At 36.3% G+C, this 144,179-nt stretch overlaps 1 protein-coding gene, 2 long non-coding RNA genes and 1 other non-coding gene across 4 annotated transcripts; 2 read left to right on the forward strand and 2 right to left on the reverse strand.

Annotated features, from left to right (window-relative positions):
- Nucleotides 1-1,086: 1,086 nt before the first annotated feature.
- On the reverse strand, nucleotides 1,087-82,276 carry RTKN2 (rhotekin 2). The gene is made up of 12 exons (XM_012526758.3): nucleotides 82,031-82,276; nucleotides 75,464-75,660; nucleotides 62,517-62,575; nucleotides 56,686-56,739; nucleotides 54,025-54,142; nucleotides 51,337-51,534; nucleotides 41,368-41,462; nucleotides 29,171-29,277; nucleotides 28,161-28,292; nucleotides 16,512-16,677; nucleotides 7,397-7,504; nucleotides 1,087-6,187 (listed from the first exon to the last, which is right to left on the reverse strand). The coding sequence occupies exons 1-12, from the start codon at nucleotides 82,088-82,090 to the stop codon at nucleotides 5,664-5,666; spliced, it is 1,818 nt and encodes a 605-aa protein (XP_012382212.1). The 5' UTR covers nucleotides 82,091-82,276; the 3' UTR covers nucleotides 1,087-5,663.
- On the forward strand, nucleotides 67,908-68,013 carry LOC111765135 (U6 spliceosomal RNA). Its single transcript, XR_002797554.1, has one exon. It is a non-coding gene; the product is annotated as a U6 spliceosomal RNA (small nuclear RNA).
- A 26,889-nt stretch (nucleotides 82,277-109,165) lies between the features above and the next one.
- On the reverse strand, nucleotides 109,166-142,569 carry LOC105746506 (uncharacterized). Its single transcript, XR_001118849.2, has 3 exons — nucleotides 142,440-142,569; nucleotides 112,871-112,964; nucleotides 109,166-110,629 (listed from the first exon to the last, which is right to left on the reverse strand). It is a non-coding gene; the product is annotated as an uncharacterized lncRNA (long non-coding RNA).
- LOC105746505 (uncharacterized) lies at nucleotides 115,079-116,940 on the forward strand. Its single transcript, XR_009186157.2, has 3 exons — nucleotides 115,079-115,286; nucleotides 116,277-116,370; nucleotides 116,632-116,940. It is a non-coding gene; the product is annotated as an uncharacterized lncRNA (long non-coding RNA).
- Nucleotides 142,570-144,179: the final 1,610 nt, after the last annotated feature.

The following is a 144,179-nucleotide window of genomic DNA, read 5'->3' on the forward strand; positions in this document are numbered from 1 at the left end:
GCTAAGGATATAAATAGAAGTATATATAAAGCAAGAAGGAAGGAGTATATCTCTACCCGGGTGGAACTGTTGAGGAGGATATGGAGACTTGGTGAATTTAGAGGGACAACCATTTTGAAAAATGAGCAGTTTGCTGACTGTGGGTTAGGGGGAGGCTGAATGAAGAAGAGAGGGAGGAAAGGCATGCTAGGCATCAGCGTGAAGTATGAGAAAACGATGAGCAATCCGAAACTGGTAGATTGTTGAGGCAATGTCCCAAAGATCAGTGAGGCAAGAGTGTAAGGTGCCTAGTACAGTGGGCAGGTTGGAGCTGACTGAGTTTTTAAAAGCTGTGGAAAGAGATTTGGACTTTTACACTGATAGCATTAATAGCATATTTTATTTTATTTTATTTTTTAAAGATTTACTTATTTCTCTCCCCTTCCCCCCTGCCCTGGTTGTCTGTTCTCTGTGTCTATTTGCTGCGTGTTCTTCTTTGTCCACTTCTGTTGTTGTCAGCGGACCGGAATCCGTGTTTCTTCTTGCTGTGTCATCTTGTTGTGTCAGCTCTCCGTGTGTGCGCAGCACCATTCCTGGGCAGGCTGCACTTTCTTTCGCGCTGGGCGGCTCTCCTTATGGGGCGCACTCCTTGTGTGTGGGGCTCCCCTACGTGGGGATACCCCTGCGTGGCACGGCACTCCTTGCGCGCATCAGCACTGCGCATGGGCCAGCTCCACATGGGTCAAGGAGGCCTGGGGTTTGAACCACGGACCTCTCATGTGGTAGACAGATGCCCTAACCATTGGGCCAAGTTTGCTTCCCTAATAGCATATTTTAAAAGAATCTTTTAAAACTAAGGAAAATACCTAGATTGAGGTATTTTATATATATATATAAATTATTTGAGATATATGGATAATTCTCTTAGTATTTTTTCTCTCCCTTCCCTTTAATATAAAACTGCAAAACTGCCACAACTAAATTAAGTTAAAATATATATTTATTAAAACAGCTAAATTCAACAAAAATACGTCCATTCACTGGCTACTAATTTGTTTTCTTTTGAGTAGTAAACAAAAATATTTTGATATAAGACACAGAAAAGTATCCATTTGCAACAAAATTTATTTTGCTCTCTTGAAACATGCATATGACAGCATAATTACGTACATACAGGATTTTTTCTTCCTACCTCTCCTATAGTAGTTACATTAAAAGATTACCATATCCTTTAAAGCAAACTACTACAATGTAAAATACAATTTTCAGGAAAATTTGGAATGATCTTGCTTAGCTTTCTAATTATCGAACAGGCATATATGGGTATTTTTCCTATACTCAGAAAAAATGCTTGTTAATATATTTATGTAATAGTTTATTTTGCTGCTAATTGACCCTTAAGGTACTTTGCTTATATTACTACATTGATTGGTAGGTCTCTCTCCTTAGAGAAAATAAAGTTCTTTCCAAAAAGAGAAGTGAAATATTTCTGGTCACACTACCGATTTAGAAATTAAATGTTAAGATAATTGAACCAGCATTGCTCATTTCTCTCCCCCTCTCATGAGGTGCTCCAAGGGAATAAATTAAGTACTGGGGGAGGTGCATTAAAATAACGAGTCTTCTAGTGGCTACTGGTGACTGAATACTTTAGGTGCCTAATTTATTGTCAGAGTGGCTTAAACTCTGGGGAAATTCTAGATTAGTAAACTAAAAGTAAGTTCACAGCAATGGATTTTTAAGGGTATACTGTAAGAAGGGTTTTAGGCAAAGATTTTATAAATGCTAATTATACCAAAGGCTATCATGATATTAGTCTTATAATAATTAGCACTAGCTTTGGAGTATGTCTTTCTCTGATCACTTCTGTAGCACAGTTTACTTCTATCATTTTAGGCCAGAAGGGTACTGAAGGGAAAAAAAGCTAGGAGAGGTCCTCATGATTCAGTTCTAATGTATAACAGTTATAGTCACATGACTTAGCTTCTTTACCAAATACTTCTGGTCCTTTAAGCAAATATATGTCCAAGATATACTACTTTTTAATCTATTTGACCTATATTTAGTTAAGAAATAAGAATAACCAACAGTGCCAATTCCAATCATATAAGCTTGTCACAGAAAATAACGTACTCTAATACATTTTCAAATAATAGCTTGTCTTAAAAATTCAAAGGCAATATCCTTCTTAGGGCTAAGAATATACATGATTCAGAATAAACCATTTTCAAGGAATTATTGGCAATGAAGCATTTACATATACACATGGAAACATTAAAATAGCAATGCCTTTGACATTTAAGTATAAAAAGTCAACTATCTATATTATGGTTTAAGATTAATAAAACACTGAAAACAACTATTAGAATATAAATGGCCATCAGTTAAAGTTTAATTAACTGTTCAATAATTAATTCTTTAAAAAGACAATGAGACTTGATAAATTATGACCATAGGGCCAGATACTTCTCCTGCAAAGCACTTCTGATATCATGGTACAGCATTTTCTCTCTAGTAGCAGTCCTTATTCATGGTAACACAGGTGATTACATCCAAATGGTGTTTAGCATAAATTGCACCAAACTGCCCTATAATGTCATTCTGGTCTAAATTAATTAACTTCTCGGTAGGTGGCTGAGGTGCCAAACAGAAGCCTGAAGAAATACTTGACTGCTTAACCTACCTAATGTGAGTTGTCTTACCAAGCAAGACAGCTTCCATTTTAAATAAATAGTACTAGGTAAAATACATTTAGTAGGATCCATGGAATTTGTAACTAGTTTTAGTTTTCCAAAAATATTTTATTCATTTAAAAGAAGTCAGGGGGCACTACAGACAGTTAAGGAAGATTTAACGAAGCTCAGCAAATGATGCCAGGTATTTTTGAAAGATGTTTACCTTAAGAGGTATGCATGTATAATAACTAATATAATAACTTATTTGGTCCTTAGAGGATGTTTAAATAAAAAGCTTACCACGTTGTGGCAATAAAAAATAAGACTATCATAATGCAGCTGTGAGTAATTTATATATCCCAGTGTGAGAAATGTAAATATTGTCTAACACATTATCTTCAAATAGCCAGAATTGTCAGAGTTATCATGAAATAGCTATACTTTGTATTATGTTTCTCCAATTATAATATTATTATTAAGGTCTGACAGCTAACTCTTTGTTTCAAGTTTATAGTCTTCATAAATCAAGAAACAAATTAACAGGGCAAACAAAGAATGTGAAAAAACAGCTAAAAAAAAAAGCTGAAACATCTTTTATTACATGACGTATTTTTCTGTCATAAATTCCGATTTAGGAAATGAAAAAACAAAACAAATACTTATAACTCCTTGACAAAGTGTTTAACTCAATATTTTTAGATTTTTTTTTAATTAAGAGAAAAAGAAAAAAAGGAAAAAAAAGAAAAGGCCAACTTTGTATTATAAATACCTTTGCAGGGTGATGGGGAGAGAGTGAACTAGTATTTAATGAGCACTATGGTCAAAGGAAGTGCAGCTGAGGACTTCAGGATGATTTCAAAGGCTTTGAACACACAATGCAATGGGCCTTCTAGAAACAGCATGAATATGGGGTGGGGGGTAGGGAAGAAGTGGTGTTTGGTCAGGCTTTAGCTACATGGTTCTAGGAAGAAGGAAGGGCACAACTGCTAAGAAATTTCTCAATGAATAAATCTCTTTCCTGTAAAATTTAAATTCTTCTTGCTATTTATTTGCATAAAGAGAAATGACAAGAATATAGTTTGGAAGTTTTAATACTGATCTGTTTAATAAAAAAAGACACCAACTATGGGGAAAAAAAAAAGAATGCTTAGATGCCAGTTTCAGAAACAATTTTGCCTGCAGCATTTTCTAGCTCAATAATTTAATGGCAAGCACAGCACAGTCACAAATGCTGTCACAAACAGCAGTGAAGTTTAAAAAATAAAATAGTAAAATAATAATATCACTTAGATTTTTAATGTCATTTATTGAAATAATAAGCACAATAGTAATGTATGAGTCTCTGGTTAGAAAAAATAAATTAATCATACTTGTTTAAATTTTCATACATGTGATGGTCTCTAAATTATACCAGGCAAGCATATAGGGTTTCTTTCTCACCAAATACTGTGTCAATCCTGATGCTGCCAGTCACAAGAGACCTTTTGTGTCATTACTCCCTTGAGTCCTCATTCTTACTAAGAGTCTTGGGCAAACACAAAAGTAACCTAGCAGTTACATCACTCTATATAAATGAAAAATGACTGCTATCTAAAAATAATGAAAGGTTCCATTTAAATTAATAAATTATTTTTTTGTCAAGTGTTCATTTTACTTTGTAATAATGTAGTTCTGATCCAACTAGAGCTCTTTACTGGCTTTACAAAGATCTCTAGAGATTGTATGCAGGGCAGTAATTTAATTCTTATATTTTTATTTCTTGTAATGACAATGATTTGAGATTTTTAGGGTTGCTACTGATACCTTACAGAATCTGTTTTATTTGGAAATTCTGATTAAAATTTTTAAACCAATTAGCTCTTGTTTATAAGAAACATTATAAAAAATGGATTTTTTTTTGTTCCTTTAAGATATTTATCCTCTTGCCATTTATTCTTTGCTTGGTTTCATAATCCTGTTTGGGTCATTATGAATAGTTGCTATGGAAATTACCTCCTATGGAAATGACTCTGATGTCATTATTGTAAGAATGACCTTAAAGGAAAAATATTAATAGCAGACCTCAACTCTTACTTGAAAAAAGGAAATTTAATTCAAAAGAAAAGAAAGGATGAATCCTGAAAATGATATCCATGGCCAACTTTTCTGATATATATTTTTTAATCTGCCATCTGCTTTTTAAATGAGTATTAAATGAATTTTAAGGTGTTAATCAGCTACTCACTTCCCCAAATTCCAAAGTTACAATGGAAATTAGTAGCACACATAGAAAACCAGATATAAAAAAGTTCTCTTACCATTTCTTTAATTATTGCTGTGCTACACTTATGAGAGTTTAATGTCAACAGGACTTCAGAGTTTCATCAAGGAAACAACTTTGAATAGCATACTATAAACTTCCTTTAAAGATAAAGAATTTAATATTCCAAAATTTACCCCAGGAATTTAAAAGGTCAGACCTATAAAGCAGAGAGTTAAACAATAGATTAGAGCCAGTGAACGGCTAGATGAGAATTCCAGAATGCTAAGAAGAAAATTTTCTTGGATGGATTCTATAATTTGCGGTTTGAATAAAACTTTTGAAACATTCCATTACTATTAAAATTCTCACAATGAGAATATGGCTCAATTTAACACATTTTAAATTACAAGACGTCTCTCTCCAAAAGAAATTTTAATGCTTTATTCTGCCTAGTGCTTGTTCACTGCCTGGTACTAATTTAGGAATAAATTAACCCTTCTAACAATTAGCATATTGTCTAGAAACTGCCTCTTGCACTCTGCTGGGGAAATCACTTAGATTCTGAAAATCAGCAGTAAGTGAGAAATTCACTTCTTCGTTATAAAACAAAGTTTCTATAACTAATAGTTATTAATTATTGATATACGTCACTATTACATTTATCTACATAATTACATATTACTACATCTATACTGCCTCTGGATTAAGCCTCACAGGTTAGATTTTTTTGAATGCTGGTATACCTTAAGAGTTTTCCATACTTGTGCTTACATCCATGATCTAGGATCCAAAATGTCTTTGATGGATTTCTGCCTTGGAGCTGGCACTGGCTTGGCTTCAAAATTGGTTTTAGTGTCTGTGTGGTCACCATCACTTAAACTATTTTTCCTGGCAGGAAGAAGTGTTCGAGGAGCTGCCTTTGGTTTTGGTATGTGATTCATTAGGGTTGATAATCTTGTATCCATAGATGAGGTCCAAGATACACTCATTTTTGAGCAGTTGTCCTTAACCAATTGATCTGTGTTGGTCTGTGCTTTTAGACTGAATGGAGGCTTATCAGAAGGAGGAAGGGGAGCTCGTCTCTTTTTTCCTTTTTCATGATGCAACTGCTCACTTACAGAAGAGAATACTTTTTTCTGGATGACCATTTGATGGTTACCATGAAAGAGTGTGGCCCACGGAGGTGGGGAAGATTCTTCATGCTGACCGATAAGGAACTGTCCATTAGTCTCTTCAATTTTTTTTTGTATTATATCAGTTAAACTTTCAAGTTTCATAGGGGAATCAATACCTAATAATTTTAAGAAAAGATCATGGGAAATAATTCAAACAGTAGATGCTTCTTGACCTAAGTTATTTTCCAAACCAATAAGCTATCTATAATGATCATCAAAGACTTAGACTAGCACAAGTAGTGAAACATTTATTTTTAAAAATAACCATACCAATAGAACTAAAAAATAAGGCAAGATCCTGCACAGCACTACAAATACATACCATATATTCCTAAATATTAATGAGTACAACGCAGCTTGCAAAAGAGTTATATGAATATTATTTTTTCCAATTCTATAGATCAAGTACTCTATATGTAATTTTTCTTGGATTTAAAACCTATTCTGGAAAGAAAAAAAAAACTATTCAGACTTCTAGGTAGAAGTGGATTCCCTTTTTATAAAAGCCTGATATAAAAAATTGGGTTACTAAAACTGGATTAGTATTCTTTCCTATAAACTGGTAAAGTCTCTGTTAAGAGGCAAAACAAAACAAAACAAAACAACAAAAACCCCAGTGAAGGCTTTGAACCACTATGGTGATAAGGATGCTGTTTGAAATTTTCCTTGGGAAACATAAGCATAGGTAAAAGTCTTTATTAAACCAATTACTAGTATTTTCAAATGTGTAAATCCAAATCTATAGTTTTTAATCTAACATTTTAAAGTCTGAGTACAAGTACATTAGTGGCAAATTAGACTAGAATTTAGTAGCCACTTGTGCTTGTTCACTGAGGCAATCCTATGAAGCTAAATAAATACCCTCAAGGTATAGAAAAATGGAATATTAATCAATCTAGAAATTTTAAATTATCCCAAGTATTAAACTTAACCAATTTTTTGGCTTGATATGAAAGCTTTCATTCATTTATATATATTTACTAATGCTCCTTAAAAACACACTTAATTAAATACAGAAAAAAATCACTGAAAATGACTATATTTAGAATCTGTAGGCTTATATTTTCAGAATTTTTACCAGCTACTCAACTATTTATTTTCACTGTACTTTTACTCATTTTGCAACCTTAAATTTTTGTTTGATTTTCTGCATTCAAACTATGAAAAATGTATACTCATTAATTTTGTATTAATTCATCTATTAAACATGAATTCCTTAGTCTACAATCATAGCCTTTTTTTTCATTTTAATGTCAGAGGCTGCTTTGAATATGGACAATGTGTTTTTGTTACCCTGAAGCTTAGAAAAGACAAAGCCCACTTACTCATATCATGGTAGACTGAGGTTGCCTCTTTTGTCAAAAACAAAGGTGGTTTCCGTGGTGACATAATCTCAATTTTCATAAGTTCTTCACAACAATGCTTCCATTGGCCTAAGAAAGGAAAAGGCAGTCTAGTTTAAAATGTAAATGTGAATATTTCATTTTCAATAAATATCAACATATTTTTTGGTTTGAAAAATAACAGTGAATTTATAAGCACTGCTTTAATAAAAAATGCACAGAAACAGACAATCTATCATTTCAAAGTCCAATTCTAGGCATAAAGATAATATAAAAAAATAAACTTTTAAGTACAGATATTAAGCTAAGATCTCTAGGTTATTAAGTACTGTACTATTTCACTAATGTGTCCCTAATTACTTAAAAATTTCTACTTATGGCAAAAGTTTGTAAAGATTCTTTCCTTTTACATATAGAATAAATTTTATCCAGTGTTATTCAATGTTTAAGAGAGGTGAAAGGTAAAAATCAACTGAAATATGATTACCTAGAAAGGAATTAGGAAACACATAAAATGTGGTGGTTCTCAAAAATGGTTTTAACTTTGCAAATGTTCTTTTTTTTTTTAAAGAGGTACCGGGGATTTAACCTAGGATCTTGTACATGGGAAATAGGCGCTCAACCACTGAGCTATATCTGCTCCTCAATGAGAGTTGCTTTTTTCATTTATTTGTTTGTTTTGTTTTTAGGAGGTATTGGGGTTCAAACCTGGGATCTCATACTTGGGAAGCAGGTACTAAACCACTGAGCTCCATGGCTCTGCTAACTTTGAAATTTTTAATTAAGAAATAAGAATATTTAACAATCATTTAAAGGTGATTATCATGCTTTTCAAAATCATGGAACTCTAGAAAAAAATCTACATTTTCATATGTAAGTGGAACTTTAACACAAAAAAGACAAATCATTCAATGAAATTCTAACTGGTTCTAATTTATTTTAGAAAGGATGTTTTAAAGTCATGTGTTTGGAATAAGGAAAAATTACTCTTGAATAATTTGTTTCATCTATTAAAAGTTAAATTTTAAAAGTATGGAAAACATTAGTTTTAATTTTAATATAAAATCCTCAGATTTATTTCTCATGCGTGGGTATCAAAATTTAATCTTTCATATATTTATTATTCACCTGTATGCTGGATGCCAACGGTGTTAGATACTAAGTGTCTATATATCATATATTATAAAAGTAAGTTACCAAGATTCACCATTATCATATCTTACACCATCTATCCTATCTTACACCATCAGAAAAGTAAATATAATATAAATGTCTTTATAGACTGATTTATAATCTACATATCTCTGCCTTTTATTTTCTTCTTAATATCTATATTCACTCTTGAACATAACTAATTTACCATACCTTGAAAATGAGAGACACTTCACTTTTAGTCAAATAGTTATTTTTGTTGTTTTTAGTCTGGTATACTGTCATATTAATACAAGCATCAATTTTAAATCCATCACCTAGAAAACCTTTAGGTATGTTTTCTTACAATGCCACATATAGAATATGGTACAAATTTCAAAATAACCCACATAGCAACTCATAAAGGGAGTAAAATCTTGAGAATGTGAATGCAAAGATTGATTTCCAGATTTTAATTCTAGTAGGCTCTGAGATAAGATAACTTATTTCTCCCTTCTGCTTTTTTTTAAAGATAAATATACAGAAGTCAGCTTTAGCTTCTTGGGGGAAGAAAAAATAAAAATTTATGTAATGAAAAAATAAGGAAATATTTTAGACTAGCGAACATTTCTATGTCCTATTCTTAGACAAATTATAAAGTGCAATATTTTCTCTATATTGATAGGTAAAAACTTTTCATTATTAAACTGGGTACCAGAATACTGATCATGTTGAAAAGTACAAAATAATGCCATGTTATCCTCTGTGTTACTGAAGTCAGAGGTGCAAATGTGGTACATTCACTGGTCAAGACTTCATGACTGAAATATTTATTTTGCCAGTGAATAAATTAGTGTGTATAGTTACATGTAATAACCAGCAAGCTGACATACAAAGGCCCAATATGAAATATTAAATGGATGTTTTGCTCAAACAAGAGTCTATATATTGAAGATGTTTCCTAATATCATTTGTTGTTATAATGTTCCCAGTAAAAATGATCTATAATGCTAAGTTGCTATCTATAATGCTAAGCTATTAATGCAACTCAGTATTTATGATTAAATATTTGAAAAAATTTACTGTTCTAAATTTATTTTAACTTTCTACATATTTGATCTAACATCACTAGCTCCATGCCTTTTAATTATCCAAACAATTGTCAATCCACTTTTATTTGCTTCTCAAATATTAAAAAAAAAAGCTATCATATCCTTTGCCATACTGTTTCCCCAGCTGTTGTTCTCCATGAAAATTGCACCTAGTTCCATCAATGTTTCCTCATGATATCTGGTTATCCCACCTTCCTGGTTTTCTATTCTTATAGTAGGAGCTAAAGAAATGAACATTGCTCCTGATATTAAATAACTCTCACTTTATTCTGCCTTGGTTATCAATCCTCTCCTTTGTTCTACACATCATATTTCAACTTAGAACACAAGAAGATATCACTTGAAGGATAAACATTTTAAAATACAAATTAATTTTTGCTTCATAGCTGCAAACATGAATTCTAAAGTACATATACAATAGGTAAGGAACATATTAGATAGATTTTACTTTAAAAATTAGATAAATTGACAGATTTTATCTAAAAAGCTTTAAATACTAAAGAAATAGCCAGGCGTGAGAACTCAGTTGTCATCACTTATTATTTTGATGGTACAAAAAGTCATGTGATTCTTATCCCTCTAACTTCTCACTTTTGCATTATAAATTACTGCATAGGATCTGGAGAATGAAAACATGAAATCATCAAGTAGTAATTGATATTCAGATTAAATTACTCCATCATTTTTACCTTCATTTACCCCTTACTTCCTGTTTTTATGCACATAACATTATAAAATATGAGAATCATTTCTAAAAAGAATATACTCTTTTATAAAAGACACTGTAAATCAGAGCATTTAGGAAAGCAGTTACTATTATAGCTATGATCAGCAAAAAAAAGGAAGTTGTTGTCCTTTAAGTTTTACACCTAAAATGCGGATGTGCTGAAATTTTAAAATAAAGAAATGTAGTACTTGCTGACAAGCATGGAACAAATATTTAAATATTTATTGAGTGCTTAAATAAAGAACTTAAGGGGAAGAAGTCCTAAAGAATCCAAGGAGGTCACTGGAGTCTTCTGATTCCCAGCAGTGAACCAGGAACTTTCTTAGGCCTGAGTTTTCTAATCTATAGAGCAGAGGGAAAGAATTCCTACCTTGCAGAGGTTTAAAGAAAAACAAAAGAAAACATCTTGTATATGGGAGGCAAGCAATAAATATAATTCCCTTTCCTGCCCCTCTTCCAAACCACCAATAAAATACTTGACCAGAACGTGGATTGGAGCAGACTTAGAAAAACTTAACCTATTACAAATATGTGGAAATTAAACAACACACTCTTAAGCAATGTGAAAAAAGAAATCACAAGATAAATGAAAAAACACCATGAGATGAATGAAAATGAAACACAACATACCAAAACGTAGAAGCGAAGGCAGCGTTCAGGGGGAAATTTATAGCTATAAATGCTTATTTTATAAAAAGAAAGACCTCAATCAGTAACCTAACCTTCACACCAAGAAGAACTAAAAAAAGAACAGGAAACCAGACCCAAAATGAACAGAATGAAGAAAATAATAAAAAGTAGAGCAGGCGTAAATGAAATAGAGAACAAAAAAGCAAGAGAAAGAATGAAACCAAGCTGGTTTCTTTGAAAAGATCAACAAAATTGACAAACCTTCGGCTAGACTGACAAAGAAAAAAAGAGAGAGGAATGAAAGTGGGGCCATTTCCACAGACCCAAAAGAATAAAAAGGCTCATAAGAGGATACTATCAACAAATGAATGCCAGTAAATTAGACAATCTAGACAAATTACGAGAAAACACAAATTACCTAACTCAAGAAGAAAAAGAAAACCTCGACAGACCAATAACACATAAAGAGATACAATCAGTAATCAAAAACTTCTCAAAAAAGAAAAATTCAGAACTTGATGACTTCACTGATGAATTTCATGAAACATTTATTAAAGAGGACTTGGTGACATTCCTTCTTAAACTCTTCCAAAAAGTTTAAGAGGTGGGAACATTTCATAACTCATTCTATGAGACCAGCATTACCCTAATTCCAAAGCCTGATAAAGCTATTTCAAGAAAGAAAACTAAAAACATATCCCCAATGATCATAGATACAGAAATCCTCAACAAAAGTCTGGCAAACCATATCCAACAGGATGCTTTTAATGATTACATACTATAAACAACTGGGATTTACCCCAGGAATACAAGTGGTTCAACATACAAAAACCAATTAATATTGTACATTACATTAATAGAATGAAGGGGAAAAATACATTAACATCTTAACTCATGCAGAAAAAGAACTTAAAAAAAAAACCCTAGCATCCATTCTTAATAAAAACCATTCAGAAAAATAGGAAGGGAAGGTGTAGCAGCTTGATATTTTTTATGAATTCCAAAAAGAGGTAATGGATTATGGTTGTAAATTGGTCTATTCCTCTGGGAATGTATTAGACTGTGTTGGATTCAGAGTTTTCACTTTTGCTTGATTAAATTATGATTAGGGCTTTGATTAGGCCACTGAGGTCATGGCAGAGGAAAAAGTCAGAATTTTAATGCTGGAGCCCTGGGAAGTAAATACACAGAAAAGCATATATGTGAGGAAAGAGAAAAGGCTCCATTAGATGCGGCAGAGGCCCCAGGAAGAGAGACAGGCTGTTTGCTTGATAGTTTACAGCTGGCCTTGTGGAGAAAGCAGAGGAGCTGAGCTCAGAGACAAATGAGCCCTGGGGGAGAGACGAGACTTATCCCAGCCTACAGCTAATATTGGAAGAAGCTGGGACCATGGAGCCTTAAGAAGAAGAGGAATCCTGAACTCTTGCAGATGTCAGCAGCCACCTTGTTCTAAAACATGACAACAGACATTGGTGAGGGAAGTAACTTACGCTTTATGACCTGGTTACTGTAAGCTTCTACCCCAAATAAATATCCTTTATAAAGGCCAACAGATTTCTGGTATTTTGCAACAGCACCCCTTTGGCTGACTGATATAAAAGGGAACTTCCTCAACATGATGAATGGCATATATGAAAAAGTCACAGGTAACATCATGCTCAATGGCGAAAGACCGAAAGTTTTCCTTTAAGACATGGAACAAGACAAGGGTGTTCGCTTTTTCCATTGCTATTCAACAGTATTCTGGAGGTTCTAGCCAGAGAGACTAGCCATGAAAGAGGGAGAAAAGGCATCAAGTTGGAAAGGAAGAAGTAAAACCATCTCTATTCACAGATGGCATGAACCTATACATAGAAAATCCCAAAGAATTCACAATAAAGCTACTAGAGCTAATAAATTCAGTAAAGTTGCAGAGTACAAGATCAGCATTCCAAAATCAGTTTTGTTTCTATACACCAGCAATAAAACCAAAAAAGGAATGCAAAGAAAACAATTCCAGGGAAGCGGCTGTGGCTTAATCAGTTGGGCTTCTGTTTACCATATGGGAGGCCCTGGGTTCACGTCCTGGGGCCTCCTTCTGAAGGCAGGCTCACCCACATGCTGTGGAGAGCTGCTGGCCCGCAAGCACCGTGGAGAGCCCACTCAGCAAAGTGACGCAACAAAAAAGGGAGACAAGCAAAAAACTCACCAAAAACAAAACAAAAAACCGCATAAGAATGTGCAGTAAATGGACACAAAGAGCAGAGAGCAAGCAAGCCTCAAGGGGGAGAGGGGATAAATAAATAAAAACAAAATACAGACACAGAAGAACACAGTAAATGGACACAGAAAGCAGATAGCAAAAAAAAAAAAAAAAAAAAAAAAACTGCAAGGGGACGGGATAAAAAAAATAATTCCACTTACAATAGCATTTAGAATAATAATATATAGGTATAAATTTAACCAAGGGTGTAAAAACTTGTACACTGAAAAATTACAGAATATTGCTGAAAAAAGTGAAAAAAAAAAAAGGCAAGACATCCCATGTTCATGAAATTGGAAGACTTAATATTGTTAGGATATCAATAATACCCAAAGTGATTTATAGAGTCAATGCAATCCTGATCAAAATTTCAACAGCCTTTGTTGCATAAATGGAAAGCAGGTCCTCAAATTTATATGGAATTAAAAGGACTCTGAATAGCCAAAACAGTCATGAAAAAGAAATAGAAAGCTGGAGGACTCTCACTCTCTGATTTTAAAACCACCACAAGCTACAATAATCCAAACAGTCTGGTACTGGCATAACAGACATATAGACCAATGGAACATAATTGAAAAGTCTGGAAATAAAACTTACATATCGATGGCCAACTGATTTTCAAAAAAGGTGTCATGTTCATGCAATGGGGAAAGAACAGTCTTTCCAACAAATGGTGATGGGAAAACTGGATACACACATGTAAAAGAATGAAACTGGAACCCTACCTTATACTATATACAAACATGAACTCAAAATGGATCAATGACCTAAATTAAAGAACTAGAACCACAAAACTCTTAGAAGAAAACATGGAAAAATCTTCAGGATCTTGCATTAGGCAATGGATTCTTAGATATAACACTAAAATCATAAGTGCCTTAAGAAAAAACTGATATATTGGACTTCATTAAAATTAAAAACTTGAACATCAAAGGACATTATCAAGAAAGTGAAAAGATAATCTACAGAATGGGAGAAAATACCTGGAAATCATATGTTTGATAAGTGTTTTTAATACTCAAAAAATATAAAGAACTGCTACAACTCAATGTCAAAAAGAGACCAGTTAAAAAGTGGGCAAAGGGGAAATGGACTTTGGCCCAGTGGTTAGGGCGTCCGTCTACCATATGGGAGGTCCGCGGTTCAAACCCCGGGCCTCCTTGACCCGTGTGGAGCTGGCCATGCGTGGCACTGATGCGCGCGGGGAGTGCCGTGCCACGCAAGGGTGTCCCCCGCGTGGGGGAGCCCCACACGCAGGGAGTGCGCCCGTGAGGAAAGCCGCCCAATGTGAAAAGAGGGAGCAGCCTGCCCAGGAATGGCGTCGCCCACACTTCCCGTGCCGCTGGCGACAACAGAAGCGGACAAAGAAACAAGACACAGCAAATAGACACCAAGAACAGACAACCAGGGGAGGGGGGGAAATTAAATAAATAAATAAATCTTAAAAAAAAAAAAAAAAAGTGGGCAAAGGACTTGAACATTAACCAAAGAAAACGTACAAATGGTCAACAAGCGCATGAAACAATGCTCAATATCATTAGCCATTAGGAAAATGCAAATCAAAACCACAATGAGGTACTACTTCATACCCACTTGAATGGCTATTACGGGAGAAAAAAGAAGCAGAAAAAAAGGGGTGACAAAGATGTGAAAAAACTGGAACTCTGGTGCATGCTCTTGAGAATGTAAGTAAAATGGTATAGCGACTATGGAAAACAGTTTGGCAGTTTGGCAAAAATTTAAATATGGAATTATCATATGATCTGGCAATTTCACTCCTAGGTATATACCACTAAAAAAGTGAAACAAGGCCTCAAATAGATACTTGTACACCAATATTCATAGCAACATCATTCACAATAGCCAAAAACAACCCAAATGCCCATCAATAGAAGAATAGATAAACAAAATGTGGTCTATCCATACAATGAAATAGTACCAAGTCCTAAAGGAATGAAATTCTGAAGCATGCTACAACATAGATGAACCTTGAAAAATTATGCTAAGTGAAATAAGCCAGGCACAAAGGTAAGAACTGTGGAGACAGCAAATGGGGAGCTATTGCTTAATGTGTACAGAGTTTCTTGTTTTGGGTGATGAAAAGTTTAACTAATACAAAGTGGTGAGGGTAGCATAACACTGTAAAAGTAATTAATGCTACTGAGATGTATTCTTAAAAAATGCTTAAAATCGTAAATTTTATGTTATAAACATTTTCCACAATAAAAAAATAATTAACTTGAGGATTCTAGGGATAAGGATTAATTCATTTTATTGTTCTAGAAAACATCTCAAAACATCAATTGCTAAAATGTCTGTAGGATTATTTCTAGGAGTCAGAAAAATAAACTTCAGTTATTTGGAAATGGCAACACTGAAAAATCATCAAGAAGAGAGATTTGTCTACTTTGTGATTCTATAGAAAAGCATTTTAAAGATATAAAATATGGGTTGAATTGTCTTGCTTATAAATAACCATTATCAATATTTTATAGTTTCAATATAAAATTGTTATAAGTTCTTAGTTTACTGTCAATAAAGGAAGTACCACAATTTTAATATTTTATTTTAATAAATTTAATTTATCTTAAATTTTTACTTATATTAACAAATTGAATAGTTTTAGATTTTCCTATTGCTCAAATTCCTACTTAAATTGAGAACAGTATTAAAATCTCACATATTTTACAAATTAGAACCCTATTACACAACTATCACATTGTTTTTATAATCCATGACTTTGGATTGTATTGTTGAAACAGAAAAACTGTATGTGTGGTTTGAAAAAAAATCTCTTTGGATGATGTCCAAGAAGATACTATAATGAATCTGGAGTTCACAGAGGGTTACATAAAAATAATGCTCCTTCTAAACATTTCAACATTTTAGGATCATGACTATTCTGGAGAAGTTTTTTACTCCTCAAATGGCTTCTAATCCTTTGGCTAAATCTCAATGCCTTAAGCAGTTAAAACCTAATCTTTTGAGCAAATGTGGTCTGTTTATTTTAAGAACCAGAGGAACCTAAAAGTAAGAGGTAGTGAGCTAACAAAACACAAAGGTACACTTTACTATTCAAGTGCTGGAGAGAAACTGAGTGTACTGACAACATACTACCATTTTATGAAAGAGCATAAGAGAAAAAAATATTTATACAAACTGTAAGATTAAAATATAATTTTAACATTCATATTGCTGTGTGCATCCTTTCATCCTACATGAACATACTACTAGCAAATCCAAACATCTACTTACTAAGATCAAAGAAATGCTGCCAGAAGGCTTCCATCCACTTCTGAAGATCTTCGTTAGTGTCAGCTGCAAAAATCTGAGTTACAGCCTGGCCAGCAAAAGGGTTGATGATCGAGAAAGTATGGATTCTTTTCTTGGCATCTTTATCCACCGTCCGAATTCTGGTCTCCTAAAAATTAAGACAAAATTGGTGATTTATAATAGAATATTTCTGCAATGATCAAACAAATATTTCACTGCTTAGCTGCCACACTTACACCATGTAAATACAGTCTTACTGCCAATCATTTGAAACTTAAAATGCATTACTTCAGAGAATTTTTAATATTCAAACTCAAATCCATGTTTTCAAAAATGCTTTAAATTTAGAACACTGAACAATGTTTCAAAGTATGCTACAAGTATCATGTATGCTAAATTACATAAGATTAAAACATAACCTTTGTTCTGATCTCAGTTTTAAGTAGGAGTTTGCTGTCTTTTATGTACATCTTAAAATATGCAATAAAACAAGTATAGCATGTCATAACTGTAATGTAGATTATATGTTAACTACATTTCCTACAGTAACAGAATAGAAAACAATCAGTAAAGCCTATATCTTATTCTAATATTCGTACATAATATATGGTGTTATCAGTTAAAGTCATAAAACCATAACTTAGTGTTTACTGCAGCAAAACAGGTTTTCCTCATTAACATTTATTTTATATGTAACATTCATTTATGAAACTCAGACTGCTTTCTTTATAAAAATCTATGAAGTAATATATCCCTCATCATGTTAAAATTCTTTAATTTTTAGTGCTTAATACAATACTCTATAACAAAGGCAATGATTTCATTTATATTGATAGCCTAAACCTTTTTTCTTGAGTGGTACTATGTATGACATTGCATGACACTTCCGTGTCTACGTGTAGAGGAGGGAATTCTATTTTCAATTCAACTACTGCTACTGCCATGCCACATGGCAAGCTATCAACTACATGTAGTTTAGGCCAAGGAATCTTGGGGGAAAAGTCTGGAATAGAACTAGCTATTATGAAAAGATTGGAATTTGGCTGCCCTAAATGGCATCATTGGAGCCTGAGATGCATGTAATTAACCTATTTAAACATACAGCTTATTATTACTAGCACAGAATGACTTAGGCTCTAGTAAGAATCTTTGGTATGCTACTTTATCATACTAATTTAAAGCTGAATCATAGTGGAAAAAAACCTTTCATTGCTGTTAGTGTTAAAAAAATATACAGTCCTGTGTTTGTTTTTTTAAAATTTTGTTCTGGCAACATATATACCACCTAAAATCTCCTCTTTTAACTACATTCAGATATATAATTTACTGGTGTTAATCAGTCACAATATTGTGGTTCCATCACCAAAACTATTCCATCATCCCAAACAGAAACTGTGTATCCATTAAAAATTAACTTCCCATTCCCTACATACATCCAACCCTCGGTAACCTGTATTTTTGTTTCTGACTCTATGATTTTGCTTACTCCAATTATTTCATAGCTAGCGAGCTCACACGTTTGTGTTTTTTGGGTCTGATTTATTTCACTGCATATAACATTTCCAAGGTTCATATACATTGTAGCATGTTTTAGAAGTTCATCCCTTTTTATGGCTGAATAATATTCTACTATATGTATACACCATAGTTGTTCACCCATTCATCTGTTGATGGACATCTGCGTTGCTTCCATCTTTTGGCAACTATGAATAACGCTGCTGTAAACATCAGTGTGCACAGAGAATTTTAATGTAAACTATGAACTATAGTTAATAGTACAATTACAATAACAGTCTTTCTTCAATTCTAACATAGGACCACACTAATGCAAAATGTTAAAAAATGGATGTAGGTATAAAGGAACTCTGTATTTTCTGCATGATCTTTCTGTAAACCTACAAATTTCTTAATTTAAAAAAACAATAAAATATTCAATACTCTTTTTTTTCCCCTACTTTTTTTTTGTAGGAGGTACCAGAGATTGAACCCAGGACCTCATACACGGGAAGCAGGCACTCAACTACCTGAACTACATGCACTCCCCTAGATATTCTTGTAACTTAAATTGTTCTTCCCCCAACCCCAATCCATTTTAATACAAATTTCTGATTACTTTTTGTATGTAGCATTAAAGTGGATTCAATGTTTCAAAAAGAAAAATGTGATTTTTATAGATAAAAATGTAGACGTTTAATAATGATATCAAGGTATTATTTCAAATTAAAGCAGTTATGTAGAAAATCTGATGAACAGGATCATATAAATCCTTCTAAGAGAATATAAGGCAACAATATTTCTATAAATTCTATGTACTCCATTAACTCTGGTAACCATAAATAGCATTAAAATTTTAAAATGAGAGGTTTTTAAAAGGTACAGACATAATGTCGAACAGATCATTTAAATTAACGTCTATATTTTATCACCTCAAATAATTTAACTAATGGGAAGCTTTTTTTTTTAACTAAAAAAATGCACATTAAAGAAAAACTGATTAGGAAAAGTACAGTATCTCAAAATTTCAGAAAGTTCATGTGGACTGCCTTTCAGTATTGGCAAAGTATCAATGACAGCACTCAGGACTTCACTTCTCCAAGAAGGAATACCCTTCTAGCAGGGAATTTGGAGTTCCTTTTTCCACTATTTCTACCACCTAGCATGTGAACAGAATCCAATAAGTGATCAAAAAATAATCGATGGATAGAAAGACAAGATAGGAAAAATTAAATAATGATGTTTTACATTGATAGACTTAGTTCCTAGAGATCATTCCAATCCAACTCTTTAATTTAGAGATTAGGAAACATATGTCCTGAGAGAAGTATTTTACCCAAGATCAGTTTCCATTCTTGCTTTTGCTAATCCCAAATATTTTGGTTGATCTGGGAGGTTTTTTTAGTCAACTTTAATTAGTTTCTAGATGGATTTGTGATTATTCACTGCGAATTTTTCATCCCTAGTAATCAGCACATAACTGAACTGTAACTCCCACACCATGAGATGGCAGGTACCAGAGAATGCCAAGTAAAGGTGATGAAAGGATAATCTGAGGGAAGCAGACTTGGCCCAGTGGTCAGAGCGTCCGTCTACCACATGGGTGGTCTGCGGTTCAAACCCCGGGCCTCCTTGACCTGTGTGGAGCTGGCCCATGCGCAGTGCTGATGCGTGGAAGGAGTGCCCTGCCATGCAGGGGTGTCCCGGCATAGGGGAGCCCCATGTGCAAGGAGTGCACTCCATAAAGAGAGCTGCCCAGCACAAAAGAGAGTTCAGCCTGCCCAGGAATGGTGCTGCACACATGGAGAGCTGACACAGCAAGATGACGCAACAAAAAGAAACATAGATTCCTGTGCTGCTGACAAGAACAGAAGTGGACAAAGAAGAACACGCAGCAGATAGACACAGAGAACAGACAACTGGGGCGGGGAGGGGAAGGGGAGAGAAATAAATAAAATAAATCTTAAAAAAAAAAAAAGATAATCTGAGAAGTTAATTTTATAATAAGTCAAAAGAATGTTTAAGTTTTTCATTATTTTGAATTAAAACTATATATCACCTCTTCATTTCCATGGATAATGGAAATTTACTAGACCTGGAGTATTTTTATGAATTGCTTATTCTGCTTTTGATTATATGACCTTCAAAAAAAGTATACTACTATGATGAATACCCCTCCCACTAAGAGTATGGTCACTAGATACTCTTTCCTACTAAAAGGAATTAGACCTCCTTGGAGAAATGTCTACTTCTCAGCCTGGGTCAGGAAATGAGATGATCATGGAACATCTTACCCTACCAGAAACCAAAGTTATTAGGATTTTGTCCAAAGGACTCAAGAGCGAACTTGAAAATGCTTGCACTAGCCAATGATGGGACAATCTGAATATAGTAAGGATAACAATGGCAATGGGTTGACACATGAAATGACTTTAAACCTCTAAGGTGATAATAATATTTAAAAATAATAAGTTTTAAGTAACTGACTGATCACCTTTGAAGGATGCTAGGGAACCACCTCATTTTTAAATAACTGGTATATACACACAAATAATCAAGCACTGATTCTGTCTTTCCTACAAGATTTATACCATGGTTTTACCAAATAGCTTATAAGTCGAGGTATACCAGGTAATACATGAAGAAGGAATGTTAAAATAACACCAGTTTCAAATTTCTAGTGAAATAATGGATCCAAAGCAATGCACTTCAATGGATGTTAATATCAACAGAGGACCCAGGCATACATTATTTGTCCCCTGGTGATAGTATATAACAGTTCCTAAGAAATATTCTTACTAATCAACAGAACAACAATCTTGAATCTGATAACAAAACAAAACAAAACAAAAACAGAGGAAAAAGAGAACCCAAAGACACAATCAGCAAAATTAAAGACTCTAGAAAACACTGAAGGATAAATAACTCAATTTCCTGAACAAATAAATTGTGTGTGTGTGTGTGTGAGAGAGAGAGAGAAAGAGAGAAAACAGATTAAAATATTTAAGAGACCTAATCAATCAACTGCAATCTGCAATTCATAACTTATATTTGGATCTTGATTCAAAAAATGTGACTGGGAAATTTGAACACTATCTGGATTTTTGATATTAGGGCTACAAATTTTCTTATGTGTGAAAACTGAAATATGTACTAATAAAAAAAATATGGTCTCTGGGATATGCTTCAAAAAAACTCTAGTATGGAGGAAATGTGTGACTAGTATCATTTATACTATTTTCTTTATTATCTTGAGATTTTTCCATAAAATGATTAAAAGAAATAAAATGTAAGTACAAAAAAATGAAATCTACAAGTGCCTACTTTCTTATCTATAATGCTGTATTAGTCAGCTAAAGAGGTGTTGATGCAAAATACCAGAAATCAGTTGGTTTTTATATAGTGTATTTATTTGGGGTAGAAGCTTACAGTAAAAAAGGATATAAAGAGCAAATTACTTTCCTCACAAAAGTCTGTTGCCACATGTTGGAGCAAGATGGCTGCCAGTCTCTGCAAGCAGTTAAGCCTTCCTCTTCCTCCTAAGGCTCTGTGGTCCCAGCTCCTTCCTTTCTCAGCTGTAGGTTAGCATAAGGCTTGTCTTTCTCTTCAGGGCTTGGTACTCTCTGGTATCTGCTGTAAACTATCAGGTGAATAGCCTGTCTCTCTTCCCAGTGTCTGCCATGTCTAATGGAGCCTTCTCTCTTTCCTCACTTATCTGCTTTTCTGTGTATTTACTTCCCTGGGTTCCAATATCAAAAAACTCTCACCTCTGCCATGTCATTTTCTCTGTGAGTCCCTGCCCCCCAACTCAACGTCCTACCAATGTGGCCCAATGAAAGCCCTAATTGTAATTTAATCAAGTGAAAGTGAAATCTTTGAAGTTAATACAATCTAATATGCCCAGAGAAACAGACCAGCTTACAAACATAATCCAATATTTATTTTTGGAATTCATAAACAATATCAAACTGCTACAAATGCTGAGTTTTTTCAAAGGTTCTTGGTCTAAAGTTCTGTTAATCAGGGATGAAGACAAATAAAATGCTGTTGGACAGTGAACCCTAAGTTAAACCACAGACTACAGTTAAAAATTCAATAAAAATGTGCTTTCATCAATTGTAACAAATGTACCACACCAATGCAAGGTGTTAGTAATAGGGTGGTATATAGGAATCCTTTTATTCATATTTTATTCATGATTATTCTGTAAACCCACAACCACTCTAATAAAAAAAAGTAAAAAAAATGTTGGTTAAAGCAAGCTTTACACTTTACATATGCTAATGAAAAAGAAAGCACACTTTTGCAATATATGGCAAGGAATGTTTGACATATATAAATAAAATATAACCATAAATTAAACCAAACCTCGGGTATGATTAGTATCAGTTTGATATAATTACTTTCAATGTATGTCAATAAAATAAGATGTAAACTCTTAAGAGGAAAGACTATTTTAAAAAAGATTTTTTTTTGCTGTATTTCATAGAGGACAATCTGAATAGTTGATAGGAATCAGATATTAAGTCTAAAATAATCAAAAGAAAATCCTATATACTTCACAATAATTTTGTTTTCCAAGGTCCATGATAAATATAATAGCTAAAAGTAATTTTAAGGCAATTTAACACAGGTCTATCACACTGAGCAGTGTTATTGACTTGTTTAGCACAAATTTCATTATTAATTAAAATGAAGTGCGGTATAGTATTTAAATCAAGAAAAGACTATTGATCTCAAACACCAACATTTCTTTTCTATCCCACTCCCCACCCTCATTGGCAATGGATAAAGCATTGGCTATAAAATGCTTTCTGCAATGTATAGGAGATTCAGTGGCTCCAGTTAAGTACCCATTATTGAGAACGTCTTGCTCAATAACATTCATAGTGAAGTTTTTTGAAGTTGAAGCAATCACTTTGAAGTAAATCACCCTTTCATATTTGGATTAAAAAGAGGAGGGGAATAGCTTTTAGGCCTTTCTTCCCTGAATGTGACTATTTCCACAGATGGCTTCCTATGAAAACTAATGAACTGACTTAGCCTTACAGGAAATACCATTTAGAAGGACAAGAATTATAGTTAGAGAACAGATTCTATGATCAAAATAACAGAACTATTATTTATATACCTTAGCAACTACAAAATTTATGTCTTCACATATTAAGCAATATTATTTTCTAAGCCATGAGAGAAGACAGCAAAAAGAGGAAGAACTCTGATTTCTATTTCATGTTTAACATTTTTAAGCATAAAAAGATCTTAAGAGACCCAGCATCGGAAAAGTATTAAAAACTGAAACAAAATACTCTATTAAAAAGTTTTATTTGATGCTTATATAGCTCCACATATCAGAAAATACAATTTAGCATTTATCAAGGATCCCATTCTTATTTAAGAATACACTAATAGCATAAGATCTGTCCCTTAGAAACTTACAAAGTAAGCAAAACAATGAAAATATGTACCCTATTTTAAAAATCAAGTCATTTAGAACACTGACTAAAGAAGAATCTGTGAGTTTATAGTGCACGTTAGAGAAAGAAAGAGAGAATTCATTTGCTAACACTGAGGTGATTCTATAATACCAACTCCTTACTCTGACAATTAATAATTAAAGAATTAAACTATCCTGCTTTTTTCCAGGAGGGACTGTATTCAGCCCTAGTTGATTAGGAAAAGTGCTTCTCTACAAAAGAATGCCAGCTAATACGTATAGAAGGGAGGATAGTAAGAGACAATCATGTGCAATCTCCAGTGGAATAACAGATTCAGACAAGGACAATCAATGATTGCTAAAACTGTTAGAAGAAAGATTACACACAGTGTTAAAGTATCACCTTACCGATTATTGTAAAGGGGAAAACATACATTTACACTGGAAAGATCTAGTGGTCACAACCTTTACCAAGTCATTAAACTTAACACTGCCAGTGGTGAGACAACCTGACATTACATACTTTCTAAAGGGATGCTTTATAAAGTATTTGCTTCTCATCATCCATGAAATATTCTTGCCAAAAATATTGAAAATGAATCTAATTAAGTCTCTAGACCTAATTTACACTTTAGAAGATGCATAAACCTTGGATAGATCTAGACTGAAAACACAAGCCAAAAAGACATTTTGGGGACAATGGGGAAACTTGAATATGGACTGTATGTATTACATTGGGGAATTATTGTTAATATTCTTAAGAGTGATAATGATATTGCAATTATATAAAAGAAGGTGCTTATTTTTGATAGTTGCATGTTAACATACCTTTCAGGGATAAACTTTTATAATATTGGAGACTTATATTCAAAGGGATCAGCAAAAAATATAGATAAGTAATCAAATATTGCAAAATGTTAACAACTGTTGAGTCTAGGCAATGGGTATATGGGTGATCATTACAGTATTTTTTCAACTCTTCTGCACATTTGAATAATTTTATAAGTTGAGAAAAAAAGTAAAATTACATTGATATAAGAAATAATTGTGTAACTGTCATGCTTTAGGGTATAAAAGATTTTTTTTATTGGAATGGCATTTGACATATTTGAATAAGGAGACCAGATACATTTACAGTTAAAGTGGGAAGTTTCCAGGTGTATGGAGGGGGATTTCAAAGGAAAAGTAAGTCCAGAGAAGTAGAAACTGCAAAGAGAAGGGTTTCTATAAAAAAGAAACAGGAATCAATGCTGTAGAAAATTAAGATAGCAGTATCAGAAATTCAGTACTAATTAAGAATTTCTATTTGGAGTGATGGAAAAGTTTCAGTAATGGATGGAGGTAATCGTAGCACAATATTGTGACCGTAATGAACAGTACCAAATTATATATTTGAATGTAGTTAAAAAGCAAAATTTCCGGTTATATACATGTCAGGACAATAAAAATAAAAACAACATGAAACTGTATAACAAAAACAGTGAACCCTACTGTAAAACTATAGACAATAGTTAATGGTATGATTATAATAATATTCTTTCAGTTGTAACAAAGGTAACATACTAAAGCAAAGTGCAAATAATAGGGAAAACTGGGGTGGGGGGCATATGGGAATGCTGTATTTTCTGCATGATTTTGCTATAAACCTACTACTTTTCTAATATTAAAAAATATGGCAATAATACAAGGTTGGGGAATAGAAGGATTTTTCATCAGTTTCATCTTTGATATCTGCAATTAAATTATAGTGTTCTTCCCAATGTTAACTCTTACCTTGTGGTTTAATCTTAAAATTATTTTTTTGTACTTTAGGTAAAAAGCATGTACAATGGAAGAGCTATTTACGTCATCAATCCTCAGGGTCAAATATAGCCCACATTGTCACCAAGTCTAGGCTGAGTCTATATAAATTACTAAATTAATCATTTTCCTGTGAATTTGTAATGGTCAATTGTGGAACAACCACTGAAGATTTCTAAGTGTGCTGATTTCAGTCATCTTAATAATGGAATTGATTGACTAGAAAATCCCATCAATCGCCTGGCCAGCCTTTAAAATGCCAAGGAAAAATGAATCAATTGGAAAAAAGGTCAATTCAGTCAGATCAAGTAAACACGGTCGCCACTTTTCTGAAATTATATGCTTTGTCATCAGATAGAAAAATATACTTACACTGGTTACCATAATAGAGAAGTTTCATTATAACTGTCCTCTTAAATTTAAATGGTAAATTTTAACATATGCCTAGGCCATTACATGTAGGTCAATTGTGGCTTCAGGCTCAGAACCTCATTTCAGAGCTACTTTTTGGTTTCAAAACTGATTCAGCCTGGATATGGAGACAGGGGAAAAAATCTAATTTTGCCCTCCAAATCTAGTCTAGCATTATGTCCAAGAGGAAATGGGAAAACAGCCCATGACTTTTTATCTACTTTTTTCCCTACTCATTAAGAAAAGAGTGAGCCATATAATTTTTCTTACTAGTTTGGCAAGTTCTACCTGATCTATGAGTCTGTTTCTTTACATGTAAAACAGGAATAATATATCTGTAAAACAGGACTAACAAACCTATTCTGTTTACCTTAAGTGGCTGAGATAAGGTGAAATGAATACTTTGAGAACTGTCTTTAAATAATAAAACAAATGACTTAAAAACATCATTTGTTTAAAATACATTTTAATTTGTTTTGTGGCTATGCATATTCCATAGTACAACATGTAAGAGAAAAATTTAAATTTGTATGATTCTTTCTACCCAGTTATCTAGTGAAAAACAAGGTATACATAATCATCTATGTAGAATTCTTGCCAAACATATTTAATCTGAACGTAGTCAAATAATTAGTCAAATCCACATTTAGGGACGTTCTAGGGAGACTCTTGGCTTGCCTTTTCAAAAGTATCAAAAAATGTCAAAATGATGAACAACAAAAAAAATGCTGGGGGGGGGGTGAAGGGGACACAATTTGGATGAAAAATCAAAAGGAAATGGAAGATGTGGTGACCAGATACAACCTGTAATCCTTGATGGAGTCCTGGCTCAAACAATAAACAAAAATTAGAAAGAACATTTTGGGCACAATTGGGGAAAATTTGCTCTGATATTAGACGATATTAGAAATAAATTTCTTAGATGTGACAATAATATTATAAAGGATAATGCCCTTCTTTTTAGGAGAAACATACTGAAATATTCAGAGAAGAAAGGTTATGCTATTTTTAACTTTCTTCAAAGGTTCAGAAAATTATTTTTTTAAACTATCAAAAACGAAAGTAAATGTAGCAAAACATTAGCAACAGCTAAAGAATCTAGATGTACACAGGTGTTCATTATTATTTCAACTCTTTTGTATATTTGACATTTTTCAAAAAAAGACTACGGTGAGCAAAAAGTAAAGGAAAAAGAGACCACTGCATAAAAAATAAAAAGTTAGTCAAGTCATAAAAAATTATACATATACCTATCAGTAATCTAACTTTCTAAACCAAAGTTATAACATTGAAGTTATAATACTGAAGAGTATTATTTATGTTTTTTAATAACACCACAATCTTTCTAATAATAAAACAGATAAATTAGGTGGACTTAATTTTATCATTAAAGGTCTTACTGAATGAATTCCTTTAAGTAAAAAGCAGTGTAATTTCAGGATAAAAATGGACAAAAGGTTAACTGCTGGAAAAGACAGAAATGAACTCAATTCCTTATAGGTTAACAGGCTGATAAAATGTTTTCAGGAATACAACTATTATGTCAAAGGATATACAACTACATTTTTCTTTAAAAGAAAATTTCAGACAAGTAGAACATGTTCAGTTAACAGATGCAATGATTCATATTTTATCATTTTCTTCAAATCAATCACTCCAAAGGCAAGCAAATTGAAACAACTAGAAAGAATTAGGTGCAGTCCAAAGGCAGAAAACAGGGTATTCGTCTCTAGAAATGCCATTAAAATATTCTTGAATAGGAATGCTATAAAACGGGGAAAGAGAAGAATCCTTACTAGACTTAGATGACACACAAAGATTACATTTAAGATAATGGGTTAAAAGAAAATAAGTCTGCCTTATATCAACAAGTTTCCCTACAGAGTGTTAGAAGGAAAACCTTTCTAACTAAATTTTTGTAGTCTCTGCATCAAACCAGTATACATATACTCAATGGATTCTCCAGGCAGCGAAGTAGTACTTTTAAATGCAATGTAAGCACTCAGCTACTCAGTACAAACAGATGGTTAGGTTTTCCTGTCCTGACAGAAGGTTGGACAATTGTCCATCAATCCCACAAGAAATCAGAAAGTATAGTCAGGAATGTCTTTTTATAGGTTCATTTGAGTATTAATGAAAAAGAATATCACTATAATGCAAGGCAATACTTGGTTTATATAATCTCTAGGTTAAATAAATTCATGAAAAGTTTAAATATCTTGTTAATGCAGTTACATTCTCTGCTTTAAAATATATTTACTGATAAAATTTCCAATTACTATGTTTTCTTAGGAAATAAGCAGTATTTCCTTTAATGGATAAACTCAGTAACAGAAAACTAAGAACAGATTTAACTACCTTTATAAACTAACCTATTTTTAGCAGCCCTTCCCTTTTCTTTATAAGACGGCAATAATGTAACCTGCATAGAAAATGACAAACTTTATAACACGTTATATTTTTTATTTTCAAAACGTCATCTGATTTACCTTGTTAATGGGCACTACTAAAGTTGGTTCCACTTTAGCTTCAATTTCTTCTGGGATGTAAAAACAACAGAGTTTACCTCCTCTCAAAAGACAATACAACCTTCTCCAAGTAATCAGGCCTTCTACTATTTGCTGAAAAAGAAAAACTATCATTATTTAAATCATTATTTACCATTTTAACTCTAGATTACTACATAACATCTACACTTAAAAAAAAAGTCATAAATCAATGCAGTTTTAGAAAAGTTAGTTCTATTAAAAACTAGTGCTTAGAATTCTATGGCAATTCATCAAGTGACTCAGGAAAATTACAAAAATAACTTTCAATGTTCAAAATATAATTTTCTCTTACTGTTCTCAGAACACTAGAAAATGTTGCCTACCCTTAAGAATACACATTTTCTTTCCTCCTAATGGAATCTTTTAGAAAAAGCTATTGATTCATTGAAGCCCATAATTAATTATTTACTGGATATAAATAACTATGGCTATAAATAAATCAGTAGTAGGTGGCACAGAGTCAGCTTTGAAGGCCCAGAGGCCTAAACTTGCCAAAAGCTGTCTGCCAGAAAGGCCTTCATGTGGAAGGTGTTGAGCAGCCCCCACCGTTTCCACAAGGAGGCCTCTGTTGCTGCTGATTATCCTGCTACCACTAACCAAGCCAAGGAGCAAGGAGAGGCAGCCCCTTAGTCATCAACAAGGGCTTCTTAACCTTTTTTGTCCCACAGACCCCTTTTGCCAGTCAGGTAAAAACCAAAGACCCCTTACTAAGTCCACACGATACTGTATGTTATTTAATAAATATATCACACCTGCACCAACTCGTCCCCACAAGAATATTTTTTTGAATGTCAATTCAAGCTCATTGACCCTTTCCCTTCCATCCTTCTTTCCCCTCCACATCTCCCACAAATCCTATGTGTGGTTACATTTAGAAAACTGACAGTTAAAAAAATACATTTCAATATTAAAAAATAAATAACTGTTTAGGATATTTAAAATCCTCTAACCTGCTGATTAAGAAATCCTGCAAATGCATCCTCAGCCATGCACGCTGGCTGGGCAACTAATCGGCAGCACATGTTACCGTATAAGGGAAGCCAAAATGAAGACTCCTCTATTTAAAAAGAGAAAAAAAATCAAGTTACAAATATATGTTTATTTAAGGTCATAATACATTTTATTTTTTCTTTTTACAGTTTTTTTTTGCTTTATACGAAAACACATTTCAAAATTACTTTTACATAAAAGTTCATCCTACTCAAAAGAGCAGTACCATATTTAATGACAAAACCTAATATGAGAAAGGAGAAAGCACAGGATGAAATTAAGCTGATAGTTTATGGCATGCTATCACCTGGAAGAGTCATGGAGCTTTTGGATTCATGATGTCTTTTTTGATTGTAACAAACTAATTAATCAATTCAAGTTGTTCAGGGGATATAAGTAACCTTAACACATTCCAATAAAGTGATTTTTCTATGTATTTCTTTTCTGATTTTGATTATTATAATTAGAAGGTGGTCCTCTGAATAAAACACGATTTCAGAGTCCAACTTTAAAAATTGTTGACCCTTTCTCACCCCTTACAGAACAATTCAGTCCTACAGCATTAGGCAGAGGCATCTGTGCTAGGGGTTGGGGGAAGACTTGTGGTGCCAGAGCTGAGTGCTGGAGCTGTGCAGGATGAGTAGAGTGATTACGGGGTGTCAGAACCTGAATAGGTTGAGGAAGGCAGTCACAATGAGGGTATACCACTTAGAATGGGGGAATCTGTCCTGAGCAGGTAAGGACAGTGGCCCTGTGGAAGGACAGCCTGTGATAGGGCATCAGAGCCCAAGAGGGTATCTCTTCAGGTGGTGGTCTGTTATGGGAGTCAGAGCCCTAGCAAGGTAAGGAAGGTGTCTGTGTGAGTGGTTGACTGAAGTGAGGTGTGAGAACCCAAGGTGAGTAAGGAGAGTGTCCACATGTGGGGGCAGCTGACCTATGGGGTCAGAGCCTAAAAGCAGTGAGGAGGTCATCACACGTGAGGTGATCTAGCACAGTGTGTCAGAGCCCTGAGTAGGGTAAGGGCATCCAAGCAGAGGGAAAGCCTGGCGTGGGATGTCAGAGCTCAGGCAGTCTGAGGAGGGTGTCCACAGAGGTAAGGGTGAGAGCAACCAGGCATGGAGACTTAAAGCCTGAGGAGTGGCCACAGGGGGCAAGAGGTGGCCCGCAATTGGGAGCCAGAGCTCTAGCAGGAAAAGGAAATCACTCAAATGGGGGAGATAGGAGATTGGTTGCTTTCAAGGAGACTGGTCAAAGAATATGTGTTAAGGATAAAAGAAGGCAGGTCTGTCAGACAGGAGTTACAGATGATTATAATGAACTATGCAGCACTGGGAGTAAAACTGGATATACTAGTGTGAACTCAAATTTTCAACATATAGAATTAAATACATATGGAAATACATATGTATATAAGTATGCATGCAGCTCTGTCCACTGCAAAGACCTAGAAACAGTAACATCCTAACAGCAATGAATATACCTAGAGCCCAGTCCCGTCTTCTTTATACTATTCTCCACTAAAAAGAACCAGGGCTCTTTAAAAAAATGGCTGATTCCAGGACTGGGGCCTAGAATATCTTTATGCCATAAAGCAAGGAAGTGCTCAAACAGTAATACAAACATGTCAAAAAGACACAGAAGACATCCTGAATGAGTTTCCACTGGTCAAAGTGGGGACAATTTAAACCTTAAAATAAATAAGGATATTAACAGATAGTAATCTACTGACTAAAATAGGAAAACACAAGTCCATTCTGATATAAATAAATCAGTGAATAAATAAAAAGTCTAATGAGGAATTAGAAACATATAGTTTCAAAGTATCCTTCCACACATAAAATATATATATTACAAAACGGAAAAGAGTAACACAGTGGAGAAGCTTGGCAGACACCACCTTAGTCAAGTAACCAAAGTGAACATCATCAGAAATGGATCAAAATTATGTACTACCTGATAGGATGCAGTGAGAATACAGGATCACTTCTGTGATATTCCTGCCAAAGATAGGTATCCTGAATCTGAGAGAACATTACACAAACTCAAACTGAGGAACCTTCTACAAAATAACTGACCATAATATTTGAAAATGTCTAGGTCATGAAGTCTAGGAAGGATGGAGGACCTGTTGCAAACTGATGGAAACTAAAGAGGCAAGATAAGTAAATGCAACGCATGATTCTGCACAGAATCCTTTGGCCATGAAGGACATTATTAAGATAATGGGAGACTCTTGAACAGAGTCTGAGGACGAATGTTAGTAATGTTTCAATCTTCATTTCCTGACTTGGGTATTTGTATTGTGGTGATATAGCAGAATGTCCTGTTAGTAGGAAATACATATTAACATATTTGGGGGAAATGGAACACCTTGCAAGAACTTGCTTTTGAAAATTTTTTGGGAAAAAAGATCTTGGTATTTAACTTGCAACTTTTCTGTAATGTTGAAACTGTTTAGAAAAGTTCTTTCAAAAAATATTTCTTTCATTTAGTATTTGGGTAGGTCTATATGAAAGGAAAGCGTGGCATATAGTAATTTATTTTGTGCAACAGAGTTTTAGTAAAAACCTAATACATGTCTTTCAGTTCACACTGTACCAGACAAAAATGGCTTTTAAAGTTTTTCACTGTGCTCCTGATGATACTGCCCATAAAATGGCTAGCCATTCACTGTTACTATTATTTACCAAAAAGTCTCAGCAATAACTCTGTGGGGGAGAAAACCATTTGTGGTAAAAAAGACACAATTACATAATATATAGATGCATGGTAGCTAAAGTTTGGTATATCAGTTAAAGGAAAAAGAATAACAGTCTAAACGAAGAGGGCAAAGCAAAACAAAAAAGTAATCAACTTCCCTACCCAACATTTTACTGTAAACTAGCATACAAAAATTTTGCTTGCACTATTCAAATCATTTGCATTAATATTTTGTTAAAGCTGCTAACTTCTAGAAATGAAGGGTTTTAGTTGGGAGAAATAAATGCATAAACACAATACAGGCAATGACTCTAAAATGCACAGATAAATAAACAAATTGAGAATATTCTTTCCTATAATAGAATAGGCAGGAAATGAAAAATTCTATTAAGCATGACTCTGACTAATATATCTGCAATTGACTTTCTGATTTATGAATGAAAGTAAAGTTTGAAAGCAAATTTCTTTATATAGGCAATTCCAGATTTATGAATGGCATATGTTCTAAATATCTGTAAGCTAGTTATTTTTAAGTTAGAATGCACTTTCTGAAGAAATATAATAATAAATGATTAGGTTCTCAGACCAGCCCATAAAGTTTGTGCAATCAATAATGTATCTGGAACCTAAATAACATGTGCAACAATGTGTTTCTCTGGTAAGAATAAGTTCAAATTTCATGGCATGTCAAGAATAATTCCTTCCTGATTGCAGTCTCTGAAAAGGGATACTGGATTTTGTAATTCTTGCCACATAACCTGCATCACCTGATACTTTTAACCTAGGTTTCTTCATGCTTTGGACCAGCATGGATAAAATGTATAGTAGCAGCTTTTTCTCTATACTCCTGACAAGATACAGCACCGAGGCTAGTCACTTAACCTTTCTATCAATTTCTCATTTAAAAAAATACCACATATCTTAGATGAGAGAGGTTATTATGTTATTATGAAAATCAAATCAAATAATGTGTTTATGATATTTACCACTGTGTCTGGCACATAATACTTTGCATAATTTCAAATCCAAGGCAGCCTGACCCCCAAAACCATACCTTTTCAATTTTAATGTACCTCTCAGTCCTTGTGCAATACATTACTGAAAATACTTAAATTTTTTCCTAACCTGGGAATGTATTAGGGCAGGATGAAATGAAACAGAAAGAGAAAAAGCAGTTTGACTTTTAATTACTTAAAGACCTCATCTAATACATCTTTATTTTCAAATGGGGAACAAAAAAGTGTTTAAAAATGACAACAATAACAACAAACCAGGCAGGATAAAAAAGCAAGATAACATCTCAGTTCCGTGTAAATCAATTCTTCACAATGTGGTTTCATTATCTTATAAAATGCACAAAATTTCTTTGCACAAATATAAACCTTAAGATATCATTTTGGCTGGTTCTTTTCTTCCAATTAGCAAGAATAATAGAATCGAGTTACATAATTTTAAATCTTTCCTCTTGATTCTATATTATTTAGTGGACAGTGGCATAATTCTCCTTGTTAAAGCCCATTATATTAGCATATAGATCTGCACTAATGAATAAATTAGGGGGTGATTTTTTTAAATTATAGATTTTCTTTTAAATAGCAACTTTTCCGCAAAATATTGATATACAAGACTTCAATTTACACATACTTCCAGGAATGTACCTATTACATCAAAAGAATTAAGCATAAAGTTTGATGTTTCTTGAAATTTGTTCCATGGAATCTACGGGTTCCAATGTCAAAAAAGTTTGGATATCAGTTTTTGGGTTTTGTTGTTTTAAGCATTTTTCTCTTTTCATGGTCTTTAATGTGTTAGTATGTGTTGCGTTTATTCAAGAGGGAACTATCCCACCCAGTTTTCATGCTTATTTGCCCTTGAGTATACTGATGGAAGGAAAACCTAGTAACATCTTACAGAATATGGAAGGCAATTGAGGAATCACTGTTAAAATTGATGCTCCCTTTTTGAGTTTTATTCTACTACTTTTCAGATGATTTGGTGGAAAGAATGGTGTCTTTCATCATCATTTCCAGTATCCTCACACCTCAACAGTATTTAGTCTTTGGGTATTTTAATAGTAATCATGCCTGACAGCAAAGCATAGGAGAAAGAACACAGACTGTCCTGGTTTTGAAGTCTGAATCTACTACCTGCTAGCTACATGATCTAGCATGTTACCTTCACTAAGTTGTATTTTACTCCTTTGTAAAATGTAAATGACAATAAAATGAGGAACTTGAGAAGCTCACAGAACTAGTCAGTGGTATAACTAGAATATAAATGCAAGTCTGATGGCTCTACAGTCCCCACTATTAGCCACTTTATTATAATGTTCTTCATACCTATATCTCAAAGAGGGTAAAAGTAAAAACTGTTTTTAAAGTGTTTAGAGTAGTGACTGACAAATAATGGCCACCAAAATATGTTGGCTATATTAATAATAATTCTAGAGAGCTGGTGCAAAGAAGATAACAACAAACTTCATTTGCTAAATTTTCCAAATAATTGTTAATGCAATGAATACTGTTGGAGACTTTGGATTTTCAGTGATAGAAGGTTAGGTTATTCAGACCAATCCTCTATTGAAAACTATCAGAAATGCTGAATAAAATATATTTCTAAAAAACTTTCCAAAGCAACAAAGAAGAGTGGTAAGATTAAGAAATTATTTGACAAACTCAAAGGTAAATGACAATCCAGCAAGTTAAGTGAACACAGAAACTGTGTTTGCTATGAGAGCATTTATTAATTCCAGCAAATCTGCACTCACGATTTGATGGTACGGAAAGATGAGGGAAGCAGAACAGAAATAAAATCTCAGAACTTGCACAATGAGTAGTTTAGTAGAAGATTCTCTCATACTAAGCTTGAGATCCCAAAGGGATTACTATCAAGGTAGCAGTGAACCAGAAGCAAAACAACTCTGCTGTCCAGGTTCATTGCCTGCGGATGGCCAGAAAACTCAAGTATGTCCCTGGTTAACGTGGGTCTAGTACCCCCAGGTGCTGGACAGAAACAAAAATAAATACTAAGCATCAATTTATTACTGTATGTAGTATTTCATTTACAATGACAAGCACACAAAGATAACTACGCACACAAGAAAACAAGGTCTCATCAGTGAGAACAAGTAGAAATAAATAATAACAATAGACCAAGAAAGACTTTGGATATTTGAATGCTTAGACACAGACTATAAAATAACGATGCTTATATTTTTTTAAAAATAAAAGAGAATATTAGTAATGTATGCAGGAAATAGAAAGTGACATAGAGGATTTGATATAGTCAATAGTTGAAATCAAGAACTTGGTAGATGGATTTAATAGCACATTAGACAGAGCTGGAGAAAGAATGAGAGAAATGGAAGCTAGGTCAGAAAAATTAAGCAAAAAAGCAATATAGAAAGACAAAAAGATGAAAATTATATCATAAAGGGTAATAAACATGGTCAAAACTGTTAAGAAGACTAAGGTTTAATAGGATTTCTAGAAGTAGGAAAGCAAGAGAATGGAGCTCTGAAGAGATGAATGATATTTTGTTCAGAATTGATGAACGGCATCAATCGACATTTTTAAAGAGGCCCAAGGAGTCTCAAGCAACATAAAAAGAAATAAATTCTATACCTAGTTATATCACAGTGAAACCAAGGACAAAGGGGATGGGAAAGGGAAGAAAAAAAAGAAAAGAAAGATCAACATCACAGAAGTGACACACTGACAGATCATTTTCAACAGACAATAATACAAGTCAGAAGCTGGTGGAACTTACCAGTACAGAATACTAACAGAAATTCTAAGAACCATACTTAAAGCAGAAGGAAAATTATCTAAGATGCAAAATGTAAGATATAAGTAATTCATGGATACATGTAGGTAAGTCTAAGTGGTTATTAAATGTATGAAATAATTGCACCTTGTGAAATTTTAAAAATAAATATAATTATAATACTAACAACACTACATAGGTCAGGGAAATGGAGCTCATTGTTCTAATCTAAGTCCTTGCATTGTCTGGGGAAAAAAAGGGTAAAACTCATTTAACTTCAGACTTCAACAAATGTGATTAACAAAATTTCTAAATGATTAGAAAAAGAATGTGTAACTTCAATTAGAACAAGGAAAAACTGAAATGCAAAAAGTAATTAATTCCTACAAAGGCAAGAAAGAACAGAAAAAGAACCATGGAATAGATAGAGCAAATAGAAAGTACATACTATGATAGTAGAGTTAAACCCAAATATAGAACTATTTGACATTAAATGTTAAAGGGCTAATGTTTTTTTTTTTTCTTTGTCATGATCTATATTATGTACTGAAATATACTTTCTGAAAAGTAGATAATAGGCATTAGGAAAATGAAATAGTACATAAGATATCATAAATTAAAAAAACTCAAAAAGTGAGTGAGAAGAAATAAGAAAAATGGAAATACAGCTCAAAGTTGAAGTATAATCTCTAAGAAATAGGGTGACAAGATAATTCTTAAGTAGGAAGAAAAAGTGAAAAGCTGAAAGGGCTGAAAAATTAAATGGAGAATGTTAAAGATTAAAGAAAAACAGTCAAAAGTTGAGGAATGGTTCAGATGATCCACTAGCTGAACCCTGGGTGCCTGAAGCAGGAAGTGGGTGGGGCCATCCCCTGTCCGGAGGCCTGGGGTGGGCCCTGAGGTCTGGGTGGGGCCTGCACATGGGCAGTACTGGAAGCTGCCTCACCCCTCCCTCCCATGATGCTCAGCTCCAGGCTGCAGGCTTTGGCAGGTGGTGTCTAGGCTCCTTCAACCTGTCCTTTGGTGATGGCTGTGGCTCCTCAGATGCTGTGTTGCCTTGAGCTCTGTACCCTGGGGTGTTTGTGGGAGGTGTTACTCCTGTGCACTGGGGAGGGTGCAGACCTGTGCTGAGTCTCATCCTTTAATACTGGACCTCCCGCTGCTGGAACTGGAGGTGGTGCATTCGTCTGGGTGGACCTGGGGGCCTCCAGATCACTGATTTGCTAATTAAAGTAAGTCCATGACCTGGGTCTCCACAGAGCCATTAAACGGATGAGCTCCAGGATGATTGTGTGCTCTCCCTTGTTTAGGGCAGTCCTGGTTTATGTCCATTTTCCTGCCTTTTCTTTTCTTTTATCTTTTAATTTTTTAAAATTCATTTTGTAAAAATATTACATTCAAAAAATATGAGGTCCCATTCAACCCCACCACCCCCACCCCACCACTCCCCCTCTCCCCAGCAACACTCTCTCCTATCATTATGACATATCCATTGCATTTGGTAAGTATATCCCTGGGCATCGCTGCACCTCATGGTCAATGGTCACATCATAGCCCATCCTCTCCCATGTTCCATCCAGTGGGCCCTGGGAGGATCTACAATGTTTGGTAATTGTCCATTGTGTCCATTGCACATCTGTGTCAAGAGGAGGCTTAGATTCCACATGGATACTGGATGCAATCCTCCTGCTTTCAGTTGTAGGCACTCTAGGCTCCATGGTGTGGTGGTTGACATTCTTGAACTCCATGTTAGCTGAGTGGTGTAAGTCCAATAAATCAGTGTTTAGGAGTTGAAGTCTGTTGAGGCTCAGGGCCTGGCTATCATATTGTCAGTCCAGAGATTCAAATCCCCTAGATATATCTTAAACCCCAGCACCAACTACAATTCCAGTAAAGTAGCATGAAAGCCTTGTGAAAAGAAATCCCATCTGTGTCCAGCTCCATCACGCAGAAACACCAGCTCCAAAGAAGGGCCAACTGACATGGCAGTGAACCCCATCTGCCATGACCATAGAACCTGTGGGTCTCTTTAGCCCTCAAAAGAACCAATACCTGGGGTTGTATCTACTTTATCTGTCTCTGAGACTCTGCTCAGGTGTGCATAAGGGCAATCCTTCTGACATCCTCCAGACTCTTTTAGAGACTCATAGCCATATAAACTCATTTGTCTAAAGGGCTAATGTTAACGCAAAACAAAACAAAGTTTGTCAAACTGGATAAAGGTTAAAATCTTATATAGAAGTGGACTTAGTCCTGCAATTAGGGTGTGCATCTACCACATGGGAGGTCTGTGGTTCAAACCCCGGGCCTCCTTGACCCGTGTGGAGCTGGCCCATGCGCAGTGCTGATCCACGCAAGGAGTGCCATGCCACGCAGGGGTGTCCCCGCGTAGGAGAGCCCCATGCACAAGGAGTGCGCCCCGTAAGGAGAGCTGCCCAGTGCAAAAGAAAGTGCTGCCTGCCCAAGAATAGTGCCACACACACGGAGCGCTGACACAACAAGATGACGCAACAAAAAGAAACACAGATTCCTGTGCCGCTGACAACAACAGAAGCTGACAAAGAAGAACACGCAGCAGCAAATAGAAACAGAGAACAGACAACTGGGGTGAGGGGGGGGAAAGGGAGAGAAATAAATAAATAATAAATAAATCTTTAAAAAAAACATATATAATGCCGTTTAAAGAGGCACATTAACAACAGAAAGAAGTGAAAGTTGAGGTAAAAGAATGGGGAAAAAAGGATACTATTACAAATTTTTATGCATCAAATAGCAAAGGCATAAATTATATAAAGCAATATGGATAGAATAATGAGGAGAACTAGAAAAATCCATAATCATGGGAAGAGAATTTTTTAACATCTCTCTCAGTAATAGAGAATGTGTTAACTATAACTTTAAAGGTCATAGAAAAATCTGAATAAGCCTAACAAATAATTAGCACATATAGAACATGCTACTGAACTAACTTCAGAATTCTTTTTAAGTATAAATGGAATATTTATAAAAACTGATCATATACTGTGCTATAATACAAGTCTCCACAAATTTCAAAGGCCTGAAATAATAAAGTATGTTATCTGACAACAATGTAATTAAGTTAGAAAGACTAGATGATCTCACATTTTATAAATTAGGAATACATTAAAAAGTAACTCAAGACATAAAATTACTAGAAGAAAATGGAGGGAAATATCTTAAAGACCTTGTGGTAGGTGGTGGTTTCTCAGACCTTACATCCAAAGCATGTACAACAAAAGAAAAAAATAGATATATGGGACCTCCTCAAAATTAAACACTCTTGCACCTCACAGGACTTTGTCAAAAGGGTGAAAAGGCAGCTAACTCAATGGGAGAAAATATTTGGAAATCACATATCTGGTAAGGGTTTATTATCCATGATATATAGGGAAATGTTATAATTCTACAATAAAAAGTCAAACGACCCATTTAAAAAATGGGGAAAACACTTGCATAGACATTTTCCCAAAGAAGAAATAAAAAGAGCAAAAAATGTTCACTATCACTAATGATTTGGGGAATGAAAATCAAAACTACAATGAGATATCATTTCACATCTATAAGAATGATGACTATTAAAAAAACAGAACTACACATGTTTGAGAGGATGTGGAGAGATAGGAAAACTTATTCACTGTTGGCGGGAATGCAGAATGGTACAGCCACTGTGGAGGATTATTTGGCAGTTCCTAAAGAAGTTGAATATAGATTTGCCACATGACCATGTAATACCACTACTGGGTATCACTACCCAGAAAACTGAGAGCAGTGACACAAATTGATATCTGCACATCTGTGACCACAGCAGCAATATTCACGATTCCCAGAAGATGGAAACAATTGATGAATGAATAAACTGTGGTTTATTGACAAGATGGAATATCATGCAGTTGTAAGAAGAAATAAAGTAGTAGAGCATATGACAATATGGATGAACCTGGAGGACATTATGTTGAGTGAAGAAAGCCAGACACAAAAGGATACTGAATGGTTATGAACTAAATATATTGTGTAACATATTATATGATTCCATTTATTAAAAATGTAAATATAAATCAATTTATAAAGAGGAAATTTGATTAGTGGTTATGTAGGGCTAAGGAAGATAGGCTAAGGGGTATACAATTTTTCTTTTTGGAGTAATGAAATAATTCTAAAAATTTTTTTTGTGATGAATGCATAACATTGTGAGTATACTAAAAGTCAATGATTATGCATTTTAGATAGATCATATGGTATGTGAATATATCTCAACAAAACCGCTTAATAAATAAATAATTGTGCAAGAATAGCCAGAAATAGCAGCTATGTACAGCAGGGGAAACAGAGAGATTGGGAGGTAAAGAATTTTCTTGCTTGTTTGCTTTTTGTTTATTATTATTAAAATAATCAAAATGCTCTGATGTGACTGAAGTGATAAATGCACAACTATGTGATTATACCAAATGTCATTGATTGTACACTTGGATGAATTATATGGTTTATTATAGGTAACAATAAAATTGATTTGTTAAAAAATAACTCGAGTCAAATCACAATATAAATTAGGAAATAGTCTGAAGTGACAAGTACTATATAACACAAATTATGGGATACAACCACAGCAGTATTTACAGGAAAATTTATAGCTTTAAAAGCTATTAATTTGCCATATATTAATATTAGATACAAGCTGAAAATTAATGAGCTAAGCATACAAATATAAAAAGTTAGAAAAAGTACAGCAAAATAACCTCAAGAAAGTAAAAGGGAAAACATGAAAAATTTAAGATAAAAACAGAATAGTAAACACCATACAATAGAGATAAATAAAACCCAAAGTAGGTTCTTTGAACAGATTAATAAAATTGACAAACCTCTACAAGACTGATCAAGTAAAAAACAGAAGGTACAAAAAGCCAGTATCAAGGATGAATAGACACTGCTACAGATAATGCAGTAATTCAATCAATAGAAGGATATGACAAATTTAATGCTAATAAATTTAAAATTTTAGAGCAAATGGATAAGTATCTAGAAAAATATAACTTTCTGAAATAGATTCAAGAAGCAGCAGAAAACCGGAAAAGCCCTGAAACTATTTATAACTGTATCCGTATAAAATTTAAATAGTGGTATAATCATACAGTGAAAATATATACATGTAGAATAATGAACAGAAATAGCAAGTCACTAATAAGACATACAATGTGATTCCATCCACGTACAGTTCCAGTCAGGCAAACCTAAACTACATTATTTAAGGAAGGATAAATAGGTGGTAAAACCATAAAGGAAAGCAAGGAAACAAATTTCATAAAGTCGGTACTACTGAAGTGCTGGCTCCTCAATTTTGAATTTAAAAACAAAACAGTTCTTTGGTTGCCAGTTAGAACAGTGGTGAAGGAATCCACTTCAAGTCAAAGAAAAGGACCCAGAATACCCAAAACCTTTCTGTTCTAAGCTAGCCTCACAAACAAATCTCTGGCAAAAAAACACACAGAAAGGAAAATAAACTTTCCTCCTTTGGGAAAAGGAAATAGACATGTTTAAAAGAACCCACATAATCACTCATGCCTTCAATATTTAAGCCAATATCTGCTTCTTGGAAACATACTAAAATTAGAAAGTATTACTGACACCACATTATGTGTATGCATAATATATGTAATAAGTAAAAAAATATACTTACCATTTCCATTAATAGACAAATTATGGGTCTTGAAGTTATTCTCAGTACTTTCCAAGGTCAGAGTAGTATGAGCTAGCAAATTATACTTTGCACCACTAATAGTGAAAAACAAGACATGTTTTAAATACTTTACTATGTTTTCTATTATCTAAAATACTTGGATGTTAACAATGACAGATTTTAATCAACACATCTTATTAATCAGTTTAGCATGTTTATCTCTTTATGACGTTTTGTCTTAATAAAATGTGCAAAGTATTTAACCCACAGAAATGTTTCTCTGAAGGAGTTCCATACATTCATTCAATAAATATTTACTGAACACCTAATGTATGCCAGGTACTATGCTAGGTGATGGGCATTAAGTGGTGAACAAGACTCAGCATTATATTCTGGTACAGACGGGGGGAAAAAAGAGGAAGTAGAGATAAATTAAATGCTGGCATTTCCAAGTTGTAATGCAACAATTAAGGAAACAAAAAAACAGATAAGAAAACTTAGGACCTATGTTAGGTAGGGGAATCAGGAAAGGTCTCCCTGAGGAGGTAAAGAGTTACACACCCAGAAAAGGAGTTAACCAAGCAAAGAATGAAAGATAACTTTCCAAACAGCTGGACTAGCCTGTGTAAAAGGAGAGTGGACAGTTTGAAGTTTTGTGAATCCTAGAAAAGATCATGTTCTTTGAACTAAGCCATTCCTGTGGATGTGGGGTCTTTTGATTGCATTAGATTCAGTTAAGGGACCTTGATTAGATCAGCTTTGATTAGCTCACACTGAAGCCTTTGATTGGACTATGTCAGTGGGGCTTGACCCAGGTTAGGTCTCCACCCCCTTTCTGGGGTCTTATATAAACCGAGAATTGAAAGGAGACACACAGAGAAAGATAGCCTCCATTTTGACCCTGCCAAGTAAGAGAGGACTGCAGGAAGACAGAGAAACCCTGAGAGGCTGAGAGGCTGGAGGCTGGAATCAGTGGAACAGGACTGAAGTGAGGAGAAGCCACCTCTTTGGTTTGCCATGTGGCAGGAGGCCAGAATCCAACCAGCAGCTGACCTTTGATGAGAAAGCATCTCTGAAGATGCCTTGATTTAGACATTTTTCCAGTCTCAGAAATATAAGATTTTCCCCTAATAAAATTACCATTATCAATGCCAGCCCATTTCTGGTATATTGCATTCGCAGCCTTTGCAAACTAAAACAGAGGCTGAACGATAATTTAGCTGGAGCATAGTGAGAGTAAAGTACAGTACAAGACAAGGTTGGAAATATGGGCAGAGATTAGATCACGTAGAACCTTAAGAACATTGGAAGGAAAGTGGATTTCATTCTAAGTGTAATAGGAAGCCACTGAAGGTTGTTAGAAAGGAGAGAAATGGGACCTGACTCATATTTATTTCCCTGGGGTAAGACTGAATCTCCACTCTTGGGCTTACCTACTTCAAAGTCTTGATGTTTTTGTTTATAGTGTGAAAAAATGGAGGAATTCATTACAAATTCAATTTTTTTTTCTTTTCAGTATAGATCCCCTTTATGCTGTTTTTGCTAAAATAGCCTGTTTGCCTAACTACCTAGAAAGTATGGTGATACATTTCATTTCTTGACACTTTGTGGTAATAAAAAGTAAGTTTTTGTTCAATAATGCTTGCATTTTATGTACTAATAATTTTACTTTTTCCCCTGACTTTCTTGGTTTTAATATTTATTTTCCAAAATAGTAAAATCTCAAAATTCGAAATATCAGAGAAAGTGTGCTAAAAAAAAGAAAGAGGCAGCAGACTTGGCCCAGTGGTTAGGATGTCCGTCTACCACATGGGAGGTCCACGGCTCAAACCCTGCGCCTCCTTGACCCGTGTGCAGCTGGCCCATGTGCAGTGCTGATGTGCACAAGGAGTCCTGTGCCCCCACAGGGGTGTCCCCTGTGTAGGGGAGCCCCACGCACAAGGAGTGCGCCCCGTAAGGAGAGCCACCCAGCGCGAAAGAAAGTGCAGCCTGCCCAGGAATGGTGACGCACACACGGAGAGCAGACACAACAAGATGATGCAACAACAAAAAAAAGAAAAACAGATTCCCGTGCTGCTGACCACAACAGAAGCAAACAAAGAAGATGCAGCAAATAGACACAGAGAACAGACAACCGGGTTGGGGGGGGGGGGGAGGGGAGAGAAATCAATAAATAAATAAAAATCTAAAAAAAAAAAAGAAAGAAAGGCAGAAAGACAGACAAACTTGAGAGAAGAGATACCCGATGAGAATTTTCATTAATTGTGCCAGGTGATATGCTTTATAAACCTTCTTTTACTTCTTACCAAATCCTTAATAGCTATTACAAAATACATATAAATTTGGTAAGCATGCAATGTATGCATGCATTTATTTAATAAAAGCATAGCCTGCAGAATGTTATTCCATTGGTAATCGTCTCTTGGTTTTCAATACACAAATATCATAGACTATACATAGCCTCAATATCCAGTGTATTTTTTTTTTATCAATGTTTATACAGGAAAATTTATGCTTCAGTACCCAAAGCTCAATATAACATTTTAACTAACTGCATGAGTAAAATTTCAAGGTACATTCTGAATGTAATTGGTACAATGTCAGACTTTCATAGAGACTTTTGGAAAAGCTCACCAAGTATCAACAAATTGCCACTATTGCTAGAACTTAGAGAGGCACCACAGCTTCATAGTGTGCTCCATTCTCTGCTATTGTTTCTATAGTACCTTTCATAATTAGCTTACTTTTGCCTAGTGTTACACATTTAGTCCCCCAAAACTTAAAGAAGTATTAAAGAAAACCATGTAGAAAGAATGAAAGCAATTGAGAACAGCAATTACAATGGAAGGAAAAATATTACTATACACTATTGGTAGTTTGGTGATCAGGGCACAATGCATTAAACATTATCCCAATATGATACTCTGTCACTGATGTATAGGTTTTATGGAGCTACAGTTTAGAAAATTGGTTGGGATTTTTAAATTGATAAAGCATTACAATTATTGCCACTTAAAACAATGAGAAATAGGATCTCTGTTAGTGTTTTCATGTACAATGTGCTATTTTCAGGAACTGATAGTTGACAATAAGTTGGAGATGTCTGGATTTGCCAGGCACTGTTTTAGGAACTGGGGGGGGGGGGGGGGTGTGTGTGTGGATGTTGAGCCCCTCTTTCTCTGGAGGAAAGAAAATAAATATATAATTATATCATGTCATCACGTCTATGGGGTTAGTTATAAAGCAGGGTAAAGGGATTAAGGCGATGAGAGACTGTTATTTCAGATGGGCAAGGGAGAGGAAGTAACATTTAAGTAGCAACCCGAGTGACAGCACTGATAATTGCCACTGGAAGAGCAAAAAGGACAGGCATTTCAGACAGAGAAAGAAAATAAGTGCAAAGGATAAAGTGGGCACAGGCTAGGTGTATCTGACAATAAGAAGGCCACATGGCTGGACTATGGAAAGGGAGGAGGAGAACATGAGATGTCCAAAACACAAGTAGGGGACAGATAATGGACACTGTGTCATGCTTTACAGGAGATGATAAGGCACTGGATTTTATTCTAAGTTCGATGGGAAACAAATGAAGGTTTTGAGCAGAGGATTATATCATGACTTCACCTGTATTTTTAAATAATCCCTCTGGCTACTGACAAGGCAAGAGTTGATCCTGGCCTGGAATAGAGTGGGAGAGGTGGAAGTGATGAGAAGTGGTAAGATTCTGTATACGTTTTTCAAGTTGAACCAATGTGGACATGGGATATGAAAAAAAGGAATGAGTCAAGGACAAGTCCAAGGCTTTTGACGTGAGCAATTAGAAAAATGAAATTGTTATTAACTGAAATGAAGCAGACTTGGAGAGTGCTTTAAGAAGCAATTGTGTTAAATACTGAAGAGATCATTAGAGGAGTACTAATGATTGACACTGGGTTAGACAATATGTAGATCACTATTACCTTCACAAGAGCAGTTTCTATGGGCTGGGATGGAGGTGACATATTGAAAGCCAGATTGAAGTGTTTCAAGAAAGAATGGGAGGAAAAGAGACAGTATATATAAATAACTCTTTATAAAGGGTAGCGCTGAAATGTGGCAGCAGAAATGGGAGTGATTTTAGCATGTTTATGTTTGTGAGAACGATGCAAAAGAAAAATTGATGATGTAGGAGGGGGTGGGTAACAAGTGCTGGAGCTTACCCTTGAGTAGTTGAGAAGATGGCTATCTACTGCACGAGAGGATGGCCTTAGAGGTGGCAAACATAATTCACAAGGAAGAAAAGCAGCAAATATAGATATAGATGCAGGTAGGCAGGTAGATTTGGTAGATGGAGAAACTGCAAGTTCTCTTCTGATTGCTTCAATGATATATGAAGTTAAGTCATCTGTTAGAATGAGAAATGGAAAGAGAATGATGGAAGTGTGAGGAGAGAAGATTACATGTGAAATACCTTGAAAAGAGAGAAAATGGAAAGCTATAGAAACTTAGCAGGATTTTCAGTCATACTAAAACCACTTAAGATTAGTGATCATGTGACTAAAGTAAGGCCAGTCAGTATGACTGTGCTTTTCTCCAGCTTACTCATCTCCTTGAGTGTAGGTGTAGAGGAGCTAAAAGTAGGATTTAACAAGGGTTGGAAGTTTTCCAAGGTAAGTTTGACAAAGGAAGAGAGATACCAGGAAAGAATAAAATGAGAAATCATGTGGTCCAAGCTAAGTTGGAGCCAGAGTACTGAAGGGAGAAGGTGCAAATGTGGGAGGTGGTGGACTGAGTAGAATATCTGTAATAGAGATTTTAGAATTGTGCCATTATTAGTAATGACAAGATCTAGGGTATAACCATGGGGTGGATACCTGAAATGGACTAGAGGAAGACACTGGAAGCAAGGAGGTCATGAAACTGAGAGACCAAGGTATTAAATGAACAGTCTACAATGTATGTTAAATCCATCATGAATAATGTCTGAAATGATGGAAGGCAGGGAGAAAAGAAAGAAAAAGGAGAAATATTTTTGGTTTTATTTTTAGGACTGACACTGTAATTTATTCTCACTGACCATCAAAAATGTTTGAGTAGTCTTTGCTTATTAGTACGCACAGGAAACTATCATGTTATAGACTGTGCATATGCACTGAGTGCAATGAAGCGGTGGCAAGTTTAGAAAGCATGTATGTGGCAGAATAGGCTAAAATTAAATAAAGTAGATGTTTAAATTTTTTTTTTAGGCCTTAAAAAAAATGATTGTGACTAAGATATCTTTTCCTTAATTGCTTTACAGTAACTATATTAGACATTTACCTCTACTTTATTGAATGACACATCTAAAAATAACAATATGAAAGTTATTGATAATCTCTTCTAAGAAAGGTTAAAAAAAAAACCCTGACATTGTAGATCCCCCCAGGGCCCACTGTATGGAACGTGAGAGTCTGGGCTATGATGTGGACCATTGACTATGGGGTGCAGTGATGCTCAGAGATGAACTTACCAGGTGCAATGGATGTGTCATGATGATGGGAGAGAGTGTTGCTGTGGGGGGAGTGGGGGGCGGGGGCGGTGGGGTTGAATGGGACCTCATATTTTTTTTTAATTACATTAAAAAATAAATAAATAAATAAATAAAAGAATATTTGAAGAACAGGGAAAAAAACAAACAAAACAAAACAAAACAAAAACCCTGATATAGGTAATTGATAAAAAATGTGACCATTAAGTTGATTATGTGAATACTCTGTAATAATTTTAGATAAAAAGTTGAATGTACACTATTATGAGTTTCTAAATATCCCCCAAATCTAGGTATCAATATTTAAAAACCTGGAAGGAAAGTATAAGTTCAAAATGATAAAAAGTATCTGGGTTAAAGTGGTTGAACTCTAACTTTTTTCTCTCCCATGTTCATTTTTGTTAACTTTATATTACTTTTGTAATGAAATAATAAATATGGTGAAGTGGTAGTAGGATGAAACCCTCCCCTAAAAATCAGAGACATACAAAGCATTAAATACTGTATCTCTCTATATTCAGTTTAAGGCATTTTGATGAGCAGTATCTTTTTTTTAAGATTCATCACCTTATCACCTGATACGTACTTTAGGTACTTGAGGTATGGAGGGCAGATATTTTGGTCCACATTTTTAGATGAAGAAACTCAAGTTCAGAGAATGTAATTAACTTGCCAGAAGCTACAAGTGCACGTGGTATATTGCAAAAAGATGCCTATTATTTCATACTATCTGTATACCTCATTTAGAAATAGTTTAAAATTAAGGTACTTTTTCAGATTCATAGTAACCCATATTTTACTATACTACAAGAATCTTGAATCATTTTTGGATGATTAAATGAATAAATTAATACATTATACTTAGTAGCTGTTAATTCCTAGTTATGTTTGAAAGTGGCATAATCTTTCATATTGCAAAACTTTTAATACCATTGTTCCTTAAAACATAAAGAATCCACTTACTCTAGACAAGTGCTAGGACACTTGTTTGTAACTTTGATCTAAGTTAAAATATAGTACCGTGTCATTTTAAATTTAATAAATCTTTTGTCAAATGAGTACTCTCAATTTTTTAAGTCTTCATGAGATGATTGTTTAAAAATGATGCACATTATAGTTTGTAACAAATGCTTCACAAAAATGCAAAGAGTTAGTGGAGGGGTGATATATGAGACCCCCGTGTGATGTTATGTATGTTTATTTTGTCAGTTCACAATCTTTACTGTATACTTATTGTTTACACGTATTCATGTATGAATACTTCAATAAAAAATTTTAAAAATGATGCATATTTTTATGATGAAGGATAATGGACTAAATAGTTCTCAAGGGTTATAAAATAGTTTATTCAGCTACTAGAGACACTGGGAAAATCAGCTAAAGGAATTTCAGTAAACTAAATTACACAAATAAAAAGAACAAATGAATCACATCAGAGAGCATACTAAAAATTACCAAAAATGTTCACTGTCTTCTTTCAGATCAAATAATACTTTATGATGATATTTCAAGTTATTTCATTTTTAAACCATGACTAATTACAATGCTGATGCTTCCAAAACCAACAATGACCTCACTTTTAAAACATTCTTGTCAGGATAACATTTTCTTTCTAAAACATTACACACATTCCTTTTTGCCAATCCTAATATTGAGCTCCAAAAGTTTAATCAGCTACATTTTTTCTATCAAATAGACCAATTGTTATCACATTTGGGGTGTGGGTCCGAAAATGTTATGAAAAAATGACTTTAAATGGTAGTCATAAAGAAAATTATATTTGGATTCAGGAATAAACCAATGAGAATGACAAATCTGAAAAGGAGAATGAATACTTCAAAGCAAATATGCCAATCCCTCTTAAAAAGAACTTAATACTGTATATAAAAACAATAATGTTATTCTCAAAAATTCCTCTAGGTATAAAAGAAGAATACAGGTTAAATATAGGTTCTAACATCACTTAGATATTTTCATGTTCCCAATGAATTATAAACAATGGTCTTTAATGTTTAAAAACTAATCTACATTTTATAACCCTGTCAAGTTACTAAACTGCAATGCTTTGGCAAGAGTTTAAAAAAATGTTCAGAAAAAAGCACTGGTTTTAGAACAGTAAAGTAGTAATGACAATAATATGAGCAATATTTTTTAGTGCTTACTATATATGCCAGGTTCATAATTATCTTACTGATAAACAAAAACCCAGAGAATAATCTGCCACAGGTCACATAAATAATAGAAAACAGGGTCAGTAATGTCTCTTATCTAACTACATTATACCTTGGACAAGTTACATTATTCCTTGAGTCTCAATTTTCTCATATGAAAGGGAAGGTGCTTACACAAATCCACTTCTTTTTAGAAGGCTGCTCAGAGACATTTCTAGAGTTACATAAAAAAGTTAAATATTCATTGCCAAATAATTAAACCACTTGAGAAGTCCAATCATTGCTTATTTACTTGGCTTAAAGTTTTCTGAAAGACTTTCTTTTTCAAATAAGGAAAATGTTTCAAAACTATTAAGTGGATGAGCTATGTAGATTTAAGATCTCTTTCAGTTCTAAAATATATGTTTCAACCTAGAAATAAAATCAGCTATTATGGTTAAATTAAAGTAATTTCCAGCAAATCCTTATCATAATTTTAATCTAGAGAAGTTTTTAGGATGGTTCTAGTGCTAAAGTGAAAAAAACTAAAGGGTTTCTTTTTCCCCCTTTTTAATAATACTAATATTAGGAAAAATTTGCATCCTCCATGACCATTTTTCAGACTCTGGGTTGGAACCCATTAGCAGATCCTGGAATCAATTTAATGGATCATAAACAGCATTTTTTTAAAGTTGAAAGCAACTAGAATTTAAAGAAAAAAAAGTCTGATAACTATATTACAAATAATAAGGGTTATTATTTCAAGAAATCTATATGCTTCTGTACCTGTTCATTCAGTCATGATATAAAATGTATATCTTCACATGGGTCTTGTTCAAAATAGACTGAAAGCTACTGCTATAGTTTCAAGGCATATTTTACATCTACTATCTGACATTAAAAAGTTAATTATTTTTGATGATTGACATTTCCAGGATTTAAACCTAAAATATTTTTCATTTTGTAATTATAATAAAATTATTGACATGTTGAAGAGCTAACTCTAGTAGATATGCAAAGAAATTCTAGGAACATAGCCTGATCAACGGTTTTGCTAATTAACATGAACATAAAACTATCTGTTGGGCAACAAACAATGTTTGAAGAAGATATCCAAAAGAAACTGGGATTCCTTAAAGAAATGGTGATTCCAAGTAGGGAAGAAAGATACAAAATGAAGATGATCCCGGGACATATTGGTGTCTCAGAAAAAAAAAGAAGCTATCAAAATTAAGACGGTTAAAGGATACAAGAGCCACCTTGAAGGCTTCCCATTGATCAAAGACAGGACAATTTGGCTAGCAAAAAGAACAATATACAAACACATAGAATTCAAAAGTTCAAATAAAACACCTTATTCACCTTGATGACTGTAGAACATCAACTTATTATTCTAAAAATTGGTAAATAAAAGGAAAGAACCAAGTATTTTTTCCTTCCCTTTGCTCCACCAATTATGCTGCAGTTGTACACAAAGATTTCATGAGGAAAGCTGTTCTTTACAAGAAATCCAGGTTAAAAAAAATTGAGGCCAAATTTAGAAAATCACCAAATTATAATGAAATAAGGAATGATCATAGCAATACTTGGCAAAACATTAGATATAAGGTTGATAGGGAACTTTATAACGGATACACTATTTGATCAATTCAACATCACTAAAGTGAGACAAGACTTCTTAATGGAGTAATAGTAGTAAGTATAGTTAATTACATTAAGTATTATTGCCTTCAAATACAACCTCAATCTAATCAGTCCTCTAAACAATCAAGTTACAGGAAACACAGGGGGAAAAAAAAGATGTTTTAAAAATTACAAAAATGAAATCAAATTTAAAAATGGGAAATTCTACAAGACCTTTCTCTTTTTCCATATATAATGGCAAAAAAAAAAAATAGATGGGGAATCATTATAGATTAAAGAGAATTAAAAGATTCACTAAATGAAATATGAAGACCTTGGATCCTGATTTGAATAAACAAATTGCAAAAGGACATTTTTTAGAATTGAGGCAATTTTAATATAGACTGGATATTAGATGATATTAAGAACTTATTTTGTTAGGTGTGACAATGATAATGTGACTTTGTTAAAAAAAAAAAAGACTAAAAACAGGCTGTCACCCAACTTCCTATCTTCAAAGGAAGGTACTAAGGTTACCTCAGCTGGTAAATATATTAACAAGTTTTGTTTCTGCTTCGGGATGTTCTTTCCATTTAAAATGTAAATACATACTTCACATACAATACTTTGATATGTCACAAATATAAAATTATATTATGTCACCATAAATATTGTATTAAGAAAACTTACGAAATAGCTGAACTGAAGAACAAGCATGTTTCATGATCATCTTCTTGTAGCACTGAATTTATTTTCTTTCCTGTAGCTTTACTAATAGATGTCTTAAGTTTCTTAGCTAGCTTTTTCGGTGTGTTGGCTAACAAGGAGTCTTCCGTACAGCAACTATACACTTCAACCTTTATCTGAAAGTCTGGCCCTGCTTCATTACTAAAAACAAGGGCATTCAAATGTTAGAAATTTAACTCAGTAGAAAATAAATACAACTTCCTTGATGTTTTCATAACATTTAAAATAGGTTTATATTTATATATATAAACACAAACATAAATACATATATGTTAATGATACAGAATCTCTCTATTTAGTATCTAATTGGCCTGAGAAACTACAACTCCCAGAGCTAAATCAGCTTTTAAACTAAGACAGTCTTAAACTCAATTTAATCAATATCTACAGGCATATTACTTAAAGAAAAAGAATAAAATGGCCTAGTCATATTTCCCTTTGCCCTTCCTTTAATATAGCTGTTTTAATGGTATTTACATTGTATGTGATTTCCTGAAATGACTATTCCACCAAAACAAAATCTTCTGCTGAAACTTTTAATTTCTTCTTCATAAAAGATTTATTCATAGCTCACTCACTGTCACCCCTGCCCCTGTTTTGTACCTAGCCACTATAAATAACATTTCACTTATATAGAGTAAAAAAACAACAAAAATTGTATATATAAATTGATATACTTCAAGGCATGAACTCCTTGAAGGTGGGGGCTATTTTGATGATCTTTGTATTATTAATCTAGCATTGTCCTTAGAAGATAGAAGGTATTCAATAAATATTTATTAAATCAATATGCAGGGGAGCAGGTGTGTAGCTCAGTGGTTGAGTGCTTCCCATGCACAAGGACGGGTTCAATCCCCAGTACCTCCTTAAAAAAAAATCAATATGCAGAAATTCTGCAATTTTCTCAAAGGTTGATTGGCTTTGCCCTTTTCCAGACACAATAAACTACCTTTACCATAAAAGATTATAGTAGTATTATCAACAATAAAATATACTTAAGACTGCAAAAGAGTTCCATCAGCAACAGATGTTGCCTACAGACAGAATATCATCAGCCTCAGAGATTTTAAAAACATAGCATAGACTTTTTAAGATTTAAACAGCCGACCTATAGTTTGGATATATCCAAGGAATAACTTCTAGATATTTTTACAGTTTATTATTTGGCAACTTTTAAACAGAGTATTCCTGGTAATGACTAACAAATGTCAATATTTAGAGGAAAACCAGAGATTCATAAATATTGAATACTTATTAAAAGAAACAATCATCATAACAAAAAGCACATTTCAAACATTTAAAACATTTGTCAGCAGTTGTTTTTAAAACAACTTAAAAATATTTACAGAAATTTAAAAAAAAATTGAAGTCATGTGTTGTCTTCCCAAGTAACACGAATTGTTTTTTCCTCTGGAAAAAAACCTGATTTTTGCTTTTGTAGTAAAGACAAACAAGAGCAAAATAAAGTGAAGAAAAGAGCACATTAACAAGATGATTAAGACAGAAAAAGAATTCACAAGCAACAGCTGGTAATGGAAATAAATGTATTCAGATAACTAAGGAAAACTTTTTTGGTTTTTTTAGCCTCAATTATCTAAGCATTTGGGGATATTTTTTGGAGTCTAAACAAATTCCTTTGGTTCAGTACAGCTTGTGAGTAAGAAGGCCTGTGTTACTGCTAATAACCCAGAACAATGCATTTTATTTTTCCATGCTATACAATTACTAGGGGACACTGGACAGAAGCCACAAAACATGGTTTGCAACAGTTTTTTTTTTTTTCCAAATATTATTTGAGCGGCAAAACTAGTACTCTCAAATCTTCACCATAAAACTTCATAGCTTAAAATGACAAAAAAACTAAAATGTCCATTGATTTTAACTTAATAGTTCGATAACTACTAACATTTAGATATGAAGATAGTATCTTTGAAACACTAAAATATATACAAATCACAAACTGATCCAGGCCAGTAGACCCTTTGAAAGAAGCCAGGAAAAACGTATGTTAGTTAAAAAATGATTTCTATGGCTACCTGAGTTCTTTTTGGTTCTGTTATGACCACAATAAAATGAGCCTATAAAAAGCAGAGGCAATAAAACGAGCCCTGAGTATCACCCAATATTTTATTGTTTTGGAGTATAATAAAGAAGTGTACCATTAGAAAAAAGAACACAACAAAATTTCACTGAAATGCATTTCCTATGGTACATATTTTATAAATGTAGTTATACTATTTTAGTATTTCTTTAACTAAATGTCCTATGAGAGATGGAAGTACCTCTTCTATGGCCAAGTTCACTCTATATCAAATAATATTATGACGTTCCAGTCATTATAAGTATTCATAACTTAGTTAATGAAACTATAAAATAAGTCATATTTTATAATACCCAATGAGTCAAATATTTACTACTTATACTAATTACAAGATCTCCAATTTATTTTTTTGTGTGAAAATTTCAAAATTAGAAATGGGCTTCTTTTCAATAAAGTAATTTTCAAAATCACTTCAAACAGTTAAAGATTTCAATTGTTCCCCAAATAATTAAAAGAACCTGTAACTAGGCCTTTCTTTAAAAAAAAATGGAACTTTATTTTCATTCTTTGAAGATTAAAAAAATACTTACAATACAGTTACATTTTCAAAACATATATCTGTGATTGTTTTATCCACGATCACCATGTCAGTATCAAAAACTTCAGCTCCCATTTTGAATAAACAAAAAACAGCATAGCGCTGTGATCCTAGAAAAGAAAACAACACTTTCAGCAAATATACACATGATAAATCATACCTACATTATGTTAAAATCTACAACCTTAAATATTTGTTAATAGATTCTTGTTTATACACATTGTACATTGTATCCCTTAACTTTTTATAGTGACTATTCTGTCATTAGATAGTAATGCTTTATGTCCAACTAGACACAACAATTAAACCATGGAGTATCAAAAAATAAAGCTGGGAAGCAGATGTAGCTCAGTGGTTGAGCTCCTGGTTCCCACATACAAGGTTCTGGGTTCAATCTCTGGTGTCTCCTTAAAAATAAAAAAATAAAAAAAATAAAATAAAATGAAGTTAAATATATAGGCCTCCCAGCAGTCTAAAAAACAGCAAGGGAAGCGGATGTGGCTCAAGTGATAAGGCCTCTGCCTACCATATGAAAGGACCCGGGTTTGATCCCTGGGCCTCCTGGTGAAAAAGAAGAGAAAGCGTGCCTGTGCAGTGAGCCAGTGCCCACATGGTGAGCTGAGTGCCTACATGTTGAGCCAAGTGCCTATGTGGTGAGCCAAGTGCCTGTGTGGTAAGCCAAGTGCCCATGTGGGTGTCCGCGTGGTAAGCTGAGTGCCCACACAAGTGCCCACATGGCGAGCTGAGAGCCCACATGAATGTCCGTGTGGTGAGCCAGTACCTGCATGATGAGCTAGTGCCCATGTGGTGAGCCAAGCGCCCACATGGTGAGCCAAGTGCCCGCATGAGTGCCCACGTGATGAGCCAGTGCTCTTGTGGTAAGCCAGTGCCCATATGGTGAGCCAAGTGCCCGTGAAGCAAGCTGAGTGCCTATGCCCACTCAAGTGAGTCATGCAGCAAAATGATGACATAAGAAAAGAAAGACAAAGGGGAGAGTCAAGATGAAGCACAGCAGAGAACAGGAACTGAGGTGGTACAATTGACAGGGAACCTCTCTCCACATCAGAGGTCTCCAGGATTGAATCCTACAGGAGAAAGATGACAAGAGAAGACAAAAAGAGAAATAGATACAGAAGATCACACAGCGAATGGACACAGACAGCAAAAACAGCAGGGTAGGCAAGGGGGAGGGGAAGGAAAAAAAAAACAATAAAAAAAAAAAAACCCAAAAAACAAAAACCACCAAAATCATACACGTTGTTCCTATAAAACTCTGTAAACTTTAATAGCAAATTTATTATTACAGTTATTCTATTACCTTTATTATTTTGAATTCCAAGTTTACTTAATGAAAAGAAGTCTTCTAATAGAAGAGGTTAAGAGTAGGCATACCGACAGCAAAACAATTTCTGGGAAGCAGACTTGGCCCAGTGGTTAGGGTATCGGTCTACCACATGGGAGGTCCGGGGTTCAAACCCCGAGCCTCCTTGACTCGTGTGGAGCTGGCCCATGCGCAGTGCTGATGCGCTCAAGGAGTGCCCTGCCATGCACAGGTGTCCCCCACGTAGGGGAGCCCCACGCGCAAGGAGTGCACCCCCTAAGGAGAGCTGCCCAGCGCGAAGGAAAGTGCAGCCTGCCCAGGAATGGCGCTGCACACACGGAGAGCTGACGCAACAAGAAAACGCACCAAAAAGAAACAGATTCCTGGTGCCGCTGATAAGGATAGAAGTGGTCACAGAAGAACACACAGCGAATGGACATAGAGAGCAGACAACTGGGGGAAGAGAGGAGGGAGAAATAAATAAAAAAACAAAAACAAAAAACAATTTCCATCAAACTAACAGCAAAGGAGGGAACCACTAAAAAACACTAAGTGGACACGGAAACATAAAAAATATAGCTAGCTGCTGGGCCATTTAATATGGTGATGTTTAAAAAAAAGTATTAAGTGATTAAAGGGATATATCCTCAATACAGAGAAAATGCAGCTCTTCAGAAAAACTTATTCTCTCCAGTAATCAGAAAGATTTACTTAATTCCCGCATGTATTCCTTTTTAAAGTAAATAATATTTTTAATTGAATAACAAATATACTAACCTGCTTTTGAATTCTTTAAACAAAACTAATTATGCTCAATATGATTCAGTTTTAAAGCATGAGAAAGAAAGACATCACAATAGACAAGAAAGATAAAGGATTATCATATTTTTTCTGCTTATCTCTAATACCTAGAAATAATGTGAGATTAATTTCCATGACGTAAACAAAACATAGATTTGTGAAGACTGTATATAGCCATAAAATGCTTAAGGAAAAAAAATATCAAGCTAAAAATTTTTCCTTCATATCCTGTTAAATAATCTGAAGTAACAAAATAAGGCAGAAAAGATTTTCTAAATTCTAATCGAATAGAAAAATGTTGCCTTTACCTTTACTCCTTAAATATTTTCTTTGTTTTAAACCCCTCCCTTCCCCATTCTGTTACTTAACTGTCCTTTCACAAGTACCTATCAACTAAAAGTACACTCACATACATTATTTTAATTGGTATCAAGTGATTACAACATATTTATATCAAAAATCAGGAAAAAAAATTTAAGTGAGATTCTCACTATTAGAAACACATCAACTGCAAGTTAAAATCATACATACGTTCTTTATTGCTGAAATGATCACAGTCTTTCCACATAAGTGGTATTCGAATATCTATAAAGGAAAAAAGAAATGACCAGTAAAAATTTTCTTAAAGTTTTAGTTCATAAAGTAATATGAACCTCTGAATTCCATAATGTATTCTTTCTGACCATTAAAGAATAAATAAAATGTATTCTTAAAATAGTCTAACAGGTGATGCTTTCTCTTTAAAAATCTTACTCTAGGAATATAGGATCTCAGTGTACTTAGTAAAAATTACCTAAAAAATGATTAACTATTACTCAAGAAATTGATTTATTAAGATCTGTAATAAGCTTATACCACAGCATTTTCATTTTATGATCTACATTTTTAAAATAGGTGAATTATGGGGGGACCCAGTTTTTGGAATTTCTCTTTTGGGTAAACAGTAACAACAACTGGAGGTAAATACACTTTAAAGCTATAAAACAGTAGAGGAAGAAGGGACTTTGGAGCTTTCATACAATCCACAAGTTTTAAAGATGAAGAAAAAGTGACTTGTTTAAGATAAATGGTTTTCGGTAGAGGCCCAGCTCTTGACAAACAAGTTCTTTCCATTAAAAAGATTTAACTTGTCTGCAAAAGAATTTGAAAATCTTTGTTTATTTATGTTGTACACTGTGGTATTTTCTTTAAGAAACAAAACTACAAAGAGGGAGATACTACTTTTTCCAGGCCAAGAAAAGGCATATGCTCTAAAAATGAACTAAACATATTTTCTCTCATTCACACATTATTCAAACTCTAATGTAACTGCACTAATGGTTTGTATAACGGAAGTTAATGTAGAGCTTTGACATACTACAAAATTTCACTTCCTAAATTTAGTTTCATCCATTCTTCCCTTTATTTATAATAGTAGGTAAGAGCAGTAACAATTTTCCTCTGACATTCCTAAACTGTACATTTTCAAAATTAGAGGATTATGGTTCCACCAAATAAGATGATAGGCGAATTACAGTGTAACACATCACAGTAAAGCAGTCTCAATGGACAAGTGAATTTAGTTCTAATTATTGCAGAATACATAAACTATATAGATAAATAACTCGACCCTTCATTTTAATTTATTTGTGGAAAATTTCTCTGTTTAAGATACTTCCCTATTACCACTTAGGAAGTTTATAGGCAAAATTTTCAAACCCATTAGTTTGAATTAACTACTAAACTTTATGAATGAAAGCTGTCTACATTTATGATGTGCTCTCCCATGATACTCTTTACTTTTCTATTTCTTCAGAACTATCTTAAGGTTTTTAATGCCTATTTCTAGTTTTCTTTCTAGAAAAGCTTTAGATAATCTCCCCACTTCTCACACCCCTAGTGCGAATGTATGAGTGCCACTGCACCCTTAATAGTTTTGATAAAAATAATTACTTACTGTACTCTTTCCATGTGCCAAACTAATATACATTTCATTGAATAATAATTTTTTAAAAATATTTACCAATTTAATAGTTAAGTAACAGGATTTTAATTGTTTAGATTTGCATGTTCTTGATTAACAAGAAAAATGTTACTACATTTATTGGCCAGTTCAGTGATTCTGCCCCATCCAAGGACCATTTCTAGTGGGTAATTATTTTTTAACATATTGAGCTATAGGTGATCATTATTTAGAAAGCTATCCCTGTTTTGTCGTACTGCTTATAATCCCCGCTTATTGGTTCCTTTTGTCATTTAATAACATTTAGAAATAATTCAAAAATTTTAAATAATGAAATAAATCTATATTTTCCTTATTTTATATTTGAAAGCACTGTGGTAACATAAATAAATATGTACATTTTTCTAGATATTACTTATGTTTTGTCCTTTAAAACTTATTGTAGAAAACAATTTGGCAGTTCCTCAAAAAGCTAAACAGAATTATCATATGACCCAACAATTTCACTTCTAGATATGTACCCCCAAAATGGAAAACAGGGATTCAAACAAGCTCCTTCCATTAAAAAGATTTAACTTGTCTACAAATTTCTACACTGTTCACAGCAGATTTAATTACAATAGCCAAAGGTGGAAATAAGCCATGTGTTCATCAACAGAAGAATGGATACACAAAATGTTATATATATACACACAACATGGAATATTATCCAGCCAAAAAAAAGGAATGAAGCTTTGATTCATGTTATAACATGGATGAACCTTGAAAACATCATACTGAGTAAAATAAGCCAGACACTAAAGGACAAATAAAATGTATGATTCCACTTATGTGAAATATCTAGAATAAGCAAATTCATAGAGATGGAAAACAGATTAAAAGTTACCAGGGGATAGGGGAAGGGGAGAATGAAGAGTTATTCGTTAATGGGTACAGAATTTCTATTTGGGGTGATAAAAAAGTTGGAAATAGTGGTAATGGCTGTACAACATTATGAATGTAATTAATGCCACTGAATTTTATACTTAAAAATGGTTAATATAGTAAATTTTACCTTATATATAACCAAAATTAAAATTTTTAAGTTATTTAATCTGTGTGAAAATTTTAGTATGTGAGCTAAGGATATATACTTTTTATAAAAATAATCGTTCCAGCATCATTTACAAATCAAAAAGTTCTTCCTTACTGGTTTATGATGCCATTTTTTCATATATGACATTCTTAGTGAATGTCTATTTCTCAGTTATTTTATGGGTTCAAATAAATTATCAGTTTCTCTGTTCTAATACCAGCACCATTCTAATTATTGTACCTTTATAACATACTATGTTAGAAAGATCATTTCTTTTCAAAAACATCTTATTCCCACTCACTAGAATCTTTATATGAACATTAGAACTATTTTGTCAAAATCCTCCCTTCCCAAATGTTTCATTAGAATTCTAGTATATGAATTAATTTTGAAACTGATATCCTTGTAGTAGCATGGTACATTTACACTTACATTTTTGTTAAGGTTATTCTTGGGTATTTAATGTTTTGCTTTGTTTCTTGTTGTTATAAGGGGTATATTTTTTCCATTATATTTCTATCTAGTTATTGCTGGTTTTGAGAGAAGCAACTGTTTTTTGTATATTTACCTTAAATCCAGCCATTTATACTGAATTCTTTATTAATTCAAATAGTGTTTCAGTAATTTCCCTTTGATTATCTAGGTCTGCAATTTACTGAATAGTATTCGATTTGTCTATTCTCTTCCAGAGTTTCATTTTTTATTTTTACTATTTTAGCTAGAAATTCTAGTGTTAAAATATATTGATGATAACAGACAGTTACTTTGTTCTTTATTTTAATAGGAATGCCTTTGTTGTTTTATGACTTAGTTGATGTCTGTCAAATGACCCTGCATTGTCTTGCTTGACCACAGTTGCTGACTCATTTCACAACTGTTCTTCTTCACAGCTGTTCTTGCTGTTAGAGTGGAACTAAATGCTTACACTATCATGGAAGGAACATGGACTCTTAACTTCCTCTCCTGTACACTCATAGCTGTGGGTCAATCTTGCCCTCTTGCATGCCTAGCTGTATCACAGCCCCAAGAGGGGAAGGGGGGCATTTCTTATCTATTTCCCAAGTGTTCATGTACATTCAGACAGCAAAAGATGTGTAAACTGCCAACTGTGTTTCTCAATCTAGCTTCAAATGTTAGAAATTCTTTCCAGATTCTTTCAAATGGTTGATTGTTTTAGTTTACAGTACTCTTGCCTTTGTATTATTATTTTTTTCCTTCATTGACATCTTAATGGTAAACTGAGAGAGCCATAATAGGGCTAGCTTGATGCTATGAGTAACAAAAAGTCTGTCTATCATTTTCAAGAGTGAAAAGTGAGGCACTTGATATAATGATTTGGTTTTAGTCATAGAATCAGTAGTCAGTGAATACCCTGAGACAATTTATTGCAATGTCATTATTTGGTGTTCATTGGAAATAATCAGGATAAATGCTTCAATTATTTTTCTTACTTTTATAAAGATTTGGCCAAGGAATGATGAAGCTGAAAATAGAAAACCCAGGTATCTCTGGGTTCTTTATTTTCTTTGTTTTTGTATTTCACAAATACACAGACAAGACATAATTAAGTCTACACAAAGATGAAAAGAAATTACATATGTATCTCATTTTCTGAGACTTTTCAGTTCCTTAATTTAATTTGAAATCATCTTTTGAAAAGAAGGAACACATGTAGAAATACGTTCAATTTTACACTTGAGTATTTGTGGTCAGGAAAATAGTTTTTTTTCTTTTACTTTAAATGGGGGAAATGCAAAATTATACTTTAGAAGCTTTCATTTGAAGAACGTTTATAAATGTATAGTTAATTTCTATATCATGAATTGTAGCAGTCAGTAAACTATTATGAAATGACAATAGATGTTAACTCTATCATGTCATTTGAGTCTTCAATAGCAATTTAACATACCTCATTTGTATAATGAATGGTACCACACAAGAAATGTAGGATTATGTTTAAGTACTTTTAGAAAATTCTTTTTAAAAACCTATATTTTGTTTATTGATATTACAGTGTATTAATATAGTGAACACCTACTATGAAAAAGTATTTATGTTTGGCATCAAAAGAATATAAGAAAACATAAAGTATGTTTTAGTCCAGTCTTATACTTGGAAAGATGAATAAATAACTATAAAACAAGCAACAGATGTTTATAGCTTAGTTATTCTTCTGAATAACTCATCTATCTTTTCTGTATGAGAATTTTTTATATCCATAAAGACATTTCCAAAAACAGTTTTTTGGTGAGAGGGCCTGAAATGCAGAGGCAGGCTCCTTGGAACTAAGAGAACAAGGTGTTTGGCCAATGAAACAACTAGTTATTATTTAAGGACCCACAGAGTTAAATGCTGTTGTTTCCAAAACACTGATGAAATAACATTTGTAAAAGGCGAATTATCTAACTAGCATACATACAAGTAAGCCATGTGTTCCCTTCAATTTGTAACATCTCCAAGCCAATTTGTCTTTAGTTTCCTTAACACTTTGAAGGATCTGAGATTACACAGCATAACTGCCATCTAGTGGTAAAGGGTCTCCTAAATACATTAGGAATTGAGAGAAGGGAAACATTTCTAGCTGAAGGAAGGCTTTGTGGCTAAGCAAACAGATCTTGAAGAAAATATAGTTATTCAAGAGCTAACTGGATATCAGAAGCACAGGGTATGTTCACGGGACAAGAAGAGAAATGAATGGCTAAAGCAGAAAGCTTATATAGAGAAACAGTGGAAAACAAGGCTAGAAAAAAATTGGGTTAGAATGGAAAACACTGGGTTAAAAAGTATGAACTTTATCCTATAGGCAATGAAAAGCAGTCATCCATCCAATAAAAAGTCACTGAGCAATGACTATGTGTCAAACACTGTATTAGCTTCTGGATACACACTGGTGAACAAAACAAATATGGTTTCAATTTTCATGAATTATTAGGCTAGACAAACATTAAAACATTATTGAAGCTTCTGAACAGAAACGCAATGAAGAGTTAAAAGACTTGGGTTTGCAACCCAGCTTAGCCACTTACAGCAAGTCGCTTAGTCACTGAGTGTGTGAGAAACTGAGAACTGCCCTATCTATTTCACAAGACTGCACTGAAGATAAAACTGCATAATATATGTAAGGAATATAAAACAGTTTTCCCAAACATTTCTAAACAAATGTAGAGCATAATGATGAAAGCAGTGTTTTAGAACAAATATTCTGATAGAAGTATGCAAAGGAAAACTGAAGGGAGATAGTGGAAACAGAGAATTTTAAAAAAACAAACAACTAAACCCACCAATTCTGGGAAGTTACTTTATAGAATTTATTAAGCAATATAAAAATGATCCAATATAGCATACCTGAAATGGCAATCTTTCCTTTACATGCTACTTGTTCTTTGCTTTCAAAATTCACATTGCTGTCAAAAGAAAAAGGCTTATGAAAAAATGATCTTTTCCAATAAATGTTTTTAAAATCTTTCACAAATGTCTAAATTTGAAAAAATAAACACAGACCTATGACTATTAAGGACTTTCAGTTCATGTAAACTATTTGATTCAAACTTTAAATTGTTTAGTCAACAGCTTGTTGGCTTTAAGAAAAATATAGAGAGCCATTCTCTACTATTTTTCATAAAAGCTTTATATTCTCTGGTGATTGTATTCTGACTCTATAATAAAAGATCTTTTTCATCAGTGACATTTATAAACAAGATGTACATTATTTGTCCCATAAAGTAATACCTGAAATTCCTATTTCGTAAATTACTTTTCCAGCCTACCAGAAATAGAGGCTTGAAAAAGTTAATGAACTTCCCAATCATGCAACTTGCTGCCCAGGAGTACATTATCCTATAAAATCTGACAAATTACCCAGAAAATTCTTCTCTGCTATATATTTATATACAGCTAATACAATATTTCATTTCCCTGAAATTCCAAAAAACTAGGCATACACTAAAACCAACAATAAATTAACTAAGGTGGGAAAGGAAGGGAGTGGCTCTGTATAGAGAATAAAATTTGGAGAGGAAAATATAATCATGACAATAGAAAAAAATGTCAAAGGAAATTCGGGGGATACAAAACACTTCCAGATCTGATTTTAGAATATCCTATTACCATGAAAATACATATTTCAAAATCTCCTACTAGACTAGACAAACTCAATCCCATCCTTGAATATCTCCCCCTTCCTAGTAACTCTAATTCCTAATAATGCTCATTTATGGATTAGCATTCCATTCTAGAGCAATATTTCCCAGAGTATTCTTTTTTTGCACTTTATTGGGATTCTGTAATTTGGTTAGCTATGTAATTTAATAAGATACTTCAAATATGTGATAAGATGGAAATTTTTCATTGGAATACTGTTTGATTCTAAAGGGCTTTTGGAAAAAGATGATGTGGGAGTTAGAAGTGGAAAGTTATCTCAGTAATTTTCAGAAGAGAATGACACTATCTCATTGCTTTTCAGTAGGCTTGTTAAAAAAAATGTATATTCATTATCATGCTTCCACATCTGAAAACAAATGTATCATCCTACTTTTTTTCGTTTTAGCCCTTACTTAATTAGGACTCCAAATGAGCTAAAATAATTTATTGATGTACTGAGGCTGAAAGTTTATATGGGACTTTTATATTGCATTTATAGAACCATAAGCTAGATATGACTAAAGAAATGTTGTAGACTTAAAGCTATATATTCTCAGAATCCTATCTAATTACAGTCACATCTAGATTATAAATTAAAATAGGGAATTCACTAAATGAAATCTTGTATTAAAGTTTAGTATGTCCCTGTGGCCTGTGTGCCGTGGCCTGGCTATCTTGATGGCTCCTGGGCCGTTGTGTCGCGGGTGGAGGTGGCTGCAGAAACTGAGCCCGGTCCTAGGACCCTCGTCTGGCATCACGGCCCCTCCTCATCCCCACACCCCTCTCCCCCCAATAAAGACTGGCTCCATCCTCAAAAAAAAATGTTTAGTATTTTGGAAAGCACCATTTTATTTATTTAGTTAATCACAGAATGAAAAGCTCAATTGAATAGTCTATTATAAATTTTTGTAAAAATAATATACTGAAAAACTCTCTAGAAATTCAGACATAATCTCAGTTTCTTCAAATGGGAATAAGAAATACATTGGTAAATAATATTTTTTAAAACACCTTTTGTAGGCTATAAAGTCTTAAAATACTTATTTTAGTGAAAAAAGATAAGGAGGCCCTATTGTGAATAATTTGGGTGTTACGGAATAAGTCATTGATTATGCTAAAGTGAAAATCCTTTAGGTATTCAATTGAATTAAACTTGAAGCTTTGGCAAGCAAGTGAATTCTGAAATGCTAGAACCATCTAAAGCAAACTTGCTGAATATTTACCAAAAACAATTTTTTTCACTTCAGAACTATTCAACCACATGGCAGAATACAGTATTCTGCCCTACAATTATAAAGTATTTGTATAAGCATTTCCAGGACCAGTCAGCAATTTATTATACACAAGTATTATCAAGATACATAATCTTAAAGAATAATTAGGTATGTTTTAAATGAGAGGAGAACTGAAGTAATTCAGCCTCAATTGTCTGAAGCTTGAATTATTTTCAATTCAAATATCTCCCCAAACTGTTATTTAGGGTGCTAAAATGCGATGTGTTCTAATTAATCCAAATTGACAATAAAATTGTTAAACATTATCTGTACTACTGTAGCTAATAGTTTGCTACAGCTAAATAAATACTTGCTTGAAAACCTGCAATGTTAATGCCATTTCTGAGTGCTACAATTAGAAAGCCAGCTGAAGGAAAAAGCAAATAACCACAAAATTATCCAAACACAAAAGCACAACTAAATAACAGTATATCTTATTCAGTATACCCAATATAGAGCATTAGTTTGGTAAGAATTCTAAATGTTAAATTTAAAAGAGATAAACATATAAAAGACAAACTTAACTTTATTACTTAAAGAAGATATTTTCTTCCTGTAGGTAAATAAAATGACCAACAGAGGGTGCTAATCAGCCATTTTGTTACTCAAAAAACTATTAAAATTGAGTAAATATATATTATCCTGTTTTATATTGTTCTAAATGGAAATTTAAAATAACATTTCTTTGGCAAAATTAATAAGCTACGATGATAAATAGCATAATGATAGAAGTATTTTACATTTTCTTAATGAAGTACTAGAATTTTAAATGATATTCTATAATCTGAAAGGAGGTTATAAAAATCCTTCACTTACGCTAATAAATGAAAACCGAAACACTCAAAAATGCTTAACATGGAATTTAAATCATACTAAAACTATGTGTATAAAATTAATAGCTTCATAAAGATCCTAAATTGGGAAGATGAGTGTTCTACTTCAAACCTTGGTATAAACTCTTTTCAACAGACACCAAATCATATAAAGTTTAAAAAAATCCATAATGTCTAATTATTTCATGTTTTATTACAGAACTACCAGGAGTATACAATTTTCATCTCCAACCTATGCTTTTTTTTTTTTTTAAGTTATCAGCAATAACTTAATCAGCAAAAAACTAGAATCTGGAGTATAAGGAACTGTGTAGTACAGTAATCACAAAAAACTTGCAAAATTATTTGGCACTATTAAAATCAACATTATGTTGAATGATACACATAATTAAGTCCTATAAATGACTTTAATTAGTATTACTCTTTGAAAGCCAAATAAAGCATTTCAAAAGTTAAGAAAGAAATAGATGGAGGGGAAGTAGGCTATTATTGCTATAATATAAGCTCCATGAGCACAAGGATTTTGTCTATTTTGTTTGCTGCTTTATTACCCATGTCAAAACACAGCTCGGTACACTCTAAAGCACTCAATAAATGTTTAGTGAATGATGAATTAAGTGAAATAAGGATCTGGTTATATTGATAGAGAAGTCAGTAGATTTCGACTCTAAAGTCTAGAGTTTGGATCTTACCTATCAATAACTAATAATGTTTAGTTTCAGCATCCTTATCTTTAAAATGGAGAAAAATCTATCTATCTCACAGAGCTACTAAGTTAATTAATTTTAAATGTATTCTATACATCATTTTTTGAAATGTTACATGCTTACAAGGATTATTTTTGTGAGTATTCATATTTTTGGCACCAGGATTTAGCTTGGGGCTTATGTAGAAGAGGCACGAAAACATTTGTTAAAGGGATCAGAGTATGACTTCTCAGTTCCTGTAAGATAATGGTTACCATCTAAACTGGAATCTCTTCACACATCTTTAAAAAGCCTTCAGATCAACAAGGAAAGCAAATAAAACCACTTATCACCCACATCTAGCATAACTAGAAACCAGAGACTGCTACAAACTTCAATTTACACTTTAGTGGGGAAATTAATATCTGAAACCAATCAAAGCCAGCTCCTAGAGGTCCTACCCAAGTAAAGAGTCAGATGGGCATTGCAAAATACAAATAACACTTACTTGGGGGTCACCTCTAGAAGAAGAGAGAAAGGGAATAAAATCTGATGGATAGAATAACATTGGTAACTAGAGAGTTGAAAGGAAAAAGCTCCCAAAGCACTGTTGTTCAGTAATTCTTAGTCTTGTGGAGAAGAGGGAAATACAAAAGAAGAAGTATCCTTTGGAGACTTGGCCATGAAGAAAAGGAAGAAAGTTGAAGTTAAAAACCCCAAGAAAAAAATATGAAAGAAACTAGGAACCCAAAATCCAAAACCTCAGACTAGTAATGGACAAAAAATAGGCAGACATACAATAACAGGAAAGAATGAGAGGAAAGAACAAAGGGGTAAAAAAATCACTTTATAAATTAAGATTAAAATACAAGGCACTCAAGAAAAGAATACATAAAACTGGAAATACACTAAGGGACAGGCATAATACACAGGAATGAAAAGAACCAAAAGAAAAAAAAAATGAAAGAGTTCCAAAGGATCAGAGAGAAAAAATAGATATAGAAGACAGGCAAAGAAGATCCAACAAATGTATAATTGGAATTCCTAAATAAGAGAAAAACAAAATAGTGAGAAAGAATTAATATTTTATCTATAATCCAGAGAAACTTCCTGGAAATCAAAAACTGAATCTACATATTAAAAGGGCCCTAAATGAGTCAAAAATGGTCAACTTTATATATATCTCAGCAAAACCATCAGACTTTAAGATAAGGAAAACTACTATGGGCCTCCACACAAAAAGATCCAATTTCCAATTACAGCTAAAACAGGGACTATTTTGGATGAGGTTCAATGATACCATATGGAAACAACTAGGCAAATACAGAATGCAGGATATTTTTAAAAAGATATATATATATTTTTTAATGTTTCATTTTATGTATTTATTTCTCCCCTCCCCCCTTCATTGTTTGTCCTCGCTGTCTGCTCTCGGTTCAATTCTTTTTTATAAGGTACCAGGAACCAAACACAGAACTTCCCATGTGGGAGGGAAGCACCCAATCACTTGAGCCACCTTCACTCCCTGCTTGTGTCTCTCATACTCGTTGTCTTTATTGCATCATCTCGTCACATCAGCTCACCATGCCAGCCCATTGCATCAGCTCACTGTATTGCTCATTTTCTTTATGAGGCATTGGGAACCAAACCCAGGATCTCCAGTGTGGTAGGCAGGCACCCAAATGCTTGAGTTACATCTGCTTCCCTAAAGGATATTTTTTTAAGGTTTACACTTTAAAGTACTAATAGTAAAGAATTTCTGGAAAAAGGTAGCATGAACAAAGCAGAAGAAAGAGACAACCAGTGCTGCTTCAGCAGCACATATACTAAATTTGGAATAATAGAGAGAAAATTAGCATGGTCCCGGTACAAGGATGGCATGCAAATTTGTGAAGCATTCCATATTTTTAAAAAATTAACTCAAAATGGATCAAAGACTTAAGTATACAAAGCTAGTACCATAAAACTCCTAGAAGAAAACATAGGGAAACATCTTCAAGACCTGGTAGTAGGTAGTGGTTTCTTCAACCTTACACAGAAAGCATGAACAACAAAAAAAGAAAATGGACAAATGGAATCTCCTCAAACTTAGACACGTTTGTGCTTCAAAGGACTTTGTCAAGAAAGTCTAAAGGGAGCCCAATCAATGGGAGAAAATATTTGGAAACCACATATCCAATAAAGGTTTGATTTCCATGCTATATAAAGAGACCACACAACTCAACAACAAAAGAGCAAACAATCCAATTAAAAAATAGGTAAAAAACTTAAAAAAACATTTCTCCAAAGAGGAAATACAAATGGCAAAACAGCACATGAAAAAATGTTCAATATCATTAGCTAATAGGGAAATGCAAATCAAAACTATCACCTCACACCTCATAGAATGGCCATTATTTAAAAAAAAAAAAACACCAAAAGAAAAAACAAGTGTTGGAAAGGATATGGAGAAATAGGAACGCTCCAAGTGTCCATCAATCAATGAATGGATAAACAAAACGTGGTATATACATACAATGGAATACCATGCTGTTGAAAGAAGAAATGAAATTGGGGCACATGTGATAACATGGATGAACATGGAGAATATTATGCTGAGTGAGGTAAGCCAGACACAAAAGGACAAATATTGTATGGTCTCACTAACATGAATACTAAGAATAAACTTATAGAGTTAAAACATAGATACTCTAGGTTACTAGGAGATAGGGTAAGGACTGAGAAGGGGGCCTGATGCTTAATGTAAGTAAAAATTTTAATTAGCTTGACTGTAAAAAAATGGATAGAATTGATGGTAACACATTACAGTGACTATAGCATGGCTGGTTTATAAATGGGATTGTGGCTGAAAGGAGTGGTATGGAGTTATAAATGTGAATTGAAAAAAAAGCTAGAGAATAATCTAAGGACTGAATAACATAGGGAACCTGGGGTGGATGAGGATTGCAGTCAATAGCGCAAATACAAGAATGTTCTTCTAGAACAAATGTACAGCACTATTACAAGGTGGCAAGAATATGGTGATGCATGATAAAAATACAGTTAATGCAAAAATAAAAAAATAAAAATAAAAATGACAAAAACGGGGAGTCAGTGTAGCTCAGTGGTTGAGTGCTGGCTTTCTGCATATTAGGTCCTGGGTTTTATCCCTGGCTCTGGTACCACCAAAAATTTTTTTAAAAAGCAACAACAAACAATTAATCCAACTTATGAACTATAGTTAACAGCAATATTGTAATATTCTTGCATCAATGTCAAAGAAGGCACTTTATCAATAATATAGGGGACTATGGGATTTTCTCTTTTGGACTAAGGAAAATGTTCAAAAATTTACTGAGGTGATGACTGCACAACTCTGTGATGAAACTGAGAGCCACTGAGTGTATACTTATGGACAGATTGTACAAGGCATAGGACTGTATAACACAGTGAACCATATGGTAGAAGACAGACTGCAGTTAACAGTACAAATATGATCGTTCTCTCATGAACTATACAACAAAGACACAAGACGAAGTGTGGTAGTTTGAGATTATTTTATGAATCCCAAAAAGGAAAAATTATGTTTGTAAACTAATCTCTTCCTCTGGATGTGATACCCTTTGACTGTTTTAAATTCAGGTGAGGGGACTTTGATTAGATTACATGTTAAGACTGATTTAGGGCTTTTTTTTTTTTTTTTTATCCCACTACGTCAGTGGGCTTGACTCAGGTTGAGCCCCATTCCCGCTGGTTCTGATATAAATGGACACTCACTCAGACAGACACACTGGAAAAGAGAGTTCTGTCATTTTTTATCCTGCCTTGTGACAGAAAAGAGAAAGTTCAAACAGCTGAGGTGCAGAGGAGAGATGAGCCATTTATTTGACTGATGGCTTACAGCTGAGATTGGGAAGAGACCATACCAGCCAAGACTGATATAGAAAGCCTGGAAAAAAACAAGCCCTATACCAGGAGATAAAGAATTACAGAATCACTTAAGCATGAAGCTTCAAGAGGCAGAGTCCACAGAGCTCAAGAGGACGAGGAAGTCCGGAAGGGAAGGAGAGACCAGGCAGAGATTGCCACCATCTTGCTTCAAAACATGGCAGCTGACTTTGGCTGCCTCTTACGGCACCTTATTAAGTTGGACATTTTTACAGCCTTGGAATTGTATACTTTTACCCCAAATAAACTCCCTTTATAAAAGCCAACAGATTTCTGGTACTTTACACTGGCATCCCTTTGGCAGACTAATACACAATAAATGGTGTTAATAACGGGGGGTGTATGGAAAATATACACCAAATATAAGCTAGGGACCATAGTTAGTGGTAGTAGTCTGATGATGCTCTTTCATAATCTGTAGCAAATGTTCCACAACAGTGTAAGGTGTTGATGGAGGAATGATGTATAGGAATTCTGCATAATATGCATGATTGTTTTGTAAGCTCACATTTTCTCTAATAAAAAGATATATACTGAAAAGAACGAGAGACAACCAAATGTACTGTATGAATCTTGACTGAATCCTGGTTTTGGAAAAAGAATCTACCAAGGATTTTCTTTTGATAACTGAGAAAAGTAGAATATGGACTTAATAGTATATTATTTTTATGGCATTATTGTTAATATTTTTACATATTGTTATGGGTTGAATTGTGTCCCCACAATGATACGGTGAAGTCCTAACCTCCAATACTTCAGAATGTGACCTTATTTGGAAACAGTATTATTGCAGATGTAATTAGATAAGATGAGGTCACAAGAGAGTAGGGTAGGCCCTTAATTCAATATGACTGGTTTCCTTATATGAGGGGAAGAGACAGAGAGACAAGAAAAAAGGCCATGTAAAGACAGAGACAGACACTAGAGTTATGCAGCTATAAGTCATGTATACCAAGGATTGCTAGTCACCACCAGAAGCTAGGAAGAGGCAAGGAAGGATGCTTCCCTAGAGCCATTGAAGAGCATGGCCCTGCCGAATCCTTGATTTCAGACTTCTAGCATCCAGAACTGTGAGAGAATATATTTGTTGTTTTACGCCACACAGTTTGTGATAGTTTGTTAGAGCAGTCACAGGAAATGAAAACACATATGATAATCATATTTTGGTTATGTAGAAGAATACTCTTACTTTTAGAAGTGCCATTTCTGCAACTTACTTTGAAATAGTTTGACAACACTCAACCCATTTAACATTTAACCATTCAGAGAGGTGTGACCCAGTTTCGGATATATGGTTAAAGAAGAACTGATGTGACTAAATCACTGATTTCTCAATTCAGGCTCCTCATCTAAAACATATTTTCTCAATTCTCCGAAGGATGGTATAAAACTAGCATTTTTTCAGACATACAAAAGTAAGTCATCACATACAATTGATATTTTAGGACATTAAGGCTTAATTCTTTCTCAGAATCCCAGTTTAAGAAAGCTGTAAAATGAAGATTATTGTCTTACTTGAATAAATTTTCATCAGATTGAGAAATGACTGACAACTGTTTACAGAATGGTTGTTTCTGCATAGAGTATACATGAATGAAGACCTATTAGAAAAGTTCTTTAAAAAGACGACTTTGGCACTAGTTTTGGTTTCCTCATTCCTTTTAGAAAAATTTGATAATTATATTACTTCTGTGTCTGCCTATTCTTAAATATCTTCCCTAACATTGGTTATTTCAATTAATATTTTCTTATCAACCTTTAAATACTCCACTGCCAGGCAACCTTCTTAAAATACCCATTTTATCAAGCCTCTTCCTTACCTAAAATAATAAGTGATAAATAACTGATAAGTAGATAAGCAAACAGGCATAACAAATGACTGTAAAGCCCTGTAATAGCTCACCACTGCAGCTTGGGGTAGTAGAAAGCATACGGGCTTTTTTTCTTCACACAGTGGGGGTGGGCATGGGACAGACACACAGGATTTTAAGTCCTCTGTGTTCAAGTCCTAGCCTCTTAGTCATTGTGCCCTTGAAAAAGTTATCTAATGTTTATAGGTCCTAGTTACCTAAACTTATATTAGTAAGCCAAACGGGTGCTGATGCAAAATACCAGAAATCTGTTGGCTTTTATATATAGGGTATTTATTTGGGGTAGAAGCTTACACTCACAAGGTCATACAACCCTCACCAAGGCCTATTGCCACGTGTTTGAGCAAGATTGCTACCAGTCTCTGTAAGGGTTCAGTCTTCCTCTTCCTCCTAAGGCTCTGTGGTCCCAGATTCTTCCAATCTCAGCTGTAGGCTAGCATAAGACTCATCTCTCCCCCCAGGGCTCATTTCTTTCCAGGCTTTCTCAGTTTACAGCTGAAGAGACCAGAGCCCTGATCAGCTACCAGCAAATGCCTTGGCTCTCTGCCCAGCACTCCAGTGTCTAAAACTAAACTCTCTGTGTTCTCCTTCTCTATGTATTTACTTTCCTGTCTTTGAGCATCTGTTTATATAGCCCACAAAGGGGGCGCAGAAGGGACCCAAATTGAGTCATCCTAATGACACAGTTAAATAAAAGCCCTAATCTTGATTTAATATAGTAAACGTGAAACCTCTGAATCTAATACAATCTAATATGCCCAGAGGAACAAACCAGTTTACAAACACTATCCAATATCTATTTTTGGAATTCATAATACCAAACTGCCACAATACCTTTCTCGGTTTAACGAGGTATTGTAAATGCCTTAGCATCATAACTAGCACATAGAAGGCTCTCAGTGAATACCAAGCATTCTAAGCTTTATGGAATATGCTTCATCCTTCCTTTTCATCTTTGGCTTAAGCTTCAGCCCCAACCAGAGACATCTCTTCACTGTTCTTGAATAATTCATATTCATACTTCACCCTAAGCTTTTTTTGGAATTCTTTCTTGGAATTCTGCTTTCCTACTACTCACCTAACCAAATCCTATCCATCTTTCATGATCTACAAGATCCAGACCCAATTCTTCATTAGGTCTTCCTCAATTTCACCATTTCACAATGATTTAATTCTTTGAAAGTCTAGATTTATTATCTATATTAACTTTTTAACATTTTAATATAAAATGTTTGAGAATGTACACTGGTGTGCTATTTATTTAAATAATTCACTAAGAGATTTAGATAACTCTGGCCACAATGTAAAAATAGCCTTTTACACATTTCTACCTTAGAGACAATCAAAAAAAACAAGCTAAGGAACAGACTGCTGGGTCTCTAGAGACAAATATTAACTACTGAATATACATATATTCTCATATTTTGACAAATTCTTTGAATTTGGATGCCATGGCACAATACTTAATGTGTTCTGAAAGTAGTAAATATTCAATAAATACTTGATTGAATAATCAAATGGCATAATTTACAACTCTTCAAAAAACAGAAATACTTTCATTAATCTTCAGATTTTTCTGTAATAAGGCAAGTACTATAACTCTTCAGTTATATTTGATCAGTGATCTCATGTTGTATCTGCACATACAAAATGAAGTTGTAAAAAAAAGAAACAGAATATTCAAAATGAAACAAATTTACCAGTCATAAATTCAATAATAAGGCTATCATGTTTTTATAAGAATGATGAACTAAGTGTGTACATATGTGTGTGTATATAGAAACAAAATTATTTTCATCATTAAAGATATTCAGTAAAGAAACTGAAAATCACACATCTTTTCAGTTAGGAGTCATATGTATTTTCCCCCCATCTTTGCTAAATAAATCCAACAGGGAACAGTCTTATTTAACATTTTTATAAATCAGCAACTCAACAAAAGTCATACTGTAGAATCAAGGAAATGGCCAATTCACTATCCATTGTAAATATTTAAAGAACATTAAATGGGCAGATATGATTCCCAGAATAATATTCCAAATAACTTGTAAAGATGATATAACATTGGGTGTCTAGAGCCACCTGACTTAAACCAGTGCTTCTCAAACTTTTCCACAGAAACATTCCCCCTTGACAAAGCCTGAAGAGAAGGAACATATATCCCTAGGAGTAGGACAGTGTAACTCTAAACTATGCTACAATTCTGAATTTCTTGTGCTTTATCTTAAAAAATGCAATGCTCTAAGAAGACACACCCTATTTATCCCATGGCTTTGCATATCTTCTGACACATAATTATGTATTCCCCATGATACATGTGACCCAATTTGAGAAGCACTGATTTAAAACAATGTATTTATATCTGACAAATATTTTTCTAGATTATTCTAGATTAGATACAGGAATAATTTTATTTTATAAAGTCTAGGATACATAATAATGAAAATTATTTAACATAGGTTAAGTACTAAGTATGGAAGATACTGTATTAGGTCTATAAATATATCATCTCAATTTTCAAAATGTAAGTATTATCATACCTAGTGTACAGATGAAGGAGCTAAATTACATAGATTAAATAGCTATCCCAAAACAAAGAGCTAATATTTTACTACTTTGTACCCAGGTCTCTATTATATCCTGACTGCATCAATATTTTGTTTTTATAGAAATCCCTTCCTCTGACCTATGCTTTACTTTATTTTTCAAGAATTTAACAGAGATTCACTGTGACCAGTCCCAAAGCTACTCATATCTAAAGAAGATTTTCACTAGTGCCAGACCTTTAAGAATGATCAACATGGGTGATATAAGACCATTTATATTAGATTAAAAAGGAAACAAAATCTAGGCACTAAATTACACTGATTTGTAGTTCCAAGTAAGTCTTGGCACTGTGAACAGGATGAGAATTTTATACATAAAACCAAAACCTTATCTAAAAGGCTAGCATAGAGTGACAGAACACAGGACCAGAAGTTACTGAGCAAACCTTAACTCCATTTGCTTCTATCATTAACTAGTTACATGTCCTTGCATAAGTTACTTTGCCTCTCTGGGACTTATGCTCAAAATATGAAGGAGATATGCTAGCAGAATATTAAGTTACCTTCTATTTATAAGGTTTTATATATTTATAAATTTTGCTGCCCACTCATTTCCATTTCTAGACCTAAGTTTCCATTATGATGAGTTAGTATCTCATTACTAGCACATCTCTAAGCAATTAGTTGTTTTTTTTTTTATCTACTTTTCTATATATTCAATTATGTCTTGGACCTTTCTTCTTGAAATATTCCTTCAGTCCTTGCTTCTTTATCATTTTCATTTACAGTCTGGAAGTATTGAACATAATAAAACAGCTCAATGAAAAATGCTTCTTAATAGTAAGCTCACTCTGAACTCTACTCTCAAAATGTTTATGATCTCAGCTGTTACTTCAGTGTATTTATTTTTTAAAAGAGTTGGTGATTTAACATTTGCACTTAAGGTTAAATTTTATCATGTGTTTAATTCAAATATTTAAGTACATTAAAAGCACAGGTAAATTATGCTACTAACCATTTTCCAGTTTGATTTGCAATCTGCTCTTCTAATTTCTGTAGCTCTGAAGTGTAAGCCATTATACGAGCACTGCACACCATGAGATTCTTAACTGCACACAAAACCTGGTCTTTCTGAGTGCTCAGAGAAAGGAGTTTCCATATTCCTTCTCGCATTCGAATTTCTAACTCAATTTTTTCTTGAATGCTGTATTTCTAAACAAAAGAAAAAAAAAACCTATTTTAAAAAGATAGCAGAATCCAAAATTACAACATTTATTTCTTCCCCTAATAGATGGAAAATGTACTAGATATCATTAAAATCTTATAACACATTGGGAAATCTACAATTTTAATATATGGTAGTATTAAAAATAGCATTATTTTAAAAATCTCTTTACAAAATGTTTATTCCTTACTTCATTAGGAAATATTTACAGTCTATTGAATAAAGGAATAAAAGCAAAGGTAAGAAGCATTACATATTCCTAGCATAACTAATTTCAATAATGCGGCACACATAGACAGTCAACAAGAAATATTATGGGATGGAAAGATGTGGCTGGTGACACTGTTAGCCAAGGAAAAACTTTCTGATAGAGATGCTATATAAAGGGCAAAAAGGCTTAGCAGCAGGGAAAGACAGGCTATTTGTCATAGTAAGCAGTGTATATCTAATCTCCCAGAGTGAAAGCACTATGTTTAGAAAATGTCAAAAGCCTTGGGTTCTGAATATAGTTAATTTAGTTTTAAGAGTCACTGTGAAACTACTAAAACACCTTAGTTATGAAAATGTTTTATTCCATACAATGTTCCTTAATGGCCCTGATTCTATATATAAGGTTTTTTCTTGTTTCATTTTGTTTTTAGGAGGTACTGGGGGTTTGCACCCAGGACCTCATACATGGGAAGCAGGCACTCAATTTCTGAGCTACATCTGCTTTCCAATGAGAGTTAGTTTTTCCATTTGTTTGTTCTTAGGAGGTACCAGGGATCAAACCTGGGACCTTGTACATGGGAAGTAGGTGCTCAACCACTTGAGCTACATTTGTTCCCGTATATACACGTTTTATACGTAACATTAAAACTTTAAACATACTGTCCTGACTTAGTTCACATTTTTAAAAATTGTAAATCACTATACCTCAAACATGTAAAAATGCACCTAGTGCATCTATTTCTAAAAGTAAAGTGACCATCTTGGGCTTCTAGAGGAAAAAAATAAGTATTATAACTTACTTAACTGAATAAAAAAATAAATAAAAAAATGTGAATAGAAGCTAATAACAAGAGTTCCAGATATTAAAAGGGCAGTGTTTACAAAAGGAAAAGAAGTTTAAATTAGAAGAGGTAATACCCAATGAAGATTAACCAAAAAAGAGAGAAACTGCAGTAGAGGATTTAACTTGACAATCCAAATCAATCAATTGTACTTTTCACAAGCAAAAAACAGATTTGTTTAATTACTTTCTGTAATTATAACATGTAATTACCACATAAAAACCTTCTCATATTCTTGTAACTCAAAACTGGTGTACTACATAAGTGTAGTCATTTGCTGGTTTTCCTTTTTTACACATGATTAAATTCAACAACTCCATTTCATCTTTTTATGTTTTGTCAGCTCCCAAAGTAAATTCTCCTTTAATGTAATTAGCAATTAATTATAAGAATTATCTATGTGACCCATATGTCTAGAAATAAACTCTGGCTGACTGGTTAGCAATGAAGAGCATGTAAAGAGCAACTTGAAGCTTTACCCCACAACTCAAATATAAACAAATACCATCTGCTGCTACCAAATTTAATGTTGCTTTTTAAATGCTGCAGTGAAGCAGCTAGTTGAACCAGCACAGTGATTCTCAAAGCTGACTGCCTACCAGAACACCTTGTGGGGGAGAGAGGGAGAGAAAGGGAAAGAGAGGGAGAGAGAGATAGGTAGAGAGAGGGAGGGAGAGATAGGGAGGGAGAGAGAGTCTCATTAAGATATCAAGACCTGTGACCTTCCTCAAACCAATTAGGATCTCTGGGAGGTGCCTGGGTTTTTTATTTTTGTTTGTTTATTTTTAAGTTCCCATGGTGATTCAACTTGCAGCCAGAGTAAAAGACCACTGCTGAACTATTTGAAATACCACAGCAAACTTGAAAGATGCAACAACCCAAATGAACCAGCAGGTGGCTAAAGCTACGTCAAAGAATCATTTTTAGCTTTTAGGGTTTCTAATTCTATAAATGATGATTGTTGTCTTCTCCAACACTTATTTATGAGGACAGCATAAAATTATTTTTAATGGGAAATAATGGAGACAGCGAATGTAAAGTCAGGGTTTTAAAAAAATCTTATTTGTAATATAAATTAATATTAAGGAAGAGAAGTATATTTCGTAAATATTAGAATTCTACCCTGTAGAACAGGGGTCATACTATGGCTTGCCTGCTGCCTGTTTTTGTAAATGAAGTTGTACTGGAACAAAGTCTTGCCTGTTCATATTATCTATGGCTGCTTTCAGGATAGAATGGTAGAGGTAATCTCAGCAGAGACTGTTTGGCGTGCAAAGGTAAAAATAGTATCTGGCCCAGTCAAATTAACATCTCCCCTGAGGCGGGACTCAGGCTAATGTGAGTAAAATGGATTTGGGAGGACTGACACAGAAAAATTGGTAAGTGTATACACGGCTTTGTGTGTATTCAGAGTAAAAAATAAGGGGCTATTGGTTTCATGACTTTAAACTCTTGTTTTCTCTATGCAACTTCTTTCAGCACACATATCTACTTCACATGCAAAAAAAAAAAAACCTCACTGGTCAATCCATAACAGCTCTAGTCAAGAAAGGCTTTATGGAGGAAAAGGACTTGCCTTTAGTTAATAAGGGTACAAAATGGGGAAGCGGACTTGGCCCAGTGGTTAAGGCATCCATCTACCACATGGGAGGTCCGCAGTTCAAACCTCGGGCCTCCTTGACCGGTGTGGAGCTGGCCCATGCGCAGTGCTGATGCGCGCAAGGAGTGCCCTGCCATGCAGGGGTGTCCCCTGCGTAGGGGAGCCCCATGCCCAAGGAGTGTGGCCCGTAAGGAGAGCTGCCCAGCATGAAAGAAAGTGAAGCCTGGCCAGGAATGGCACCGCCCACACAGAGAGCTGACACAACAAGATGACGCAACAAAAAGAAACATAGATTGCTGTGCTGCTGAAAGAAGAGGACGCAGCAAATAGACGCAGAGAACAGACAACTGGGGCGGGAGGGGAAGGGGAGAGAAATAAATAAATCTTTGAAAAAAAAAAAGGGTACAAAATGTTTCTTAGGTGGGAGATGATGTCCAGTGCTATCCAGGGAACAATGATAATGTCATGATAGCACCCATGTTGCATTCAATGGTGATATTTACTGACTTTAAAGAGGAGTAGGGAGTCAAATCATCACTGTTGTTGCCTCAGCCATAATGGCCTGGCCAGGTAAAGTCAAGAATGATTAGGACCAATGAAAAAGCATGTTTCCTTGAATGTTCCTCATAGGAGTGTATGCACTCAAGTCTATAGGAAGAGCAGAGAATGAGGGAAGAGTCATTCTCTTACTATTTTTTCCTCTTCAATTTTCTGAAAAAGGGCTCACTGGCAATCAAGTCAAACAGAATCCTATGTCATTTCTCTGACCTGGTAAGTACTTAAAAATCAGGCTCATAAAAATAGGACAGGACAATGGAAAGAATGAAATAGGGAATCACCTTAAAAGTAAAAATCTAGAATATGTAGACAACAGTGTCACTAGTTTTAAGCTACAATGGCACAAAGAAAGTGCAAAGAAATTCGCCTTAGTGTTGGTATTAAGAACTGACTAGGGAAGCAGATGTGGCTCAAGTGATAGGGCTTCTGCCTACCATATGGGAGGATCTGGATTCGATCTCTGGGGCCTCCTGATGAAAAAGAAGAGAAAGCGTGCCTGCTGGGCGAGCCAGTGCCTGCATAGGGAGCCAGTGCCCGTATGCCAAGCCAGTGCCTGCATGGTGAAGTGAGTGCCCACACGGCCAGCTGAGTGCCCACATGGTGAGCCAGTGCCCGCGCAAGTGAGTCATGCAGCAAGATGATGGCACAACAAAAGAGAGACAAAGGAGAGTCAAGGTGAAGTGTAGCAGAAACCAGGAACTGAGGTGGCACAGCTAAACAGGGAACTTCTCTCCATATCAGAGGTCACCAGGATTGAATCCTGGTGAATCTTAGAGAAGCAAAAATAAGAGAAGACTGAAAGAGAAATAGATACAGAAGATCACACAGAGAATGGATACAGACAGCAAAAACAGCAGGGTGGAGGGAAGAGGAGGGAAAGGGGGGGAAATAAATAAATAAATAAATAATCTTTAAAAAAAGAAAGGACTGAAAGAAAATTGAAGCTGGGCTGTTGGTAAAACAATTGCAATAGTCCAGATAGAAATTATCACCCACCTAATGGAGGTTGATGTTGTTAAGCAGCATTAGCTGAGATACCAAAGTGAAGATGAAGAACAAAAAGACAATTGAAAGGATGATCAAATGTAACTTTATTTTTCTTAGAAAGAAAGAAAGAATACTGTGTATATTTTAAGAATTGTTTATGTTCCAAAAAGTCTTGAAATTGTTAGTGTTCATTCTGGGGAACGGAAATGGAGAAAGAATTCTTAAATCCATATGCTTCTGTTTATGTTGATTTTTTTTTGCAAAGAGATAATATTGCTTTTGGGATTTTATTTTTATTAATACTTCAAATGTATAAACAATTGTAAAAAAAGAAAAAGTGGGGGGGTGGGGTGGTGATGGTGAGGGTAGATGACTGACAACTGCTCAGGTGAATGGGACAGAAGATAAGAATAGTGACCTCTCAAGCATGTCCTGAATGCTAAGTGCTGCGCTTAGTGATTTATAAAGCTTCTTAAATCCCAACAATTTTCTGGAATAAGCATTATAGCCATTATACAGCTGAGGCAACTGAGGCTTAGAAAAGATTGGCAACATATTCAAGGTCACTCAACAAAAAGATTTGGATTTGACCTTAATCTGACTCCAAAACTACTCTTCTATGCTCCAAGGAATCACAGAGGACTCCAAGGTTTGAGTAGAGATGTTTGAAAGTGTGAGTATCTCAAAATCTTTGGTCTTATCCCAATTAGGTGTAGGCTTCATTACTAATGAGGGAAGTATACCAAATAAAAATTCTGTGTTGCCAATTATAAAATTTTCTTACTGACCCTCAAAATTCCTGTTAGGTTGAAACCTATTACTATTTTGCAATTCTCCAAGATGAAAACTAAAGAAGGAGTTCTATAACTTAATTATTTAGATTTTACACTTCTTACAAAATTAAGTATTGTACCTTTCCATATGTAAATAATCTAGCCCTTAGGAATATTTAATATTTAAAATGTTTTTGTTCCATATAATTAAACGTCCTTGAGGACCTTAAACTCCTGTCTCTTTTGTACTTTCCCTCGATATTCCTGCTGCACACAGTTCAATAAATACATCTTAAATGACTGTACTAACATCTATAGGATACATGCATGATCCTCAAAGGATGTTCAGTTCTCTAGAAATCAAGATTTTAACAAGTAGGATAGCCAAAGAACACAAAAGGATAAGATAGAAAAGAACTTTACATTAAAATCTTTAAAAGTTTTGAAAATGTTGGGAAGCATCCATTACTGTTAAAGTACTCAACTTTGTGCATACCGATTCTTAATGATTGTTTTGCTTTTATCCAACGTTATTATTGAAGACTTTATAACGATTTGTTACCTGCTGAGGAAATTCCTAATTTCTAAACTAAGATATTAGGTTGAATCATGTGAAATTGCTAAAATTCTACCCCTTTTGACCTACAAAGCCGGCAATTTCATACAATTTAACCTACTTCAGAAGGTTTTTTTTTTTTAAATATGGAAGTGATGATCCATCTTAAAGACATCACTGTTTTCTTTTAAAACCAAAATGTTATGGTTAAGAGCGGAAAGTACACTTAGCATAACATTTTAGTAAGTGATTTTGCCAATAATGTGGTCTACGTTAAACGCAACGTTTCTAACATACATTTTACATGGCTAAAAAGCAAACATCAGACTTCTAATTCAAAGTGTTCTCCCCCTTCCCTTCTAATTATGTGTAGGAGAGTCCACTACCAAACCTTCAACTACCTGCAGTTCCCCACCAGGTTAAGTTGCGTGTAGACATCGCTCCAACAGCTGAGCTTTCCGTTAAATCTGGGAATATACAAATTTTCCTCCACTGGCTGCTTGGAAATCCTGGGCCTCCCATTTCCCCAGCTTCAGCCACACTTGGAAAAAGATGAGCGTCCAGGCTATCGGGAGGGTGGCGGACAGGTGCGCCCTGAAACGCGCGGCGGGACTCCAGCCGTCGCGTCCCAGAGAAATCTGGAGGAGGGAGGGGATGCAGATTTCCAAGCTCCTTTAGAGCCGCAGGAGTGCGGTCTCCGAGTCCGTCGCTTTGTTTCTTACCACGGCGGAATACGAGACCCAGTGCCGGGTGAGAGGGGGCGGTAGCTTTCCCGACTAAGCCACAAAACGACTGCGTGAGGAGCTGAAGCGGGGACCCCTTCTCACTCACCTGCTGGGCGGGAAGCCCTGCCAGGCCGAGCTCGGGACCTCTCAGAGTCTGCTCTTCCATCTCCAGTGCAAACAGCCGGAGCCGCCGCCGCTCCTCCGAGAGGAAGATTTGAAAAGCCCGCCCCGGCTGGCGGCCGCGGAGGACAACAACGGCCCAGCCCAGCCCAGCCAGCCCCGCCGGAGGGGAGGGGCCCGGAGGCCGGGCCGAAGCGCGCACGCGCAGTGGGAGACCCCGCCGCGCCTGCCGCCGGAAGTTGGGGGAAGCTGGAGTTCCCTGGGCTGTCCGGCGGGGAAGCGAGGAGCGGCCGGCAGATTTAAGATACTGATTGGCTTGTGGGCGGATCTGGTACTGGAGTGGGCGACCCTGAGCGACCTCACCCAGCGCATTTAGACTGGCGGCGCCGTAACCTTTTTCCTGCGCCCCAGCATGCTCCGTCCAAAGCGCCCAGGGGCTGGCGCACACGCGGCTGCAGCCCCTGGACTCGGGGACAAGTGTCACTCGGAACCATTGGTCGCGCTCCCAGAGAACCAAGTGGCATCTCTCAAGCAGCCCAGCCTCGTCACCTACGGTCCCACAGAGGTGACAGCCTTATTAATCATGTTTATGAGACACTATTTAAGACATTTCACGGGATTTTTTTTGCCCCTCGTGTCTCTTTATGATCCCAGATGTTTCTACCCAAGTACTCTGTTCTTTCTTGCAAAAGTCTCCTTTCATTACCCACATACCCACCCTCTCCTTAGAGTTCTCCCAACAAAATCCAAAGTGACAGGAGAATGAGATGTATTTTCCCTAGAGCCCCATTTCTCATTGCTCCTAAAGACCAGCACAAAGACCCTTTTAATGAAAGGATTTTATTAATCCAATGGGGAAAGATGAACTTTTTAACAATGAAAAATAAAGTGGCAAAGATTTCAGGCCCTTTTAAGGTTTTTAAATTCAATTGTTCCTGTCCTATCCTGAATTCGCCCTGAAAAGGCAATAGGAAGCCTCTTTAGACTGCCACCTTTTTTTAACCCGGAAGGAAGAGTCTGCTGATTCGAACCTCTCATCCTCAACTCATAGAAAGTCTCGAGCACCTTTCCATAAATAGGGTGACCATATATATTGTCTGTGGTCCCAAAGTCCCACCCATTTTACATTTGTCCCTGACAATTTGGATTTTAAATTATAAGGTCACTTTATCCACAAGGCCTTTTTCTAAGCAGTATGGTTTGAGCATATGCTTCTGAAAATATAAAAGGTGCCTTTTGTCTCAAATGGGCATTTTACATCTTTGGTTTTTTTACTATTTTAATGGATTTTATTTTTTATTTTAATTTTTAATATACTTTTTTATTTTTATTTTTTAAGAGGAACTTAGAATACATAAATGTTACACAAAAAATACAGGGGATTCCCATATGCCCTGGCTCCTAGCCCTCCGGCATCAACAACATCCTTCATTAGTGTGGTACATTTGCCACAAATGATGAACACAACTTGGAGCATTGCCACTAAGTGATGATTATCATGTACATTGTGGTTTACACTCTCTCCTGCACATTTTTGCAAGTTATAATAAGATTTACAATTGCCTGTATCTGTCATTGCAATGTCATTCAGGATAATTCCCAAGTCCCAAAAATGCCCCCAAATTACACCTATTTTTCCCTCTCCCTCCTCTCAGAACCTCCAGTGACCACTGCCTTCATATCCATGATAAAAGTTCTTCCATTGCTAGGATCACAAGTCTATAGTTGAACAACCGTAAGTCTATTCTAGTCCATTATCCATTCCCCAATCCTGAGGATTCTGTGATAGTAATGCCCACTCCACCTCTAATTGAGAGATGGCTTAGATCCCATGGGGCAGATGGATGGGACTTTCTTGCAGTTGCAGATTCTCTCTGTTCCTTGAGCTGGTCGTTGTCAGTTACCATCTCCTTGTTAGTTGTCCTGGGGGAGTCCAGTGAACTGGAGAGTATGTGTTGCAAGTCTGTTGAGATTCAGGACCCAGCTAGCCCATGAACAATCCAAAGGTTTAAGTCTCTTGGACATACAACTATCACCTCTAGTACTAATTATAGGTTCAAATGGGTACTTTACATCTTTGAAGCCCTTAGACTAAGTGATACTAGAAGGAACCCAGCTAGGAATGACCACTTCCCTCATTTTGTCCTTACACACAACTATGAAATATACAGAGCTGAAAATCACAAACACAGAGTACAATTTCTTTCCTCCAAAAACAGATCTAAATTTTAGAGTCTTTAGGTGCCCCTCCCCAGTGCACACCTCTCCCCTTACGCTTACCACTTTATGATTTAATTATCCTCCACTCAGTGTAAGTAGCACAGCCCCATGTAGTACCTGAAATATAAAAGAAATACACATACAGCCCATCTATAGGCACATACTATTCATCATAAAACACACACAGCTCTCAGACTTAGATCAAAGCACATGGAGAAACCATCACTTGATGGAAACAGGGACAAGCCACCCAATTTTAAATTGGACACTGATATAGGACTACTTGATGAGCAAATACTAGGTATATATAACTGAAGATGCGTTTATTTGTAATACTCAGGAAAAAGGATTTAGGAAAGGTCATATTTAGTAACTATTACCTGCAGACTAGACAGTTGCTATTAAAGACCTTTCTCTTTGGAAAAGAAGTAAAGAAGTTATAGTGTGGTCCTGTCTCTTTATCATCTATTGAGGGGTATACCCAGAAAATGCTTAAGATATAATTCTTGTATGGTGATTAAAAATACCTAAGAGTTTCATCAGACATGATTTTCTCTGGTGTACGTAAAAATAAAATCATCCATGGAAACTAGCAATATGTTACAGACTTCACATGCAGTAGTTTGATTAGCTTGAGAAGATATTGATTTATTTATTATTTTTCACAATTCCCATAAAGTAGAAATTACTAGCTTTCACCATCTCAAATATTTGAGATAACCTGTAGGCATATCTTGACTCACTCTCCTTGCACTTCCACTGAAAGTAGATACCCATGCAAATGCCCAGGTATAGGAGCTTCAGGCAGGGGTTGGTGATGGAATTACTGCCCTAACAATATTACTTCCTATTATAAGTTCAATATCAAATGCTAATTATAATTCTTAGTTATATCTAATACCGTATAACCAATGAAATCTCTAATAATTAATAATAGAACAGGAAATCAGTATTTGACATAGAAGAGCAGCTAATTTAGAAACTAGTTCTAAATTTTAAAGTCTATCTTTCCTCTCTTTATTCCCAATATCCCTCATTTTAACTCTCTGAGAGGCAAAAAGAAAGGAAAATACTGAACTTAAAATCAGTTCTCCATTACATAACACATCCAAATTTTTTTTAAAATGTGGTTTTCCCCATAACAGATAACTGTTGTGATTACTAATATCCTTCTAGCCTCTGTCTTTAAGAACAAACAAACAGACAACCAGCAACCAGCGGCAGAGTAAGGCACATCTAGAGTCAACTCCTGCTGCAGGGCAGTTAGTAATCACCCATAGCTATCTAAAGCAAATGTTTGGGGGTCTCCAGGAGACCAAAAGAGCATCCTAGGACATTCTTGAAAGAATGAAAGGAGGAGACTGCCCAACTACAGAGCACTCCACACCCCAGTGCTCATCTCCCCCTGGTGCACAAACCACCTAGGGAACTATTCTGTGGCTGGAACTGAAAGTTCTACTTCCCAAAAACGGGGGAGGAAGAGAAGGTTGGGCACCAACTTCAGCTACTGATTAGTAAATTTGGTAGGCTAAAATATAATTCTAAGAAGAGCTAAAATTTGAACCTGTCCAAGTCAGAAAGCATCCAATAGCTGCCATTTTAACTCTGCCCCTGGCACTGGGAGAAGCTCCATTCCCACCCCAGGCAGGGGAGGAAGGGGTATGATTCTTCATGAGTCTCTCTGGGCAACTACAGTCTAGGCCTCTATGACTTGGATTATTACACACAGCTGTGGTTCTTTCCCAACCCCTGGCAAAGGAGAAAGTTGGGAGAAAAATCATTGGTCTATGGGGAAATGAGGGCAGCTTGAGTCCACAGCTTACAGCACCAACTACATCCTTGGTTCCTACTTGACAACCAGCAAGGGAGAAAGGGCAAGAAAGCCCTAAACTAAAGAGAGAAACATCATCCAGAATAAATATGCTAGTAAGCCAGATGCCAAGACACCAGCAAAAAATTCAGTCTATACCAAGAAGCAAGAAGATATGGCCCAGTTAAAGGAACAAGATAAGTCTCCAGATAACATAAAGGAGTTGAGACAACTAATCATAGATTTTCAAACAAATCTCCTTAATAAATTCAATGAGATGACTAAAGAAATTAAGAAGCACTTAATTGGATGAGCACTAAGAAGAATTTGAAAGCATACATAGAAAAATAGCAGATCTTAGGGACAAGAAAGGTGCAATAAATGAATTTAAAACTACACTGGAATCGTATAACAGCAGATTTGAGGAGGCAGAAGAAAGAATTGGTGAGCTTGAAGAAATGGCCTCTGGAAGCAAAAATACAAAAGAACAGATGAAGAAAAGAATGGAAAAATTGAACAAGGTCTCAGGGAATTAAACAACAATAGACGTGCAAACATAGGTGTCATGGGTGTCACAGGAGAAGAGAAAGGAAAAGAGGCAGAAGGAATATTTGAAGAAATAATGGTAGGAATTTTCCAACCCTATTGCTGGATAACAATGTCCAAGAAGCACAATGTACTCCCATCTGAATAAAGATGAATAGACCAACTCCAAGAAAATACTAATCAGAATGTCAAATTCCAAAGGCAAAGAGAGAATTCTGACAGCACCAAGAGAAAAGCAACGCATCACATATAACGGATACCCAATAAGATTAAGTGCTGATTTCTCATCAGAAACCATGGAAGCAAGAAGATAGTGGTATGATATATTTAAGATACGGCAAGAGAAAAACTTCCAGCCAAGAATTTCATATCCAGCAAGACTGTCTTTCAAAAAGGAGGGCAAGTTTAGAATATTCACAGATAAACAGAAACTGAAAGAGTTTGTAACAAAGAGACCAGCTTTGCAGGAAATATTAAAGGGGGTGTTACAAAATTATATCAATAAAAATAACTAAAAGTGTCAAAAGAGCGGTGAGAATAAAATATGACAGATAAAAACCCAAATATTCAGGTGATATAAAGCTAATGATATAAAGCACTTGTATTCAGAAAACTGCAACTCGTTGTTAAAAGAAATAAAAAAAGACCTAAAGAATTGGAAGAACATTCCATGCGCATTGAATGGAAGAATAAATATCATTAAGATGTCAATTCTACTCAAATTGATATGCAAATTCAATGCAATCCTGATAAAAATTCCACCAGCATTTTTTATATAAATGGAAAACATGATTATCAAATTTATTTGGAAGGGTAAGGGGTCCTGAGTAGCCAGAAATATCTTAAAAAGGAAAAGCAAAGTTGGAGGACTCTGACTTCCAGACTTTAAGTCATATAACCTAGCTACAGTGCGTAAAAACATCACAGTACTGCCATAAAGACAGACACATAGACCAATGGAACCATTGGATGGAATAGACCCTCAATCTATGGTCAAGTGATTTTTGACTAGCCTATCAAACCCACCCAGCTCAGACAAAACAGTCCATGCAACAAATGGTGCTGAGAGAACTGGATATCCATAGCCAAAAGAAGGAAAGAGGACCTCTATCTCATACCACATACAAAAATTAACTCAAAAACCTAAATATTAAAGCAAGAACTATAAAGCTTCTAGAAGAAAATGTAGGAAAATACCTTTAAGACCTGGTGGTAGGTGGTGGGTTCTTAAAGGATATAAGAGGAGGACTGAGATGGACAACTGATGTTTAATGTATGCAGAAGTTTTAATTAACTGCTGTAAAAGTGTGGAAATGTTCATGGTAACACATTATGGTGAGCAACAGCTGGTTTATAAATGAGAATGTGGCTGAAAATTACCCTTACATCTAGGGATGTAAATGCCAATTGACAGAAAGCCAGGGAATAATCTAGGGACTGAATAGCACCATAAACCGAGAGGTGGACAAGAATTGTGGTTGATGGTACAGATGCAAGACTATCCTTTGTGAGCTAAAGCAGATGTACATCACTATTGTGGAATGGTGGGAATATGGAGAAGCAAGGGAAAAATACAGCTGGAGTGACCTGTGGACGTGTGGTTAACAGTAGTAATGTAATATTCATGCATCTATGCCAAAGATGTATTGTGTTGATAATGAAGGGGTATGGAAAAAGTGTGCCAAATGTACACTTTGGACCTGGTAATAATCTGATGATATTATCTCATAATCTGTAACAAATGTTCCATTATGGTGTGGTATGTTGATAGGGGGCTGTTATATGGGAATTCTGCTCATGTGCCTGATTGTTTTGTAAGTTTACAACTTCTGTCATAAAAATATATTTTAAAAATAATAGGGTGGGTTGGGGGAAAAATACACCAAAGTACTAGAGTTAGTAAGATTTTTACAATATTCTTTCATAATTTGTCACAAATGTCTCGCAACAGTGCAAGATGGTGGGTTGATGTATGGGACCCTTGTATGATGTTATGCATGCTTTGTAAGTTAACAACTTTTACTATACCCTTATTGTTTATGTATGTTCATGTATAAATGATATAAAAAATAATAATAATAGGGTCTGTTGGGGGGAAATATTTTGGTTAGCAGTAGTATTTTGCAGATGCTCTTTAATCTTTAGTTAAAAATGTTTCACAAAAATGCAAGGTATTGGTGGTAGGGTGAGGTATGAGAGCCCTATATGATGTTATGTGTGTTTGTTTTGCAAGTTCACAACTCTTACTCTACACTTAGTGTTATGTATGTATTATGTATGACTGATATACTTCAATAAATTGAAACAGACAAACAAAAAACCTATTAGACATTCTCTTGGTGCTTCCCTTAACTCTTCTGTTGGTAGGGGATTAGAATAAATTCTATAGACTAGGGTTATATTTTGAATTATGTACTAATGAAGAAGTAAAGAATTGAGGTAAAGTTGCTAAGCAAAGGTGGAACATTTACTGAAATGAATGTCATCACCTGCAAACACCCAAAGCAGCATATCATCATAAGGAGAATATGGACTGTGGTGTCTGAGGATTTATTAGCCTTAGGACCTTGAGCAAGCCACTCAGTTTTCTTCTCTATAAAATGAGAATAATAATAATAATGTTTCTTTTTTAAAAGTTGAGAGACTTGAATGAGATAAGATTTATGAGAGTGTTTTGTAAACTGGTTACCCCACAAAAACATGAGGCATTACTATTGCTGGGGGGAAATGTCAGTACCGAAGGGCAACATTACAGGACTCACAGAACTCTGAGAACAGAATGAGAAAAACTTATATAAATATTGTTGGATATATTCAAGAACTATTACCTACCACTGACAGATAATATCTATCTATGTATCTATCTGTGTATCTATAAAGAAATCCTACAAATAAATAAGAATTTATTTACCTCAATCCAACTGGTAAATGGACAAAAGTTTTATTTGGTAAGCATTTTACAGAATATCAAATCCAAAGGCAAATAAAATGTGAAAGGTTGTTCAACATCTTGCAAGTGTTTATTTCAGAAGAATGGGTAAATAAATCATGGCGATTTACCCGATGGAACATTATATATTAGTGAAAATGAAGGAAACTTAGCTGTGTGTAACAACATGGAAGAATCTTAGAAATATTGAATGAAAGCAAGTTGCAGAACAGTACATAGAATATATAATTTTTATAAAGTTGAATAGCAAAGAGAATCTAAGCAATATATTGTTTAAGGATACATACATATAATAAAAGTTTATATGTTAAAAGGAAAAGGAATGCCAAAAACAAAATTAAGAATAGTGGCTATATGTGGGAGGAAAGCAGGGGCATGAGATGAAGATAAAACATGTAGATACGGACCTACTGGTGATATTTTATTTCCTATGTTGGGTGATGGGGTCACAGGTATTCATTTTAATGTTTACCTGGTTCTTACATATATGTTACATACTGTATTAGCCAGGGTTCTCCAGAGAAATAGAATGGACAGAATATACATTTATGTAAATATTAAGAACTTTATTACAGGAATTGGCTCAGGCAACTGTGGGGATTGTCGAATCCGAATTCTTACAGGGGCAGCTGTAAGTTGGGAACTCCAATGAACGTTTCAATGAATTCCCCAGGGGAAAGTGGCTACCTGAAGTAGAGACAGAAATTTTTTCTGACTGCTGAAATCATCAGTTCTCCCTTTAAGGCCTTCAGCTGACTGGATAAGACTTCTCTCATTGTTGAAGGCAGTCTCCTTTGTTGACTGTAGATGTAATCAACCATAGGTGCAATCAAGTGACTAATCATTTAAATTCATTAACTGCTTTCACAGTAACAATCAGGTCAATGCTTGCTTGACCAAACGACTGGACACAATAGCCTAGCCAATTTGACTCATGAATTAATCATCACACATACTGTATTTTCTTTTGTATGTATCAAATATTTCATAATAAGAAATACTTTAAAACGTTTAAGATATCCTTGTAAAAGTTATACAAAAATAGATAATGTTTGGTATTTTTAAAAATACTTCCTTGGCAAAATAATAATGGTTCACTTTTTGGCTTATAATATTTGACTCGATGTTTCATTAATATTTCCAGTACATTTTACTATAGGAATGGGTGGGGGTGGGGGGAGCACAGTTGTAATGCATTGGTGCCTATGCCTAGGAAGAGATGCTAGAGAATTGGCTATATGGATTTTTCTGTGAACACTTATGCCATCCTACTTGGGAGTTGGGATGGAAAGTGTTGTCAGCAGGTGAAGACAAAATTAAGTGCAATTTGAGTTATTACTATTAATATGACCTGCTTATTGCCTAAGGAAATTCAGGTTACATTATAATCAGAGGGCTCCTTACTGAGCAAGCAAATCAGCCAGAGAAATTAGCTGGATAACTTGATTCAATGGTCCTCAAACTGGGTCACAGAATTTACATAGGCCTGGGCAGTTTTAAGGAAGTCACTCACTTTCAAGATCCTCAGCTTCGTTATGTTACCTGTCCTAGAACTGACCTGCCAACAGCTTGCCTGCTGTCTATTCCTTGGTCCTCCTTTCCCACCTTCCTTTTCACCATCACCTTTTCCCATTTGACAAAATGACCTCAGGGTTTAAAAACCTCCCTAGGGCTGAAGGAATTACTGCTGTTGATCTTGCTATAAGCAATGATCCAAGGGCTCAGTTTTTAAATAAAAAAATGAAAAACAGGGAGTGGATATGGTTCAAGCAGCTGAGGTCCTGCCTCCCACATGGGAAGTCCCGGCTTCTGTTCCCAGTGCCTCTTAAAGAACATGAACAAGACAGCAAGCTGACGTGACAGGCTGGTGCAGTGAGCTGACTCAATGAGATGGCACAACAAGGAGATACAATGAGGAGACAGGAGAGACAGAACAAGCAGGGAGCGCATGTGGCTCAAATGATTGGGTACCTCCCTCCCAAGTGGGAGGTCCCAGGTTTGGTTCCTGGTACCACCTAAAAGGAGAAATAAATCTTAAAACAAGCAAACAAACAAAAAACAAAAGTGGAATTGATGTTGAGTCCCATCTCAATCTTGCATTAAACAATATTCTTTCATAGATACATAAGCTGACTGGGGGTGGAGGAGGGCCTCATCCATCTCATTATGCGATTCATTTCCAGTAAAATTTTAATTTTGTTGTTTAATATTGAGCCTTTGTAGTTTGTAATATATTTATTCCATTTTTATAACTCATAATATACATATTCTGTGTACTAAATCAGACCAATTAGCCCAGGTCCCTAAGCTTTATATAAGACTCTCAGGCATAAGTCCTTGTACTTGCCAGTGGCAGAGCAAAACCATTTATGTCTGTGTACATGTTTGTGTACTTATAGCTTACAGCTCTGGTTTTAACTCAAGGATTTTTGTTTGATGTTTTGTTATTGCATTTTCAAGTTTTATGGTTTTCTTCTTTCCTTGGATTCCAGCAATTCTATCAACGTAATATTTTATGCAAAATTTATATTTCATGCAAAATTATTCCACAGCAGGAGGGCTCCTTATTTACGAAGTCCACCATACCGTTGATATAGAAGTCATCAAGAAGGACATTTTAACACCAAAAATAGAGGAAGTACATAATTGCAGAATAAAAGAACAGTCTTTCAAATTGAACACGTTTGGTTTTAAGGGTAATTCAATATGTCATATTTATTTTTCTCCTTCTGCAATGCAACAACATAAAAAGCTGTTCAGTGTCCCAACAAGGGTCTATTCCTTGTTGTTCACTTTGAATGTGGCCAAGGAAGAAAATGGAAAAGGAAGAATTTTTCAGAGGGTAAAACAAAAATCTGTTAAGAACAATGGACCCATCTAGGATCTAATCAAGAAACATTTCTCATCCCCTAGGGTAGAGGATTCTTATCTCTGTCCACTGTGATTTCATACCTTCTATAGACCTGGAAATTGCTGCGCTCTGCCATTCTTCTCCTTTCTGTACAGGAATAGATATTGAGGTTATCCTGAACGTGTTTCACCAGCGTGTATTTGGTGTTTAAGATACAGATGACTTGCCTTTTTAGTTCACACGTTTTTGGTTCTAGAGGAGGCATATTCCGGCATGATACACATGTCTTCATTATGTAGGGGTTACTTTGTACCACCCAAAGTGTTGCTCTTTGAACTTGATGCCTCACTGACTAAGACATTAAGGTTTTCTCCTTCAGGGATGGGCGTAGGAAGGAGAGTAGACTGAATATTTAGTGACTATAAAGACTGGCTATCGTAATCAGTGGCATTTACAAAATATTTCTGGTTCTGTTCACTTCCTCATAGGTTGGCCTATCTAAAGTTAGCAATAACTATGTGACTTGCTTTGGCTGATCAGCCACAAGCAGACATGTCTGTGCAGGAGCTTCAAGAGCAAGAGTGTGATTTGCTATAATTATCTTTCCCTCTGTTCCAGTGACAGGCAACTTTCCAAATAGCAGATAATCCAATATTTTGGGTTTCAGAAGGAGAGAAATGAAAAGAGACCCTAGTCATCTTATGATGCACATGCCTTAAGAATGAGAAACTTCCCTCTGTTTTTTTGAGCCTCTGAGATATGGGTATGATTTATAGCTGCAGCATTACCTATTCTATCCTGACTGATACAAACTGGGTGATAGAGGACAGAGTATAATCTTAATAACCATATAGGAAATCACTGAAACTGAGCTTCTCTCTGAACCTGTGTTTCCTCATCTGTAATTTAGGACCAATAATCCTTCCCCTGCCTGCTTCACAGTCTTGTTTTGGTTATCATGTGCATGTGAAAGTGTTTGAAAAATGTAAAGCATGAACAAATATAAAAAAGCAGTATCATTAACAACCTTGAATTGGTTTATTCCCATTTATATAATGCCAGTCCCAAGAAAAATACATTAGAGAAAACAATGAAACCTCAAGATTTAAATCAGATAACAGTGGAATGAAAAGCTTCATAATTTCAGCATGAAGTCATGATATTTCCAGCGAAAATATCACAGTGATTATGCATACCTTCTCTCTAATGGCAAACTTCTTTTAAAAACTCTTTAATGCTTGGAATCCTAAGTATTGTGGCTAATAAAATTGTGACTAAACTTAGAAGAAAAAAAAGCTTATTTTGACCTTAGAAAATATTATTATATTTATGTGTTGTGTGATTTCAGAGTGAACAATGAGTTGGCTTACTCACTACAAGTTCTAGGGTAAATTTACTTAACTGCTTTGTTTTTAAATTCTATCTACCTCTCTCCCACCCCCAAATCTGACCCTCTGGGGATTTGGCTTCGTCTCCCATTGAGATCACCACATCAGAAAGAACAATCATAGTCTTGAAAAATGCCTTTCCTGTTATTTTCTGAAAATGTAAAGGCAGGTAAATATCCTGTGACCATTTCCCAGAGTTTGTGAGCCTGTTTAGCAGATTTGCATTGCCTAATGAAGAATATGAACTGACCACTAAAACCATCAGCGAGAAGGAGCTGTTGGGCCATATAGGTTTGTTGTTTTGGCTTGCCATTCGCTTGGTAAGATGGCCAGGCAAGTAGGGCAGGGCTCCGTGTTAATTTTGTAAAGTACCATGCTGACAGATGCTATCACATAATGATGATGATGTGTGATAAATAATTACACATGAAACTCTGACCAGAAGTATGACTGCGGAGAAGAGATCCTGATTACGGTGCTGTCAGCCATGACCAAGGAGGCAGCTGTTGCAGTCAAGGCCATGGCAAAGAACTGGCTCCCAGGGTGGCAATGGTGGCAACAGTGATCCTGGAACCCTCAGAGGCTTCCTCCCCGAGCCTGGCCCTGCTCTGGCCTGGCCCTTAGTGGATTCCTCCTACATAATTTATTTGACCTTTTATTTTGGTTTCTCCCTTCCACCCCCACAATCTGTCAGGGATGCCCTGCCTTCCACCCTTGGCCAGGAGTGAGCCGTGATAAAGTTGCCCTCTTTTCCTCCCCTCACGCTACAGCCCTGGTAGGGGAGGAGGGTTGCGTGCTGTTTGTTGTTTAGGTTTTTATCCCCGGTGTTGAGTGTGTGTGTGTATGTGTGTGTGTGTGTTAATCTGGAGTCAGAAAGTTATGGATTCTGGCAAATGGTCCTTGTGCCCTTACCCTCTTTATCTCCAGTCTGGTCCCCTGTCTCCATAGCCCTTTACCCCGAGCACCATCTCCACAGTCTGGGCACCAGTCCCTTCCCCTGCCTATATCTTTCCCCAAACTTCTTTAGATGGGGAGAAAAAAGGAGGGCATCCTTTCCTGTGGGCTTTCTCCCTGACCCATTTGTTAAAAATCAAACCTGAATAAAACTACAAGTTTAACAGTAAAAAATATATTTTTTTCTCCCTCTGAGTAGAGATCAATGGCATTTACTATAATCACAGAATTTTGAATTCAATCAATATTAAAGCTTTATCATTACTCCAAAAATATAAAACAAACAACAAACCACTATCACTCCCATATGTTAGTGCTACTAATTACAAATCCTATGATGTGCTTTTGCCATTTCTATTCATTTCAAAACATTTACAAACAATTTTTTTTAAACCAATTCTGCACAGATTAAACCTCAACTTTCCATTCCTAGCTATATTCTATTCTCTGATGACTATATTCTAGCTATAAACTCCATGATTTTGCTAATTGTATTTTGTTCATAATAGCAAAGTCATACAGTATTTTTTTTTTGTGCCTGGCTTGCTTCATTCAACATAATGTTCTCCCAGTTTCCTCCATGTTGTCGTATGCTCACTACGTCATTTCTTCTTACAGCTGAGTAGTATTCCATCATGTGTATATACTACAGTTTGTTTATCTATTTGTCAGTTGATGGACAACTGGGTTGTTCCCACTTTTTGGCAATTGTGAATAACATCACTATGAACATTAGTGTGCAATGTCTGTTCGTGTTCCTGCTCTCTGATCTTCTGGGTATATACCTAGTAGTGGTATTGTTGGGTCATATGGCAGATCTATACTGAACTTCATTAGGAACTGCCAAATAGACATCCACAGTGGCTGTAGCACTCTACATTCCCACCAACAGTGTGGGAACGTGTTCCTATCTCTGCACAACCTCTGGAACACATGCATAGAATACAGAGTTTTCCATTTTTTTCAATAGTGGTCATTCTAATAGGTGTGAAATGATATCTCATTGTAGCTATGATTTGCATTTCCCTAATAGCCAGTGATGTTGGACATTTTTTCATGTGTTTTTTTACCATTTGTATTTCTTTTTTAGAAAAATGTCTATTCAGGTCTTTTGCCCATTTTTTAATCATGTAGTTTGTCTTTTTATTGTTGAATTGTAGGATCTCTTTATACAGCATAGATATCTGGTCCTTGTTGGATATGTGATTTATAAATATTTTTTTCCATTGAGTAGGCTGCCGTTTTATACTCTTGGTAAAGTCCTTTGAGGTGCGGAAGTGTTGATTTTGAGAAGGTCCCATTTATCTATTTTTTTCTTTTGCTGCTTATGCTTTGGGTGTAAGGTTTTAAGAGACCTGCACCTACTACAAGGTCTTGTAGATGTTTTCCTGCAGGATCTTCTAAGAGTTTTAAGGTCCTGGCTTTCATGTTTAGGTCTTTGATCCATTTCAAGCTGATTCTTGTATAGGGAGTGAGATAGTGGTCCTCTTTTATTCTTTTGGTTATGGATATCCAGTTCTCCTAGCTCCATTTGTTGACGAGACTGTTCTGACCTGGAAGAGTGGCCTTGGAAGGCTTATCAAAAATTAGTTGACGGGAAGCAGATTTGGCCCAGTGGTTAGGGCGTCTGTCTACCACATGGGAGGTCCATGGTTCAAACCCAGGGCCTCCTTGAAAGTGTGGAGCTGGCCCACGTGCAGTGCTGATGCACACAAGGAGTACCAGTGCCACACTGGGATGTCCCCCATGTAGGGGAGCTCCCGGTGTAGGGGAGCCCCACGCGCAAGGAGTGCGCCCCGTAAGGAGAGCTGCCCAGCTCAAAAGAAAGTGCAGCCTGCCCAGGAATGGCGCCGCACACATGGAGAGCTGACACAGCAAGATGATGCAACAAAAACACAGATTCCCGTGCTGTTGACAACAACAGAAGCAGACAAAGAAGACTACGCAGCAAATAGACACAGAGAACAGACAACTGGGGTGGGGGTGGGGGAGAAGGGGAAATAAATAAATAAATAAATAAATAAATCTTTAAAAAAAAATCAGTTGACCATAGAGGTGTGGGTCTATTTCTAAACTTTCAGTGTGATTCCATTGATCAATGTGTCTATCTTTATACCAATCCTATACTGTTGTGATCACTGTAACTTTATAATACACTTCAAGTTCGGGAAGTGTAAGCTCTGACTTCACTCTTTTCTAAAAAGGATGTTTTTGGCCTTTTGAAACCCCTTTCCCTTCCAAATAAATTTGGTAATTGACTTTTTCTATTCTGTAAAATAGGCTGTTAGAATTTTGATTGGCATTGCATTAAATCTTATAAATCAGTTTTGGTAAAATTGATATCTTCACAACTTTTAGTCTTCTAATTCATGAATAGGGAATGTTTTTCTTCCATTTGTTCAAGTCTCCTTTGATATCTTTTAGCAGTGTTTTGTAGTTTTCTTAATATAGATCCTTTACTTTCCTGGTTAAATTAATTTCTAGATATTTGAGTATTTTTGTTGCTGTTGTAAATGGAAGTTTTTTCTTGATTTCCTCCCCAGCTCACTCATTATTAGTGCACAGAAACACTACTGATTTTTGCTTGATTTTGTATCATGCTACTTTGTTGGACTCATTTATTAGTTTTATCTTTGTTGTAGATAACAGTGATGACAGTGGACATCCTTATCTTGTTCCTGACATTAGAGGGAAAACTTTCAATCATTCCCCACTGAGTATGATATTGCTGAGGGGTTTTCACATATGCCCTTTATTATGTTGAGGAACTTTCCTTCTATACCTATCTCTCTAAAGGTTTTTTAATCAGGAAAGAAGGCTGGATTTCTCAAATGTCATTTTTGCATCAATCAAGATTATCATGTGATTTTTTTCCTTTGATGTGTTAACGTAGTATATTACATAAATTAATTTTCTTATGTAGAACCACCCTTGTACAACAGGAATAAAAACAACTTGATTGTAGTGTATAAAACTCTTTATATGCTGTTGGATTCAATTTGTTAGTGTTTTGTTGAGAATTTTTGCATCTATATTCAATAGAGAGATTGGTCTATAATTTTCTTTTCTTGTAGTATTTTTATCTGGCTTTGGTAGTAGGGTGATGTAGGCTTCATAAAAAAATGTGTTGGGTTATTTTCCCTCCCCTACAATTTTTTGGAAGAGTTTAAACAGGATTGATATTAATTCTCCTTGAAATATTTGACAGAATTCACTTGTGAAACTATCTGGTCCTGGACTTTACTTTATTGGAAGATTTTTTATGACATTCAGTCTCTTTACTTGTGATTGGTTTGTTGAGTTGCTAAGGAGTCAGTCATAATGTCGCTCCTTTCTTTCCTGATTTTATTTATTTGCATCTTCTCTATTTTTTTTCTTTAATAGTCTTGCTAAGTGTTAATTTTACTGATCTTCTCAAAGAACCAGCTTTTGGGTATGTTGATGTTCTCTATTGTATTTTTGTTCTCAATTTCATTAATTTTTCCTCTAATCTTCATTATTTCTTTCTTTATGTTTGCTTTGGATTGGATTGCTGTTCTTTTTCTAGTTTCTCCAGCTGTTCAGTTACATCTTTGATTTTAGCTCTTTCTTCTTTTTAAATATAGGCATTGAGAGCTATACATTTCCCTCTCAGCACTGCCTTCACTATATCCCTTAAGTTTAGGTAAGTTGTGTTCTTGTTGCCATACATCTCAAGATATCTACTAATTTCTCCTGCAGTTTCATCTTTGACCCACTGATTGTTTAGGAGTGTGTTGTTTAGCCTCCATATATTTGAGACTTTTCCCCTTTCCTATCTATTATTGATTTTCAGCTTCATTTGATTATGATCAGTGAAGGCACTTTGTATAATTTCAATCTTCTTGAATTTATTAAGATCTGTTTTGTGGCCCAGCATGTGGTCTATCCTGGAGAAAGATCCAAAAGCATTTGAGAAGAATGTATAACCTGATGATTTGGGGTGCAACATTCTGTATATGTCTGTCAGGTTCACCTCGTTTATGATACTGTTCAAGTTCTCTGTTTCCTTGTTGATTTTCTGTCCAGTTGTTCTATCTATTGATGTGAGATGGATGGTGAAGTGTCCAACTATTATTGTAGATACATCTATTTCACCTTTCAGTTTTTCCAGAATTTGCTTCATATATTTTGGGGCACTTTGTTGGGTGTATAGATATTTATCACTGTTAACTCCTTCCTGGTGGATTGTCCCTTTTGTCAATATATAATGGCCTTCTTATCACATTTTGCATTTAAAGTCTGTTTTCTCTGACACCAGTGTAACTACCCCTGCTCTCTTTTGGTTATTATTTGGGTGAAATATCTTTTTTCAACCTTTCACTTTCAGATTATTTGCATCCTTGGGTCTAAGGTGAATCTCCTGAAGACAGCATATGGATAGCTACATTTTTTTTTAATCCATTCTCTCTTTTGATTTGGGAATTTAATCCATTAACCTTCAATGTTATTACTGTAAGGGCAATACTTCAAGCATTTTATTCTTTGGCTTTCATATGTCATATCTTATTTTTGTCTACCTTTTTACCCTTTTGGTTACCCTACTGGTATAGTCTTCACTTCTGCACAGTCCTCCACACCTCTCTGTTTTGTTTATTCTTTTCTGGCTTCAGAACTCCCTTTAGTGTTTCCTGCAGAGCAGGATTTTTGTTTACAAGTTCTCTAAGTTTCTATTTTTCCATGAATATTTAAAACTCACTGTCATATTTAAAGGATAGTTTTGCCAGATATATAATTCTTGCCTGGCAATTATTCTCTTTCAGTACTTGTAGCAGTTTGATATTATTGATGAATTCCAAAAAGAAATATTGGATTATGTTTGTAAACTGGTCTTTTCCTCTGGGCATATTAGATTATATTGTGCCAGTAGGGTGATAAAAGACATGGCAAAGGACAGAGTTGAGGGTTCTTAATATTGGAGTTTTGATGTTGGAGTTTGAAGTTGAAGTCTTAAGCTGGAGCCCCGGGAAGTAAGCACACAGAGGAAACAGAAGCAAGCCCCAGGAAAAGAGGAACCTGAGCCCAGGAAGAAGCAAGTGCTGGGAAGAAAGGAACCCAGGAAGCCTGAACCCTGGCAGATGTCGGCAGTCATTTTGTTCCAACACATGGAAATAGACTTTGGTAAGGGAAGTAACTCATGCTTTATGACCTGGCATCTGCAAGCTCCTACCTCAAATAAATACCCTTTATAAAAGCCAACTTATTTCTGGTATTTTGCATCAGCACCCCTTTGGCTGACTAATACAGTACCTTAATTATATCATACCACTGCCTTCTTGCTTCCATGGTTATTGAAGGACATCCCTTGTATGTAATGTTTTGCTTCTTCCTTTCTACATTTAGAATTTTCTCTTAATATCTGACATTTGGCATTCTGAATAATATGTGTCTTGGAGTAGGTATGTTTGGATTTATTCTAATTGAAGTACACTGTTCTTCATGGACATGTATGTTCCATCTCTTTCATGATGGTTAGGAACTTTTCAGCCATTATTTCCTCAAATACTCTTTCTGCCCATTTTCCCTGCTTGTCTCCCATAACATGTATGCAGGTGTGCCTCATGCTATTATTCAATTTACTGAGCCCCTGCTCAATTTTTTTTCCATTCTTTTCTCTGTTCTCTCTTTTCAAAGTCAGTTGTTCTGTCCTCTATATCACTGATTCTTTCTTCCATGATTTCAAATCTGCTGTTGTATACCTATATTGTATTTTTAATCTCACTTATTGTGCCTTTCATTCTCATAAGCTCTATTATTTTTCTATACAATGTTCAAATTTTCCTTTGTATTCACCTAGTGTTTTTTTTCTTTCTTTTTTCTTTCTTTCTGTCATTCTCTTTCTTTTTTTCTCCCCTCCCCCTCAATGTTTTGCCCCTGCCACGTCTGTTCATCTTCCTTGGTTCTTTAGGAGGCACCAGGAACCAAATCCAGAACCTCTGTTGTGGGAGGGAGGTGCCTAATTACTTGAGTCACCTCCACTCCTTGCTTTGTTTTGTCTCTCATTATGGTTTTCCTCCCCACATCTCTTTTTGTGTCATCTTGTTGTATCATCTCGCAGTGCAGGCAGGAGTTCAATTGCTTGAGCCACATCCAATTCCCCAATATCTCTTTTTTTTAAAAGATTTGTTTTATTTATTTCTCCCCTCCCCCCCCACCCCATTATCTGCTCTCTGTGTCCATTCGCTGTGTGTTCTTCTGCATCATCAGGCAGTACTGGGAAACTGTGTCTCTTTTTTGTTGCATCATCTTGCTGCATCAGCAATCCATGTATGCAGTGCCACTCCTGGGCAGGCTGTGCTTTTTTCATGCAAGGCAGCTCTCCTTGTGAGGCACACACCTTGTGCGTGGGGCGCCCCTACATGCAGGCACCCCTGCATGACATGGCATTCCTTATGCATGGCAGTACTGTTCCTGGGCCAGCTTACCACATGGGTCAGGAGGCCCTGGGGATCGAACCCTGGACCCTCTATATGGTAGATGGATGCTCTATCGGTTGAGCCATGTCTGCTTCTCCCCCAGTGTCTTCTTAATGTCTTTTATTTCATTAGCTATGCTGCCCTTTAACTCCATGATTTGATTTAGGAGATTTGTTTGAACATCATTGATTACTTGTTTCAAGTCCTATGTCTTATCTGGAGCTTTGATTTGTTCCATGGCCTGAGTCATAACTTCCTTTTTCTTAGTATGGCTTGAAATTTTTTGCTGCTGTCTAGGCATCTTATTATGATCCTGAGTTTACTCTGATGTTCAGTTTCTGTTTCTTGTCTAGAGACTGAGTGTTAAGTAGCTGTGTGCTACACTGTTCTTTGGATCTTGGTTCGATTTGTTCTAAATAATTTAGGATTCCCCTGTTTAACTGCTCAAACCAGGGCTAAAGACCCAATAATGGGGTACAAGCCAGTTTCCAAGGGCCTTAAAGTGGGGGAGTAGTAAAGGTAACAGATTGTTTTTTTAATTTATTTCTTACTATTTTTCCTTTCTTTGCATGCACTTTCCTGGTCTGTCAGTATATGGCACTCTTCAGCAGACCTCTCAGCTCAGACCCCAGATGCTAGCGGGGAATGCATTCACAGTAACCCTGCCCAGATGGGAGGAACAGAAGCCAATGCCCTCAGGGTCGGCCAAGCCTCATAAACTTCCTCAGAAGATGGTGTCCTCTATTGGCCAGCCATACCCTTCCTCCCTCTGTGTCCTGAGCAACCAGCTCAAGGTAGGTGAGAGGGTATTAGAGAAGGCAAATTATCTTTAGTTCCCTGCCAGCTGTTTGAGAAAACAATGTTGTGGCCCCAACCAGCCTGGAAGTATGAGACCCGAACAATGCAGCAGACCAACTTCCCTGGCCAAAGTCAGTAGGCTTTATCCTACCCTCTCCCCTTTCTTGGGGAAGAAGGACACTGCAACCCTCTCAGCCCATAGTCCCCTGCCAGGGACAGGCAGACCCTTTGCTCCAAAGGTGGGGGGATGGGTACCAGCAGCTGCTGCTGCAGCTTTTCTCATGGGATTTTTCCAGCCAGCCAAGACTTCTTTCCTTAACCCCTCTCTCTTCTGGGTGGTGTCTAACCTTCCCCTGCTGCCTTTAGCCCTAGACAAGTTTTCGGACAGTTACCACCTGTCCTCCAGCTATTTTTTTTAGCAGAGAAGTGAGCCTTCTGCCTCTCTAATCCAATAACCTTTTTATATACAGTTTTTATTTAACTAGATACTAATTAGTACTTCTTTAACAGCTTCTTATGTTTGAGCTAATTGTAGAATTTACATTCAGAAGGATATGTATTTTATTATCTAAGGTAAAATAAGTTTTTTTCCCTTTTTGGATATTACTTAATTACTGAAACTAAATTTGCTTCTATTCATAAAATTAATAAAATAAGAAGAATGGTTAAAGAAATCAGTATTACCATAAAATTATTTTTAACATAATGCAAGTTTAACAAAAAAGAGTGTTAAAATTGAAAATGCCTCTGGAAATGAATCAAATAATTCTTCAAAACCCTTGGTGTATCTTATTGATTTTTTCCATTTCTTTTTTACTCTATTTCTTAATTCATTAAATATGGAGAACAAAGGAGAAAGAAAGCATGTTTATCATTTTATTATTCAACTAAAATATTACACCCTAAAAATATTGGGGGAAAATTGCAAGTTTACTTTGTCTTAGAAAATCATTTTAAAGTAATGACTGCTAGATTTTCCGAATATATACAGGATTTTATGACAGATACTTTAAATATGAGAATAACAATAATTATTATCAAATGTATAAAATGAATGCTGTGCTACGTTTTTCTAAGCTACAGAATAAAATTTATTGTGTAATAATGTTAGAAAAAAGATGTAGGTTGATATTAATTCTTTATAGCTTAATCAGTTCAGAGTTTTTGTGACTCTTGGCAAAAGGTGTTAGAGGGCTTTCTGAGCAAAGAAAATTTAATCAGGAATTTAGAAATTAGACCAGCCTTAGAGCAAATCTTTCTAGTTCTATTTCACAATTTTATAGAAGAGGGTAGGTCCAAGATAGTCATTATAAAATGCAATAAAAGTAACATGTTACTACTTATTAGAGACCTTCAATATGTTGCTGTGGCCTATTGGTAAACTCTCCTTTACTAATATGGTGCTTTGTTATCTTGTCCTTATTATTTATTTGGATAAACTTTGATCTGTATTATATGGCATCTCGAGGTACAACTTCTGCATCTGATAGAAGAAAATTTCACAAACTGATTTTCAGATACGGCCTTTTCAATGAGAATAGCTATTTAAAAGACCTGAAGTGGTCATTAATGATGGGCTACCACAAATATTTCCATCATTTAAAAATGGCTGCATACAGTGTTGGGAAAGGCGTCACCCAGGTAGCAATGCATGATTTTATCAATGGCCAGCTCATTTCATTACTCTCTCAGCTACAACACCAATATTTGAAAGGCTTGCTACTATTTGTCTTTTGAGCTGTGGCCTAAATTTTATAAGTGCAGGTGAAAGTGTAGATAGCTAAATGGGAAGTAAAGAAAGCCAGAAGAAAAAGATGCCCTCTGCTGAAAAACCTGCTGTGCACTTGTTTTTCTGTCCTCCATAAACTGTCCTGTCATAATTTAGATGAGATTCATTAATCAACCAGGAGCTCAGTGGTCATGATGGTTGGAATGGCTTTCAAATAAAATGCTTCCTTAATAAGGCCATTAGAGCATAGGGTACAGTTGTACCCGTAACAGAACAAGAATATTCATTCTTCTCCCGAGAAAGTCACTTTTTTCCATTCTTGCAGTAACAGCACTTTTTTCTCTTAAAAACAAACAAACCAAATCCAGCTTTTAAAATAGAGCTCTTGAGCAAAATAGTCAGATCTATTTCTCTAAAGCCAAGGGTCTGCCCAACATTGTTGAATTCATTTTCAGGTTTTACTAGAGAAAAGTACCAATAGAACAATAACTAAACTTAGGACTCTGCTAATGTTCGAGTGCTTAATTTTTCTGATGAAAAGTAACAATAGAAAGCCTTGCCACCCCTAGCCCCAGTCTCAATGCTCCCCTGTACTTTGTAAAATTCTATATATTGAATTAGATAACTTCTTGGGGTCACTTTTATTTTTTTCTGCAGCTGCATTTCAAACCTCAAATTAAGAAGATTAATATCAAAAGGTTATACAACACTAGATAAAATGTTAGTCTGATACCATAGCAATCAATTTTTAAAATGAGATGACAAATCTGAACTTAGTATGAACATCATATTTATGCTTATATAAATAAAGATATCCATTCCAGAATGTTAACAAGATATGTTTCATGTATCATTGAAATAACTTATGTCAAACACTTGGCTAAATTATTGAAGTACTTTCACTATTAATAATTTCATGCAAATGTCTAGCAAGAATAACCATTCAAAATTAATTAATAATCAATTACGATAGATGATTTCTCTTGGCTCTCATTTGCTTTCCTAATAATCAACTTGCCTTTTTTCTAAAATTGGTCAATAAAAATGAGTCCTAGTCATTTCACACTTCTATTTTTTAATAAACCAAAAGTGTTTAAATAAATGAGCTGTTCTCTTGTAAGTTATTAATTCTCATGAACATTATGTCATGTTTTTATTCCTTAAATTTGATATACCCATTTTCTCTTTAATTATTATAAATTAATATGACAATACCTGAATTACTTTATTAACTATTCTTACAATGCATTCTGTAAAAATGCATTTACTCAAAAATTAATCATATTTGACTTCATGATACAAACAGCCCTCCACATTATTACACTATTGATTAGGTAGAACTTATTTTCAAGATGTTTAGCTAAAAGTAGATAAAGGGACATTAATGTTTTAACTTTTTTATTTATTTTGGACCACGATTTGGATTTCTGTGACCCAAGGTTTGGTACATACATGCCCCATTAACTTAAGCTAGAATCCAAGAAATTAAGACTCAAGCTGGGAAGTGAATATGGCTAAAGTAGTTGGGCACCTGCCTACCAAATGGGAAGTGCTGGGTTCAGTTCCCAGTGTTTCCTAAAGAAGATGAGCAAGACAGCAAGCTGATGTGATGGGCTGGCATGTCAAGCTGACGCAACAAGATGATGCAATGGAGAAAGACAACAAGGAAACAAAATGGGAGACACAACAAGCAGGAAGCAGAGGTGACCCAAGTGTTTGGGTATCTCCTACCCACATGGAGGTCCCAAGCTCGGTTTCCCAGTGCCTCCTAAAAAGAATACGAGCATACAATGAAGAGACAGTGAGTGCAAACAAGAGGGGGTGGGGTGCGATGGGGGAACAGAAATAAACAAATAAAATAAATCTTTTAAAAAAATCTATCAAGCTCCTTGATTTTTACTTATCCATTTAGAGAGGATATAACATTAGAGTCATAATTATCTAGCAAGATATATTAAAGAATGCAGATTTGAAATATCAGATAATTAAACCTTGGAAATATTGGCATGTTGAAGAGGTGCTGGGTTCCTGGCAAAGGGTTAAGGTGCTTCCATGTTTACCATATCTGAAAAAGGCCATTCCCTTTATGTGTTCATAGAACTTATGACTTCTCTGCTAAGATGAATGTTAAAAAGGAGAAGAAATTGTGAAGATAACTGTAGAACAAAGAATCATTCTAAAGCACAATTCTTATTTGAAAATTTCACTCACTATTCTCAAATGTTAAGTTTATCATTTTTACTTAATTGGAGTGAGCTCCTTTTTAATTCACATTATGGAAGAGTAAAACATTTTTCCTAATGGTTTTGATTTCATAACTATGCAACTGCTCTTAAATTGTTTCTGTGGACTATACTAAAAATAAAAGCATCTTTTTCCCCCTGACTTTTCTACATCTTTTAAATATTCTTATTTAAAGTCCCTCTCACTCTGGCCCTTACAGGGTCCAGGTGCTTGTCATGTAATTAACCAGGGAACTCCTCATTTTCTTTTTCCTCTTTCCCAGTCCTTACAAGCTCCAGGGGGCCTAATCACAACAACAGAAACTATACCCAACCACATGGTTCTAGTTAAAAGCTCTATAAATCACTCATCCATCTCAGTGATCAACCTTCCTAGCCTCCTCCAGTGCCTGCCTGCTAGCCTACCCCAAGTCCTTAAAAACCCTGCCCTCCTTTGTTTCTATAGAGACAAGTTCAGGCTTGGTTTCTGGTCTCTCTCTCCTTCTGCAGTAGTCCTTGAATAAAATCAACTATGACTGTTTGAAGTTCTTTTATGAGTCCCCAAAAGAAAAAGATTATGCTCTTGAACTAATCTATTCCTGTGGGAGTGGGGCCCTTTGGATTGGACTACGTCAGTGAAGCATGACTCAGGTTGCATTTCTGCTTTCTTTCTGAGCTTTATATAAACAGAGACACACAAAGAGACACATAGAAAAAGGAACCTGCTGTTTGTTTCTGCCATATGAGAGAAAGGAGAAAGTAGAGAGGACTCTAGATTCACTCACTGCTGCAAAAGACAGAGAAGCCCTGAGAGGCTGAGAGAGGTCTGGGAGTCTGGAATCAGCAGAGCACAGAGGCGTGGAAAGAGACCTCTGAGGAGCCACTCAAGGCTGAGGAGACGAGCCCTGCCATATGCCTGATCACCACATGGCAGGAGGCCAAGATCACCAATAGCTGACTTTGACAAGGAAGTATCTTTGATGGTTCCTTGATTTGGACATTTCATGGCCTAGGAACTATAAGATTTTACTCCAAATAAAGTTTCCATTATCAAAGCCAACCCACTTCTAGTAGTTTGCCTGGGCAGTCCTTTGGCAAACTAAGAGAAATTGGTACCAGGACAGTGCAGTGCCACTGCTTGCCATTACCAAAAATGTTAGCATGGCTCTTTATAAATGGGTAAGCAAGCTTTTTTTGAGGAATTATGAGATGCATGATAGAAAACGTCTAGATTGCTTTGAAGAGACTGTTGGTAGGAATATGGACCCTAATGTTATTTCCTACGAAGCTTTAGAAGGAAATGATTGAATTATTATTGGAAATGAGGAAAGGTGCTCCTTGTTTTATTTTATTTTATTTTTAAAATTTTAAGTAGGTAATTGTCTTTTTTTTTTTTTTTTAAGATTTATTTTTCATTTATTTCTCTCCCCTATCCCCTTTCCCCCTGTTGTCTGCTCTCTGGGTCCATTCGCTGCATGTTCTTCTGTAACTGCTTCTATCCTTATCAGTGGCACTGGGAATCTGTGTTTCTTTTTGTTGCATCATCTTGTGTCAGCTCTCCGTGTGTGTGGTGCCATTCTTGGGCAGGCTACACTTTCTTTCGCTCTGGGTGGCTCTCTTTACAGGGTGCACTCCTTGCATGTGGGGCTCCCCTACGTGGGGGACACCCCTGCGTGGCAAGGCACTCCTTGTGCACATCAGCACTGTGCATGGGCCAGCTCCACACGGGTCAAGGAGGCCCGGGATTTGAACCGCAGACCTCCCATGTGGTAGGCGGACGCCCTCTCCATTGGGCCTAGTCTGCTTCTCCTTGTTTTAAAGTTGCAGAAAACTTGACAAAATTGACTCCTGATGTTGCGTGGAAGGAAGAATTTGAAAATGATGAGGTTGGACATTTAGCTCAGGAGATTTCCAAATTAACTGGAAATGCAGCCTGACTTCTCCTTTCAACTTATAGTGAAATGTGAGAGAAAAGAGATAAGCTGAGAACTGTACTCCTGGGCACGTAGAAACCAGAAATTGATGGTTTGGAAAATTTAGAGCCTCTGGAAAACAAGCCCCCAAAGGACAGTGCCCCATGTGAGCACTTAGCTAAACTTGGAAATAGGTAGCCATTTCCTTGCAAGTCAGGATTGGAACTGTAGTTCTTCAAGAAGGACTTGTGAAAAGTTTTACTGTCTGCCAGCTTGGACCCCCTATGAACTTCATGCAAAACCAATGAATGTTTTGAGAGATCTGTTTAACAAAAACCACTATCAGCCCAGACTGAAAGGTATAGAAAAGGGAGAAACTGGGGTCTGAACTTGGGACATCTTCTTGGGCCAGGAGGGGGACCCCCCCATGTGTGTGGAAAGGGTGTTCGCCTCAGCATTTGAAGAAGGTGGATTTTCCAGCCTGTTGTTTAGGGAGAGTTCAGCCACCCCAGGTTACAGAGAGGGTGGAGCACATTTCCCAGTGGATGGGGGGAGTTAGGTCACCTATGTTGAGTTTATGCCCCATAGATTAGGAAAAGTTAGGTTACCACCCCACTGTTTTGAGGAGGTTGTGCCTGTATCCCAGAAACCCTTGCGCCGTCGGGCTGGAGCACTAATGGCTTCCCCTGCTGCTGGTCCCTGGCTCTCAGCATGCCTGCTTGTTTCCTCTCACGCGGCCCACAATCCAGGAAGAGTCCCTTTGTTAGAGTCTCTCTAACTTACTGAGTTGGATTCTCTTTCCTGCAGGTACCTTGACTGATACAAACATGGTTCATTATTTTATTTTGTTTTATTTTGATCTAGGGTGTCTTGGCAGGAGCTAGTGGAGAGTTAGGTGTGAGCTGAAGCTCCCACCAGCCACTCCTTGGCTATGCTCTGGGCATAAGGTTGTGAATAAACCAGATGTGATTCCTGGCCTGATAGGGCTTCTAATTGGAATGGAATTTCATTTGGTTAAGGCCTTTTTTTCTCAAAATATGGCCCTGCCTCAGAACCACCTGATATGTTGGTTAAAAGCTGATACTTTGGCCTTACTAAATCTCCTAATTTTCTTTCACATGGGCATTGATAATCAAACTTCTTGCTGTAGTACAACTCATTTAAGATGTAAATAATGCAGCATTTGAGTAGCAAAAAATTATTTTAGTATAATTAAAAGCATTTCCATATTTCCATATTAAGTTGGTCAAAGACAACCATAAACAAAAAATTAATATTTTTATATTATGACCACAAGTTATAGTCATTCATAAAACACTTTATTTTATTTTACTTTTAAAGATTTATATTTTATTTATTTCTCCCCCCATTGTCTGCTCTCTGTGTCTTCTTTTGTGCCTGCTTGCATTTTTGTCAGGTGGCACAGGAATGTGTGTCTCTTGGTTGCGTCATCTTGCTGCGTCAGCTCTCTGTGTGTGCAGCACCATTCCTGCTCAGGCTGCGCTTTTTTCATGTGGGGCGGCTCTCCTTGCAGGGTGCATTCCTTGCACAAGGGGCTCCCCTACGAGGGGGACACCCCTGCGTGGCACAGCACTCCTTGCGCACATCAGCACTGCGCGTGGGCCGGCTTCACCAGGTCAGAAAGCCCTGGGTTTGAACCCTGGACTTCCTGTGTAGTAAGCAGATGCTCTATCAGTTGAGCCAAATCCACTTCCCTCATAAAGCACTTTAACTATTCATATATCTGAAGGTACAAAATATTGACAAAATTTGGATTCACACAAAGGAGTGACAGAAATGGTACTACTTTTCAACCGCTCACCTTAAAATCTCAGGACTGTCTTTATTTAATTCAACAGAGATGGCAGGAGTAACTCCATTTCTTGGTCTTAGGAAAGTCAAGTTAATCTACATACTTGGTAACAGGTAAGAAAATCCCCAAGTTGGATTTTTTTAAATGGTAGTTTAAAAAAATAACTGGAAAAATATTTAGAAAGTGAAATATCAATCAAATATCCATGGAAACCTGAAGAATTTCTATGGAATCCCAAGGTTGGTGGGGGGCATGACTTGAACACTGCTGAGCTGGATACCACACCAGATTTTGCTATGTTTCCTTAACATAATGTAGTGATTTAATAATATTTAGTTAAGTTAATCAATTTAGACCAAAGGAAATGCATTGTGTTTTTCTCTGGGCAATTAACTTAGTAATTAATAACAAATCACAGTTACTAAAAAAATTAAGCTGTTTCTAGAAGGATCATATATGAGGCTAAAATCTATTAGAAAAGACATGTTTTAAGTATTTGTAAATTCCTTATTGTAGAAAATACTAAACATAATCAAAAGTAAGGAGAATAGTTAAATCAGTTCCCAGACACCTATCATGTGGCTTCGGCAACTCATAGCCCATTCTGTTTACCTACAGTTGCCCTTCCTTTTCCCAGCCCCAATCCTGACTCGATTTGAAGCAAACCCCAAGCAGCATATCAGTTCATCTGAACGTGTTTCATTAGGCATATCTAAAAGAGAAAATATTTTTTAAAGAGCTTAACCATAATTCCTTTATTACACCTCCCCAAAGTAATGACAGTTCCTTACTACCATCAAATATCCAGTCAATATATTATCAGTGTGCAGACTTCATTCATTTTGTGTAATTTTTTTCTTGGTGTAGATCAGGGTCAGTATATGGTCCATGCATTGCAGTCAGCTGACAGGTCTCTTAAGTCTCATTGAAGTTCCTTTTTTCTTTCTTGAAATTCATCTGTAGAAGAAATCAGACACTTTGATCTGTAGAATTCCCCACGGTCTGGAATTTATTGCCCACCTCTCCTATACTTCTGTCCTCTGAATTTCTTATTAATTGGTAGTTGGATCAGTGGTGGTCACCAAGGGCTGATTTTGCCTGCCATGGGACATTTGGAAATGCCTAGAGACATTTTTGGTTTTCAGAACTCGGGGTAGCAGGAAGCGCTCCTGGTATATCTTGTGGAGAGAGTCCGGGGGTGCTGCTAAACACCCAACAATGCCCAGGACAGTACCCCACAGCAAAGACTGATTAGGCTCAAAGGGTCAGTAGTGCCAAGGCTGAGAAACCCTGATTTAAACGCTTGGTCAAATTCAGGTTTGATTTTTCTTTCCAACTAGTCAAGTTGTCTAAATATTGTGTTCATTTTCACATTTGAGATACTAATTACTTGAATTAAATCCATTTTTAATTATTTTAACATATTCAAAATATAGCATAAGTTTAAAAATATTTGAATGACTTATTTTTTTATTTTTATTTTAATAATAATAATTTAATTTTTGGTAAATATTTATACTTCATTGTACACTCAATATTGTACCGGACTCTCAAAAAGTTTATCTAGTTGGGAACTAAAAGAAACATACATAGTACAACAAAAGGTTCTAATGTGTTAAAACATCAGTAACCCATTCAAAGATTTCACAGCAAAAAAATTAAATAGCATATTCAAAACTCCACATTAACATTCACATTCATAATCTATATTCTCTCAATCCACAAACACTTTATGAGATAAGGCGTTTTTACCATATGCTTTAAAAAATTTTTTTTTCACGGAGGTACCAAGGATTGAACCCAGGACCTCATACATGGAAAGCAGGTGCTCAACCACTGAGCCGCATCTGCTCCTTCACCATATACCTTTTTTTTTTTAAGATTTATTTTTTATTTATTTCTCTCTCCTCCCCCACCCCCCCCCCACCTTGAATGAATTTTAGAGAGAGGTAAAACCTGCAATTTGGATTAGCATTCACCTTGGTTCCCTGATCAGGTTATATTTTAATTTCACTAAACAATAATTGTGATGTGGGTACAAGGCCAGTTTTTTCTTTTTCTTTTGGTACCAGGGCTGGGGATTGAACCCAGGACCTCATGGGTGGGAAGCTGGCGTTCAGTTACTGAGCCACATCGGTTCCCCTGCTTTGGTTTTCTCGTTTGTTTGCTTGTTGCTTTTTTTTTAGGAGGCACCAGGGACAGAGCGTGGGACTTCTCAGGGGGAAGCAGGCGCCCAGCTGCTTGAGCCACATCTGCTCCCAAGGTTTGTTTTTTATACCATTCATTCTAATTAGACCAACTGCCCTGTTGAGATCTACTTTCTGAGTCCATTGTGAAAGCTGAGAAAGTTTAGTATATAAAGAATGATCTGCAACATTTTGAGAAAATCATGCAAAAGGCAATAATAAGTTCACTTCTCATACATAGAGCTATAATTAAATTTGAAAATAAGAGAGCCATCTGTCCTGGCTTTTGAAAAAGTAAAGCAAATCATATGTAGAAAAAAAATGAAAAGAATATCTAATTTACAAATAGTTCCTGTCTTTAGTGGTTTGCTGAAAAATGCACTAAAGAAACATATATTTTTACTGCTAGTAACTTAGTTTGCATGTGAGTATGTGAAGAAAAAAAACTTCTGAGTCTCAACTCTAACAGTTAACTGAGTGCAATTTTTATTCCTTCATGCTCTATATTCTTCCTCTATAAATTATCTTTTTTTTTTTTAACAGCAAGCGATGAAATGACAATGTATTTGGAAAATGTGTTGGATAAAAAGCACATTAATCTTAAACTCTAAAAGTATTTTTATCTCAAATCTTGAAAAGAAGATAAAGAGGAAAAGCCCTGTAAAATATTAACTGACTGTATGTTGAAATTATACAAAGACCTGTTGGTGAGATGACAACTTAGTTTTCCTTTCAGTAAATGCATGAGTGTTCTCTTTAAAACACATGAATGTGTGGGTCAACATAAATGAAAACATGGAAAGCAAACCCACATTCTATAAACAAATAACCTTTCTAATTATTTATTCTTTGGTAATATACTAACACAAGAAATTTCACTTAAAATATTTTAAGATGTATAATAAAAAGATACATTTTAAAAACAAATATTTTACAATCCATTATTCGTTATAAGGGTCAGAAGCCTGACTCAAAATGACTTAAATAAGTGAGCTTTTTTTTCTTCACATACCTGAAAAGTTCATGGAAAATAATGTGGTAGACCCTGCTATTTGTCTATCTTCTCCCATCATCACTTCTTCCTTGCTGGAAGAATCTGCCTCTTACTGTGGAGGTAGAAAATGACAGGTAACACTTAACCCAGCTCCCTTGCAGCTAGAGTATGGGCATGGGCCAAAGAGATGTAAGATGTCAGCTTGGAACCCTTGGAAAAGGCTTTCCTTCCTGATAAAAAGAGAGAAAATTCGAGGAGAATCCATTTTTCTTTCCTGTTTTTGGACATGTTTGTGTGAAGATGTGATGCTGAAGTATTTGGGACAAAAGTTGTAGGCCAAGAGCCCTAACTGTTGGTGTACTGAATCAGGGCTATTAACAACTGACCTCCGGACTTTTTGTTACATGAAGAAAATAAATGCTCACTTTTAATGGGATGGTCTATTATTTGCAGCCAAAAGCAGTCTAACTGATACTGCTTATTTCAAGCATTGCTAGGTGCAGGAGCTAAAGCAATGTCATCAAATCTTTCTTTGTTTTTCTCTCAACTTTGTTTTGCTCATTATAAGGCTCCAGGTAGTGGTCCCAGGTGGATTCAAGCTAAACAGCTTTTTAAAATTATTATTAGATCCAGCCCAAAGAGAACCTCTTCTCCAAAAAAGTTCCTAGAATGGTCCTGAGATTTAGTCAGATTCATCTCTCTGGAGTTCTGTCTCTTTCCTAGAATAAGCCGTCTGGCCAGAGGCATGAAGCAGTGACTAGGTTTCCTGAGCACTCCTGGAGCCAGGCCTGGAGAGATTTCCCAATGTCGTTAACTGAAAAATAGATGTGGAGGCTGTATAGACAAAACACATGAACAAACAGAATACCCAGATGCATAGTGAAAAACAAAAATAAATAAATAAATAGTTTCCATTGCCCAAGTATAAGACTTGTAGTGGAAAAAGTACAGTCCTGGAAGTAAGGAGGCTTGGTTCTATCAATTAAGTTCTTTTAAAGACTTTGATCATTTATTAAGCTCCTAGATGCTGAGGATACAAAAATTAAGACACACGGTTTCTGCCATTGAGATCTCCAGTCTAATGAGGGAGATGGAGGGAAATCAATGATTTCAACATAGCAGATACCTGCCATGTCATCATTTTACAAAGAAAAGGGAATAGAGGGGCATGCATCTCAGTCTAGAGATGGGGGACAAGGTGAAGGTTTCCATAAAACTTTCCAAGAGCAGTTTAAAACTGAGTTTTAAAACATCATGAGTAATGTCAGAAAGGCAGTGAACTCTTGGTACATTTGGCAACTTCTAGGCTGAATCCAATTCTGCCACTGGCTTTGGACAAATTTTCGAGCCTCTCTGTTTCTCTTCAGTAAATAAACAGGCGGTAGAGTAGGAACTGGGGGCAGGTGAGCAAGTTTGGATTTTTAAATGCTTTCTAAGGTTCCTGACAGATTTAAAATGTGATTATTCTATTACAACTTTTTGGTACACACATCTCCATTTGATATGACACAGAGCTAAAAACAAAGAGTTTTTAATTGCGATCAATTATGAAATGAATCAACAACTGACCTAGGTTTCTAATTAGTTCCTGAAAAAAGAATTTAGTCTTACCACTGGATAAGGAGATCATTGAAGTCCCTCTATTAACTAATTTTTAACAACCCATTTTCTAGGGACATTTTGCTTTTTTTCTCTCTCCTTGGATTCACCAGGAAGCTATGTTGTTAAAGTTTAAAGTTCAATTGGGGGAAGCGGACTTGGCCCAGTGGTTAGGGCGTCCATCTACTACATGAGAGGTCTGCGGTTCGAACCCCGGGCCTCCTTGACCCATGTGGAGCTGGCCCACGTGCACTGCTGATGCACGCAAGGAGTGCCGTGCCACGTAGGGGTGTCCCCCACGTAGGGGAGCCCCACGCGCAAGGAGTGCGCCCCATAAGGAGAGCCGCCCAGCATGAGAGAAAGTGCAGCCTGCCCAGGAGTGGCGCCGCACACACGGAGAGCTGATGCAACAAAAAGAAACACAGATTCCCATGCCACTGACAACAACAGAAGTGGACAAAGAAGAAGATGCAGCAAATAGACACAGAGAACAGACAACCGGGGTGGGTGGGGAAGGGGAGAGAAATAAATAAATCTCTTAAAAAAAAAAAGTTAAATTGGTGCTTCTCTGAGTGTTTTGTTGTTTTGTTCGCTGAGATATACTTCGATGGCACTTAAATCTTTTTCAAACTTAAGTACTCTTGGTCTTTCTTTTAGACCTGGCCTTTGAGGCTTCCAAGACCCACTCACATCCATTTACACATATGTTGTAACATTTTTTACAATATTACAGCATTGTAAAATCTGAATTACTAAATGTCATTGCATCTCTCTGAAAGACACAATAAAACTTGAAAAGTGAAGAGGAGAAATTAAGAGTATAGAAATTACCCAGGTAGGTTAATGTTGATGAGAAAAAATTTCTCCTGGGGCAGATCCAAAGGTAAGAATTACAGAAATGATTATTTATTATGAACTTGGTACCTTTTGCTCTTTTTTAAAAAAATGATGCATGAAAGTAATTTTTTCTTAATAGATTTTGTTTAATATATACTGATTTTCATCATCTTGACTTTGACCATCTATCAAAGTACTTTTGCAAAATAACCTCCTTCCTTTTAAACTTATATTATTCTGAAGTTGTCCTAATGTTCATATTAGCTTGGAATAGACTTAGAATTTTATCTTAGAAAGTATCTCTCTAGAAATATGGAAGATTCTAATTGTTTTCCCTATTACTGTAAAACAATATCAATAGCCATAGACAAATCTAATGTCTATTACAGTCAACATTTGAGATGAGAGAGAAACTAATATTTGTTGCATATATATTGAATGATTTCAGGTTTGAGGCTCCGCATTTTTACTGTTTCGCGCTTCTCATTAGATTCCAGAAATTTACTCAAGATAGGAGGCATTTATTCTTCTTCTGTTACTCTTTCAGAAATTATATGGAAGGAATAGAAATAAGCTTTGAAAATATTTGAAGCCATATACATCTATTCTACTACTATGGGCCTGTTTATTTCAAACAGAATTTATAAGACAACAACAATGTCATACATATTAATTGTGTGATACATTAATTTGAAAGTATTCATTATGACAAGCAATGAGAGGAACAGAATGCTCTATTTGTTTACGTGTTCAGAAAACTCATTTAGAGGAATAATGGGCTTTCTCTGGAAATCTGACATAGAAAACTATGAGAAGGTACACGCAGTTTATTCAAAGTGAGTCTTTGTATTTGCTTTTATTGGAAAGCTACAACCTTTTGGGGATGAATCCAGGTAACTACTTTGAAAGGCAAAGTGTTCTTGGGTTGTACTGAGCTAACTGGATAGTCGACTTACTGCAGTCCCTGAAGCATAACATGTTCATCCAGGTCAGGAACACAACTTAATACATCCTGGAATTGAAGAACTCACCCTTACTCCTCTCAACAGAAGGGATCACACCTTCCTGCAAAGTCCACAACAGTAAGGGAAGTTCTGCTAAGATTTATCACCCCATAAACCCCCAATTGTGTTGCTCCAATGCCTTCCTTCACTCCGCATCTCACCCACTGCTCCTTGCTGTTCATGGATCCTGGCTGACTTTGAAGAGAAGTCATTTTAGGGTGGCCACTCAAGGTCATGCAGGCTCCCTTTGCTGACCCACTGCAGCTACTGCCACTAAAAGGTATCTTCCCATAATATTTGCCAACACTAACAACCATTGTACAACCATTGTTGTTGCAGTCATCCCTGCCAGTACTACTGGCATCAAGATTGTCTCTGAGCCGCCCAGTGCGAAAGAAAGTGCAGCCTGCCCAGGAATGGTGCCACACACACGGAGAGCTGATACAAGATGATGCAACAAAATGAAACACAGATTCCCCTGCCCCTGACAACAACAGAAGCGGACAAAGAAGACGCAGCAAATAGACACAGAGAACAGACAACAGACAACCAGGGAGGGAGGGGGAAGGGGAGAGAAATAAATGAATAAATAAATCTTTAAAAAGAAAAAACGTTGTCTCTGGAGTTGACTGAAACCTCCACCCTGCTTTTCTGCTTCTGTTAAAAAGGCAAAAATCAAAACAAGCGTGCATCACCTGTCCATAGGACTCAAGCCATTGTCTTGTTACAAGAATCAAAAAGCAAAATATCAAAGGTGTAAAAACAGTGAACTGGCTTCAGTAGCCTGTGATTATAAAAGAAAAGCCACTTTAATATTTTAAAATTGTTACTTCACTTTTTCAAATAGTACATGCAGATGATTCAAAATTCAAAAGGCACCAAGAGTTATACAGTAAAAATCTCCCTCCTACAGCATTCTGTAGGTAGCCAGTTCCCATCCCCAAAGACAAATGATTTGTTCTTTCACAGATATATTTTATAAAATATTTATTTATTTTACTTCATTTATCAAATTCGGGGCTTCCCATATTGCATATAGGAGCCCAATCACATCACTTGAACCACATCTGCTTCCTACTTTCACAGATATTTCATGTGTGAATAAGTTTCTATGTTTATTTATCTAATAGTCTCCTATTTATGAGTATTTAGGTAGATAAAAATTTGCTATTATAAACCATCCTTCAAGGAGTAACCATGATATAGAACATTTTGAAAATGACTAACTTATATGATAAATTCCTAAAAGAAGAATTTGTTGGTCTAGAAAATAAACAGAGAGACATATCATGTTTATGGATTAGAAAACTAAACAGAGTAAAGGTATCAATTTCCCTCAAATTAATGTATAGTTTTAATCATTTCCAATAAAAACCTCAGAAATTTTTATTTTTATAAATAGAGACAAGCTGATTCCAATTTGGCAGTTTCTTATAAAGGTAAACATCCATTTACCTTATTATCCAGCAATCCTACTCCTAGGTATCTCCAAGTGAGTGAAAACCTGTGTTCATGCAAAAGCCAGTACATAAACGTTTATAGACGTTCTATCCATAATTGCTAGTAACTAGAAACAACCCAAATGTCCTAAAGTGAGTGAATGCATAACAGGGAATACTATTCAGAAATAAAAAGAAGCAATCTAACAATGCACACAACTTGGCTCAATATCACAGACATTATGCTGAGTGAAAGAATCTAGTTTCCAAAGGTTATATATGTCACACCAATTGTAGTTTTCCCATGTTTCTCCACTTTCCCACTACCCTGCAATAGTGATCTACATCTGCTCTAGCTCACAGAAGGACTCTCTTGCATTTGTACCCTTAACCACAATTCTCAACTGCCTCTGGGGTCACTGTGTTATTCATTCCCTTGATTATTCTTTAGCTTTCTTTCTATTGATATTTACTTCCCCAGACTACCTTTTTCAATCACAATCCCATTTATAAACCAGTTGTTACTCACTATAATGTGTTACTATCAACTCCATCCATCTCCACACTTTTATAGTCAAATTCATTAAAACTTCTACATACATTAAGCATCCATAGTTCTTCTCAACCCTCCTCTTATCTCATTATAACCTATACTCTAGGTTCTAATTTCATGTGTTTATTATTTGTATTTAGTTCATATTAATGAGACCATGCAATATTTGTCCTTTTGTGTCTGGCTTACTTTGCTTAGTATAATGTCTTCAAGACTCATCCATGTTATTGGGGGGAAAATACACCAAATGTAAGATAAGGAATATAGTTGGTAGTAATATTTTGATGATGCTCTTGCATAGTTTGTAACAAATGTTTCATACCAATGCAAAGAGTTGGTGAAGGGGTGATGTATGAGACAGTGTGATGTTATGTATGTTTATTTTGTAAGTTCGCAGTCTTTACTATACACTTATTGTTCATGTGTGTTCATGTATGAATGATAATCTTCAATAAAAAAACCTTAAAAAAAAAGGTTATGTATGCTATGATTCCATTTATATAACCTTCTCATAAGCAAACAAAACAAAACAAAAAACCCCAAACCCAAACAAACAAAAAACAAAAAACTATAGCAATGGAGAACATATCAGTGATTTCCAGGGTTTTGGGTAAGGGAGAATGTTACTGCAAAGTGATGGCACAAGAGTGTTTTAAGGGCACTGGAACTATCTATATTCTGATGGTGGTGGTGGTTACATGAATCCATATTTGTGTTGGAATTCATAGAAGTGTACTACTCCAAAAAAAAAAAAAAGTAAACATTACTGTATGGTAATTTTAAAATAAAATTTAAAACTAAACTAACAGGCAGAAGAACCCTCCCAGAATCCTTCTCCTCCTTAAAAAAATAATTAAAAGACAATTTTGAAAAATGAGAACCAACTGGAAGAATTTACTGTATATCTAGGCTTATTATTATAAAATTACATTCATTAGCACAATGTGGCATCATAATAAAGGTAGACAAATAGACCAATGGAACAGACTAAAGCCCAGAAAGAGATCTACAAATATGTGGATATTTAATTAATGAAAAATGTATCATTGCAGAACAGTGGGAAAAGGATGATTATATCAATAAATGGTGCTGGGACGGTATCCCATGGGAGGTCCATATAGAAGAAAAATCAGCCTCAGACACATTGTAGATCTAAATATGAAAGACAAAATAAAAAGCTTTTAGAATAGAAGGTAAAGAGAAGAAAATATAGAAATAAAGAACAGAGAAAATAGAGAATATTTTCATAAACCAGAATAGGGAAAAATATGTTTAAATAGAATAATTAGGAGTATAGATAATGATGTTCATCATAGTTATTAATAATGGCAAAAAACTGGAAGCAGTCTGAGTGTTCAATAATCAGGTAATATTTAAATTGTGAATGGAATATAATATTACCATGCAAATAATATTTTCAAATAATTTTTAATAATGTGGGGATCATGCCTTTGCATGATCCACACTATAAGTAGTAGCTACTGGATTATATTGAAATAAATATACAAAATATTATTTTTAGTCTGTCAAGTTCATAGCAGAGTATGCTTGGCACAATCAGACTGGATACTTTGAGAAAGATTTAGTAAAGGGAGTATTTATAAAGGTGTGGGCAGGATTTAAAGAGAGCAATTGCCAGAACCCAGAGAGGAGGGACTATGGAGAGGGCTGTCTGACAAAAGCTGGTATTTTACAGAGACATGAGGTCAACCCATGGATACCCAGCAGGGAACAAAGTAGGAGGATAAATACCCCTATCTCTCTTTCTTTCACCTTTCCAAGCTCCTGCTCATTCCTCTCATTAGCCAAACCCTTCAGGAAGCCAGAAGACAAGGGAGCTGGTTAAAGCAGCCTATACAGATCAGGCTCCTAAGGCACAGAGCAAGGCAGACAAGGGGAAAAGTGGATTTGTAGGGGCAAATGGAAGATATTTAGTATGTCCGAATAAGAGGATTACTGGTGACAATGATTCTCTTCTTTTCTTCTCTACGGGCTTTTTTTTTTTTCTTTCAAGTTTCAGGAAAGAACTTTTTTTTTTTAAAGAGAAGTTGGTCTACCAAAACAATCATGCATAAAATAAAGTGTTCCATATACTATCCTATTATTAAGACTTTGTGTGAACGTTTGAAGCTGTGCGTACCCTAGAAAAACCTTCCTGTGGGTGTAAATCCTATGTAAGTAGGATCTTTTGATGAGGTTACTTCAGTTAAAGTGTGGTCCACCTCGGTCAGAATGGGTCTTAATCCTGTTATTGGAGTCCTTTATAAGAGAAGTGAAATTCAGACTGGCAGAAAGAAAGCCACAGAGGAAGCAGCCAGAAGCTGAAATCAACAGAACCCAGAAGAGATGGGAGAAACCAGGAGATGCCACCATGTGACAAGCTAAGGATCAAGAATCGCAGGCAGAACACCACAGTCTTTGGGAAGACAGCATCACCTTGATGATGCCTTGATTTGGACTTTCTCTTAGCTTTAAAACCATACTCAAATAAATTTCCATTGTTTAAGTCGAATCAGTCCATGATATTTGCTTGAGCAGCCTAGGAAACTAAAATGCCTTGCATTAGCATGGTATATTTGTTATAATCCTTGAAAGAACATTTTTATTATTGTACTATTAACTATAGTCCATTGTTTACAAGGGGTTTCACTGTTTTTTACATCCTATGTTTGTTTCTTTTAAATTTTTTATTCTAGTATCATGTATACAACCTGAAATTTCCCCTTTTAACCACATTCAAATATATATTCAATATTGTTAATTATGTTCACAATGTTGTACTACTATCACCACCAACCATTACCCAAACTTTACAGTCAGCTCCAATAGAAACTGTGCAATTTAAACATTAACTCCCCACTCCCAATATCCAACCCAGCCCCTGGTCACCTATATTCTAGTTTCTGACTTTTTAAATTTGCTTATTCTAGTTATCTCATGTCAGTGAGCTCATATAATATCTGTCCTTTGGCGTCTGGCTCATTTCACTCAACATGAGTCTTCAAGGTTCATCCACGTCTTATATATCAGATTTTCTTCTTTATAGTTTTCTTTTTAAAAAATTTTTAATATAATTTTTATTGTGATAATGTATACACAACCTGATATGCCCCATTTTCACTGCTTTCAAGTTAAACTATCAAATTGCAAACATTTCACAACCTTAACAAAGGCCCCTGATCTTATGTTAATTAATGTTAATTAATGATTATTCCAAAGAGTGGTGGGAAAGGGGAAGGATTCAGATTTCAGAGACATGCTCCCTAGTGACTATCCCAGGTAGTGACGTCCTGAATTTGTTTATATTAGAGGTGAAAGCCCATTGCCTTATATTTATTTCCTTATGTTTTCTTTTCCATCACTAGACTGTAAACTCTAGACTACAGGAAAATTATTTTATTGGTCACTGACTCTAGGGAGAAAAGGGTAAGGAAATAGCACTGGACACAGTATACACTAAAATATCAATATAAAAGTTTCTATTGTGGGAAGCAGACTTGGCCCGTGGATAGGGTATCCATCTACCACATGGGAGGTCCGTGGTTCAAACCCCGGGCCTCCTAGACCTGTGTGCAGCTGGCCCACATGCAGTGCTGATGCGCACAAGGAGTGCCGTGCCACGCAGGGGTGTCCCCGCTTAGGGGAGCCCCACGTGCAAGGAGTGCGCCCCGTAAGGAGAGCTGCCCAGTGCAAAAGAAAGTTCAGTCTGCTCAGGAATGGCACCGCACACACGGAGAGCGGACACAGCAAGGTGATGCAACAAAAAGAAACACAGATTCCCTTGCTGCTGACAACAACAGAAGTGAACAAAGAAGAAAACGCAGCTAATGGACACAGAGAGCAGACAACGGGAGGGTTGGAGAGGGAAGGGGAAAGAAATTTTTTAAAAAATCTTAAAAAAAAAAAAAGGTTTCTATTGTATTTAATGAAAGTAGAAACCAAGGCACACAGCCTTATATGATGATAAAGAACTTACACAATAAAAATTTCAAGTTTATATTTTGGGTTTGGAAGGATTATATTAGTGCTAGGAAAATTTAGACTTCAATATAGAGAATTCATTCTCCCATACATTTTTTTTTTTAATTATTTATTTCCCCTCTCCTGCCTCATTTTTTTAATGCTCACTGTCTGCTTTCTGCATCCATTCACTGTGTGTTCTTCTGTGTCTGCTTGTCTTCTCTTTAGGCGGCACTGGGAACCAATCCTGGGACCATCTGGAGTGGGAGTGATGCACTCAATCTCTTGTCTGCACCTCAGCTCCCTGGTCTGCTGTGTCTCTTGATGTCTCTCCTCTGTGTCTCTTTTTGTTGCATCATCTTGCTGTGTCAGCTTTCTGTGCAGGCCAGCAATCCTATGCAGGCCAGCACACCTTGTGGGCCAGCACTCCATGTGGGCTAGCTATCTGCTCAGGCCACCTTGCCTTCACCAGGAGGTCCCAGGAATTGAACCCTGGATTCTCATATGGTAGGTGGGAGGCCAATTGCTTGAGCCATATCCTCTTCCCTCCAATACATTTTGCAAAAAGTAAATAGAAATAATGGTAAATGTGGGGTGAAGATAATGAGATAACCTAAACCAAATGCTTCTCATCTATATCTCCAACAAAAATCCACTGGCTAGACTCCAAACTGGTATTTCCAAATGCCTGTGGAAGAAACCCAACTAGATATTGTATCCATAGATACCTCAATCTTCATCCATTTAATATGGCCCTCATTATCTTCACTCCACTTTTACCATCATTTCTATATTCTTTTTGTAAAATATAGTCTTCCTTTTTACTTTCAAATTTTAAGAAAGAACATGTACTACTTTTAAAATGTACCAAAAAAAAAAAAAAAAAAAAGGTATTAACAAGTTCTAGCTATGTTTTCTTAATATCTAAATAGTGTGTGTTAGGGATTGGGCTGTTATGCATATACAAGGGAACTAGGGGGTACCTACAACCCTCTTCATTATAAAATATAATGGAAAAAGTCTCATCAACAATAAAATGGTTATGTAAAATGAAGGTATTTTCTTATATGGATCCTATGTAGCAATGAATAGAATAAAATCCAAACTCCTTACCTCAGCTTACAAAGCCTCATGTGAACTGGCCTTGCCAACATGTTCTCCTTCTTCCATTCTGCTCTAACCAGTTGACTTTCCCCTTCCTCAAACATGTCACTTATTCCATCTTAGGGCTTCTGACCTAGTTGTTCCTTCTGCCTGGGAGGGAGTCCCCCTGACCTGTCTGTGGTGGGCTCCATGTTGTTTAGATTTTATCTTAGAGGACACCTCTTTCAAGATGGCTTCCTTGACACTGCTCTAAAGTAGCTCCCACATCAACCTGTTTTAATTCTTTGTTATAGTACGTGGTGTTCATTTTTACCTGGTATTTTTCTACCTATTCATTTATTTGTTTGAAGGTCATTTACTGCCTGTCCCTTCCCACCTGCAGAGACCTTGCTGGTCTTGAAAAGTATTGTCTTCCCTTACACAGCCTGGCTCATCATATGCGTTCATCTCCTACTGGTTTAATGTGTGTCCGTGAGTGTCTGCACCCAGGGGCCTGGTCAGGAGTGGAGAGGAGAGGATCATTCCTTATTTATTGTCTTACATCTAAATGAGTACAAAACACCTTTGGATCTCTGTTGAAATCCAATGTTGGAATGATGATAAGAGGCTATTTAATCTTATATAAGATTTCAAAACTAAAGCCCCACTTGCCAAGTTAAAATTATTTTTACAGAGCATACTATTTCTTTTTAATACAGCTACACAGTTATTACTCAGAAATTGGTTGTCATGCTGTGGAAAGTCTGATTTACCATTGACTAGAAAGGAACAGATGTTCCATCCACACCAGGGACAGGGGAGTCTGTCCTCCTTTCTCTTGTTTCCCACCCACGGCCCTATAGACTGATCTCCACAATGTGGGTACATCCACTCTCCTAACTGTGCAACACAGAACCAGGCATAATGCTGCCAATTACCTGACATTCGACCATCATTTCATTAAAGCACAATGTTAGAATAATGATAGAGGTAGACCACTCAGACAAGTTTAAAATCCAGGGAGGAAGAATGGAGGCTGAGAAGGAACATTTTAGAGGCAGAAAACAATTTGTGAGATTTAAAAGACAAATTTAGAACATGCTATTTTGAATCTAATTTTATTTCCAATGGTGATTGCTGACCAATGACTAAAAATCTTGATTTTAATCAGTAGGAAATAGCGTGAGAATTTGTCCTTTTGAAATTCTTCTTAAACAGTTTTGAAATTATTTCACTACTACATGCTTTCTTGCATGTGCCTTTTAATACATTTTGTTTCAAGGGTCTGAGCTAGTCATTAAGATTTATTAATGGCTTACCTCTTAGGAATTTACATTTAAGAAACATAGAGTTGTTGTATTGCTTGGGGTCCCATTTTCCCAGGATAGATTGGGGTATGGAGAAGCAGCTGCCCACAGAAACATCTGCGAGAAGTGGGAGCTCTCACTGAGTCAACCCAGAGTAGGGCACAAGCCAAGGACAAACCTTGAAAGGGTCATCCAAGTCAGAAGGAGTGAGGGGCAAGACCACTAGTCTTATTGAGGGGTCAGGGCAAAAACAAAAAAGCAGGGAAGCTATAATGTTGGTGGCCAAGTAAGTCTCTAGATTTCAGAATTTTATTTATTTTATTTTATTTTATTTATTTTATACAAGGGATTGAACCTGGGACCTTGGACATACAAAGCAGGTGCTCAACCACTGAGCTATAACTGCTCCACTTAAAGTCATTTTTTAAAAAATTAATTTATTGAAGTATGTCACTGATACATAAACAATAAGTGTATAATAATAGTCATGAACTTACAAAACAAACAAATATAACATCGTACAGGACTCTCATAACTCACCCTACCACCAATAACTTGCATGTGGTTAAACCTTTTTAATGAATGATTAAAAAGCACTGTCAAAATATTACTATTAACCAAAGTACTTTCCCCCCAACCAACCTTATTATTGTCATCTTTATGTCACTTATACATGAACATACATATACAATTAAGTGTACAGTAAAAGTTGTGAACTTAGAAAGTAAACATGCATGACATCATACAGGGGTCCCATATATCAACCCACCACCAACACCTTGCATTGTTGTGAGAAGTTTGTTACAAATTATGAAAGACTATTGTCAAAATCTTACTTCTAATCATAGTCCTTATCTTATATTTGGTGTGTTTTTTCCCCAACCCATCCTATTATTATTTTTTAAATATATTTTTTCATGACCGAAGTTGTAAACTTATAAAACAATCATGCACATATGCAGAATTCCCAAACAACAACCCTTCCATCAACACACCACACTGTGGCAGAACATTTACTACAGATAAGATAATATCTGAATGTTACCATGTCCACTGTGTACATTTGGCTCACATTTTCCATACTGCCTCATTATTAACACAGTACGTCTTTGGCATAGATGCAAGAATATTATATTATTACTGCTAACCACAGTCCATGGTTCACTCCAGCTGTATTTTTCCCATGCTTCTCCACATTCCTAACACCCTGCAGTAGTAATGTACATTTGCTCTAGCTCACAAAGAATAGTCTTGCATCTGTACCATCAACCACAATTCTCATCCACCTCTTGGTTTATTATGCTATTCAGTTACTAGACTATTCTCTAGCATGCTGTCAATTGGCATTTACATATCTAGACTACCATTTTCAGTCACATCTCCATTTATAAACTAGCTGTTATTCACTATGTGTTACCATCCACTCTATGCATTTCCACACTTTTACAGTAAAGGTAATTAAAACTTCTACATACTTTAAATATCAGTAGTCCATCTCAGTCCTCCTCTCATCTCTTTTACGAATCCACAGACTATCACCAGGTCTTGAAAATATTTTCCTACAATTTCTTCTAGAAGTTTTATGGTTCTTGCTTTTAATTTTAGGTTTTGATCCATTTTGAGTTAATTTTTGGATAAGATGTGAAATAGGGGTCCTCTTTACTTCTTTTGGCTATGGATATCCAATTCCAGCACCATTTGTTGAATGGACTGTTCCGCCTGAGCTGTGTGGGTTTGACAGGCTCAAAAATCTGTTTCTGAACCATAAATTTGGTTCCATTGGTCTATGTGTCTGTCTTTATGCCAGTATCATGTTGTTTTTACCACTATAGCTAGGTAATATGATTTAAAGTCTGGAGATGAGGGTTTGCTTTTCCTTTTTATGGTATTTCTGGCTATTCAGGACCCCTTACCCTTCCAAATAAATTTGTGATCCTGTGTTCAAGTTTTCCTCAATGTTGGTGGAATTTTTATCAGGATTGCATTGAATCTGTATATCAATTTGAGTAGAATTGACATCTTCATGATATTTAGTCTTCCAATCCATAAGCATAGAATGTTCTTCCAGTTATTTAGGCCTCTTTTGATTTCTTTTAACATTGATCTGTAGTTCTCTGAATACAAGTGCTTAACATCGTTGGTTAAGTTTATTCCTGACTATTTGAGTTTCATCTGTCATATTTTATTTTCATCACATCTTTGATACTTTTAGTTTATTTTATTGATATAATCTTTTCCAGGCCTCTCTCTCCTGTCTTTTCTTTTCAGGCTTTAGCACACCCTTTAGTATTTCCTGAAAATCTGATCTCTCGCTTAGAAATTCTCTCAGTTTCTGTTTATCTGTGAATATTCTAATCTTACCCTCATTTTTGAAAGACAGTCTTGCTGGATATAATATTCTTGGCTGAAAGTTTTTCCCTTGTAGTATCTTAAATATATCAGGCCACTGTCTTCTTGCCTCCATGGTTTCTGGTGAGAAATCAGCACTTAATCTTGTTGTGTATCCCTTATATGTTATGCATTGCTTTTCTCTTGCTGTTCTCAGAATTCTCTCTTTGTCTTTGGCATTTGACATTCTGATGAGTATGTGTCTCAGATATGTGGTCTCTTTGGATTTTTTCAAATGGGAGTACATTGTGCTTCTTGGACATTGATATTTGAGTCCTTCAATAGGGTTGGGAAATTTTCTACCATTATTTCTTCAAATATTCCCTCTGCCCCTTTTCCCTTTTCTTCTCCTTCTGTGACACTCATGACATGTATGTTTGCATGCTTTATGCTGTCATTTAGTTCCCTGAGAACTTGTTCAATTTTTTCCATTATTTTCTTCATCAGTTCTTTTGTATGTTCACTTTCAGAGGCTGTTTCTTCAAGCTCACCAATCCTTTCTTCTACCTCCTCAAATCTGCTATTATGTGATTCCAATGTTTTTTAAATTTCATTTATTGTACCTTTCATTCCCATAAGATCTGCTGTTTTTCTATGTATGCTTTCAAATTCTTCTTTGTGCTCATCCAGGGTCTTCTTAATATCCTTCTTTTCTTTAGCCATCTCGAATTTATCAAGGATGTTTGTTTGAACCTCTATGATTAGTTGTGTCACCTCCTTTATATCATCTGGAGGCTTATCTTGTTCCTTTAACTGGGCCATAGCTTCCTGTTTCTTGGTGTGGATTGTAATTTTTTGTTGGTTTCTTGGCATCTGGATTACTAGAGGATTTATTCTGGGTGCAGTTTTTTCTTTAGTTTAGGGTTTCCTGCCCTTTCTCCCTTGCTGATTGTGTAGTACAAGCCAAGGATGTAGTTGGTGTTATAAGGTGTGGAGGCTCAAGCTGCCCTCATTGTGCCAGGGACCAATGAAGCTTCTCCCAACTTTCTCCTTTGCTAGGGGTAGGGACAGAGTCACAGCTGTGTGGAATAATCCAAGTTGTGCAGGCCTAGACTGTAGTTGCCCAGAGAGCCTGATGAAGCTTCATGCCCCTTTCTTCTCTGCCTGGGGCAGGGGGTGGAGTTGCAGGTGTGGGCAGCAATCTATGCAGTGCAGGTCCAAGATGACTGCAGTTGCCCCAGTAGACTCCTGATTTTCAATCTGTGCCAGCCAAAGGTAGGCAGTTACCTGGATAGGCTGGTGCAGGGCTTGCCAGCCTCTTCTCTTACCAGAGGTGAGGCAGAAGCCTAGTCTAAGACTGCAGGCTGATCTGGGTAAAAGAAACTGGTTCCTACCATCACTATGATTTTCAGTCCTGCTTCCCCTCAGGCTAGGGGCAGAGTCAAAATGGCTGCCACTGGCCTTTTCCAACTTGGGCAGATTCACACCCCTGCTGTTCCCAGGGTTATATCTTAGCCAGCTGAGTCTACCAATCAGTAGGCGAAATCAGCTGCCAACCGTCTTCTCCCCTGTTTTTGGGAAATGGAGCTTCCAATTCTGGCCACAGAACAGCTCCTGGGGTGGCTCCTGCAGCCAGAGTAGGATAATTACTGGCCTCCGCAGCTTGACCAATAATTTCCCAGAGAGGCTGGCACAGGTCTGCGCAGCTTCCTCCCTACTGGAGGTGATACTGGGGCCTAGGCTAGAGCTACAATCTGACCTGGATGGAAAGAAGCTGGTCTCCACCAGCACTGGATTTTCAGTCCACCCCACTTCCCTTCATGCCAGGTGTGGAGTTAACATGGTGGCTCCTGGCCTCTTTCTGACTTGGACAGGCTCAAACTTCAGCTATTCTTAGGATTATACTTTAGCTAGCCAAATTTACTCATCAGCAGCTGAAGCTGGTGCCCAACCGTCTCTTCCTTCCCCATTTTTGGGAAGTAGACTTCTATTCCAGCCACAGAACAGCTCCCGAGGTGGCTTGTGCCTCCAGTGGAGGATGGGCACCGGCCTCCAGGGCGTGGAGCACTCTACTTACGAGTCTTCCCTTTAGATGGACAGTCTCCTCCATTCATTCCTTCAAGGATGTTGCAGGATGCTCTTCTGGCCTTGTGAAGCCTCCAAACAGGTGCTTCAGCTAGCTCAAGATAGCGCTGATTTTGCTAACTGCCCTGTAGCAGGAGCTGACTCTAGGAGCTCCTTTCCCCACCACCATCTTTGCTGGTTCTCCTAAAATCATTTGTATTTACTGTGTTTTTAAAATTGGTGGAACCAAAAGAAGGCTTCCAATTTTTCAATTTCCCCAGTATCATGAAAGAGTGGGAAGGACATAATCTTAGAATAAAATGCAAAGCTTTAAATCAATTCAGCTTTTTAAAACCACACAATTGAGTCTTAATGCTTCCATTTCCCTGGGGACTAGAAAAAACTTCGTCACAGACTAAAGCTCTAAAGAACAGAGGATGAAGCAGTCAGACATTTTATCAAACCATGTCCTTAAGCAGTGGTCATGATACTGATGCACCCTACTAAGTTCAGACTAACCCTCAAGGTCAGTTGATGAAAAGTCCTGGTTTGCTCAGAACAGTCCTAGTTTATGCCTGTTGTCCTGCATAATTTTTTAAATTTATTTTTAATTTAATTTAATTTTTGCTTCTGAATAATTATTAACAGTACCTTCTTTCATCTTCCAATGTGTCTTGGTTTGGAGGATAAATTATGACATTACCCTTCTTAAAGACATCACTGCACAGTTTTATGTTTTTCTTCATTCAATGATTGGTTGGGATAAATTCATTTCTCAAACTCTGGGAGGAGCTGTGCCGCAAGATTGGCAGGTTGCTCTGCTTTGAATGCTTAAGGGAAACACATTTTACCAAAGAAAGTTTCCGAATACTAAGATCCTTTGCATGCAACCCTTCCAAATGCCATATCATGACCATGACATGAATGCTAAAACCAAAGTTCATAAACTAGTTTTGAAAAATTATTGACTACATACTATCTATTCCAAGTACAAATACTGAACTGTCTGCTTTGAATCCCACACTATCTCATGAAGTATGCAGAGCAGAAATTTCTATCCCCATTTTATAGGCAAGAAATTGAAAAGAGGAGAGCAGTTTGATGACTTGCCCAAAAGAAACAAACTGGCATCCACTCTTTGGGTTTTGCCTTCACTCTTCTCTTTTTTTAAAAAAGATGTATTTATTTCTCCCCCTCTCCTCGTCTGCTCTCTGTGTCCATTCGCTGTGCGTTCTTTCTCTGTCTGCTTGTCTTCTCTTTAGGTGGCACCAGGAACCGATCCTGGCCATCTTCTAGAGTGGGAGAGAGACATCCAATCTCTTGGGCCATCTCAGGCCCCTGGTCTGCTGTGTCTCTTATTGTCTCTCCTCTGTCTCTTTTTGTTGTGTCATCTTGCTGCATCAGCTCTACACCAGACCAGCTTGCCATGCGGGCCAGCACTCCTGCACAGACCAGCGCTCCACTTGGACCAGTTTGCCACATTGGCCAGCTTGCCACATTGGCCATCTTGCCTTTACCAGGAGGCCCTGGGAATCAAATCCTAGACCACCCATATGGTAGGCAGGAGCCCAATCTCTTGAACAACATCCGTTTCCCTTCACTCTTCTTTTTCCATGACATTGTATAGGTTTTACACTTGTAGGCATTTTGGAAAATGTTTTATTCAGGTGAGTGGAATGAACTGAAGTGGAAGGAAGTTAATTACAAGGTAGGTCAAAACAAAATTTTTAAAGTAATGCTTCAGGGATTTTAGCCTAATAAATATAAGACAATAGCAGTTTAAGTTTTGTTTGTGAGGGTTCTTTTACTGAAGTACTACAGGCAAAAGCTTGGAGGTGGTATCCAATAATAACTGCATAGATATTTGTCATGCCTTGTAGCTTTATTCTAAAAATTGACCTTTAAAAGATTCATAGTTATATTATACTTTAAAAGAACTTACTGAAACACCCACATCCACGTGCAAATGAACAAAGATTTTCTGAAAGGATTTACAAGGAAATGAAAAAGGTATTTGTTTGAAATGGGACAAGGTGAGTTATTTAACATATTACTTGTTTGAATTTTGTATCAAGTGTATGTTTTACTTTTATAATAAAAAATAAGTATAAAACATTCAAAGGAAGCATTTACCAAGTAATAAGAAGGATTCTAAACTTTATTTTTCCTATGTAGGAAGTCATTCATGGAAGAAATTGTCAGAGTCTTTTGGAAACAACATCTGAATGAAACGAAAAGCTAACATATGATAATAAATGTCAGTTATTTGGTTCAGAGAGTGTGGTCAGCAGCCGAGCGCAGGAATCCCTGGTGCTTAGTTCTAGTACTAGTACTTACTCAGTGCTATCTCCCCACCTGAGGGTAAACTTTTCCATATGCTTTTCATATATATCTACTTATCTCTATATATCTAAGGTGTTTTATTTTTTATCTTTTTAAAAAAATTTTATTCCCCCCCCCTTGAGCCTTGCTTGTTGTCGTCGTTGTTGTTTTTTCTCTGTGTGTCCATTCACTGCATGCTCTTTTGTGTTTTTTACTTGTCTCCCTTTCTGCTGCATCACCTTGCTGAGTTGGCTCTCCACGGCACAGGCGGGCTGGCAGCTCTGCACAGTGTGCAGGCAAGCCTGCCTTCACAAGGAGGCCCCAGGATGCGATCCCAGGGCCTCCTATGTGGTAGACGGGAAGCCTGCTTCCTCAGTATGCTTTTTAGTAGTGTTTTTTTCCTAATGCTTAGGGATTAAAAATAGAAGGGAGACAATTTCTGTTCAACATAGGTCCAGCAAATGTTTATTGAGTGCTAGAGAATAAATAAATAATATACATTTCCTTTGCTAAAATAACAGAAATACCTTAAGCTTTTCTCTTCTTCTTCTCTGCAGAGAAGTAGAGACCCAGAGTGGAAAGGAGACGGGATATGGTCAGAAGAGTCAAGTTCTGGTTCCAACACAAACTAGTATTATGACTGTAAAAAACAAATACTTCAAGTCTCAATTTTTTTGAGTCTATTTTTCTCAGTTATAACATTCTGAAAAATAAAACTAAATAATGCAAATAAAATGTTATAAAGTACTATGATTTATTCTCTCCATGAACATTTAATAGTACTGACTTTGGGTTGGGCTACTGTGCTAGGCAAGATTCAAGCTGTACTTATAAAGAGTTCATCTCTGATTTGGGGAGATAGACAAGTATATGTAACTATGCACCTGTGTGTGTGCGTGTGTGTGTGTGTTTTAAGATTTATTTATTTATTTATTTATTTCTCTCCCCTTCCCCCCCCCCCAGTTGTCTGTTCTCTGTGTCTATTTGCTGTGTCTTCTTTGTCCACTTCTGTTGTTGTCAGAGGCATGGGAATCTGTGTTTCTTTTTGTTGCGTCATCTTGTTGCATCAGCTCTCTGTGTGTGCGGCGTCATTCTTGGACAGGCTGAACTTTCTTTTGCGCTGGGTGGCTCTCCTTATGGGGTGCACTCCTTGTGCGTGGGGCTCCCCTATGTAGAGGACACCCCTGTGTGGCACAGCACTCCTTGCGTGCATCAGCACTGTGCATGGGCCAGCTCTACATGGGTCAAGGAGGCCTGGGGTTTGAACCGCAGACCACCCTTGTGGTAGATGGATGCCCTAACCACTGGGCCAAGTCCGCTTCCCTGTGTGTGTGTTAGGGTTTGCTTTGTATTTTTTTTAAGCTGCTTTTTATACAAATGGCAAGTAAAAAATTCACAGAATTCATTTTTAAAGCATTTGTCCATGAGTTTTGTCCATGAGTCAGTAAAAACTAACCCAATCTTTTCATCATTTCTATTACCTTGAGATTAAATGTTTACAGTGATGATGCTGAAGTCCAACCTTGGTAATGCCATTTGAATCACAAAAAATTAAATAATCATTAGTATAAATCTATATGAAAGATTTTTGTTTGCCTTTTTAAAAAAAGATTTATTTATTTATTTTTCTCCCCTTCCCTCCCCCACCCCGGTTGTCTGTTCTCTGTATCTATTTGCTTTGTCTTCTTTGTCTGCTTCTGCTGTTGTCAGCGGCATGGTAATCTGTGTTTCTTTTTGTTGCGTCATCTTGTTGTGTCAGCTCTCCGTGTGTGCGGCGCCATTCCTGGGCAGGCTGCGCTTTCTTTCCTGCTGGGTGGCTCTCCTGATGGGGCGCCCCTATGTGGGGGACACCCCTGCGTGGCACGGCACTCCTTGCGCGCATCAGCACTGCGCATGGGCCAGCTGCACACGGGTCAAGGAGGCCCGGGGTTTGAACCGAGGACCTCCCATGTAGTAGATGGACAACCTAACCACTGGGCCAAGTCCGCCGCCTTTTGTTTGCATTTTAAAGCCAAATAATTCATATATAATAAAAATGATTTCTCTCTAGAATTTGTATGCTATTACGCACTATTCCATGATGGCAATGCCACATAAATGAGCTTTCTCTATTAAAAAAGAAAAACACTTTCTGGCTTAAATTTTGGATCATGAAAGTAAAGGGTTTGGGGATTAATAGAAACATGATTTTGAGAAAACTTTTAAAGGAAAGAACGAATTGGAAAGACTGTACCCACAGTCAAAATTTCTCAGAAATTGAAGCAGAACATTTATCTACTTAAATTAAAATGAAAATAGAAACTTTAAAATAGTCCTTTTGCACCTTTTAGAATAGACTTCACTGTGTTAACTCAGTCATTAGCAGTTATTTGGTTCACAAGTTCTACATTTGGTTTGCCTGAAGGAATTGAATTTTTATGCCAGAATTGATGAGATATTTTGATTTGTTGTCTGTATAGCCCTAGATGCTCAGAAATCACCCCTCAAATGGTCTATTTCTTTTTCAAAGTCTGTCTCAAATCTTATTTGTGTTTAGTTTGATCTTTATAAGGCATGTTATGAAAATGCTACTTGCAAAGTGTGGTACCCAAAAAAATTCTTGGGAAAATTAAGGGGATATTCTCAAGCAAACTGAATAAACAACACAAAGAAATGAATAAAACTTCTCAAAAATTTACAATGGCAAGTTTATAGCAATTTTTAAAATCTCTATTATCTTATGCTCTTCCATGCATGCCATACTCTGTTTACTTGGGACCTAATTATTCCTGTTTCTGGATTATTATAGTTCACTGCTTCCTTTTTCTCTGTTGCAACTTGGTTTTTGTTCTCAGCAACTTGGTTTTTGTTCTCAGCATGAGACTATATGATATGACTTTTAAACATTATCTCTATTGACAGTTCTTGTTATGAATAAGGGAGGTTCAGCAGCTGAAGCTATTGATAGAAAGCTCGTGGGTTATTAACTGATACTTATTTCCTGCCTGACTAGTAAAATCCCATGAGAGCGATGGACATGCTCATTGTGTTCAATGCCGCATCCCCAGGGGCCTGCTATGGACAGACAAGTGTCAGATAAATAATGACTGATATATTAACTCTCCCCTTTATGGGCTCTTGCTCATATGCGTGATACAGCCTAATTATATAAACATGATAACATCACTGGACTAGGAATCAGGGAACCTGATAGAGGGCCCAGCTCCATCAATAACTAAGCATAGCACTTAGAAGAGTGCTTTGTGTTTCAGAACGTAGTTTTTAAATTTTAAAATGACAGCCTTGAACTAGATCACTACTTTGAAAACATTCTTGTTTCTTAGTTTTTGTTTTAGTAATGGAACATTCTTGGCAAACAATATCTTAAGTGGAATGCCAGCGCTCTTTATACAACTAGTAAAAGCAGAAGAAATTTGGTTTGAAAATGGGCCAGAACCCCTCCTCTCCTTGGTTACACTTCCCTCCCCCTGTTGCCCCGCTGCTTCTCCCAGAACAACCCTAAGACTCCAGAGAATACAATTTTATATCAGGATTAAATGTACCATGCCAAACCAAATGAGTCTGTACAGTTCTACGCTTCAGACAAACCTTACACTTGTGCTACAGAATGTTTTTGGCAGAATGCTTTGCCATCGGTATCATTCGATATAAACAAGTCTTCTCTAGTGAAGATGTGCTAAATCAGTCAAGCATTGCTTGGCTAATGGAAAGAGAATGTGCACATTTGTGGGCTGCTTTTGAAATGTGACTGGAAAAGTTTCTTGCATGAAGGATTCATCATGCCCCTAAAACCAGCTGGATATTTTTTTCCTGCCTCCCAGTAATACTAAAAACAAATAAATTAAAACTTTAGAATGTATTTGTCTGGGGAAATATTGAATGCACTTCTAGGCATAGCTGACTCTTTTCAAAAATGTATTATTGTGTAGAAAAAGAATGTGAAAGTGTTTAGGAGCCTAAATTACATATTGTCAGTTGATAATGATAAATAGATTTGTCTGGGCTTTTTCTACACAAATGGAAGGTAATAGGGAGGCTTGTTCCACTACCAAAAATGATTATTTTTACCTCTGTTAATTCCACATGTTGCCAAGAGAATTCCTCTCCTAGTGTGGAATATATAACTCAGAATTTTAAAAGTCACATCAGGCAAAACAATGACAGGAATCAGATTACTTTGGTGGAGAGTTGCCGTAGAATTTTTTTCACAAAACTAAATATGGTAGATGTTTCTTGCACAAGACCATCTTCTACTAAGCAGGTCAGCAGTCAGAGAGGACATAGCCACCAAAATGTCTCTGCCATTACTGAAGAGAAGGGCGGCAGTGTTCTGCTACTTGGGGCACAGGGGAGGTGACTGGCTAGAGGGCAGCCCAGAGTAGGGCACCCCAGCAGGAGCCTTAGATCCCAAGAGGCAGCACCAAGATACGGGGGGCAAGAGACTCAAGAAGGAAAGTTTGGGCGGGGGGAGGAGGTTGAGGGAGTAGTGCATGATAAAATGCTGACTGTACTGTTGTATACAGGCACGAGCTTATCTTTGTAAGTTTCCTGGTTAGGAAAATTAAATAACTTGGTTCACAGCTTGATTATAGTTAACTTAACCTCTGTCTTCTTCACCCTTACTTTGTAAACTGTGGGCAATATTGTGAAGCTTTAAGGAAATGGTCTACCCAGCAGTGCCTGGCACAAAAGAAGTTCTTGATGAATGATCTCTGTGTCAGTAGAGTCTCAGAGAGAAACAGATGGCACATTCCAATTGACAAATTTGAAAAGGGACTCTGTAAAGGCATAGGAAGTGTGTGGCAAAATCCCAGCATAGTACCGCTGGGCACTAGGACGTGCTTGAGTCCTGAAGGGGCAAGCAGAGAGGGCAGTTACCAGAACCCAGAGACAGAGAGATTGCATGGAGGGCGCTGCCTCAGAGGAGCTGTGACTTGCCCTAGAGGGATGAAGCCAGTATATGGCAGTCCCACAAAGGGAACTAGGCAAACAAATAAATGCCCCAGCCCCCTTCCTCTCTCCCTCTGACCCCTGCTGGGACTGCTCACTGACAGTCCCAACTGGAAACCAAAGAGGAAGGAGCCCACTGATGGTGTTCACATAGATCTTCCCACAGGGCTACAAAGCAGGGGGAGTGAAGAGTGGATTAGGAGGGACAAACGGGAAAGAAATTCAGCACAGTATTCATAACAGTAACTTTTTATTTTTATTATTCTAGTATCTAGGATTGGAAGACTCAATACTTAGCACAATATCTGGAACCCAGATGCTCAATAATATTCTACTGAATGAATGAATTCTCACTCATGATCAACTAGGAATTGAGTCAGGTGCTCTTAAAAGAAACCAACTTCAGGGGCTGAATAACACAAGGGTTATTTTCTGCATTAAAGAAATCTGGAGACAGACTGCTTTGGGGGCTCCATGAAGTAATAAGGGATGTGGTTTCCTTCCTTCTTTCTGTTCCTCTGGGCTTGCTTTCATCCTCGAGGTCACCCTGACACCCAACACGGCTTCCAGAGTTTCAGGCAATTCAAGAAATGGGAAGGAGGTGGGGGAAAGGAGCCGACTTTCTCTAAGCTGTTCTCCTGAAGTCCCATGCAATATTTCCTCTTATATCTTCCAGGTCAGAGTTTAGTCACTTGGCCACAACTATCACAAAATAGGTGGGAAAGGTAGTCTTTTTTTCCTGAATGTATTGTTACTTTGATTAAAACCCGCTGTTATGAAGGAAGAAAGTCCGCATTCTCTTGACCAAACAGGATGGACATCCAAGATTGAACAAAATTTTTTGAGTCAGGTTCTTTATTATGAAGTCCAAGATATATTTATTACTAGCTACATTATAAAAACAAAACAAAACAAAATCCCCAGGTTGCTTGAGGACACACAGCCAATGATAATGAGCAGGAATTCAAACTCCATATTTCCAAACTCTGTCATACATACATACATATTATGCTATACACAGATTGTTTCCTCAACAGAAGGATGAGTGATAAATAACAGCATCACTTCCAAAAGGAATGAGCATTTCTTAAACTATAAATAATTATCATGTGTAAAGGAACTCTGTGATTAAATAAGATTGGAAAGTACTGAATTAAACCAAGGAAGATAATTTTTTCCTTTTTTTTAAAAAAGAATATATGTATTTTTAGGGAGCTATAGTATGCAGAATTTCCAAACGACACGCCTTTGGGAAATGTTGGACTACATTAATTCAACGTGTAGCAGAGGCCTTGCCTTTGGCGGCTTGGAATTCAGAGCCCACCCTCGACTTGCCCGGTGAATTTGGCAGGCCTGGGCAGGATGACCGCGTAGAGGCGGCAGTGGTATCAGACTCAAAGCAGAGGAGGATCTGGAAGAGACCAAGGGTACGGAAACATGAACAAGAGCTAAGGTACGGCCGAGTCAGCCTGAGCCACCCCTCAGCCTGACCACATTAATGAAGTACACCAGCCGCCAGCGTCAGAACAGATGCCTGCAAGGAGAGCTTGACCAGGTAGAAAACAAGCCCTGAACAGATGCTATTTAGGGGGACATAGAGTAAAGTCGGAAGGCCAGAGTCACACACAAGGTATTCTAAACTGCTTTCATAAAGGATTGAACGCTGGGAAGTGGACGTGCCCCAGGCGACTGGGCGCCCACCAGCACTTGGGAAGTAACTGGTTTGGCTCCTGGTGCCTCTGAAAGAAACAAGGAAGATGAACAGACACAGCAAGTGAAAAACAGCAAGCGGGCGAGGAGAAATAAATATCTTAAAAGAAAAAGGATTGACTATTACTACTTTAAAATTCTTTAAATTCATTTTCAGAGCAATATACTCAGTTCATAAATTGAAACAAGGTACAGAGGTTCACAGAGAAACGTCTTACTTTTCCTTTTTAAAAAATCAAATGTAGCATAACTGTTTTGGACTTCTTTTTTCCATTTAAAATATGTCATTAGGATTTCTATATCAATACAAAGAAAGTATACTCATTCTTTGTTTTCTGGAGATGATTTACTCTTAAGAATGCTTCACGATTTAACTCTTTGGCTGATGAACAATGCTGTCACTACGAACAATATTGCAGTGAATGGTCTGATAAATATGTTATTTTGTATACATGCAGGTATATTTTTAAGAAAAATCTAAGGGGTTGAATTTGAAATAACTGTGTAACTTGAACGGAGACGTTTATGCCACAGAAGACTGGAACATTGCCAAGTCTCATTGTCCCAGGCACCCAGTGAGGAGTATTTTTTAGGTGACCATAAAGAAGCCCCCTAATGTTGGTACATCTGAGGATTCTGTTGGTACGTTTGTGACTCTACTTTCTATCCATCCATGCACGTAAGCACACACTAAAAAATTTAAATTGCGGTCAGACTCAGTATTTCCACATTCTTTTTTGTAACAGTTGCAAGATAAGAGAGGCACGGCAAATGGTCCATCCAAAGGGCGTACGGAAAGGATTTACAAGGAATGACAAGGGAATGGTCTTGAATTCCAAGAACAGAAGCTGGGTTTGCGCGCCTATCTCGTGGAGTGGGAATCGCAAGCAGCCTCCGCAGCAGGGATGCCACATGGCTAGCGCCCCTCCTTTGACCTCATTCTGCTCAGAGTCCAACCGACTTTATTTATTCCTAATTTCTGATCCCGCATAATTTCAGTTTATGACTTCTTACAGCACCCTCTAGCCTCAACTCTACCTTGTGACATTTTAACTGAGCTCCCCCCATCCTTACTGTCTTATAGTTTCTGGGTTGTTTTTGTTTTGTTTTTTTTTAGTATAAATTTCAAACTTCGCCCAGATAATTTCTCCATCAAGGCCATAGAGAGACCGGGTTGCTGCCGAGTCTGCTGGTTGGTTGCTCTGTCCTCACCCCTAAGCCAATTAGCTACAGTGGAGGGAGGGGCCTAGTGGTGGAACTTTGTCCCTCCCATTGGAGGCTCTAGCGGTGTGTGGCAGAGTGTTTCTTATAAGGGGGTGTGGTCAGGGCGGGTCCATCAACATTTCCAATATGCGGAATCATTATACCATTTTTCTGTGTCGTATACTATCGTCACACGATTATAAATAACTGCATAGTGGCCTATCAATGGAAATTCTGCAGTTTGTATTGTGAATTCCTACTACCAAACATTTACATTGTCTTAAACTATTTTGATATTACAAGAATACTCCTTTGAAACCCAAGGAAAGAGATCCTTTAAAGATTAGGGACGGGATTGGCTTCACTGGTGTGTGGGCTGTGCAGTCACATGGGGAGCTGGTACTCAGAAGGCCCCTCTGTAGCCCTCTTGAAATTTGCAACAGATTTTAAACAAGATGCCGGCAAATTATGTAGGCTGTCCTGGTTAAAGAATATATGCAAAAAGGAGGTAGGGATAAAGCAGTGTTAAATGTTAAATGAGGGAGGGTCAAGAAATGTATCAGTGTTGTGGCAACAGAGAGAAGTTGGTGATAGCTATCCAAGGCTAGGATGTGGGAATTCTCTGAGAAGGAAGATTTATTATGACTGGCAAGGCCTGGCAGACTTCTGTCCGAAAAACAGAGCCCAAAGTAGGGCCTTTAGGTTATTTTTATACAAGAGACACACAGGGTGGGGCCAGGAGAGATTATGGCACCAAAAAGACTCTTCGTTAATTTTTTTAAAAAAGATTTATTATTTATTTACTTCTCTCCCCTTCCCCGCTCCCCCCCTCCAGTTGTCTGCTCTCTGTGTTCATTTGCTGTGTGTTCTGTGTCTGCTTGTATCCTTGTCAGTGGCACTGGGAATTGGTGTCTATTCCTGTTGTATCATCTTCTGCATCAGCTCTCCGTGTGTGCGGCACCAGTCCTGGGCAGGATGCACTTTTTTTTGACACTGGGTGGCTCTCCTTACAGGGCACACTCCTTGCACATCAGTCCCCCTACGTGGGGGACACCCCTGCATGGTAGGGCACTCCTTGCACGCATCAGCACTGCATGTGGGCCAGCTCATCACATGTGACAGGAAGCCCTGGGTTTGAATCGCAGAATTCCCATGTGGTAGGCGGATGCTCTATCGGTTGAACCAAATCCGCTTTCCCGCTAGTTTTTGTTAGTAGGGCTTAGGGGTTTGTTTGAATACCAGGTAAACTTGAATTAACATATCGCCCACATTCTGTCTGGAAGTAAGTTGGAATACACATTCAGTCAATATCCTTCCTGAATATTCAAAGTCTATAGAGCCAATATCACTTAATTGGCTTCCCGGAAACTAGGCAAACTTGGATACAGAAATAGATAAGTTTGAATTCATGCACAGGCCATATTATTCAGAATCTGATCAACATTTCCCCTTCACGCATTTGTAGAAAGACATGATACTGACGTACTAGCTGATTTTTAACTCTGTCTGGCTTTGACCCCCTGTGACTTCCCCCATTTCCACTGGAGCAACTTCTGGGAAGAGATAACACAGAGAAAAGGAGAAACAGACAATTCTCAGCCTTTGAGTTTTAAACAGGCTTTGGAATGATAGCAGAAACAATAGTTTTGAGAGAAACAATAGTCTTCGATTTTTAAAAGCCTGGATTCTGAGGGCTTAGGCACAGGAATAATAGTTTTGGAAGAAAGTGTTCTCAGCTCAAGGCAGTTTCCCCACCCTCTCAACTACAATCGCCATAGGAAAGTAGAGTCAGGAAAACTAGACACTTGTGTTTTCTCTAGAGGGACTCTGGGCCTTGGTGCCCATGGCTTGTGCTGATCCTCCATAGAGTTTTGGGGACCCACCAGCAGAGAAGAGCTGGGTGTCACGGGCAGTGTAGAGCCAGGAGAGGCAGCAAATGGGAGCCATAGAGTAGATAGAAACAGTGGGAGCGTGTCTAAGCAGGTGACACCCTCATGGTCTCCAAAACCCATGGAAGCAGCAGAACTCTTTCCTAAGAGACAAGCATTGGGCAGAAGCTGTTGCTAGAGGACGGGACCTCAGAGGCCTTGCGGTCAGGAGTAGGAGGGCCCTGCCCTCATGTCCCGAGGCTAGGAGAGAAGGGTATGTCCAGAGGATGCCAGCAAGAAGAGACGGGCCGGGCCCTTCCCTGATGCCTTGGTCCTGCAGGTGTCTCCCAGGTTGGACACAAAAGGGACAGAGGCAGGGTAGCCTCCATATTCGTTATCAGTGTCATGGGACACAAAAGAGAAACTGGATCAGCCGCAGAGAAACCAAACACCTTTTTAAAACGCGCACTTGTTGCTGGAGAGTCTTACCTGCTATGCATATTTTTCGTGGGTACAAATATTTGAGCCCTGATATCCCCTTAGGGCTCAGCAAACAACTGAAAAATGGTGACTTAAGAATAAACACTCCTCTGTTCTTTTAAGTGTTGTATATATATCTCTCTCTCTCAATAATACTTGAGCTAGCGTCTGGCTCCTAAGATATTTTGTTAAACATTTCAGAAATGGGCATTTTACACATTCTGTTCACACTTGAAGAGGAGCGGATTTTCAGACTTGGCTTATTTTAGCAGTGGAACCATCTTTTTGAACAAAATATTAAGAACCTTGATGGGACTGCCCAATAGGGAGGGGGCTCTGGTGGAAGACCAGGAGACGCCCCCTTCCTCACTGCTCCCCTTTCCCCTCTGAGGTGGCCCTGGAGACACCTCCTTAGAACCCTGGTGATCCATAAACAAGCTTGAAAACCAGAGACTGGGGTGTGCTGGCCCACACGGCTCCGGTTCTGATGGTCTAAGGAATGAGAAGCGCATGTCTACCACACCCCAGCCGGCCGCTCCTCAGCGCCCCTGGCCAGAAGAGAGCAGCCGGGGCGGCTCAGTGGGGCAGTGGCCTTTAGAATAAAGACTGGTGGCCTCGCTGAGATCTATGTCTCACTCTGCTCCCCTCTCGCAACTGAAATTAGTCTCTGGTGAGATCCAGCATTAGGCATTTTCAAAAGAGCCCCTTCCCCCACTGCAGCCTTTATTCTAATATAAAACCGACAGGAGAACCTTGGAGAAAGATCATCTTCAAGGGCTGCTGTTAACAGTAAAAGTCTGAGAAAAGGAATTTAGGAAGAAGAAACATTTTCTCACCACATTGCCTAATTTTAAGTGATTGGAATAATTAGCTGGCTTACCTAAATTTGATGAGCCAATTGGAACAAATTCTGGAAGGCAGAGGAGTTGAATCTTTTGAGAACTCATAGACAGTAGAAATAATATCATGTCAATTTCAAGGGTGTTAAACAGTGAGGCAGAACAAATTCTATTCTCCTAAGAATGCAAGAATTTCTCTTAGCAAAAGGAGTCCTTGAAATAGTTGTTTGTCCTTGGTTGCTTAGGAAATCATGGCTCATTGCCAGGTGGGCACAGAAGAATGATGATTTTATTCATGTAAATGTCAATATTGCTTTCAGAAGGTAGGAATGTTAAAAACAGTGTTTGAAAATTTTTGGAATCTAGTTACCATATAATTAAATTAAATCTCAGTGACAATCTTGCCTTCTGTGAGAAAAGTATTATTCTATTTTTGTTAAATATTTAAAAATTAACCTATAAGGAAATGAAAATCATCATTTTAATCTTGCCTCATATTTGTTTAATAATCTCAAATGATTAATTTTCTAATTAAGGAAATGGAATTGATTTTGGAAAGTTATCATGTAGTATTCATGGTTGAAGTGTTCAATATTTCATTATGACATTTAGCCCAGTTTAATAACATTTCTTCTGCAGTTTTCTAAAAGAACATTCCCAAGTGTGTCTTATTGCTGCTGTAAGATGTTAACAGAGGTCACATACACAAAATATTTTGAAAGGAGTTTAGAAAACACCGAGTGTGTTGGGTTTGAATTCCAAATACTCTAAAGTTCTTAGAATTCCTCTATTTATTTACTTAAATAGAAGGCAAAGACTGATTTTATTTAAAAGTTTTCATTTTGTGGCAGCACTTACATTCTCTCTTCTCCTTGGATCTGAGTGTGGAGATGTTGACAGATGATACGTAATTCTAAGCAGATCAAGGTCTGCATAGTGAGGCTCCTTTCAGAATTCTGCAGGAAAAGCAAGGAGAAAAGACAATTTGGGGGTGAGTTGTCCCTTCCTCAAGGTGAATTTCCACATGTGGCTATTTAGTTTAAAAGTAAATGAATTAAAAATCATTACAATAAAAAAATTCAGCTCCACAGTTGTACTAGCCATATTTTGAGTGCTCAATAGCCACATATGAACATTTTGATCATCATAGAAAGTTCTATTGGAAATACAGGTCTAGAATATCTGCCCCAGTTTTGTACTCTTCCCTTGGTTCTTGGGGCCTCCCCTATGCATCCACATCAAGCTCCATGTCTTGACAATTGGTTTTTATTTCATATTTTAGATGATTTTCTCTCTCGATGCTCTCTTAGGACTTACCTTAATGTTTCAGTTATCTATTTTATTTCTCTTGATTCTGTGGGTTGGCTGGACTGAGTTGGGCGGTTCCTACTCTCTCCTGGGAGTGACTATGTTCCCTTCTGGGACTGCCATCTGCTGAGAGCTCCACTGGAGCCAGAAAGTCCAAGGTGGCTTCACCCACAGGGTGCACACATTGGCTGGGGTGGCTGGAATGGCTGGGCACTGGTCGAGTCTATGTCTCTTAAATATGGCTCAGGCTCCAAGACAGTGAAAGCAGAAGGTGCCAGAGCTGCTATGGGCTGTCCTGGAACTTGCACGAGGTCACTTCCATCACATTCCACATGTCATAGCAAGTCACAGGCCAGCTGGAGCCAAGAGGAGAAAACTAGAGTCCACTTATGAATGGGAGGAGCACCCTGTTTGTGTAAAGATGGGATAGATTTTGAGCAGTCATCTTTGCAGAGTCTGCCACACTGTCTATT

This window comes from Dasypus novemcinctus, chromosome 6 (genome assembly GCF_030445035.2).
Source record: "Dasypus novemcinctus isolate mDasNov1 chromosome 6, mDasNov1.1.hap2, whole genome shotgun sequence".
In the NCBI taxonomy this organism is placed as follows: domain Eukaryota; kingdom Metazoa; phylum Chordata; class Mammalia; order Cingulata; family Dasypodidae; genus Dasypus; species Dasypus novemcinctus.

Coding starts and splice junctions, on each gene's coding strand:
- RTKN2 (XM_012526758.3), bottom strand. CDS start 82,090: ATGGAAGAGCAGACTCTGAGAGGTCCCGAGCTCGGCCTGGCAGGGCTT. Junction 75,661..82,030: donor CAGGGCTTCCCGCCCAGCAG/GTGAGTGAGAAG, acceptor TCTTTTGTTTAG/AAATACAGCATTCAAGAAAA. Junction 56,740..62,516: donor AGGAAAGATTGCCATTTCAG/GTATGCTATATT, acceptor TTTCCTTTATAG/ATATTCGAATACCACTTATG.